Source organism: Bos javanicus, chromosome 7 (assembly GCF_032452875.1).
Source record: "Bos javanicus breed banteng chromosome 7, ARS-OSU_banteng_1.0, whole genome shotgun sequence".
Lineage (NCBI taxonomy): Eukaryota > Metazoa > Chordata > Mammalia > Artiodactyla > Bovidae > Bos > Bos javanicus.
Genome location: NC_083874.1, coordinates 12,363,564 through 12,478,540, shown reverse-complemented (window position 1 = coordinate 12,478,540; position 114,977 = coordinate 12,363,564). Strand labels below are relative to the sequence as shown.

At 53.8% G+C, this 114,977-nt stretch overlaps 11 protein-coding genes and 3 non-coding genes across 35 annotated transcripts; 4 read left to right on the top strand and 10 right to left on the bottom strand.

The window, feature by feature from the left end:
- Positions 1-933: 933 nt before the first annotated feature.
- Positions 934-16,339, bottom strand: MAN2B1 (mannosidase alpha class 2B member 1). The gene is made up of 24 exons (XM_061422006.1): positions 16,105-16,339; positions 15,329-15,431; positions 14,978-15,151; positions 14,400-14,593; positions 13,620-13,752; positions 13,254-13,399; positions 12,347-12,463; positions 9,168-9,253; positions 8,964-9,084; positions 8,806-8,884; positions 8,522-8,631; positions 8,142-8,249; positions 7,733-7,849; positions 6,773-6,919; positions 5,602-5,699; positions 5,399-5,516; positions 3,707-3,825; positions 3,525-3,626; positions 3,265-3,352; positions 3,009-3,089; positions 2,356-2,583; positions 1,760-1,915; positions 1,566-1,668; positions 934-1,168 (listed from the first exon to the last, which is right to left on the bottom strand). The coding sequence occupies exons 1-24, from the start codon at positions 16,264-16,266 to the stop codon at positions 1,059-1,061; spliced, it is 3,000 nt and encodes a 999-aa protein (XP_061277990.1). The 5' UTR covers positions 16,267-16,339; the 3' UTR covers positions 934-1,058.
- Positions 16,340-17,163: 824 nt separating this feature from the next.
- WDR83OS (WD repeat domain 83 opposite strand) lies at positions 17,164-30,323 on the bottom strand. The gene is made up of 4 exons (XM_061422010.1): positions 30,216-30,323; positions 18,127-18,232; positions 17,656-17,753; positions 17,164-17,560 (listed from the first exon to the last, which is right to left on the bottom strand). The coding sequence occupies exons 1-4, from the start codon at positions 30,263-30,265 to the stop codon at positions 17,494-17,496; spliced, it is 321 nt and encodes a 106-aa protein (XP_061277994.1). The 5' UTR covers positions 30,266-30,323; the 3' UTR covers positions 17,164-17,493.
- Positions 30,324-30,452: 129 nt separating this feature from the next.
- WDR83 (WD repeat domain 83) lies at positions 30,453-34,809 on the top strand. The gene is made up of 9 exons (XM_061422009.1): positions 30,453-30,808; positions 30,890-31,010; positions 31,095-31,200; positions 31,464-31,512; positions 31,595-31,721; positions 33,058-33,125; positions 33,216-33,324; positions 33,409-33,523; positions 34,507-34,809. The coding sequence occupies exons 1-9, from the start codon at positions 30,706-30,708 to the stop codon at positions 34,654-34,656; spliced, it is 948 nt and encodes a 315-aa protein (XP_061277993.1). The 5' UTR covers positions 30,453-30,705; the 3' UTR covers positions 34,657-34,809.
- On the bottom strand, positions 34,701-38,493 carry DHPS (deoxyhypusine synthase). 2 transcript variants are annotated; one of them, XM_061422007.1, is made up of 9 exons: positions 38,089-38,493; positions 37,349-37,513; positions 37,036-37,157; positions 36,852-36,948; positions 36,686-36,772; positions 36,151-36,256; positions 35,967-36,070; positions 35,001-35,126; positions 34,701-34,916 (listed from the first exon to the last, which is right to left on the bottom strand). In XM_061422007.1, the coding sequence occupies exons 1-9, from the start codon at positions 38,293-38,295 to the stop codon at positions 34,821-34,823; spliced, it is 1,110 nt and encodes a 369-aa protein (XP_061277991.1). In that variant the 5' UTR covers positions 38,296-38,493; the 3' UTR covers positions 34,701-34,820. The 2 variants fall into 2 exon arrangements, with proteins under 2 accessions (XP_061277991.1, XP_061277992.1); XM_061422008.1 differs by lacking the exon at positions 38,089-38,493 and adding an exon at positions 37,638-37,848.
- Positions 38,494-40,906: 2,413 nt separating this feature from the next.
- On the top strand, positions 40,907-42,173 carry GNG14 (G protein subunit gamma 14). The gene is given in 3 exon segments (XM_061422011.1): positions 40,907-41,784; positions 41,787-41,873; positions 41,876-42,173. Coding segments are annotated over 3 exon segments (303 nt in total). The 5' UTR covers positions 40,907-41,684; the 3' UTR covers positions 41,992-42,173.
- Positions 42,174-42,852: 679 nt separating this feature from the next.
- On the bottom strand, positions 42,853-48,756 carry FBXW9 (F-box and WD repeat domain containing 9). Of its 2 annotated transcripts, XM_061421999.1 has the most exons (10): positions 47,295-48,756; positions 46,035-46,174; positions 45,828-45,956; positions 44,533-44,645; positions 44,356-44,447; positions 43,875-44,023; positions 43,672-43,785; positions 43,452-43,541; positions 43,299-43,364; positions 42,853-43,225 (listed from the first exon to the last, which is right to left on the bottom strand). In XM_061421999.1, the coding sequence occupies exons 1-10, from the start codon at positions 47,701-47,703 to the stop codon at positions 43,151-43,153; spliced, it is 1,377 nt and encodes a 458-aa protein (XP_061277983.1). In that variant the 5' UTR covers positions 47,704-48,756; the 3' UTR covers positions 42,853-43,150. The 2 variants fall into 2 exon arrangements, with proteins under 2 accessions (XP_061277983.1, XP_061277982.1); XM_061421998.1 differs by having other exon boundaries at positions 42,853-43,364.
- Positions 48,757-48,857: 101 nt separating this feature from the next.
- Positions 48,858-68,168, bottom strand: TNPO2 (transportin 2). 8 transcript variants are annotated; one of them, XM_061421991.1, is made up of 26 exons: positions 67,009-68,167; positions 65,701-65,744; positions 64,297-64,408; positions 63,325-63,400; positions 63,093-63,242; positions 60,176-60,282; positions 59,954-60,087; positions 59,788-59,869; positions 59,593-59,715; positions 59,368-59,486; positions 57,983-58,043; positions 57,722-57,887; positions 57,360-57,512; positions 55,112-55,337; positions 54,741-54,912; positions 54,203-54,289; positions 54,017-54,124; positions 53,760-53,918; positions 53,203-53,290; positions 52,916-53,014; positions 52,050-52,145; positions 51,636-51,741; positions 51,283-51,382; positions 51,129-51,203; positions 50,882-51,009; positions 48,858-50,798 (listed from the first exon to the last, which is right to left on the bottom strand). In XM_061421991.1, exons 3-25 carry the CDS (start codon positions 64,393-64,395, stop codon positions 50,902-50,904), a joined length of 2,694 nt encoding a protein of 897 aa, XP_061277975.1. In that variant the 5' UTR covers positions 64,396-64,408; positions 65,701-65,744; positions 67,009-68,167; the 3' UTR covers positions 48,858-50,798; positions 50,882-50,901. The 8 variants fall into 8 exon arrangements, 7 of the variants coding, with proteins under 7 accessions (XP_061277975.1, XP_061277978.1, XP_061277977.1 ...); XM_061421994.1 differs by having other exon boundaries at positions 51,636-51,711; positions 67,009-68,166; XM_061421993.1 differs by lacking the exon at positions 65,701-65,744 and having other exon boundaries at positions 67,009-68,168.
- On the bottom strand, positions 53,086-53,161 carry LOC133252234 (small nucleolar RNA ZL2). Its single transcript, XR_009737857.1, has one exon. It is a non-coding gene; the product is annotated as a small nucleolar RNA ZL2 (small nucleolar RNA).
- On the bottom strand, positions 54,983-55,053 carry LOC133252224 (small nucleolar RNA SNORD41). The gene has a single exon (XR_009737849.1). It is a non-coding gene; the product is annotated as a small nucleolar RNA SNORD41 (small nucleolar RNA).
- A 2,387-nt stretch (positions 68,169-70,555) lies between the features above and the next one.
- Positions 70,556-73,667, bottom strand: TRIR (telomerase RNA component interacting RNase). 2 transcript variants are annotated; one of them, XM_061422004.1, is made up of 3 exons: positions 73,229-73,647; positions 71,259-71,336; positions 70,556-70,973 (listed from the first exon to the last, which is right to left on the bottom strand). In XM_061422004.1, exons 1-3 carry the CDS (start codon positions 73,580-73,582, stop codon positions 70,866-70,868), a joined length of 540 nt encoding a protein of 179 aa, XP_061277988.1. In that variant the 5' UTR covers positions 73,583-73,647; the 3' UTR covers positions 70,556-70,865. The 2 variants fall into 2 exon arrangements, with proteins under 2 accessions (XP_061277988.1, XP_061277989.1); XM_061422005.1 differs by lacking the exon at positions 70,556-70,973 and having other exon boundaries at positions 71,260-71,336; positions 73,252-73,667.
- A 1,820-nt stretch (positions 73,668-75,487) lies between these two features.
- Positions 75,488-83,599, top strand: GET3 (guided entry of tail-anchored proteins factor 3, ATPase). The gene is made up of 7 exons (XM_061422003.1): positions 75,488-75,682; positions 76,544-76,691; positions 80,326-80,474; positions 80,562-80,712; positions 82,462-82,569; positions 82,664-82,861; positions 83,260-83,599. Exons 1-7 carry the CDS (start codon positions 75,522-75,524, stop codon positions 83,389-83,391), a joined length of 1,047 nt encoding a protein of 348 aa, XP_061277987.1. The 5' UTR covers positions 75,488-75,521; the 3' UTR covers positions 83,392-83,599.
- A 1,504-nt stretch (positions 83,600-85,103) lies between these two features.
- Positions 85,104-93,061, top strand: BEST2 (bestrophin 2). Its single transcript, XM_061422002.1, has 9 exons — positions 85,104-88,056; positions 88,221-88,315; positions 89,756-89,989; positions 90,072-90,226; positions 90,565-90,642; positions 90,811-90,963; positions 91,051-91,131; positions 91,329-91,483; positions 92,086-93,061. Exons 1-9 carry the CDS (start codon positions 87,905-87,907, stop codon positions 92,519-92,521), a joined length of 1,539 nt encoding a protein of 512 aa, XP_061277986.1. The 5' UTR covers positions 85,104-87,904; the 3' UTR covers positions 92,522-93,061.
- Positions 89,417-89,488, bottom strand: TRNAC-ACA (transfer RNA cysteine (anticodon ACA)). Its single transcript has one exon. It is a non-coding gene; the product is annotated as a tRNA-Cys (tRNA).
- A 2,141-nt stretch (positions 93,062-95,202) lies between the features above and the next one.
- On the bottom strand, positions 95,203-107,198 carry HOOK2 (hook microtubule tethering protein 2). 12 transcript variants are annotated; one of them, XM_061421982.1, is made up of 22 exons: positions 107,042-107,133; positions 105,022-105,107; positions 104,880-104,952; positions 103,893-103,943; positions 103,662-103,794; positions 103,497-103,564; positions 102,950-103,012; positions 102,561-102,641; positions 102,299-102,459; positions 102,072-102,212; positions 100,819-101,020; positions 100,406-100,516; positions 100,209-100,296; positions 99,751-99,820; positions 98,474-98,611; positions 98,295-98,382; positions 98,054-98,088; positions 96,354-96,436; positions 96,167-96,270; positions 95,889-95,999; positions 95,749-95,823; positions 95,203-95,646 (listed from the first exon to the last, which is right to left on the bottom strand). In XM_061421982.1, exons 1-22 carry the CDS (start codon positions 107,045-107,047, stop codon positions 95,497-95,499), a joined length of 2,118 nt encoding a protein of 705 aa, XP_061277966.1. In that variant the 5' UTR covers positions 107,048-107,133; the 3' UTR covers positions 95,203-95,496. The 12 variants fall into 12 exon arrangements, 10 of the variants coding, with proteins under 10 accessions (XP_061277966.1, XP_061277964.1, XP_061277963.1 ...); XM_061421980.1 differs by lacking the exon at positions 107,042-107,133 and adding an exon at positions 105,611-106,826 and having other exon boundaries at positions 95,749-95,820; XM_061421979.1 differs by lacking the exon at positions 107,042-107,133 and adding an exon at positions 105,611-106,824 and having other exon boundaries at positions 96,167-96,267.
- Between the last annotated feature and the right edge of the window lie 7,779 nt (positions 107,199-114,977).

The following is a 114,977-nucleotide window of genomic DNA, read 5'->3' as shown; positions in this document are numbered from 1 at the left end:
GGACCCACACAAAACTGTACTGACTTTCTTTCAATTCTAAGCCTCAGGTCTCCTTCCTCTGAGACAGGTTCCAGAATATTCCAGAACACCAGAACCAGGGCCTGCCAGGCTCTCTGCCTGTCTCCTGGGAGGCCCACATCTCCAGCCCACCTGTCCAAGGCCTAGCTTTGGAACCTGGTTCTGATTCGTCTTTCATACCCCGCCCCCCCAGGACCGCTGAGATTCCCCACCTTCAGGGCGCCAAGGTAGAGTTTGGGAGGCCTGCAGGGTATGTCTGGCTTTCTGGGCCCAGGACAAGCCAATACAAGTCTGTCCTCAGTGGCTTCTCAGAACAGCTGTGCCAGGGATCTCCTTGGCAGTCCAGTGGTTAGGATTCGGCGCTTTCACTGCCATGGCCCTGGGGTTCAATCCCTGATCTGGGAACTAAGACCCCACAAGGCACAAGGGGCAGCAAAAATAAAAAATAAACAAAAACACAGATGTGTCACAGCCCTAGGGGATGGAAGAGTGAAGCAGGAGTGGAGGAGGGAGTGGTGGGTGGGGTGGGATATGAACTGTGTAGACTATGGTCTGAGGATTCAGGCCAGCAAGTGGCCTTCCTGAAAGAACTCGGGTCAAGGGTCAGCTAGGATTTGCTGACCTTGTGTTTTTGTGTTTAGTCACTCAGTCATGTCCAAATCTTCGCGACCCCATGGACTGTACCCAGCCGGGATCCTCTGTCCATGGAATTTTCCAGACAAGACTACTAGAGCAGGTTACCATTTCCTACTCCAGGGATCTTCCCAACCCAGGATTGAACCCATGTCTCCTGCATTGGCAGACAGATTCTTACCACTGTGCCACCTGGGAAGCCCCTGCTGACCTTTCTAGGTCATAAATTCCACTGCCCTCAAAAAAAAAAAAAAGGAAACCCACACTCAGTCACACCTTGACTTGAGTCTCGGTAGTGACATTTTAATGGCTTTCATTGGTGGTAGTAAGAGCAACAAGGGGGAGAGTTGGCTCCGCCCCCGGAGAGAGAACTCAGGCTCGGAGCCGGTAGTCTTTATCCAGTGGGTCTAGCCGTCCTCTTCCCATTGGACCGAAGCCAAGAAGGTACGGATTTCCATGGGCTGCAGCGTGATGGTGGCGGACACCGGACGGGAAGGAGAAGGATGGGGTGTGGGGCCTGGGGAGGTGGAGGGGAGAAGTGAGGGATGCAGACTTCCTCCGCCTTAACATCCTCTGTGCGCCCTCCCCTGAACACAGACATACCGCTTTAAATCTTTCCCCAGGCCCTCACTCCCAGACCCTTCAACTGTTTGCCAGAGCCTAGATACCACCCCCAGATGCTCAAATCTCTCCCCAGTGTCTGGGCACTGTCCTCACACCCACAAGTCCCACCCTCAAGGACTGTCAAGCCACATCACTCCCTTAAACCCCTAACCTAAATCTGAACACCGACTGACTCCGACCCTCCAAGCTCTATACCTGGACCCGGTCAACATTCCCGCACCTCCCACACTGACCCGTCCCCCCCCCCCCCCGGACCCCCGGCCGCCACCCCGCTCCGGGCAGGCTCCTACCCGTGTCCGTTGTCCACTGGAGCCTGGAGGCGTAGGCCAGGAGCTGGTTGGCCGCCAGCGTGGTCTCCCGCAGGTTGGTGATGGTGAAGGCGGAAAACAAGTTCTGCAGGCAGTGAAGGGGCCCGGATGCGTTGGGACAAAGCGGGGTTTCCCCTCCCTCCTCTCTCCTGTCTCCTTCCCATCTCTATCCTCACCGTCAAGTCCAGGGTCACCGGGGAGCTCAAGTTCCGGCCCGAGTCCTCCCCTATGGCGAACTGGTGCTCTAAGCGCAGCAGCAGCGTCTCCGGGCCCCAGCGGGCCAATGTGAGCAGACGTACCGAGGGTGGCAGCTCGCGGCGGAGCCCAGAGAACTGAGGGAAAGAGCAGGGCGGGGCTGAGCCGGGAGGGGCGGGGCTGAGCCGGGAGGGGCGGGGCTGAGAGGCTTCAGGAGGCGGAGATTCAGCGCGGAGGGGCGGGCCTTGGCCGTGCTCAGGAGGCGGGGCTCAGCCAGGACTGGGAAGACTGAGCCAATGAGGGGACCCGGCGGTGCCAGGTTAGCAGCAGAACGGTTCTCATCCCCTGACAGAGTTAGGATTGGGATGAAGCCAGGAGAGAGACGCTGTTGGAGAAGTTGAGTGGGCGAGAGGGTTGGACCGACACTACGCTGAGCTAAGCGAACGGGATTCGCTTACCCCAGGACGAGTAGGAACAGGCGAGGTGGGTCTCAGTTAAACCTAGGAAAACCCGCCCTCAACTCCGCCCCTCCCTCCGCAGGCGTTCTTAGGGTCCTCTTTCTGCCGCGCCTCCTCACCTGCGTGCGTGGGGCTTTCTCGAGGCGATACCGCGCGCCGCCACCTTGAGCCAGCACCACCTGCGGGGCCAGGACCTCCATCTCCGCCTGTAACCGGTGCCTGGCGGCCGCAGTCTCCTTCTTATCCAACAGCACGAGGTGACGTCCTCGCACCCAAAGCCCCGACCCCTCCTTGTTCAGCGGCTCCCCAACTCCGCGTGCATCGTCCTTCAGCAGCCTTCGGTGCACCTGCGGGGAGAGTGGCCAAGAGTGAGGGTTCCTGTAGCCAATTTCTGGGCCGGAAACTGCGTGAAAGTACGTGGGGATTTCAAGGGAAAAAAAAAGAATATTAGGGGAAACGGGTGACGACGAAGGGAACGTAAGGGATCCCCAGTAAACGTGGGGATCCGACCTAACAACGGGCTAGGGCAGACGGCGGTAAGGATCTAATGCGGGCGTGCATAGGGTAAATCAGGGCCTGGAGCGGAAGTTTGGGTAGGGATTGGATAAAAGCACGGAGTGAATGTCTCACAGAGGAATGGAGGGTTCAGCTTAGCGGGGACCACAAACAGAGGGGTGCACCTAGCAAAAGAAACTGGCTTCAAGGTCCTGTAGAGGGCAGGAAGGGAACTGGTGGAAGGACCCTGACTTAGATGGGGGCTCAGACCACTAACCATGAGTTCCAAGGAGCCATCTCTCAGGCTACTGCCCCCCTGGGACCGGTCAGTGAGCACAGTCAGCTGCATGTTCCCATCCTGAGGGGTAAAGGGTGAGTGAGGGGCTGCACTGCTGGCCAGCCCCGGCTCCCAGGCAGGCCCCACAGGGATGGTGGAGACTGCTGAGGACAGTTGGGAGATGTCAAGAACAGGTGAAGTCCACTCTGTAAAGGGGTGTCAGGAAAAGGTGGGGAGCAGGGTGGGGGATGGGTACCGTGATGTAAATGCGGCTGTTGACTGGATAGTAATTTCCAGCCACGGGTTCAGTCTGGTTCAGCTTCCAGGTAGGTCTATAATTCCGCCTGGGGTGGGGTTAGGATTTGATCAGGCTTGGAGTCTGGCTCCCTTCCCCCCACTCACCCACTCCTCCTTCATCCTCTCCCTCCCACAGTCATTAGGATCAGCAGATGCCCCCTCACTGCCCTGGGCCCCAGCACACCACAGACCACCCCTCGGTGCCCCCAGTCTCTCCACCTCCTCTCCAGGATCTCCCGGCCATTGCTGTCAGTGTAGAAGAGTCCGCGTGTCGCCAATGCAGTGTCAAAGCGACTGATGACCTCCTTCCCCCAGCCGTCTCTATACCCAATGGGATGGCAAGGTGGTGAGCTTCACTTTAACCTCACTTTGCCCTTCCCCCAGCCCCCAGCCCCACTCACCCCACAGGTATTGGCCCCACTGTCCACTCTAGCTCCAGGTGCCGTTGTCTGGGATACAGGCGAACCACCTGGGAACACCAGGCTGAGAAGTTCTGGTGTACTTCCTGCACCAAGGACGCCTGTGGGCACACGGGAGTGGGGGCAGGTGTAAGCGTGCACCTGAGCAAAGGTGAGCCCTGCAATGTCCACCCCAGCTGTGAAGATCACAAAGGCCTACGTCAGGGTCAACCCCACTAATAGCTTCGGAGCCCAGCCCACCTTCCCTACCTGCCTAGGTTTGATGCCTAGTCATCAAACATCAAATGACTTTATACCTCAGTCATTGCCATGTAAGTTTTTTTGAGTGTGGCATACATTCTTGCTGCCCGTGCATGTGTGCTAAGTCGTTTCAGTTGTATATAAACTCTCTGCAACCCTATGGCCTATAGCCCACTAGGCTCCTCTGTCCATGGGATTCTCTAGGCAAGAATACTTGGAGTGGGTAGCCATGCCCTCCTCCGGGGGATCTTCCCAACCCAGGGATCGAACCCACATCTCTTATGTTTCCGACATTAGCAGGTGGGTTCTTTACCACTAGTGCCACCTGGGAAGCCCACCATTACCTATCTCCCCTCCTTAGAATAGGATTCTAGCTTTGCACATGGCTTCCTGGAATAGACTGTATTTTTCAGTCTTCCCTGAGGCTTGCAGTAGCTGTGTGACCATGTTTGCCTACTGGAAACTGATCAAAGTGTTATGAACAAAGTTCCTTGCCCCTTCCTCTCCTCCACTGGCTCAAATGTAAATGTGATGGTTGGAGCTTGAGCAGCCATCTTGGGCCATGAAGTGGAAGGTGAATGTACAGAAGGCAGAGCAATAAGTTAGAAAGGAGGACTTTGCTGGAAGTTCAGAGGTTAAGACTCTGCACTTCCACTGCAGGGGGCACAGGTTCAATCTCTGGTTGGGGAACTAATATCCCACATGCCATGTGCAACTCAGTCAAAATAATAAAAAATAAGATAGAAGGGACCTAGATGATTATTGGATCATTCCACCTGCCTAAACTTTCTATTAGATGAAAAGAAACTTCCATCTTGTTTTAGGCATGGTTATTTGAGTAACTCTGTTACAACAGGCGAAACTGTATCCTAACACAGTGACCCAGGTATGCAGGTATTCACTCATGTGAGACTTGCCATTACCTGCCCCACTCCCTCCCTAAGAGGAAACATCAGTGAGAGGCCTCAGGAAACCTGCAAGCATGAGCCCCTGATTCCAACCAGATGCACCCTCAGATATCCATTCTAGGTGAGAATCACCCAAACCTTATCCAAGTGTGAACCCTCAAATCACCCTAGATAAAATCCCTTCCTATCGCAGATCCCTAATGAAATTTTCAGGCAGTTACACCTGACTCTGTGCATTCAGGGGCCAAATGGGAACAGCCTACCACCAATTTCAAAGCTAAGTACACTCCTGATCCCCACGACAGATGTGAAATGCCTTTCTATGGGCCTCCATGTGTAACTGTCATACAACCAGCTGTGATTATCAACCCTGTGTGAAAATCCTCAAGTATTCCCCTCTGGTCTTAGCCTTCTTATCTATTGGAGATGTAAATTCTCCCCACCACCCCTCACAAGGCACATCACCCTCCACATGCACCCCAGCCTGCACACCCTGTCCCCAAGTGCCCACTCTCAGCCCCCTGACCTTCACAAGGTGGGTCTGAGCCCAGTGGCTCACGAACAGTGGTTTGTTCTGGTTGGGTCTGAAGATGTAGGCACCGGAGGCCTGGGAGCTTAGGTTGTTACCTGTACTGGCGTTGTACCTAGGGCCAGGGCAGGTGAGAGTCAGACAAGGGACCTCAGCTCTGTTCACACACCCCACCCCCTGACCTGGTGGTCCTCTCTCACCAGTAGAAGGCTTGGCGAACAGGCAGCAAGAGATTCTGCTCCAGGTTCTCCAACTCCATCAAGAGCCCTGTGTTAGGGTCAAACCTAGCCCGGAGGTACTGGGGAGAAAAGGGTGGACAGACATTAATGACCATCACTTCAACCAATGGCTCTTCCCAGGGCTCAGAAGCAAACACTGGTGTTGGGCAGGAAGGATCGCATGTCTGAAATGCTGAATTAAAGACTGCAAAGTGGGAATTCCCTGGCAGACGGGTGATTTAGACTCACAGCTTGCATGGTAGAAGGAGAGTGTTCAATCCCTGGTGGGGAAAATAAGGTCCACCCACCCTTCCCTCCTCTCTCTCTCTCATTGTGCATCACTGGTAGCAAATCTAACAGCTCCATTTTCTACCTTATCCTCAATCTGACCACTTCTCCCCACTTCCATGGCCTTTCCTTCTCCATCTGCTTGGGACCCAGGCTGCTTGTGCAACTGAAAGAGGAACCACAAGGCCAGGACCCAAGATTTTTAGGGCCCATAGAAATGTATAAATCTCCATTTCTTTTAGGATCAGAAGAAAACTTGAATGAAGTAATAATGAATACATCAGGTCAAAGTCTGCATGGTTACTATTCATATTCATATCCATACTATCATGAAATATAATTTTTAGCATTTTTCTATGGAAGGAGGGACCCACAAAGGCTAATGCTAGGACCCACAACAGCCTTAATGCAACCGTTTCTCCTGTGATTCCTTCATAGTAAAAGAGTCCTCCCCTCTGCTGGCCCTTAAGGCCCACACGATCTGACTTGTCACCTGCCCCCATCCCCAATACCTGGCTTCCGACACAATGAGTGTTCTCTGAACACCCAACACCCTTCCACCTGAGGGTGCTCCCTGCCTGACTGGATCTCTCTTACCCCAAATGACCACACAGCTACCTCCTCCACGTCTCTGACACACCTCACTGAATTTGCAAACCCATACCTCCATCAGCTCTGACATTTCTATCAAGTGTCACCCAAGGGTGACATAAGAGCCCCAAGAGAGGACACTGAGAACATACAGTGGAGGACTGATGACACAAGACCATAAACTTCACGCCCACTCACCCACAGTCCATGTGGCTTACTGCCACATCTCAAAATTATCACCCAGAAATGGAAGGGGGTCTGAGTAGGGTCTCACCTCATTCTGGATGACCAAGTCACGGGACCAGGACTTCTGGGGTCTTTGGTTAGGCATCTGGGAGACTGAGTAGATGCTGAAGCCCACGGCAGGCACTAAGGCTGAGAAAAGCAGCTCCTGACTGTCTGAACTGGGAATGGTCACCACCTCAGGTAAGGGAGGAAGAAACCAAGTCAAGAAGCTGGGAGGACATGCATGAAGCCACACCACACAAACAGGAAGGGGTCAAACTTGAGGAGGGCAAGGAGTCACACCTGCCAGATGGGGAAAAGAAATTTAGGTGTTGGGCAGAGAGGGTGGGAGTGTCAGAAATGCTGAGTTAAAGATGGCAAAGAGGGAATTCCCTGGCAGTCCAGTGGTTAGACTCCACATCCACTGCAGGGGACACAAGTTTGATCCCTGGTGGAGGAACTAAGATCTTGCCAGCTGCATGGCCAAAAAAAGAGAAACAGATTCCAAGATTCAGAAGGTGGGAAATCTACCAGAAGGGTGGACCTACTGTAGGAAGTGGGAGAAGTGAGGGAGTTAAGCGTGGGAAGAGACTCTTGAGACAGGGGAAGGAGGGAAAAACAGATTCTGGGGGGAGGAAGTGGTTAGGAGGGAGAGGTCCTCAGGATGAGGAGAATATTCATAAACAGGAAATTTTTTCACAGGGAGATATTAACAAGGGGGAGATACTCATAGGCGAGGGGCAGGAATGTTCCCAAGGGGGTATGATTTAAAGGAGCAGAGGGGAAAAGTATTTAGAGGAAGAGACAGTAATGGGCAGATAATATTCATGAAGGAGGAGATATCCAAGAAAGGGAGGGGTCCATGGGAGAAGACATCCGTAGAGGAGATAATCTTAGGGGAAATGCCCATGGGGGTAAAGGAGAAATGCCCATGAGGGGAGGTTTCCAAGGGGGTAGGTATTCATCAAGTGTGCTATACAGGGAGGAATATTTGTGGAAATGGGCTCACATCGCTGGGCACAATTTTGCCACCGGGGTCCTTCACGAGGTAAACGTGTTTGCTGACAGGCAGCCGCACCATCCAGTCCACTTTCCGCCCCAGGGGGTTATAAACGATCACCTGGAACTGGGGTGGGATGGTCAGAGCCGACACAGGTCACAACAGGCCTTCTGCAAACCCACCCACGTATGCAGCAACGTCCCTGGGTGAGTCAAGCCTCCAAGTGGTGCATTGGTCCCCGTCCTGCCCCAGCTTCACTGAGCCCTCAAATATCTTGCCCCAGAGTGCTCAGTAACCAGCTGAGCCCATCAGCCCCTCCTCCTTTTCACTGGGCCCAGAGGTTTCTCTGGTTCTCGTTCCACCCACCACCCACGGGACCTGCCCCCAGCCCCGCCTCTCCCGCTCCAGGCCGGCTCACTCTCTCTGCTGTCTGGGTGAGCGGACAAATGCTGATGTTGAGCTTGCGACAAAAGGCGAAGTCCTCCTTTAAGCCGCTGAGATGCGCCAGCGCATTGCTCATGAGAACCTGGGTAGGCGTGTAAAGCAAAAGTTCCACTCTGGACGCCCCTGCCGGTCTCCTCGCGATCCCGCTCTCAGCCCCGCCCCTGCCTCTCTCCGTCCCTCCTTTCACAAGCCCCGCCCCACGAGCCCTTCTGGCGGCCTGTTTTTCGACCACGCCCCTTCCTAAGTCCGACCCCACCCCCGGCCCCCCCACCCCCCGCCCCCCCCCACCTCCCGGCCCCGTGTCCCGGTCCAGTCCCTTCCTGTCTCCGCCTCCCCCAGGCCCCACCCTCACACCTCGCAAGGCCTCCAGCCTTCTGAAAGTTGGCGGGCATAGTCGTTAGCCACGTGCTGCCGGGAGGTACCACTGACTGCATCATGGTGCTGGAGCACGGCCATCGCCTCATCTGTAGCCAGACGGTGAGCCTAAGTGAGGTCTCCGCAGGACTCTCGGCCCAGACCCCAAGGACATGCGAAAAGTCTGGCAGGCTGGGTTCTTAAAGGCTTTAAGAAAGGGACAGTAGAAGTCTGGAGTCCAGCTTCAGTCCCACCCCGCTGTCCCCTCGCCCGCCGACACCTACTGAGGGGTGCACTGTCCCCGGAGCCATAGGGTCCCACGTTGGCTGCCGGACCCGCCAGCGCCTCCAGCTGGTTGCACACCTGTGGAGCAGGTGGTATGTTGGGGCACCAGTCCTCTCAGGACCCCTGGGCCAGCCCCTGGAGCCTGGCGTCCACCTACCTGCAGGAAATTGTAGCTGAGACGCTCGTAGCGTTTGAGGGCAGGCCGGCTGGAAAAGTAACCGGTCCAGAACATGTAGGGGCCATCAGCATAGGGGAAGAAGTCATCCTTTTTCACTGACCTGCAGCAGCAGAGACATTGGGGGCAGGGCCACGACCCACAGGGCATGCCAACCCCCCGAGGCTCCCCAGTCCCCCCAAATACCAGCTGAGGTTGGCCTTGTTCAGCTCCCAGAGGTAACAGGCCGGAGTAGAGTAGAGAACATTGACGCGGATCCCGTTGGCCCGTTGCTGAGGGGAGGTGTGCCTATGTGAGCCCTCGGGAGCCCTTCCCGGGCGGGCCCACAGGTGTGCACATGCACACAAACACAGGCACACACATTCATGCACCCGGTTGGTTCAAAGTTTCTCTCTTTTTTTAAATACACAGTTTAAGTACAAACCAACGGCTAAGTGTGAAAATGAACATTGGCCCAAGCTAATTACCAGCCTGGCCTGGAGAGAAATTGAGGGATGCAAGAATAAACCTGAGATTTTACTAAACTTTCAATATTCCAATTTTATTACTTAAAACTTGCATGGAGAAATGAAATATGACATTCTAGGGCAGGAATAATAATTTCTCAGCACTGTAAGATTATTGCCAAATGACACAACTGTTACAATGAATGAAGGCTCACTTTCAACTGAGGGAGGCAGAGGAACAAGGTGACCTCCATGAATTAAAGGATGTTTGTTCTGCTCAAGTTGTGTCCCCAGTGCCTTGTACCCAGTAGGTGCTCAGTAAACACTTGAATGACCTGGAGAACATTATACTTAGGTAAGTCAGAGAAAGACAGATACCATATGATATCACTTATATGTGGAATCTAAAAAATAATACAAGGGAATCTATGTAGAAAACAGCCTCACAGGTATAGAAAACAAATTTATGTTTACCTAACAGGAAAGGAAGGGGGTAAGGGATAAACTAGGAGTATGGGATTATCAGATACAAACTATACATACAATAAATAAGCAACAAGGATTTACTGTATTTAGTGTCTTATAATAACCTATAGTAGAAAATAATCTGAAATAATATATAGATATAACTGAATCATTTTGGTGTATACTTGAAGCTAACACAATATTAATATTGTAAATCAGCTACGTGCTTGCTAAGTCACTTCAGTCATGTCCAACTCTTTCTGATCCTATGGACTGTAGCCCACCAGGCTCCTCTGTCCATGGGATTCTCTGAGCAAGAATACTAGAGTGGGTTGCCATGCTCTCCTCCAAGGGATCTTCCTGACCCAGACATAGAACCTGTGTCCCTTATGTCTGCTGCATTGGCAGGTGGATTCTTTACCACTAGCCTGCCACCTGGGAAGCCCTGTAAATCAACTACACTTCAATTTTAAAAATAAACATTTGAGTGAATGAGGGAAATGCATAGGACTTCATGACTTTATATGCAAACACATTTCTATTAATACATCGCTGAACAAATACTCATATACACATTTACACCCAATGTTCACTCAACAAACAATTCCTTAATATGCTCAGGATTGTGGACACAATCTATAACCAGCGGCCAGCCCTGCCTTCATGGAATTCATAGCCAAGTGCAGAGGAGAGAGATTGGTCAGTTGACTACATTCAGTCTAGATGTAACATCACAGATATTTGTGGGCACTCCTGTGAGCCCAGAGGAAAAAGCAAGCTTTCCACCTAGGGCCTAGTGAAGGCTTCCTGGAGAAAAAGACATCGCAACTGGTGTCTTAAAGAAGAAACAGAAGTTTTTCAGCCCCAAGTAATAATAATAAACAATACTAACATTTTTTATTTACCTGGAGCTGTTCTACTGGTCTATGCAAGCTCATTAAACTTTCATCAATAGGCTTATCGTAACTACTATATGTAAAATAGATAACTAATAAGGACCTACTGTATAGCACAGGGAACTCTACTCAATACTCTGTAATGACCTATATGGGAAAAGAATCTAAAACAGAGTGGATATACTGCTACTCCCTCTCTATTATGCCTTTGACTTTAGTTCCTTATTGCTTCTCTCTCTGACTCTATAAAAGACACTGGCATCCAGCCCTCGACAAGAAGGTTATTTTGAGACATTAGTCTGCCATCTTCTTACTCAGACGGATTTCTGAATAAGGTTGTATTCCTTGCCTCAAAAATAAAAAAATTTTAAAATGTGGATATATGTATATGTAAAACTGATTCACTTTGCTGTACACATGAAATTAACACAACATTATAAATCAACTCTACTGCAATAAAAATTTTTAAAAAGAAAATAGCCCTATCAGGTGGGACCCACCACTGTGCCTATTTCCTAGATAAGAAAATTGAGGCACTGAGTGCTGAAAAACATTCCTCAAGGTCACAGAGTCAGTAAGTGGCAAAGCCAGGCTTTGAACTTCATCTCCAGTAAAATGTAGTGTGTGAACGAGAAAGCAGGAGAAAAACCAAGTATGACAGTATGAATTCCTAGTAGCCCAGGAACATAGGTATTTGCAGGAGGAAGTGGTCACGGTGTTGAAAGGTCCTCAGAGACCAGGGGCTTGGGGACGACTGGGAAATATCATCTGGAAGGCCTTTGGTGACATAGCTGAGAACTGTTTTTGGTGAAACAGCAGTGCAGCAGGTGGTGAAAAGTGAGGACGTTAAAGATGGTGCCAGTAGACAATTCTGGGGATGGAAGTGATGGGAGAGGGGAGATGAGGTTCTGTGCTAATGGCAGAGGGACTGCCTGCTGACACTGCCACAGGCCATTTACAGGGGCCACGACAACACCTCCTTGGTAGGCAGAATAATGGCCACCCAAAGATGTCCATGTCCCGCTCCCCACAACCTGTGACTGTTAGGTTACATGGTAAAAGGGAATTAAAACTGCAGAATTAAGGCTGTTAATCAGCTGACTTTAAAACATTATCCTGGATTATCTAGTGGGCCCAATGTAATCACAAAGTTATCTTCAAGTGGAAGAGGGAGGATAAAGAAGTGAGAGTGAGAAAAAAAGAGATATGATAACAGAGGCAGGGTCAGACAGCTGCTACCTTGCTGGCTTTGAAGATGGAGGATGCCATGAACCAAGGAATGTGGACGGCCTCTAGAAGCTGGATGAGGCAAGGAGACTTTCCCCTAGAGCTTCCAGAAGAACACAGCCCTGCTAACATCTTGATTTTAGCCCAGTGAGACCCATGTCAGACTTGTGACCTACAGAACTGTAAGGTAATATCCTTGCTATTGTTTTAAGCCACTAAGTTTGTGGTAGCTTATTAAAGTATAGAAAACTAAGGTAGCACCTATAGATAATGTATGTGACCCAAAGCCCTGGGATACAAATACAAGTGCCCACGGGGCAGGCACACTCACCTGGGCATTGACCAACTGGATGAGCTTGTCAAGATTTTTGAACCACGTGTTGGCATTCTCGTACTGGAAGTCTGAGCCCATGGTCATCACAGTGTGTTTGGTGCGGTAGAGCTTACCCTGCAGGCAAGATGGGGGTATCCTAAGGCTAGGGTGTCCTGGCCCACCCCTGTGGACAGCTGTGTCTTGGTATATATGTGGTCAAGAATGTGAGTGCACAGGGCTTCCCTGGTGGCTCAGTGGTAAAGACTCTGTCTGCCAATGCAGGAGACATGGGTTCGATCCCTGATCTGGGAAGATCCCAGATGCCTCAGAGCAACTAAGCCCTGCACCACGCTCTCGAGCCTGTGCTCTACAGCCTGGGAGGTGCAACTACTGAAGCCCAAGAGCCTTAGAGCCCATGCTCCACAACAAAAGAAGCCACCGTAATGAGAAGCCCAAGTATCACAACTAGAGAGTAGCCCCCACTTGCCCAAACTAGAAAAATGTCCGCATAGCAACAAAGACCCAGTACAGCCAAAAACAAATGAATAAAATTATTTTTTTAAATAAAAAGAATGTGAGTGCACAGAGGCATGGGGGGTAGGGGTGGAAGTGTGTCACATGGGAGCAGAGGGACACACAGAAAAAGAGCCACAAGCGGTTGAGGAATTCTCTTGGGCCTACCACCCAGACATGGGTACTGAGGTCCTGTGCCATGCTGTCTAGCAAACATGGTGGGGATGTGCTCTGGCGAAGGGCTCCACCTTTCTAATCAGAAATGCACACAAATCCAGGAGCAGGGTATGGTGATGGTGAATGGAATTTTACCTTCCCCCAGTGAAGGTGAGGAAGTGCTAGGGATTGTCTGGGCCGATGGAAGGGCCCAGTGCGTGTACACTGGAGGCATAGGTTCTGGACACCCGGTTACCTGGTCAGTGGCCAACTTCAGGAAGTAACGGACCAGCTCCTTTGCGTTGTACTCTGGGCTGCGCGTGTCCTCCACAACCGGCTTGTCGGCACACAGCATGTCCCAGCACAGACCTTCCGGCGGGTTGTACATATTGGGGAGCACACCTGCGGACCACATTAGGTTCAGGGGGTGGTCATGGCCCCTAGACCTGCCAGGCCTCACCGGGGATGGATTTCAGAATTTGCCAGGCCCAGTGCAAACTGCAAATGGTGGGCCCCTGTTCATAAACTACTAGGAATTTGAAGACAATGATAGCAGACCATAAACCAAGCCCAGGGCCCTTCTGAGCACGGGGGCGGCCCTCTTTCCACTCTACCACCTTACTGGTGAAGAGGTCGGCAGTGGGAGGTTTCAGGCTGGTGCTGGCCCGCCACACCTGCTCCATCTGCAGCGTCTTTTTCCGCACCTTCTTGTCTTGATAATCCAGGCGTCCAAAGAAGAAGCCGTCAAAACCCATCTGGAGATGGGGAGGGATGACGAGTGGGATGGGAGAACAAGAGAGGGCAGGATGCATAAGGGACCGGTCCTCTCATCACCAACCACCAACCTCTCACGCACAGGGAGAAAAACCAAGTCAAAGACCAGCGAGGCCCTCCAGTTCATTTCAAAGGCTGAGGAAGGTCAGAAGCCCTGCGGAAGCACCGGGAGGGAGCAAGTCCAACGCTACAACCCACCTCCACCCTCTCCAGCTCTAGGAGGCCTTCCCCTTTCCGCAGCCTAGCAAGGGAAGGGGGATGGTCATGGCACAGGTAACGAAGCTGGCTGAAAAACCGCAGGCCCTAACCAGCCACCCAGCTTGGCCAAGAGCCAGGATCAGAGCAAACTGGATGGAATCAGGGGAGGGGGAAGACTCAGCTGGACAAGGGAGGCCGGGGTGTATGGGAATAGGTGATGAGGGTCAACCTAGGCTAGGACAGAGCAGAGCCAAGGCCAGAGCAAAAAGAATGGGATTCACAGGTCACCCAAGAGGCAGGGTCTTAAGTGGCGAGAGGGCCAGGGGTAGGGCCTGGTTCCGTTCGGGTGAACTTGCAGAAAAGGGCGGGGCTTGGATGACAGAGGAGGAGTCAGAAGGAATGAAGGGGCGGGCCCAAGAGATCTGAAAACCTGCGCGAACAGTGAAGCTTGCTCCCGAGAGTGGCCGAATGGGTCGATGTGCCAGGCCACACGGGGGCGCCCGTCGCTGCCGAACGTCTCCTCCAGGAAGCGCAGCCCGAGTGTCATCTGGTCGATGATGGCTCCGTAGTGGGTGGTCGCTTCATCGTTCATCACCCAGCCACCGTTGGCAAACTCTAGGCGTCCTGTGCCGGGAGGGGCAAAGTCCAAGTCAGTTGTCAGGGCCAGGAGTGGCGCCAGGGTTGGTGATGCCAGGGACGAGAAGACCTGCCTAAACGACCAGGCCTGAGAGGAGAAGGGTCAGGGGTCACTCTCAGGCCAGTGTAAGAGAGCTATGGAACACAATCCACTCCAGTGTTCTTGCCTGGAGAATCCCAGGGATGGGGGAGCCTCGTGGGCTGCTGTCTATGGGGTCACACAGAGTCGGACACGATTGAAGCAACTTAGCAGCAGCAGCAACGGCAGCCACATAGAGGCTGCAAATGGCATGATAAAATCTCAGAAGCCAGGGTGCTAGAGATAGAAGCTGGGCTTGGCTTCCTCTTTTCACTTCCTGAAGGGAGGCTCACCCTGGCGCACCAGTTCCCTCACGATTTTCTGTGTTGCATTTGTCTGCTGGCGCCACCAACGCGAGAAGAAGGCGATTTCCACATAGATGAAGCGGCGGGTAGGATTCGCCAGCAAGGAAGAGATGACGGAGTCTAGGATGTACTGTACACCCGCCGGCTGGATGTTATTGTAGACTGTGGGCACAGGGGTCAGGCAATCAGAAATCAGCAAGCCAAGGGAAACATTCTTAGACACAGGAGCCCAAGCTGGGCGTTGCCCCCACCCTGATTGTCCAGGCCTGAAAAGGAATTTTAAGGGCTCCGCGGGACCATGGGAGTCCCAGGGGTCACTCCCCACCCTCCTCTACTCACTGCCATAGAAGTACTGGTCCACCGTCTTGAGCCAGCCTACATCATCATGTGTGTGAGGCACCAGGTGTACATTCAGCATGTCCGGCTTCACCTTCGGGCATGTCTGCACAGGGACCCCAAACACACACTCACTCTGTCAGTAACCCCAAGGTTAAGAGGCAGGCTGCAGTGGGGGGTTGGGAGGATATAAGGTAAGTCTTGATCTAGAAGCAAGTGACAGGTGGGGATCGGCTCCCCTAAGAAGGACACACATAGTTGTGTCATAGATGTACTCCCCAACTGACAGAACTTCTCAGAGCACCTCTCGTTCATGCCCTCGGAAAACACTAGTAGTAGCTCATGTTTATTAAGCATTTGTTAATACCAAGCAGCCACCCTGGGACCTGAGGGCAACATTATCTCCAGTTTTCAGATGAGAATACAGAGGATCAGAGAAGTGAAGTGACTTGGCCAAGGTCACAAATGGAGAAGTCAGGTTAAAACTTCAGGCAGCTGACTCCCAACTCTCAACCAGTCCCCACCACACAGCCCGCTCGTGTAAATGCTTGCCAAGTCCAGGTAAGCCAATCCACAGAAGCAAGAGACAGACACAGACAGCCCCATTCTCAGACTAACACAGCCAGTCTTCTCAGTAACACAAAGCATGAACCAGATCACACTGTCATATTAGCAACCATTCACTGGGCACCCACAAAACAGACCCACGCACACACCTCCGACTCTACTGGAGGCTTCACTATGGCTCTTGTACATTTCCGCTAGCGGGCCGCGCTCACCTTGTATCCCGCCGCCCAAGCGCAGGGCGCCGCTAGGAACAACACGAAGAGGGAGGAGAGAGGCGGGAGCGGTGGCCGCAGCGCGCGGGAGCTCGTCTGGGATCCTACCGCGCCCCGGCAGCCGCCAGCGCGAACCCCTGAAGGCCGCGCGTCACCAACCATGGCTCTGCAGCCGCCGCCGCCGCCGCCACCGCCTCCACCTACCGGGGTTCCCCGGCCAGGCTGAGGCCGAGTAAATGCTCCGCCTCCAGAACACGACTTGGCCAATGGGCACAGGCGGGGGCGTGCCCGAGGCGTGACCACGTCCATCACGAGACCAATGCCGTAGCTCTGGGTACAGCTGGGGGCTCTAGGAGCGAAAGAAGGCACTGGGGCGTCACACCCTCAGGGTGCTGCTTTGGCCAGTGGAGCCTTTAGCGTCTTGTGGCCTCTATGTGACCGGAGTGCCCTATAGTGTGCCCCCCACCACCACCACCACCGGCACATAAGTCTCAGATTTTCCCGCGGATGCTGTTTGCCTTGGAGGTAGAGTATTGCCTAGGATTCTAGGGTATTCCATCGACCTTCAGGGCTATGGTTTGCAAAGGACCTAGGTTGGCTAGGAGCTGAGGTTAATGGGGGCTCTGTTTTGTCCTATGGATTGAGACGTTAAATAAAGGAATTACCCTTACAGTGCTGGAGACGGGAGACCTCCAGCCTTGTTCAAGAGATATCAGTGTCCTCCTGTGAGCAGTGAGAACCTGACATAGGGGAGAACTTCCTACCTTCCCCAGTCCCTACCAGTCCATCCGATGTGCTGACATTACCCTCACTCTTCTGAGAAAACCAAAGCCCAGATTCCTTAGATCAGCAGAGCTATCTTCTGAGTTGTCAGAGGGCAGAGATCACTGTTTAGCCTCTGGCAGCTGGCTTAAGGCTTGAGTCTTGCGAAATAAGCAAATGAACTAACCAAAAGGCTCCAGACTGGGGCCCCACCCCAGACCTGACTGAGTGGGAAGGTGGAGCCCTTCCCTCTATTAGGACAAACAGCCCCCATGCACAGGAGAGAGGGGTCGCAGAGAACAGCCAGAATGCAAAACTTTATTAACGGGTTTCAACAAGAAAATGAGTGGGTACACCTAGAAACATGGATAGCGTCTCCCCTGGGAGCAGGCAGGGCAGGAAAAGGTGGGGATCGGAGGTTAGGCCCAGGGGATTCCTCTCTCTGCTCCAGCAGCCGTGAGATCCCAGGGTCAGGGCCAGGTTCCCTCTGTCCAGCTGCAGACCCAGAGACTGCCTCGCCAAGGGAAGCCCAGCACCGCAGCTGACGGCAGGAGGCTGAGCAGCCACAGGTGAGGCCTAGGGCAAGGTGGCTAGAGAGGCCCAGGACGTGACCCCTCTAGGCTGACATCACCAGGGGGGCGTCATGGGCTGAGGGTTCTGCAGATATGACATCACCACGGCAGAGATGGACAGCCTGAGATGGGAGAGAGGTGTCAGTCCAGGATGGAGAGGCGGGGGGGGCTCCCACCCCTCCCCCAGGAGTCCCTCCCTCCCCAGACCCAGCCTCACATGAAGCTACTCATCATCTGCTTCGTATCCTCAGAGCTCCGGGAGTTGGCAAAGCTGATGAAGGAGCAGTAGACAGCGACCCAAGCACACCACTTCAGCTGGAAGAGGTGGGTGGACAGATGGGTTAGGTCAGTGAGAGGCACCCCAATGAGCCATTCTCCCACCGGTTCCAATCCCAGTTTCACCTGTTGCAGCTCCAGCCTTGATCCCCAGGAGTCCCTCAGTCTCAGCCTCCCAAAGCTAACCTCAGGTACCCAAGTTCTGGTCCTACTCCCTGAACTGCATCTCTGACCCCACCATGTCCCCTCAGGCCTAAGAAGCCTAGCCCTTGACATCCCCCATCACCCTAAGGACCTCACCAAGTTGCCTTAAAGCCTCAGACCAACATCCAATGTGCCCATCCTGACCCGGACCTCTGGCTTCACGACAGCTCTGGCTTTCTCCACTTAGCATCACCCGAGCCCTGCCCACCTTGAGCATGAGGCCGCACATGCTGAAGATCATGCCGAGCAGGTTCATGTAGTCTGGTGTCGGATCATCCAGGGCTGGGTTACACTCGCTCGGTGGGGGCTTGTACCTGCGGCAGGCTCAGGGTCAGGGGCACTCGACTTCTACCCCTAGGGTGGGCAGATGCTTCCCTGGGCCTCCAACCCACAATCTGAGACCCATCCCCATTGTTAAAAATAAAACCACAGGTCCAAAATGGAGTCATTTATGCTAGGCCATGCCACTAAACTGGGGCTTACTACCTAGCCTGAATGGAGCGTCAGCCTCCTCCAGAAATGTAGTCTCTGACATTGTAATCATCCTTTTTTCTGTTTATGACTTCCTTGCCCCACCTTTAAAAACCTTTCCGTTTCTATAGGCCTTTAAGGCTCCCCTCTACTTGTTAGACAAGATGTTGCCTGATTCATGAATCCTTCAATAAAGCCAATTAGACCTTTAGAATTTACTCAGGTGAATTTTGTTTTTCAAGAGATTTGGTAGCAGCAACAGGATCCAAAGTGAACCTCTGACATTCAGGGACAACAAGGAACACAAGGAGGGGTACCATGAATCCCCTTCTGAGTTCACGGTCTTTCTCGCTGGATCTGGAGGCCATGGGTAAGTTCCTCTCAGTTCTGAGCTCTGCTCTCTTTGTGTCATGCTCCCGACCTAACTGGCTTTCCAGCCAGTTCCCCATTTGTCTGGAATCACTAGTTCCATGTTGGGAGCTGCTGGTGGTTCTGACTACAGTTCCTCATTTGGCTGGAAACCCTAGGCCCTTGGTTCTGTTCCCAGATTCCTTGTTGGGACGTGCTGGCGGTTTGGTCTGCAGTTCCCCATTTGTTTGGAATCAGCCCACAGTCCCCATGTAGGATCTACTCCTGGTTCAAGCCTTTCTCCAGCCCCAGGTTCCATGTAGGCAGTCAGTGATGGTGTGCACAGGGCCTTTTTCTTGGCCAGGCCACAGTAACTGGTTATGGCTGCAGTGTTACAGTATTCATGTCTGTCTGTCTTCCTTTGTGTAGATAAAGGCCAGCCAAGAGAGATGGGAGCATCTCTGACCCCACCATGTCCTTTAATGAGTCTACCCATTGGCACACCTGCTTATTTTTATGACCAAGAACTATAATCTCAGAAGCTGTAAATATCTACAAAAATGGCAAAGTATGACTAAAAACAACCTAGAATTACTATGGCTGTCATGGGGAAGGTTTCCCTGAGACAAGACTGCCCTTGAAAGTGAGGGTTTCAGGACTTCCCTGGCGGTCCAGTGGTTTAAGTCTCCAAGCTTCCACTGCAGGGGTCTCAGGTTCTATCCCTGGTTGGCGAACTAAGAGCCTGCATTCCATGGGGCATAGCCAAAAAAAAAAAAAATCCTCAACCAGACAAAGCTTGCAAAACAGCAACTGTACTTCCCTGATAGGGCAGTGGGTAAGAACCCACCCGTCAATGCAAAGAACACGGGTTCCATCTCTGGTCTGGGAAGATTCCACGTGCTGTGGAGCAACTAACCTGTGCACCACAACCTCTGAGCCCGAACTCTAGAGCCTACGAGCTGCAACTACCAAGCCTGTGTGCTGCAACTGCGGAAGCCCATATGCCTAGAGCCTGTGCTCCGCAACAAGGGAAGCCACTGCAATGAGAAGTCCGCATAGAGCAGCCCCTGCTCGCTGCAACTAGTGAAAGCCTGCACAAAGCAACGAAGACCCAACACAACCATAAATAAATAAAATTTTTAAAAAGCAACAGACCTTTTATAAACCGTTCCTAGAATCTTCCCTACCCCTACTGACTGGTCTGTTATTCAAACATGCAAAACAAAGAAAGGTGAATCCGACCGACTTTAAGACACTTGCTTGGAAGCCCTCCTCCTATGGTGCTTCGGTTCCATGTGATAGTCACCTAACCTGCTCTAGTGGCCCTGTTTGCTCACAGATTATCTCCTGAGATTAGTGGATTGATAAAAATACAGAAGAGAGGATAGGAGACCACCAGGCTGATGGAGCCAATGACCACAGCTGAGCACTTTGAAATGACCTTAGAGTAAGACTACAAGCAAAAATTCTCCAAGTTGTTGGTCTTACAGTTACAACAGCTCCAAGACCAGAGAGCTAAAATAATGCCCTCCTAGGGGTCCGCCAACAAAACGCTGGCCCAAGGACCAATGTCTCAAATGTAATCAACTTGCCCCCATATCTGCCTCCTCAGTATTCCGAGGGATTCTCTGGTAAGCTGTTATTTGTAATCCCCTTAAACAGCCAAGGGGAAAATAAAATTAAATCTAATGGGAAACCTTATCAAATTCTCGATACTTGTTGTTGTTCAGTTCTGTGACTCTGTCAGACCTTCCCTCTGAATGCACCTGCCTCACACCGCTTGTTCCCTCTTCAGCAGGAATTCTCAAGATTGCAGGCCTTCCTTTGGTCCCTCACAGCCAAGCTATGTGCTGAGACTCTCACGTGTTTTCCTGAGATGTTGTTCAGTCACTAAGTCGTGTCTGACTCCTCGTGATCTCATGGACTACAGCATACCAGGCTCACCTGTCCTTCACTATCACCCAGTTTACTCAAATCCATGTCCATTGAGTTGGTGATGCTATCCAACCATCTCATCCTCTGCCACCCCCTTCTCCTTTTGCCTTCAATCTTTCCCAGCATCAGGGTCTTTTCCAATGAGCTGGCTCTTCGCATCAGGTGGCCAAAGGAATGGAGCTTCAGCAACAGTCCTTCCAATGAATATTCAGGGTTGATTTCCTTTAGGATTGACTGGTTTGATCTCCATGCAGTCTGGAGCTATGTTTTCACCCCATTCCCTTAGGATGACAACTCCCTCAGAGTGAAAAAGAGGTTTCCTAACTGGAAGAATCTAACAAAAGTTCAGAGAGAATTTCTACCTCAACCAGTACAAAGGACTGGGGGACTTCTGACTGAAAAACATTCTTTTTTCACTATGTGACGTAGCCCCAGTCGATCTATTTAGGTAGAGCTCTCCTTTCTAAGTTAAAAGGGCTAAGACATTTTGTTTCCAATGGGGACTTCACCTTAAAATTTCCTGACCAACGTGAACCAGATCTTTTATGTTCTTACAATCTGTCCTTGACGGAGAGGAAGAATTCCAACAAAAGTCCCTGAATTTAATTGAGGTGTCTCAAAATCTCTGGGTACTTTCTTTCTTTCTTTTGGGCTGCACCAAACCTACACTGCTGCGCACGGGCTTTCTCTAGTTGCGGCAAGCTGGGACTACTCTAGTGTCGGTGGCTTCTCTTGTTGCAGAGCGCAGGCTCTAGAGCTCCAGCTCGGTAGTTGCAGCGCACGGGTTTAGTTGCCCTGCGGCATTCGGGATCTTCCTGGACCAGGAATCGAAATCCTGGACCACCAGGGAAATCCTCTGTGCGTTGTTTCTAATACTGACATTGCAAGAATAAAAAATACAGAGCTTATAAAGATTCAGAGACACATAACTAAACCTCTCCCTCAATTACATCAATATCCTCTGAAGCCTAAAGCCACACAAAGCCGCACACTCACAAGAGAAGACCTAATGTCCCAGGGCTAATTAGGCACGCCCTATAGAAGCCACCACAACATGCAGATCCTGCCAGTCTGGAAACCTAATGGGTGAGGATGGTGACTTGTCCATAACTTAAGAGCCTCCCCCCACTCCAGCCCCAGGGGAAAGTTTCTTTTGTTTTTTAATTTTTATAGGGAGTATAGTTGATTTACAATGCTGTGTTATTTCAGGTGTCCAGCAAAGTGAATCAGTTATACATGTTCATATAGCCACTCTTCTTTTGATTCTTTTCCCATATAGGTCTTTACAGAGCACTGAGTAGAATTTCCTGAGCTACACAGTAGGTCCTTCTTAGTTATCTATTTTATATATACCAGCGTGTATGTGTCAGTCCCAATCTCCTGATTTATCCCTTCCCTCAGGAGCTTCTGGTGGCTCAGCAGTAAAGAATTCACCTGCAAAGCAGGAGACACAGGTTCAATCCCTAGGTCAGGAAAGTCCCCTGGAGAAGGCAATGGCACCCCACTCCAGTACTCCTGCCTGGAAAATCCCAAGGACGGAGGAGCCTGGTAGGCTGCAGCCCATGGGGTCGCTAAGAGTCGGACATGACTGAGCAACTTCACTTTCACTTTTCACTTTCAAGCACTGGAGAAGGAAATGGCAACCCACTCCAGTGTTCTTGCCTAGAGAATCCCAGGGACAGTGGAGCCTGGTGGGCCGCCGTCTATGGGGTTGCATAGAGTCGGACATGATTGAAGCGACTTAGCAGCCAGTATGCTTGCCTGGGAAACCCCATGGACAGAGAAGTCTAGCAAGCTACAGTCCATGGGGTTACAAAGAGTTAGACCAGACTGAGCAACTAAACAACAAGCAGGACTCAAGGGTTATTAGCAAAGTTATTTCCCCCTTCCCAGTTGTCCCAAACCTGGAACACCATTTTGTCATAAATTCCAGCAGGCTCAAAACACTGTTGTGGATCTTTTTCAGCCTTTTGCAGTATCTCTATAGATTCCAACAGCTGATGTCCATCTGCCTTAACTTGGAACAATTAGCAGTAAGCCTGGACACTCGTGCCTCAAGGGTTCACTGAGGCCCCTTCAGATTTCTCCCAAGTGCTCCGTCAAGATGTAAGGACCCACCAGTCCCCAGGAAATGAGCTCTTTCACAACAGGTGGATGACTGCTTACTGTGCTCAGTAACCAAAGACACATCCATAAAAGATTCCATTTATCTGCTAAAAAGTGATGGAAGAACTTTTCATACTGTGGTATGGAGAAGTCATCCTAGCTAAGACATGACTGGGCTTAAACTTTATGCTCATTAGAACAGACAGTCTTGTGGCCTCTCAGACAGACATCTGCTTTAACCATTAGACCAAAAAAAAAAAAAAAAAGTGCAGTTATCAGACTGTGCAGAATGTCCACTTTGAAGAGGGGATAAATGTTCTTTCACCTTATCCCCACAATACCAATGTACCAATTCCTTTGAATATGAGGTTCCCTTCCCTGACCTAAGGTCATGCTGTCTTGCTGTGTATGTGCTAATCTGTCTCTTGAAACCCTGAAGCAATGTACCCATTGTGTCTGATGTTTGTTCTTTGTTCGGACAAGACAGAACTGTGCTTCAGGCATCCAAATGGAGCCGGGTAGCCATGTTAATGCATCAGTGAGGACTTGAATTTTCTGAACTGTATCAAATTTAACCACACCACCAGCTATTCTTAAGACGGTATCTGCTAGCAGCTGCTAACTGCAACCTTATGGCCTCAACATCTTCAGACCCCAACGAATCCTTGCTTAACAAGCACCCGTATATCTTGCCGACTCTAATCATATTCCCCTTTTTTTTTTTGACCATACCTGCAGGCATGCAGAACTTCCCTGACCAGGGATAGAACCCATGCCCCTTGCAGTGGAAGCACAGTCTTAACCACTGGACCACCAGGGAAGTTCCAATTATAATTCTTGACAAACAAGTTCTGTAACTGCCGTTTTTGCCTGAATAAGCCTCTGCCATACTGTAGTCCGGCAAAACAATTCAAGTGCTTTTGAATCTATGTTTCCTGGGCTATGGCCTCCGTTTGGCTCAGATAAAATTCTTATTATAGGTTGGTTATTATTTCAGTTGACAAAAGGAACATAAACTCTTCAAGGGAAAATTAACAATTATCTGTAGATAATGTTCATTACCTAGTGCTGAAGGAACCCAACAAGGATCAGGCTAATCCAAGAATTTCCTAGGCCTACAACTAAGTGACAGCTGTGTGGATTTCTAGACTTGATTGGCTACTGTAGACTACGGGCTCCTAATTTTTCCCTATTCATTTCCCCACCCAATGACCTTACTCAACTTCTAGTCCCTGAGCCCCTTTCTAGGGAAGATATACATAAGTAGGCTTTTCTGAAGAGTAAAAAAAGTGCTTTAAGAACCACCAGCCCTAGACCTACCTAATTATTCAAGACCTTTCACTTTATTTGTGCATGAAAGAAATAACCAAGCCCTGGGAATGCTCACACAAGAGCATAGCAATAAACACAGCCTGTTTCTTCTCACAGCATTTAACTGGATTCAGTTGCCAGTGCCTATACCAACTGTCTTGGGTTACAGCTGCAACTACAAAGTTAGTAGAAGCTTCAGTAGATCTAATCTGAAGTAACAGCATTTATTTATAGACTCCTCACGCTGTCCAAAATCTTCTTAACTCTTGGGACTTCTCTGGTGGTCCAGTTCGACTCTGTGGGCCCACTGCAAGCAGCTTGGGTTCAATCCTTGTGGAAGGAACTAGATCCCACATGCCAAAACTAAAAGATCCTGTATGCTGCAACTAAGACTTGGAATAGCCAAATAAGTAAGTAAGTAAGTAAGTAAATAAATAAATAAATATATATATATATGCAGAGGGGGCATCTCCTGATCTCCCAAATGTATTAAAAAGGCAAACAAACAAAAAACTGGTCTTAACTCTGAATTGACTCAACATGTCTCTGCCAGCATATTAACCTTCTATGAGATCCTTTTGCTTCCTCCACTTACGCAACATCTTAAATGTTGCAACACCTTTAACTTGCTACATCACTACCCTTACTGACAAAGATAAGCCCCTTAACTGTCAGGTAAGAACATCCTGATATAATCTTGTTTGCTGATGGGCCATACTCTAAAATGAAAATGAAGAAGGGATACCTTGTTCCCAAACTGATTATGCTATTACTAACCATTATGAATTACTTGAAAAGGAAACTTCCCATAAATGAAAGTGGCCCAAAAAGCCCTTACCAGAGGGCTTGTTAATATTTTTACCAAGAATCAGTATGCCTTTAGGATTATCCATGATTTGGAGATGTTATGGAAACAAAGGGGTTTTCTGAAGTCCTCTCGGGCCCCCATCAAAAATGGGCAATAGGGACTTCCCTCATGATCCAGTGGTTAAGAATCCACCTGCCAATGCAGGGGACATGGGTTGGACCCCTGGTCCTGGAAGATCCCACATACTGTGGGGCAACTAAGCCCGTGCACCACAACTCTGAGCCCACGCTCTAGAGCCCGTGCTCCGCAACAAGAGAAGCCACCACAGTAAGAACCTGAGCACAGCAACCAGAGAGCAGCCTCTGCTCACCGCAGTAGAGAAAGCCTGCGCGCAGCAAGAAGAGCCAGGGCAGCCAAAAATATAAATTAAAAAAAAAAATTTTTTTAAAGGCAACAAGTAAACTACTCTTACTTTCTGAAGGTAAGAAATTACCTGTCATTAAAATTGAGACTCACACTAAAAGGACTGAACCAGAGTTCAGGAAATGCCCTAGTTACGTTTCATGCAAAGACAGCAGCAACAGAATCTATAAATATCATGGCATTGAGAATTCCCTGGCGGCCCAGTGGTTAAGACTCGGCACTTTCTCTGTGGTGACCTGGGTTCAATCCCTGGTTGGGGAACTAAGATCTGGTTTACAGAGCAGGAAAAATAAATAAATATTATGATACAGATAGATGAAGACCATTCTGCCTCAGCAAAACATGATCTCTCATTGCCAGACCCTGGCCATCTTGATGCCCTTGTAACATCAGTCTGTTCCTGAACAGAGAAATTAAGATGGGCAAACAATGGTTGTAAATTAGATAAACATTCAAGGCTATGGGAAACCCAAGATGGCCACGTGGTTCTTCCCAGCTCCCTGACAAATCTCATTTTTCAGTTTTTGCATTCCTTCACCCATCACAGTGCATTTTAAGATGACTCAAATGACGAATAGACATGGGTGGGGAGACAAAATCACAAAAGCAGTTTACCACCAATGTTTGACCTGTCAGGCCTGCAATCCTGGAAGAACCATCTGTGTTCCCAGAGGCCTCAGACCTCCCCACCCCGGACCTTCTGAGCACCTATTGCTGGACTTGATCCAACCACCACCCAGTATGGGTTATCAGTACGTTCTTGTTACTCTACACATGCTTTCCTAATGGGCTGAAGTCTTCCCTCGCCACAAGGCTAATGCCCTCACAATGGCAAGGAACCTGTTAGAAGATGTGGTTCCAACTTGGGGTCTACCTTCCATAGTCTTCAGGGACTGAGGCACCCACTTCACTGGGCAAATCGTACAAGCCTTAATGAAAACCTTGCAGACTCCTTGGAATTATCACTCTCCTTTTCACTTATCATCAGGCAAGGTAGAGAGAACTAATGGGATCCTCGAAAACCTCTAGACTGCTTAAACTACTGAACTCCCTTGGCCTAAGGTATTGCCTCTGGCCATGCCAACTGTTGCCAGTACCCTCTATGAAAACATACACTCACTCCACATGGAACAGTCACCAGTAGACCAATGTCCATTGCTCTACAACTTTCTGCTGATCCCTTGCTATCTAACGTTAATAGGACCAGCTACTGTAAGTCTTTCACGTCTTATGCTATCATTAACAGGTTTAAGAAGCCCTCCCAGATCCCAACTCAAAGGATCCTGTTGGTCACAGACTGGAGCCTGCTGACTGGGTATTCTGAAAACATCATCAGAGGAAAACAGCCCTCAAGCCCCATGGGAAGGGACCTTACCAAGTGCTCCTGACCACTGACAAAGATGCAAAATGAGAAGGCACTGAGCCGTGGGTACACATCCCACAGCTAAGGAAAGCTCCGTCAGACATCCAGTCCTAAACAGACGCTGGAGACCTCTGAATCAAACTGATGAGGAAGAGAATAGCTGGCGTCAAGGTGGACTGCTTCTGTCCCAGACACCAGATCAAGACCATATGTTAACTAGACTGAAACCCTTCTTCTTTTTCTTTTTTTTACTATGGTTTTCACCTGGAAAGATGATGTTCTCACCCTTATCTCCCAGCCATTGCTGAGGAAAGTAAGCTTTCAGACCGCTGGATTTGTCATTAAATATTCCAATCTGGGGGCTTCCCTGGTAGCTCAGTGGTAAAGAATCTGCCTGCCAAGGCAGGGCACACAGGTCCAATCCCTGATCCAGGAATATCTCCACATGCCGCAGAGCAGCTAAGCCCATGGACCACAATTAATGAGCCTGGGCTCTAGAGTCCAGGAACCCCAACTACTGAAGTCCGCATGCCTAGAGCCTGTGCTCCGCAACAGGAAAAAATCACTGCAATGAAAAGCCCTTGCACTGCAACCAAGAGGAGCCCCAACTTGCGGCAACTAGAGAAAAGCCCACACAGCAACAAAGACCCCCCAGCACAGCCAAAAATAAATAAATAAATAAAAATTCCAATCTGAGACTTCCCTGGCAGTCCAGTGGTTAAGACTCTGTACTATCAATGCAAGGAACAGTGGGTTTGATCCCTGACCAGGGAACTAAGATCTCGCATACCACATTGCACAGTCAAAAACAAAAACAAAAAAATTCCAATCTATTCATGATGCTAGAGACCTCCTGGTCCTCCTTGTGACCAGCTTTTCCTTCTATTCTCAAGGTCACAGGAAACTACAACCAAACCCCCTGAAAGTTTCTTATGCAATTCAACTTTCACAGCCAGAACAACCTATACCTTGTTTTTCCCTTTCTCCCATCATAACCGTACATACTCAATTAGACACAATTAACTGGTAAATCTCACTGCACTTGCACCCCACATTCTCATGATAATCTAGATCAGATCTGCCCCCACTCACTAAGAGACCTCACCAACTGCACCTATCTTGGCAAGGTGTTTGGAGCAACACTTCATATTTCAGGCTGGGAGAATCTATTCCCAAATGTGCTGAAAACCTGACTGACATCTGGCTTGAATGGTAACTGCAGTAATCCCTGTGAATGAATCCATTAACAGTACCCCCCTAATGGAAATGGTCTGTGCCCCGATAGGGTCTGTCTTTGTCCATAATGGTTATCATTCTCCTTTAGCCTCTGAATGCCTAGACAGCCAGTGCACAGAGGGCAATGCCTCTTAGGTTACTAAACTGGGCTCCTAACTTTCCACAAGGGAACTAAGACACCTCATTGGTCAAGTCCCCTGGATTTACATCATGAAGTTAAAAAGAATGATAAGGATTTCATGACTCAGGATTCGTGTCCTTTGGCAAGGCCATCAGCCCAAGAAAGATCCTTAGATTCTCTGGCCAGTTGTTCTTTTATAACAGAACAGCCCTTAATTAGGGGCTTACCTGGTAGCTCAGGCAGTAAAGAATTTGCCTGCAATGCAAGAGACCCAGTTCAATTCCTGGGTCAGGAAGATCCCCTGGAGAAGAGAATGGCAACCCATTCCAGTATTCTTGCCTCGAGAATTCCATGGACAGACCATGGGGTCGCAAAGAGTCAGACACGACTGAGCGACTAACACACAGTCTTTGTTTATCTTTTAGCTGAGCAAGGAGTGTCTATGCTGTGGTCAACACCACCTGCTACACTGGATTACTCCTTCTGGGGAAGCTGAAACTCAATTACATAAGATCATTGAGCAAGCCAGCTGGCATAAGAAGGTAACTCCTTCAAGGGGAATTTTTTTTTCTTTTTTTTCCTAAACCAGGGATTAAACCCTTGCTCACTGCACTGGCAGCACCAAGTCCTAACCAGCGCACCACCAGGGAAGTTCCAGTGGGAACTCTCTTTCATGTACTTGATTTTGCCTGGTTTTAATCCTGGAGAGCATGGCTCCAAAGTGCACTCCAAACATTGCTAATTATCCTGCTTATTATAATCATAATAATCTCCTTAATGCACTGAATTAGGCAGCATATTAAAAAGCAGAGACATTACTTTGCCAACAGAGGTCTGGCAAAGTAATGGTTTGCTGCTGCTGCTGCTGCTAAGTCACTTCAGTCGTGTCGGACTCTGTGCGATCCCATAGATGGAAGCCCACCAGGCTCCCCGTCCCTGGGATTCTCTAGGCAAGAACACTGGACTTCTACTCAAATACATCGTTTTTCCAGTAGTCATGTATGGATGTGAGAGTTGGACCATAAAGAAAGCTGAGGGCCAAAGAACTGATGCTTTTGAACTCCGGTGTTGGAGAAGATTCTTGAGAGCCCCTTGGACTGCAAGGAGATCCAACCAGTCCATCCTAAGGGAAATCAGTCCTGAATATTCATTGGAAGGACTGATGCTAAAGCTGAAACTCCAATATTTTGGCCACCTGATGCAGAGAACTGACTCATTGAACAAGACCCTGATGGTGACAAAGATTGAAGGCAGGAGGAGAAGGGGACGACAGAGGATGAGATAGTTGGATGGCATCACCAACTGGATGGACATGAGTTTGAGCAAGCTCTGGTAGTTGGTGATGGACAGGGAAGCCTGGTGTGTTGCAATCCATGAGCTCACAAAGAGTTGGACACGACTGAGCAACTAAACTGAATGCACTGTATTCTCTCAAAAGCTTTAAATGCATAATCACAGCCACTAATCATCAAGCAAAAGATCTCCCTATGACTAGAACATCAGAAAAATAACAAGAGAATAACCAACTCAGAGACTGTGAACCTGAAGCCAGCAAGGACCTGTGACTATCACAGGGGTTAACTATGAATAGCCTGCAAAAGAACAAAACTGAGAGAACCTCAGAGTAGCAGCTGAGAGTGGCGCTCATGCCTTAAGTTTTGATCACGTCTCTCAGTTAGACAGACTCTGATTGGGAGCGGGGAGGAGGGAAGAGAGAGAAGATTTGTTAAAAAGAATACCACAGATCCAAAAATCTGTACTTGGCCAAGCTACCAAATCGGGGCTTAATATCTAACCTAATAGAAGCTTCAACTTCCTCCAGAAATGCAGTCTTAATCGGTCAGTCACGAATTTTCTGGTCAGCACCAATGAGGCAGTCTGTCACATGGGCTCTCTCCCCTCTCCATCCTTCAAAAGGAAAATGAGGTAACCCCCACCTAATAAGACCCTTTTCTCCCCAAAAGGAAACTAATATAATCTGAAATCATCCTGTTTATGACTTCCTTGTCCTGCCTTTAAATAACACTTCCCTTTCTATAGCTCTTTAGCGCTCCCCTCTACTTGCTAGATGGGATGTTGTCCAATTTATGATCATTTGGTAAAGCCAATTATATCGTTTAAATTTACAGCTGAACTTTTTTCTTTTTTTAACACCATGACAACTAGGAGCCTCACCTCAGCACTTTGTTGGGCCTCCGTGGGTCCGACATATTGTTCGCGGACATAGCGAGTCAGAAGTCGCGCCTCTTCCGCTGCGGGAATCGCAGCTTCCGGCAGCTTCCGGCAACTTCCGGCAGCTTCCGGCAACTTCCGGCAGCTTCCGGCAGCTTCCAGCTTGGAAACACAGGATAGTTTTTAGAGTAACACTCTCAGCCCTCGCGCTTCCGTTCCTATCGACGGTTACCGGAACTCCCCCCAGCCAGGGGACAGAGAATTCGGAGAAGCCAAAAATGCTCCTAGAAGACCGGAAGTGGGGAAGGAAACTAGGAAGCTGGAGACAAGTTTCAGTGTTTCCAACACTATTTCCAAAGAGCCTAAATGTAGAACCCGGAAGTGAGAAGTAGGAAGTAGACTATGGAGGACAATAATAAGGTTACACCCTCCCAGGGCAAGGAATGCTTCCGTGCCGGCGCGTGTAAGGTGGCGAGGAAGGGGAAGCCGAGGGATGGCTTTCCCTGAGCCAAAACCGCGGGGCCCCGAGCTGCCGCAGAAACGGTTGAAGACGTTGGACTGCGGGCAGGGGGCGGTTCGAGCTGTGCGATTTAATGGTGAGCGCCTTGATCTTTCCGAGTCCTCCTCCCGCCTCCTAAGGTCGACGGCCCAGTAACCCCCCCCCCGGTATTCCCCAGTGGATGGCAATTACTGTCTGACTTGCGGCAGCGACAAGACCCTGAAGCTGTGGAACCCGCTGCGGGGGACGTTACTGCGGACGTACAGCGGCCACGGCTACGAGGTGCTGGATGCGGCTGGGTGAGCCGGGGGGCCAAGGCGGGATCGGGGCGCTGAGGCCAGGAACAGAAGTAGATGCTAAATATTCTGTGCTCTGCCTTCTAGCTCCTTTGATAACAGCAGTCTTTGCTCTGGAGGTGGGGACAAGGCGGTGGTGCTGTGGGATGTGGCGTCAGGGCAAGTCGTGCGGAAATTCCGGGGCCACGCGGGGGTGAGTGCAAGCAAGAAGGGGTCTCATTAAAGCAAATCTGATTCGCATGTGGGTGGTAACAGGGATCCGCTCCGCCCCCCCCCCCCCCACGCAATTACAGCGCAAGGATCCTTCCCCATGGCCCCCACTTCATCAAGCCCCATCCTTGCAGTTCCCCCCAACTCTTTGATCTCCCTTACCCTTAACCTTTTTCCCTTGCTTTAACTTGCACTGGGAACCCTGCTTTTGTCCTCATCCTCTAAGCGGCAGTTCCTGTTTCACAGAAGGTGAACACAGTGCAGTTTAATGAAGAGGCCACAGTTATCCTGTCTGGTGAGTCCAGGGCCTTGGCAGGTGGGCCCAGGAGACTGCCTCCGCCCTCTAAACCTGATCCACCTTCATGCTGGCCTTACAGGCTCTATCGATTCCACCATCCGCTGCTGGGACTGTCGCTCTCGGAAACCTGAGCCAGTACAGACACTGGACGAAGCCAGAGATGGTATATCCAGCGTGAAGGTGTCAGACCATGAGGTCCTCGCAGGGTGAGTGGGACCAGGACCTTGTCGCTCGCCAGGTGCCACCGAGGTTCACAGTTGTCTCTGTATTTAGATTAAAAAATCTACTCTCCTCATTGTGCTCATAAGGCCCTGCATGGTCTGGTCTCTGTTGTGCTCTCAGCTTTTATGTGGTTGTTGTTCAGACACTAAGTCGTGTCCAACTCTTTTTGACCCCATGCACTGTAGCACTCCAGGCTTCCCTGTCCTTCACTATCTTCTGGAGTTTGCTCAAACTCGTGTCCATTGAGTCAGTGATGCCATCCAACTATCTCATTCTCTGTCGCACCCTTCTCTTGCCCTCAATCTTTCCCAGCATCAGTGTCTTTTCCAATGAGTCGGCTCTTGGCATCAGGTGGCCAAAGGATTGCAGCTAATTTCTGTTAAATATACCACACATGCTTCCACTCTGGGATCGACATGCAATTGCCCTTTCTCCACCTGGACTGTTCTATACTACTTGGAGTGTATCTGAGCACCTCCTACAGGTCCCATTTTTAGTCAGCATACAGCAGTGAACAAGATAGAAAAACAAGGAAAACCCCTGCCTACATAGATTTGACAGTCTAGCTGCAGGAGACAATTAAAAAAAAAAAAATTCCCATGCAGGGCTGCCCAAGTGTTCCCACAACCTGAGGGAGTGCTGATCCCACCACTGGGGGTGTTTGGACTGCTTGGCCTGTCAGCCCACCCAGTTCCCACACATCCCCCCCTTGAACTGAACATGGTTGGCTCCTTTCTCAGCCTCAAGCCTCAATTCCAGTGTCACCTCCTGGGAGCTGATGCCCCTCAGTCCATGAGGTTCCACTTTGGCAGCAAGTGCTCCTGGCTTGGTAGCAGCTGTGTTCCAAGTCTCTGTACAGGGTCTGGCCCAGAGAGGGAGCTCAGTGGAAAGCAGAAACAGATGGAATGGGACTTGATTGGCCCTTGGGTCTGTGTCTTAAAGCCATTGCCTCAGAATTCCACTTTTTTTTTTTATATTTATTTTTAATTTACTTATTTGGCTGCATCGGGTCTTAGTTGCAGCATGTTGGATGTAGTTCTCTGACCAGGGATTGAACCCAGGCCCCCTGCATGGAGAACTCAGAGTCTTAGCCACTGGACCACCTAGGAAGACCCAGAATTCCACTCTTGAGTTCACGTCAGTGTGTTTTCCGTGGCCGATCCTAAGCATGACGTGGCAGTGAAGGGTACTGGGAAGGATAGGTGCTAGCCTTGCCCTCGGGCCCCTGGCCAGGTGAAGAGGATACAGGGACACCAAAGCTGGCACCCTGGACCTACAGGCCCCTGCAAGTGCTTCAGCTGTAGCCGCCCTGTCTTGCAGTTCCGTAGATGGCCGGGTGAGGCGCTATGACCTGAGGATGGGGCAGCTCTTCTCAGACTACGTGGGCAGTGAGTGTGGCTGGTGCTGGGGGGCAGGCAGGGAAGGTGGGGACAGCCCAGGGGACCCAGCCTGACATGCCTGCCCTCCCCTGCCCCCAGGCCCCATCACCTGCATCTGCTTCAGCCGGGATGGCCAGTGCACCCTGGTGTCCAGCCTAGACTCTACCTTGCGGCTTCTGGACAAGGACACAGGGGAGCTGCTGGGCGAGTGAGTCCTCAGGAGCGTGGGGCCCCTCCCCCACCCCCAGTGAAGCCCGCCCCTAACACCCGCTCTGACTCCACTCACCCCCAGGTACACGGGCCATAAGAACAAGGAGTATAAGCTGGACTGCTGCCTGAGCGAGCGCGATACACATGTGGTCAGCTGTTCTGAGGACGGGAAGGTGTTCTTCTGGGACCTGGTGGAAGTGAGCCTCCCCACCCCCACTCCACGCTGGGGTGCCTGCCTTGTCCTTACCTGAGTCACTCTCAGGCCTGAAGGGGGGGTGGTGTTCTGTTAGAACTGGGGGCTAGAAGGAATGAGAGAATGAAGAAAGAAGGGCAGTCCTGGCAAAGAGCACAGCACATGCCAAAGCTTGGAGGTGTGGCGCCCATGTATCGGTCAGGAAATGGAAGTGCTGTGGATGGCAGTGGTGGCAGCAGGATCCAGGTCAGGTGGGGCCACTGGGACTGACCCTCGGGGAGGGAGGGTGGTGATGGCATCTCACCCCAGGTGAGATGGGGCTGTAGTTGTTCAGGAAATCGGAGCCACGTTTGAGCATCTCTGTGATTTCCCCCCGTGAGCCCTGTGAGCTCTGTCCTGATGTGTCTCAGCCTGGTGGGGACGTCAGAATGGGAACTGACCAGCTAGACTTCATGGGGTCAGGGCTGGGGCTTGGCTACAGAAGCCCCTTAGAGGATGAAGGAACTGGAGGGCCCTGGAGAGTTGAGGAGCCAGCTCTCCCTTTGAGAACTCAGAAGGCACCAAGGTTTTGCCTACGTCTCGAGGGTCCAGTAGACTGGCAGTCATCCTGCAAGGGAGGGCACGTGAAAGGACATTTTGCAGGTGGAGAGAAGAACCCAATATGTTGAGACTTGACTGCAGGGTAATAAAAGGAGGGAGCATTGAGGCTCTCAGGTGGGCTGGTGGAGCCCAGATGGCAATCTCTGGGCACAGTCTAAAGGCAGAGCCAAGAGGATTGACTGACAAAAGGACTTGAGATGTACGAGGAAGATCCAAGGTGTCTGACCTGAGCACCTGGAAGGACAACTGACTGATGGGCTCAGTTTGGGACTGATTAAGTTTGCAATGTCTGGGAAGCAATTAGAAGCATTATAATGGAAACCAGGGGAGAGGCGGCCAGGAGGAGGGAGACACACTGATGACCACTGCCCACCCCTCGCTCCACAGGGTGCCCTGGCGCTGGCCCTGCCTGTAGGTCCTGGTGTGGTGCAATCGCTGACCTACCACCCCACAGAGCCCTGCCTGCTGACTGCCATGGGGGGCAGCATCCAGTGCTGGCGGGAGGAGACCTACGAGGCTGAAGGTGCCCCAGGCTGAAGCCAGGGGACCCACTGCCAAGGACAGAGACACAGCCTAAGGAGGACCGCTGAGATCATTTATTCTAGACATGCTGCTGACCAAGAAGTGGGGAGGGGCTGGGTCTGCAAACTAATAAATAGAGGAGGGGGGTGAGGCCTCCCTGGGGCTGCACCGTCCAGTGTTCAGTCCTCATTCTTCTCGGGCGTGAAGGCATCTACCTTCTGGGCAAAGGTTTCAGCCACAAGCAGCGGGAAGACCAAGGAGGCATCAGCATAGACCTATGGAGGGAACCCAGGTGAGCCAGAGGATCCACAGCTGCAGCCTAGGAGACCCTGTGCTCCAGCTGGCTGGCCGACCCTCACCTTGACAGGCTGTGCATCCATCCGGATCTTGCCCCATGAGACAGCTTCATCTGGCCGGGCGCCTGAGTCAGAGCCATCAAACTCCTGGGCAGTGTTGATGTAGACGGCATAGTCAGCGCCATTCCGCTGTGGGAGGGACAGGATGGGCTGGTCAGCCAGACAGACTCCAGGGCAGGACACTAGCTAAAGGCACAGGGATGTGTCCCAGATAAAGGAAGCCCTTGGTGGCCTTCACTCCAAGGGAAGGGCTCCATGTCAATAACTGGGCCAAGTGGGAGTGTCATGGGATGCTGGGCAGTGGGCGGCTTTGCTCCAGACTCACCTAGGTAGCAAGAGCCCACCCACATCTGCCACCAACTCTAGAGAAGACTTCCACACCTCTTCCCTCTCTATGGTCCCCACCCCAGTCCCACTGTTTGTTCCCCACACAGCAGCCAGAAGGTGCCTATGAGCACCTGAGTGGCCCTCAAGGCCTCGCACTTTGTGGCTGTCACCTCTGGCCTCACCTCCTCTCACTCTCCCCTTCACTGGCCTCCAAGATGTGCCTACATCAGGCACCTCAGAACCTTTGCACTGGCCAGTCCTGCCAGAAACTCATCTCATGCCCACTCCTTAAGTTAACCACATGGTTCATGGGAGCAGCCCCTGAAAAACCTCTGCTCACAGGTCACACTTCCCAGGAAGTGTTCCCTTTTCTGAATAGCATGCCTTTCTCCTGCCCTCTCATCGTCATCCCTGATTCTTCTTTGTAACCAATACTGCCACCTGATGTACATGTCACCTTGTCACTGGTTTGCTGTTCATCTCCCCACTAGAACATCAGTTCCAGGAGGGCAGGTATCTTGGCTTGTCTAGTCCACAACTGTTTCCCAGCACATGGCATGGGCCTAGTACACAGGCCTGTCTGCACAGCAGGCACGAGTACCACCCCCCACTAGGGGCCACACAGTCTGCATCCCTGCTCACCATGAGGTTGGCATTGGCGATGTGGTGCTTGACCATGCCACCACCCAGGATGATCATCCCCGTACGCTTGGCGAAGATGGCCTGTGTGTTGATGAGCTTGAGGTCTGGGGGAGAGGGCTGAGTCAGGCCACCGCAGGCCCAGGCAGCCCTCCTCCCTTGCTCCTCTGCAGCCCCAACATCTTACCCTCAACAATGTCCAGGACCAGACCTGGGTTCTTATAGGAGTGGAAGAAGATCATGTCACCCAGCGAGCCATCTGTGAGTGCCGGGCTCAACACAGGAATATGGTTCTAGGAAAGAGCAAGACAGGAGGGGGGCCGGATCTAAGCCCTGTAGGTGCAGCCTGCAGGTGTTTCCTCTCTGCCTGATTCTGGGCAGGGAGCTTAACTTCACTTGGGCCTGGCACATGAAGAATGGTAGTTCTTGTTTTTCTGATTGCTGGACCCCAGAGCCTCTGAGGAGCATGGGGCCTTCCAAGAGTCCCCATGGGAGCTGCTAAGTATTGCCCAACTGCTTCCCAGCAGTCTAGGAGTAGAGCCAGAATGCCAGATCCACAGTCAATAGCTGTGGGACCTCAGACAAACTGCCTAACTTCTCTGTTTCTGAGGCTCCTTATGTAGGAGCAGGGATGAGGAGACTAGTACCAACTACCCAGGTGGCTGTGAAAATGAAACAACACATGCCAAAGCCTGGCATTTTTGCCCCCGCCGGTCCCTCACCTTCTGGGCCCAGTAATACACGGACTCTGGGTTGTTTATCTCCTTGCCAAGCCGGGCGATCATCTTGGAAGGTGTCCACTTCACACCCTAGGAGGAGACATTGGCTTCAGGCAGCAGCGCCTCCCCTGACGCACCCTCCCCCAGCCCCAGGTTGCTCCAGCCTCACCTCTGTGTTCTGCTCCAGCACCATCTGGTCCAGAATGGGCATCAACCAGTCCTCAAACTTGCAGTAATTGTCATTGGGCACCAGCAAGTTTCCAATCCTGGGGACAGAAGGTGGATGGGCATCAGGGCCCAGGACCCTCAGCCTGCCTCCCTTACTCAGCACCGCTCAGCCCCCACCCACCCACCTGTTGATCCCGTTCTCACGTAGCTCCTTCCCCCTGAGGCTGAACTCGCCCAGGTATGTGGGCGCCAAGCACTTGATGAAATCCTCCTCCACACCCCCAGCTGTGGTCACCAAGACGTCCACCTGCAGCCACAAGGCAGTGAAGTTATCCCAAGCAGAACTCCTAACTCCCAACTCTCATCCATTGACCCCTGTGGGGAGCTCTGCTGCAAAACAAAACTGACCCATATCTTCCTGTCTCACTTAAATGACCAGTAACCTTATTGCCCATTAAGACCCAGAGAGCCCAAGGCCACACCCCCACCAGGTCCCACCATGTTGTGCTGCACGAGGTAACGGATAGTCTCACGGATGCCTGAACTGATGAGGTTGGATGTGTAGCCCAGAAAAATGGTGCAGCCGGTGAGTGGGCGTCGGCTCTGGGTCAAGTCTGCATGTTGGTCTTCATCCTCGGATAGCGGCTCGAGTTTCTTCTCTATCTAGGTAAGGGCAGAGTTGAATTAACCTCTGGCCCCAAATTCCACCCCAAGGACCCGCGGCGGGTTTTGGTGTCAGACTCCCCGCCCAGGCTCTGACCACTCAGGGACAGAGAAACACTTCTACCTGGTACAGGGGAAGGAACACCCCTGTGTAGGCTCCGCCCTGTTCACAGCCCAAGTCTCAGGTCACATGCTTAGGCTTTGCCCCTTTTCAGGAATCCGAGAGCATCACTTTTTCAGGCCCGACCCCTCTCCCCACCGGGAAAAGCAAACCCAAGCTCAGGTCCGGGCGGGTGTAAGGGTCCACCTCCAATTCCTGGCTCAAATGCACTCTCTAGCCCAGGCTCCGCCCCTTCCATAATACTTTCACCTGTTACCAATAACGCCCGCTCCCCGCCCCCGCCCCGCCCCAGAATCAGTCCCAACCACTCCCCAGCACAAAACTCCCGGGCCCCATACTCTCTCCCACTATTGGACGAAGAACACACCTCCCAGAGAAGTCCCGCCCCCAGCTACCGCAGGGTGCTACTGGAGGCCACGCCCCCTCAACCCAGGAAGCCTCACCCAGGCCTCACCATGGCGTTGACTTGCTGTACCGCGCGCCCGAAGTTGGTGGCTTGGAAACCAGTGGTGCTGAAAGCCTCTAGCAGTGCGCGATAGTCCACGCCACGGTTGAAGTCGTAGCCCCGCACCTGCGCGGTCTCGAACGGCAGTGCCGAACTGTGCTTCAGCACGGCGGCCAGTGCCGCCGCGGGCACCTCCCTCTCCTGGGGACCCTCCATTGTCCTGCAGCTGCACTCTCAAGTCAGAGCCGCCCCAGGCCAGCCCTCTGGCAGCCTCGAACTGCTCTAGGCCCCGGCACGCACTTCAGTAGGAGATTCAAGGCCTGGGGAAAACTTGGGGAGGGCCGGAAGATGTTTAATCACATGACCCGCTGCGCCCGGAATCAAGGGTGCGGCCATCTTGTCTTGTACAGTCCGTAATACGGAAGCCGCGGGGAGCCATTATTTATATTCCGTATGTTCCCAGCCGCCGATTAATGATTTTTACTTTTACTGCCGCCTGCTGGAAACCCACCGCGTTGCGTGGAGCGTACCGGTTCGTGTCTACCCTCTCAGAGAGAGAATGGTTTCTCAGACGTTGCCGTTAGACGGAATTCGAATCACCAGGAGGTATCAGACAGTTTCTGCCTCGGAGAGTCTCTCGTCAAATTGGAACAGTGATCGCTGTTCGTGTCTTGCAAGTCTCCTGAGCCTCCATATGCAGCATAACCCCTGGTCTTCTGTCTCTGGCAGCTGAGCTGCCATATCCTCTTTGAAGTCTTCCTTGACTTTCCTCTGGGTCAGGGATCTCCTGTGGGACCCAGGGCTGATATCTCTTTCCCTCTAGCGAGCCTGTGAGATGCTAGAGGGTAGGGGTCTATGATCTTATGGGTCCTCCTAACCATGCATAGGGTTTAGTCCAGTGAGACCCCTGTAATCACTCACTCTACAATTTATGGAGTCTGCACTATATACTGTGTGCTTCCCTGGTGGCTCAGTGGTAAAGAATTCATCTGCCAATGCAGGAGACACGGGTTTGACACCTGGGTCGGAAAGATGCCACATGCCTCCGAGCAACTAAGCCCATGTGCCACAATATTGAGCCTGGGAGCCACAACTACTGAAACCCACGTGCCCTAGAGCCCATGCTTTGCAAGAAGCCACCAAAATGAGAAGCCTCCACACCACAATGAAGAGTACCCAGAGACCGGGTAGCAATGAGGTAGAAATATTCCAGCACTGCCAAAAATAATAAATAATTTTTTAAAGAAAAACCCTCTTATTGTGGCTTCCCAGTAAGAGTAATACTCGGGCTCTTCCCTGTGGCCTAAGAAGGCACTGACTTGCCTACCCTCATCCCCTACCACTTGGCCGCACTCACTTTTCTCCAGCTCCACTAACCTGACTGTTCTAGAGCCCAATAAGCTCTTTGCTGACCAAGGGGCAATGCACTTGCTGCTCTCTCTGCCTGGAACACCTGCTTCCCCAGCTCCTCCTCCTCTGGGCCTCAATCCAAATGTCACCTCCTCCAAGAGGCCTGCCCTGACCACCTGCTCTTGCTCTTACCTTGCTTTTGTTTTTCACAGTGCAGGATATATTCTGTTTGCTGCTGTTCATCCCTCCCTGCCATCCAGCTCTGTGAAGGCAGGATCATGTCTGGTTTCACTGCTATTCTTTTCAGTCTGTGCAGTGCTGGGCACACATTGGGATCTCAGCAAAAATGGATGAAACACACACAAAGACGTCAAGGTGATCCATGAAGAATGAAGGAGGGATTGAAAAGGATTCAGAGAGGACAGTAGGTGCCAGACCAGGCAGGGCCCTGTGGGCTGTAGTAAGGAGGGTGGGTTTTATTCTCAGGGGCTGAGAAACCATAGGAGAGTTTTTAAAATGAAAAACTGATTTATTTTCTCCAATTTATAAAACTGTGGTAGAATACACATAACATGAAATTAACATTGTAACCTTTTTTTTTTTTTTTTTAAGAAAGAAAGCTCTGTAGTCTGTCTCTTCTTTAAAAGATACTTATTTGACTGCACTGGGTCTTGCTTGCAACATGTTGTATCTTTAGTCATGGCAGGAGGGATCTAGTTCCCTGGGATTGAACCCAGGCCCCCTGCATTGGGAATGTGGAGTCTTAGCCACTGGACCACAGGGAAGTCCCCCACTGTAACCATGTTTAAGTCCACAGTTCAGAAGCATTAAGTACCTTTACATTGTTATACAACCATCACCTCCTTCATCTTAAGAACTCTTTCATCTTCCCAAACTGAAACTTTGTACCCATTAAACACAACTCCCCATCCCCCTTTTTCCTCAGCAACTGGCATTCTGCTTTCTGGGATTTGACTACTCCTACCTCACATAAGGGGAATCATGTATTAGCTGTCATTTTGTGACTGGCTTATCTCACTTAGCAGAATGTCCTCAAGTTTCATCCATGTTGTAATGTGATTTAACAGATCCCACTGACTTACTGGAGTAGAATGGGGTCAGGCTGTGCAGGGCAGGGGAGACCAGGCAACTGCACTGGTCCAGGCAAACTGAGATGGGGGGGCAGGACCCCAATGCTACCAACAGAGTGGGGAGAAGTGACCAGTCTGACAACCTAATTTGAAAGTTCATCTATAAACTGCACGGTGAGCTCTGTTCAATACTCTGTAATGACCTATATGGGAAGAGAATATTAAAAAAAAAAAAAACTGGATATATGTTTATGTATAACTGATTCACTTTGCTGCGCAGAAACTGACCCAGCATTGTAAATCAACTATTCCAATAAAAAATTATTAATTAAAAACAAAGAAAGTTGTTCTGACGGCTCTTGATGAAGGATTAAATGTAGGAATACTGGAAGAAAGGAAGAAAGGAGTTAAAGATTGGAACCAGGGCCGTTGGGTGGATGGTGGTGAATTTGGGGGATGGAGGTTTGGGGTTGGGGGAGAGGATCCAGAGTCCAACTTTGGCCAGGTTAGGTGAGAGACAACTGAGAGGTGGGGGTGATGGACCGAGGAGGGAGGAGGGTCCTCATGCGGGTCAGAGGTCAGGGAAGGGGCTGGGACACAGGGGAAGCCATCAGTATAAGTGAGTGAATTGAGTCATCTGTGGATAAGGGCCCTGGGTCATGAGTATAGACAGACACAGGAGAGGCAGGGCTGCACCTGAACCAGGGTTCATGCTGTGCCTCCTCACGTCAGAGGAGGAGCCAGTTAGCAGGGGATCAAGCAGATCTGTGAGAGCCCGGGGCTCCTACACTCCCCCAGTAAAGGTGACACATGACAGAGCAGCCACTGGGCCTCCTGGGGCAGGGACCCCTTTGGCCTCAGCAGCTGCTGTTGCCGCTGGTGACATTTCACTCCGTGAATGTCCTGGCTTCAAAGTCTCTGCAGGCATTGTGGGGGGTTGGGGGGGTGTTGGAGAGGCTGGGCTGGGGGAGGGCTCCAGAGTGGGGCCGCAGGAGGAGGACCGAACAGCCAGGAGTCAGCCGGAGTCTTCAGTTGAGGTACATGGTCCTGATGGGTTGGGGAGCAGCCACCCCCATGCCTCAGGCACCAGGGACATAGGAGGAGGCAGGAGCTTGGGGTTTGGGGTGCAGCCTGCTGCCTGTGGCTCTGCTCACCCTCCCTCAGATGTCCAGCAAGGTGACCATTGGCAGTGACATTGGGCAAGCCCGCCGGGCCGTGGAGCAGCTGCGGATGGAGGCAGGCATTGACCGCGTGAAGGTGAGGACCAGGGTGAGGCGGGCGCATCTGAGAGAGCAGGGCAGGTGGACGGCCCAGCCCAGGTCGGGCTAACCGGGCTGGTCTGCAGGTATCCAAGGCAGCTACCGACCTGCTGCAGTTCTGCACAGAGCAGGCCAAGAGCGACCCCTTTCTCGTGGGCATCCCAGCCGCCACCAACCCCTTCAAGGAGAAGAAGCCCTGCGCCATCCTGTGAACCCTGCAGCCCGGACCGCCCAGGGGGCCTCAATAAAGATGAAGTGAGTGCTCCTCAGGGCATGGCTTGGCCAAGCTTCCGTGGTGGACTTTGGGTTTGTAGGGACCAGGTGTGGGGTGTGCCTGGCCCAGCCTCCCTCCTCGCCCACGCCAGGGTCACGGCCACAGAAGCACACCCTGGACCCTGAATAGAGGAGCATGCCCCTCCCTCACCTACCCCTTCCCTGACTGCCCCCCTCCCCACGGCCCAGGGGGTAGCATTAGCAGATGCCCGGTCCCTCTGCCCAAACACCCAGGGTTAGAGTCCCGATCTATGTATCAGTGCGTGTCACACACACACACACACACACACACAGTTCACACACGCAGATACCATCATACAGACAAGTGCCACTTCTCAAGTGTCTCCCTCCCCCTCACAGAAAGCACAGGAGACGCAGTCTCGATCCCTGGGTTGGGAAGATCCCCTGAAGAAGGAAATGGCAACCCACTCCAGTATTCTTGCCTGGAAATCCCATAGACAGAGGAGCCTGGAGGGCTACAGTCCATGGGGTCACAAACAGTCGGACATGACTGAGCAACTAAACAACAACAGCAAACCGCATATACAGCCTGACTGGCCTCCCTGGGGACATTCGGGCACACAGGATCCCTGAAATGCACCCGGGCAGGCGCAGGCGCACCCAGAACCTGCCCCCCCGCCCACCCCCCCCCCCCCCGCCACAAACGCACACACAGCAGTGGCTGTCGTCCAGGCTTTCAGGCCCCATCTCACAGACACACACCCACCCCTGGTACCCTGGCCCCAAGCAGGGAGGGACAGAGCCCTCAGGTGACACCAGGCTCACACTCCAGGCCGGAGCACCAGTACAGCAGGTTTATTTCTTTGCTCTCAAGGCAGAGCCTGCATCCAAATCATAACAAAAACAGGGCCCGAGGGTGGGGACCAGCCCCCTTGGGTGGGCCGGAACACAAAGCTCACCTCCCCTGGCGTGGGGCCCAGCCCAGGGACCCCACATGGCCATGGCCAGGACCCCTTGTGCCATAGGCTTGTGGGGCAGGGCAGAGGCAGCACCAGCATGGGGGAAGGTCCCCGCCCCCGAGAACAGAGGTCATGGCCCCGCCTGCCGGTAGGCAGACCCACATCCACATCCACCTGCTCAGGCCTGCAGCCTCCAGACCTCCAGTGACAGGCCCCCAGAGGCAGCCACCACCAGGTTGCCCTCGGCACAAATCTGTGAGGACAGGGACAGGAGGAGTCAGGGGTGCTCTCGGTGGGCGGGGGCGGCGCGTGGGACAGGGCCTTACCCCATTCAGCACATTGTGATGGCTTCGAGTGCAGATGGTCCTTGGTGGGTCTGTGGGCACGTGTACCTGGTGAGGGGCAGTGGGCAAAGGTCATGGGACGTGTCCCCAACAGTTGAGGGTGGGTAGAGAAGAGGCACTGTCCTGGGCCCTCACCCGGATGGTCTTGTCGGTGGACGTGGTGTACAAGGCCCCCAGGGAGTGCTTGATCCCCGTGATCTGAGACCTGTGGCCCACATCAAAGGACTGGGGGAGGGAGGGACAGGTGACACTCAGGTGTGGCTCTCCCTAGGCCAGTGCCCCACTGCCCCCCAGGGGTTAAGAGGCGGGGAGGCAGCCCAGGGAGAGTCGGGCAGGGGCGAGGGCCTCGGCAGACCCGGACAAGCTGGAAGCAGCCACTGCGGTTGGCAAAGACGTGCAGTAGGCCCTGGTTATCGCCAGCCCAGAGCTGAGGTTCCTGGTAGGACATGCAGAGCAGGTAGGAGTCCAGCTGCAGGAGGGACGGAGATGGAGTGGCTCAGGCCAGTCCAGGCCACTCCACACAGCCCCGGCCCCCTGGGCCCCCGGGGGATGGCCCACCTGCAGCCGCTGCAGGACACTGTTGGCCCGGCGGTCAAACACCACGAGCGTGTGGTCCTCGCTGCCTGAGATGATGTGCCGGTCGTCTGCCAGCAGTGCCAGCACGGCGCTGGAGTGCAGCCGCCGGCTCTTCAGCAGGGCTGGGCCAACTTTGCAGGTGAGGGGCCAGGGAGGAAAGCAACATCAGAGCCCCCTTGGAGGCCCCCCTGGACCCCGGATCTCCATCCTCCGTGGCTTCCTCTGGGGGCCTTCCAGTCCATCACCCCATCCCACGTGGAGACAGGGCTTCCTCTGCCCCTAGTATCCGCACGCAGCAGTCACCCTGTGGCCCCCAGCACAACACAGGCCACTTGGAGTGGCCAGCCTCTGGTTGTGTGATTGTTACCCAAGTCAGACTGTGAGGACCAAGTGTTTCTTTTCCCAAAATGACCCTGGAGACCCCAGGCAGCCCTGCTCTCCCCACCTAGGCCCCAGGGCCCACCTCTGGGATCGTAGACGGTCACCTTCTTGTCATAGGTGCCGGTCACCAGGATATCTGGCCGGTAGGACAGGCACAGAACAGCTGCCTTGCCCCTGGGGACACACAGACCACAGAGCTGGGGAAGGGGCCGGACAGAGCACTGCCCACCCAGGCCCTCCTGCCCAGGTCCCCTCACACTTTATCTCGCCAAACTGCTGCCCGTCAGCCGCCATGTCCCAGAGCTTCACTGTGCTGTCCCAGGAACCGGAGCACACTCGGTGGTCCAGCGCTGCCAGTGACCACACCCAGCCCTGTGGGACCAGACCCATGTCCTGTGATCTTCCCCATTTCACAGAACCCAGAGTGAGTCAGCATGAGGAGAGATTAGAGCTCAGGTCTGCGGGTCTGACTTCAGAACCGAAAGACCTGCACGTTGTTGCTGTGGTTTACTTGCTAAATCATGTCCGACTCTTTGGAATCCCATGGACTGTAGCCTACCGGGCTTCTCTGTCCATGGAATTATCCAGGCAAGAATACTGAATGGATTGCCATTCTTTCTCCAGAGGAACTTCCAGACCCAGGGATCGAACTCATGGCTCCTGCATTGCAGGCAGATTCTTTACTGCTGAGCTACCAGGGAAGCCCAAAACATGTACACCCCCACCTAATAATGTTCCTAAATCAAGTACTGCAGAGCCTTAGCACCAGCACAGGTTGAGGCCACATGACAATGTGATTAAGAATAGGACCTCCACAGAAATTCTGTGGTGGTCCAATGTCTAAGGCTCCAATGCAGGCGGCCTGGGTTTGATCCCTGGTCAGGGAACTAGATTCCACGTATCTGTAAACCCGACATCTGAGCACCTACTCTATATGAGCCTGAGTGAAGCTCTTAATGCATAGTCACCTCATTCAACCTCATCCTAATTGACACTGGACAGAAGCAGTAAGTGAGGCCCAGAGAAGTCATATATGAGTTTGACTTTACCCAAAGTCACACAAACAATAGCAGACCAAGATTGAAATCTATGAGGTCTGGAACTTTCCTGGGGGCACAGTGGATAGAAATCCACCTACAAATGCAAGGGACACAGGTTCAATTCCTGGTCTGGGAAGATTCCACATGTCAAGAAGCAACTAAACCCATGCACCACAACTACTGAAGCCCATGCGCCCTAAAGTCTCACACTGCAACTACTGAGCCCATGTGCTGCAATTACTAAATAAACCTGCTCTCACCTAGAGCCTGTGCCTCGCAACAAGAGAAGCCACCGCAGTGAGAAGCCTGAGCACTTCAACAAAGAGTAGCCCCGGCTCGCCACAACTAGAAGAAGCCAGAGTGCAGCAATGAAGACCCAGCATAACCAAAAAAATTAATAAAAATTAAAAAAAAATAAATCAATGAGCTCTGGTGCCAAAACCCATGCCCTCAGCCACAGTAGCCTGCCCAGGCCTCCTAGCTCCTACCTTTGCCTGATCTCCTATCCCCTCACCTTGTGAGTGCTGTTCTTCTGGGTCCCCAGGGTCTTGACCAGAACCCTGCTGGGCTCCACCCCCAGCTGCTGCAGGTCCCACAGGTTGACATTGCGATCTCGGGAGCCAGACAGGCAGAGTGTCCCACCCTGGGAGAGGAGTGAGGTGGTGTGGTAGGGGTCACCCTGGCCCCCCACTGCCAGGCCCTCCACCAACCCCTGTCTCACCTGAAGCAGCAGCACCGAGTCAATGGAAGCAAAGTGCCCATCGGCTAGGCAGAAGTACTCAGCCCTGCGCCCATCATCTGCCCAACGCGACAGGTGCTGCTCCAACTCAATGCAGGCCGTCGGCCAGTCAAAGTCCTCCTCTGTGGGATGCAATACCAGGGTCCCCAGTGGGCAGGAACCCTGCCACCCACTCCAGCTTTCCAAGCTCACCACTGGCTTCTGGGGAGCAGAAGACTTGGAGAGAATCCCACTTGGATCCCTTACCCCACCCAAGGAAGCCCAGGCTCTAGCTTTGGGACCACCAGCCCACCCACCTGCCATGCAGGTCTAAGGCTGCTCCTTACCGTTTCCAGATATTGGGTAACTGAAGCCCCAGGATCACCTTCCCAGGCCTCATTCTCCAACCTCAGGATGTTAAAGTCCTGCCTCACCCCTGGCTGTGGTCCAACCTCAGCTTCACCCTCCCTACCCCTTTGGCTGGGCACAAGAGTTAGGACTACATAACTAACCCTTCTTGTTTTGGCCACCTGAACCAGACTCATGGAAGTGTTCCCCAAAATCAGTATCCCAAACCTGGGACCCTTGTCAAGGAGCAGAACCCAAGCCCTTGACCCAAACATCTATATTTTAATCAAGCTGTTCAGTAAAGTCCCATCAATTCAAGACCAGCAGGCTGCATTATCCTCTAGGGACCAAAGACTTTGGTGGCAGAAGGAATGACCACCAGCCCTTGTCTGAGATCACAGGTTAGACCCTGAACTTGAGGATCTGTGACTGCTGGTATCAGAGATCCCAACCTCTAAACCATAGCTTAGGTTCAAGGGTTGTAGGCTCTGGACCTGTGTCCATGTCTCACCCTCACCTAGGCCAAGACTCTAGGGGTAAGGGACTTTTACATTACCAGTTGCTGCCTTAGCATCTACACCCAGAACCTGGGGATTCTTGGTCTTACTTTGAGCACCAAGCAGCCTGACAGCCTGAGACTTTAAGTCGCTGTAGCAACCCCCGGCCTGAGAATCATTGGATCTTGAGTTCAGGGACCCCAGTTATCCAGGTAGATTTCTATAGCCTCAGGATCCCAAGTATCTGCCTCATGGTTCACCCAGAGGTCAGGAGCTTTGGTACTACCAGTAACTACCTCAGCCACCCTGAACCAGGACAGCCAGGGAGTTTTCTCCAGTGGGTGTGCTCATGACACCCTAGACCCCTTCCCCCTCGCCCCAGGCCTGACTTGGGCAGGCGACCCCCGGGCGCGCGCACCTTCCACCACTGGGTAGGGAGCCCGTACGCGGCGCTGCGCGCGTAGCCTCCAGGTGACACGGTCACGCACGAGGTCGCGCAGCGCGTGGCAAACGCGTGGCAGGACATGGAGCACGAGGCGCGCGTCGAGGTAGGCGCAGATCTCGAGCAGCAGCTCCGGGGGTAGGCTCAGCAGGCCCGGAACTGCCACAGTCGGGCCCTTGGACGCGGCCCGCGGTTCCAGAGAGCCAAAGGACACCGTGGGCGCGGGCAAAGGAGGGGCGCGCGGGGGTGCCAGCCCGAGTTTTGGAGGACTGAGCACGCGGGCCACGTAAGCCTCGGCCTGCGCGTCGGGGTCAGGCTCCAGCTCCGGGTCCGAGTCATCGTCCCAGGCGTGGGGATCGTCGCGCGGCCCTGGAGGCAGCTCCATGGCGACCGGGTGGGCGCGGCTGGCCCTGCTCTGTCAGACTCAGAGCCCGCGTCCTGTCTCCTAGGCAGCACGAGGGCACTTCCGGCGCTGCCTGATGACGTTAGGCGCCAGCCGGAACCAAGCAACCCGCGTGGAAACTGGCCGCGTGCTGGATGCGGGCTCCTCGGAAAGGTCTAGTTCTTAAGCTGCGTCGACCTTGGACTGGAAAAATCCCGATTTCTGGTTCCTGCGTTTATTAAACTAGAATGTCTGATGTTGCTGATGCAAAGGGCCATTGGACTCTGGTTTGAAAAACACGGCCCTAAAGCACTTCTCACAGACACGGAACCTAAGAAAGAAATTTCTTTTCCTGGTTCGAAGTCTAGGCATGCCAGTGATTCCTGTCTTTTCTTAGCGACCCAGAAACACACTGCAGAGCCCTCGGTGAAAGTTAAACAAATTCTAAGCAGCACTAGCCCGTTCCCTCTTCTGATATCCACGTGGCTCTTTGCTCAATCACCTTAGCAGAGTACCCTAAGTACCCAGAGTACTGTAAGACTGGTCATTTTCCAAAACGTACTTTCTCCCCTCCCTCCACTGTATTTTTCTCTATGGGACATACCACTGTTTCACTGGTTAGCTTTATTTTTTCTCACTAAAATGCACACACTTAAATGAAAATTGGTTGTGTCAGCATTTAAAAATTTCTTCCAGGTTGATGCAGGTGATCGTTGGGTTGTACAGAGGTTGCAAGATTTTATCCTGAGGCCTCTGCATACCCAGATAAGAGATTTTTTATTTGCCTTTAACTGTTGTGCATGTTTTCCTGGGTCCCACGGCCTTGACGTTGGGCTGAGCATTATACAAATCCAGAGTTGTGAAACCAGCCCAAGAGTGCTGCAAGGTCTTGCTCTTTGCCACTCAGTTTAGTCTTTAGCCCATGGTGATTTTGAATCTGTGCTGTAGTGAGCTCCCAGACTGCAATTATGTCCCAGAGACGGTGTTGCATGTGCTATATTACCACATTTAATGTTTACTTTTACTTCCCCACTCCTCCAGTTATTTCCTGACCTGATTCCTGTACATCCCATTTCTAAAACTTTCCAGGCCCCCCTCTACATCTCTTCTCTACTGCCAAAACCCAAGGACACAAGAGGCCAGATGGAGACCAAGGGTTTCACAAGAAACTGATCTTTACTCAACAAAGTTCTACACAAGTGGAATCTCACGCCACCTTGGCGCCAGTCCCCAGCACAGCACAGTAACAAATGGACAGACCCTGGAGCCCGCAGGAAGAAAAGGATGAGGGGAAGGGGGGATGTGGGAACGAGAGGGACTGCAGATCGAGGCCAGTCAGGGTCTGCAGCCCTAGGCAAGGGAAAAAGGTTGAGAAGCTGAAACTTCATTGTGCAAAAATCAACCAAAATAAATTAAAAAATTAAATAGTCTTCTAAAAAAAAAAAAAAGAGAAGAACTAGAACCAGGCCCCCCATCTTGGATGGAGAAGGGGTTACCAATCCCATCAGGCAGCCAATCCACACACCCCAAGACCCAGCAGAGGATTCTCCAAAGCACTGGAATTACCAGAAAATTAAATGATTATTTTTTTTTTCTTTTCTTTTTCTACAAATGGCTTCCAGAGACCTGCTGGAGTTTCACAGCGGGGAACCAGCTGGGTTTATGGAATGTGCACCAGTGCCCCTCTGGCAGGGCCCCAGAGGGATGGATGGAGCAGGCCCCAGGACGCAGGAATCCAGTCAACCCCCACCCCAGCAAATCGCAAATTGCAAAGAGGCCCCCAAAGAAATAGAAAGCAGGGAAAAGAGAAAAGAAAACCCCAGTAAGGGGGTTGCAAGGCTTGGTTTCAGTTTCTAGGCCAAATGGGAAGTAACCACCCCTCCACCTTAGGGGAGTCTCTCCCACTGTGAAGGAATCCCCAAACAATCCCACAAGTTTCACTGTCCTAGTCTGGTGGGGTCTTAGGACTTGCTGGAACTGTGATCAGGAAGTCCCAGGGCCAGAGGTGGGTAAGGGAGTATACCGCCCTTCCCTTCCTCCAAGTTTTCAGTTTCTTTCTGGCTGGCAAAACCTAAACCTTTGTCTTCTGTCACCATCAATTAAATGCCCTAGCCTGGCCCTTGTGTTAAAAGTCAGGCCTGAAAGAGTGCTCTTGGAAGCAGAGAAATGAACTGCCTTTGAAACGGACTTGCTTATAGCAGCTCTGGCTGCTCCCAGCTCTCTTCAGTGGAAAAGGTTCCATCCAGCCCAGCATCTCCGTAAGTCACTGGGGCTCAGGGGAGGGAGAAAAAATGTGACCTCTGGCCAGCCCTGGCCACTTTGGTGGTCCCAACTTTTCTGGCTGGGATGGGAGAAGGAAGGGGGACACACTGGCTGAGGCTGCCACAGAGCTGGCAAGAAGTGTGCAGAGCAGGTCCAAAGCGTGCGCGTGCTGACTGAGTGGCCCCAAGGTGGCCATCCTCTTCCCCTCACCCCCACCCCAGGGTCCCAGTGGAGGTCCCCAACCCACCCAGCCCTCCCTAATCACTGCCAATTCCGGCAAAACAGCAGAAGCTTCTTAAACTCTAGATGCAGGTTACACGGAAGGCCTTACGAGTTAACTCAGGGGTTCACTAATTCTACTGTCTCCATGCAGTCGGGGAAATGGTGGGGCGGCTGGCCCAGCCTGGCTGGCGACAGCACCCGCACATGCGTGTAGCCATGTGTGTACATGTGAGTGTACGTGTCTCTACAAGGACCCCCCTCCCCGCCTGCTTTTCCCTTGCCTCATCCTCAGCCGGATTTGGTCGGCCGTGTTGATGCCTCCCTCCCACATGGCTGGCCCAAGTAGGCTGCCTGAGGTGACCCCAATTAGAGCAAGGGGTCCTTGCTGCTAAGAAGTCCCACCCCCCTCCCGTTTCTAGGATGAGCATGGAGGCCCCACCCACCTGCCCACCCTCTGACCAACCTCCGGCCAGCCATAGCAGGTAGATGGACAGGGAAGGCGTCTGGATTTGGGTCCCGCTAACTCCTCCCTAACCCCCCTCGACCAGGGCACAGCGACTTCTGGACGCAGCACGCTCCCCAGCAACCCCTCTGACAACGACGCAGACAGAAACCTGTGGGGAGAGGAGGGCGTTAGGGCCTGTGCCATCAGGGCTCCTGTGACAGCGCCAGCCCTCTGTGAATACAGGCCCCACACCTGGCAGTCGCGATGCTCGTCTAGACCCCGTAGAAGGCTGCTAGCCTCTCCTTCAGCAGTGGTGGGAACTGCTCCGAGAACTGCTGCCAGTTTTCCTCCCCGACTTGGTCTTTGAAGCCATGGAGGATCTGCAGTGAGGGAGGTGTGGTGAGGGGCGCCCCGGAGCAGGGCAAGAGGAGGGTGATCTCAGTCTCTCCCCACCCTCCACCTCCCAAGACTAGATTAGGGCCCAGCTGGGGGGCCTCACCTTATAAAACATGTCCCGAAGGTCATCCTTCGGGCTCACCCAGGAGGCTACAGCATCGCAGAAGAAAATAAAGTCCTGAAACGTGACGGATCCCGTGTGAGGGTCCGTCCAAGCCCAGTCCCAGCGCCTTCCCTCCGAGCCCAGCTGCCCCAACCTGCACGACGCCCCCAGGATTGACGCCTATCATCATGCAGATCCCACGGAAGGCCGAGTCCTTCTCCTCGTTGTCCCTGATGTTCCTGAGGGACGTGCACCTGGTTTGGTGGAGTGGGGGGGGGGGAGGGGGGAGGTAAGCGGTGGGGAATCAGCCCCTGGGGCTGGGGCACCGTGGACATCTATGGGGGACACTGGGGAGCGGCGGCAGGTCAGTGGGTGGTGGGGCTGGGCTGGGGGAAACAGGAGGTCAGGGCTCAGTGGGGCTGGATCGTGTATCCATGGGTGGGCAGGGCAGGGCTGGATGGGTACTGGTGAGGGATGGGGTGGGGCCCCACCCGGGTGGGCACACACCAAGGCCGGATGAACTGCTGCAGCATGGGGGCCACCTCCTGCGGGCACACGTAGCCCAGGCGGCCGATGGTGATGGCTGGAATGGCAGAGGGACTCGTCAGGCGACCTGCAACCCCGAGCGGCCCGGGTACGTGGCGGGGCCTCCAGCACGAGGCGCCAGCCCCACCCCACGGGCCCCAAGGGAACAGCTCCTGCCAGCTGTTTGGGTCCCCAAGCTTGGCCCAGTCAGGGTCTCCTCCCCATCCAACTTGGGTCTCTCCCAGGTCTCCCCTTAGGCCAACATCCTTCCCAGGCCTCCACCCACTGCCCTATTCCCATTACCCTCCCTGGGTCTTTCCCAAGATCTCTTTGTCAGCTACTGACTGGGAAGCCCCACCCCCGGGAGGCTGCCAGTGGCTCAGGCCTGCTGCCCACCTGTGTTTTCCAGCAGTGTCTTGGGTGTGTTGGGCCGGTTGATGATCTCCACCAGATTGTTGAGGACCATCTGCACATAGGGCTGCATCTCTGCCCCTAGGGAACAGAAGAATCAGAGCCCTGCGTGGCCCACAGCACCCACACCGACCCTAGTCGCATCCAGACACTGGCTAACCAGTGAGTGAGCAAAAAGCCATCTCTAGATGTCTGCAGTCCAGGATCCGTGGCCAACCAGAGACAGACCTGCACCCACCCAACACCAGAAGCCTCCCTGGAGTCACTGCTGGACACCAGGGTGAGACTACACCACCCCATCTCCCTATGGGGTAGGCAGGGCCAGGGGAACCTTCAGAGAAAGTCTCCCAACGGATCCCAGTGGGGCTTTCAGTCAGTTGCTTGTAGAGGAAGGAGGTGATGATGAGTCCAATAAGAACAGGCCTCCTGTCCCTGTGCCTCTTTGGAGAAGCCAGTTACACATGGTCTTTCAGCCATCTGTCCCCATCTCAGATGAAAATGTTCAGAGGTGTCCCCTCATCCCTGGCCAATCAGCACCTGCCTCAAGGAGCACCAGGGCCCTCAAGAGCAGTGGTCCCCAGCCTTTTTGGAAACCAGGGACTGGTTTCGTGGAAGATAATTCTTCCACAGACTGGGGTGGGATGGTTTCAGGATGATTCAAGCACATTACATTTACTGTGCACTTTACTTCTGTTATTATTACAGCAGCTCCACCTCAGGTCATCAGGCATTAGATGCCAGAAGCTGGGGACCCCTGCTCTAGAGGGAACCTGTTGATCAGGGTTCCCTGCCACCAGGCTGGGAACAAGCCAACGGGAAGAGAAAGGGCCTGCCCACCTATGGGCACTTACCCATCTGCATGCAGATCTCACCAATGGCCCAGGTGGCATTGTTGCAGACAGAGATGAACTCGGGGTTCAGGTTGGTGCCCAGGATGGGCATGAACTCAGCTGGTGGGGAGAAAGAGGGGTGCTAAGCAGAGGGGCCAGCCAGGGTGAAGCCTCCGGAAACCCGAGGGGCAGGCCCCATCAGACAGTACGAATACATCCCAGTTCGGTCACAGTACTCCCAGGTTGTCATCTCCATCACTTGAGGCCAGGGCTGGGGTCATAGGGTGGGGACGCAATGGGTGTCGTACCGATACAGGGCTTGACATGGATGAAGCAGGCTTTGGTGAGGTCTCCCAGGAGGGCGAAGGAGCTCTGCCGGACCTCAGGCATCGAGTCCTGGGGGTCAGAGGAGGGTCAGTGTGGCAGGGCTCCCCTTCCCCCAACCAGCTAGCGGCACAGTTCTTAGAGCATGAGCTGATCCTGCCTCTTCCTAGCACCAAGGCTGCAGGCCCATCTGAAGATCCAGGACTCAGGGGCACATGAATGAGTGCCCTGCGCAGGATACCACTTAGAACTGCCGCCCATACTGATATGCTGGGGGTGGGGAAGTGATGTTGGAGAAGCTTCTGCTTTCACATTTCCTATTTTCTACTTTTTAATTTCCTATTCTGTTGACTTTTTCAATGAGATTTTACTCATGTCTCATTTGAATCACTTTCTAAAATAATCACCAGCTCTTTTAACAAGTCCCTTCTCTTTAATATCCTCGGGGCATAACTAAGGCCCTAAGTCCACCCCAGGGAGCCCACAAAGGCTGCTGGGGGTCACCACTGTCCACTGAGAGGCCCGCGAGGGGTCCACCCACCTGCATGCACTGAAACAGCAGTGTCATGATGTTGCTACGGGCGACCAGCTGCTCCACGTGTCCACCCAGGCCCTCAGCCAGGCCACTAAGTAGGTCTAGTGCCACAATCATGAAGTCCTTGTCAGGGGCCTCATACTGCTCAGGGTGCTGGGTGTACATCTGGGCACAGAAGGGGGAGGACAGGGAGAGGGGAGTGAGCTCAGGCTGGGGCAGCAGCAGAGGGATGGATGGAGAGGTGATGGCGGTGGGCTGCTCACCATGGCCTGGGCCAGCGTCTTCTGCACCAGGGTGACGCAGCGCTGGTAGACCGGCTCGCAGTAGGGCAGGAAGCCGCTCTGCAGGGCAGTGGCCACTGATGACAGGCACTGGCAGAGAGAAGGGCAGGAGAGGTGAGCTTAGGAGAGTGGAACAGGGCCATGGGAGAGGGCCTGAAGCTGACTCACCTCCAGCAGGGGGAAGAGGTCCTTGTCTTCATCTTTGAGCTCGTTCCACTTCTGAATCAGTGGAGGCATCAGCTTCTGGATGTATTCCTGGAGAGGGAGCAGCAAGTTGGGGATCCCTGGATGCAGGTGGCAGCCTGGGAACCAACATGACTCCCTCTGACTCAAGAGGCGCTCATTGTTTGAACCATGAGGCCTAGGCGCTTTCCTTTGGCTCCTGGGGTCCTTGCCAAGTAGCCAGACCTCCAGGCCCTTCTAGTTCACTCCCTTCTCACCCATCCTGAGCCCCACCCGAGTTGATGCTTCCTGCTTCCCGTGGGCCCCTGAGCTCCCCCCGCCCAGCACTTACCACGCTGTCTCATAACTGTCTGTCTCCCCTACTAGACTGAGAGCAGGGCGAGGGCAGGGGCCGGGTCTGTCTGCCTGCCTGTCGAGGTCATGGCCATGTCCCTGGCGTGCGACAAGGGTCGCCACCAGGTCACTGGATGCCGGGGAGGGGGACAGGGGGGATCAGGAGGAGGGAGCTGCTGTGGGGTCTCACCGGCTGGTTGAGGTGGTGGCCCACAGAGTCAGCCAGGGTGCCGATGGCATCATAGAGGATGAGCAGATTCTTGTGCTGGTACTTGCCAAAGGCGAAGACGAGGGTGTCTAGGATGTAGCTGAGGTAAGGCACCAGCTCCGTGCAGGCCTCCTCCTCCAAGGTGGCAAAGGCACTGGAAGGGGCAGAAGTGTTCAGTGGGCCGCCACCGGTGGGCTCTGGGTGGGGTTCAGGAAGGGGACACTCGGGATCAGCCAGTACGAATACGGTGAGAAATCAGCGCACTGTCAGGAGTCATAAGTATCATCACTTCCCGGAGGGCAGCCAGTGGGGCAGGTGAGGTGAGGTCTGTGGGGCCAGGGGTCGAGGGTCACCTGCAGGCCGCCTCCTGTACCCTCTTGTTGCCATCCAGGATTCGCTTGAGCAGCTCCGTCATCAGAGGCTTCAGGTGCATGTCGGGGGGCTGGCTAACCACCCAGTGGGCATAGCGGCTCAGGGTCCAGCAGGCGATGGAACGGACCAGGGCCTTCTTGTCCGACAGGCACTGGATGAGGTGCGGGATCAGCTCAGGCAGGTAGGGCACCATGCCCTGCATGCAGCCTGAAAGGACCGGGCACAGACGCGAGGCTGAGCCAACTGGGCCAGGCCACATCCACCCTTATGGGCAGAGGAGAAAACTGAGGCATGGAGGTTAATAACTGTCTCAGAGGCACAGAGTCAGTGAAAGGCAAGGTGGGGATGGGAAATGGCATCAGACTTCCCTGGTGGTCCAGTGGATAAGAATCTGCTTGCCAATGCAGAAGATGCAGGTTTGATCCCTGGTCTGACAAGATCCCACATGTCTCGTGGAGCAACTAAGCCCACGTGCCACAACTACTGAAGCCCACGCACCCTAGAGCCTGTTCAGTTCAGTTCAGTCGTTCAGTCGTGTCCAACTCTGCGACCCCATGAATCACAGCACGCCAGGCCTCCCTGTCCATCACCAACTCCCGGAGTTCACTCAGACTCACGTCCATCGAGTTGGTGATGCCATCCAGCCGTCTCATCCTCTGTCGTCCCCTTCTCCTCCTGCCCCCAATCCCTCCCAGCATCAGAGTCTTTTCCAATGAGTCAACTCTTCACGTGAGGTGGCCAAAGTACTGGAGCCCACAACAAAAGAAGCCACCTCAATGAGAGGCCCCTGCTTCAACGAGTAGACTCTGCTTGCAACAACTACAGAAAGCCTTCGCAGCAACAAAGACCCAGCAGCCAAAATACATAAATAAATACTTTCCTTTCCATCAGCTCCACCCCATCCCAGGGCTTGTGCTGTCATCTGGTTACTCTATGTGCTCAGTCGTGTTCAATTCCTAGCGACCCCATGGATTGTAGCCTACCAGGCTCCTCTGTCCATTGGATTCTCTAGGCAAGAATACTGTACTGGGTAGTCATTTCTTCCTTAAGAGGATCTTCCCAACCCAGGGATCAAACCCACGTCTCTTCCATCTCCTGCACTGGCAGGTGGATTCTCTACCACTGGGACACTTGGGAAGCTACCTGGTCACTAGTTCATAGATGGCTGGGCTGCAGAGTTAACTCAGCCTTTATGGGCAGCAGCAACCCAAGTGGACAGAAAGCACCTTTCTTTTGAAACCTTTCTTAGATGTCTGTGACTTTTTCCCCCTACTTTTCATCTTCCCTTTCTAAAAAAAAACTCTGAATGTGTCTGTCTCTTTTTTCACTGCAGATCACAAGTAACAGCATACCCCTTGATCATCCCAGCCCTGAGATCTATTTTTACCAGTTCAGGGTCAATTCCTTGAGATCTTTCCCATTAAAATGAAGAACACTTCACATGTTACAGCAGACCTGGGTGCTGAGGTAGTCGTGTGTGTCTCCTATCACAGATCTGGAAAGCCCTCTGGCAATTCACCCTGTGCACACCATCAGGACAAAGGGAGCCAGAAAAGTGAAGGAAACACCAACTCTGCACACTTCTGATCCTGGCAGGCCAGCCTCGCAGTCAGAGCAGGTTTGAGGCCTAGCTTCATCCCAGGTGACAAGAGAAGTGGTGTAATTCTCTTTGCAGCTGAGTTTCAAGAAACCTACCTCCTCAGGTGGTGCGAAGCCCACAGGACAGGGCTGCCTGTTATTACTGTTGCTGGAATTATGCTTAAGACCTCATGGAACTGCCTTTCTTTGAGAATTAAGGAGAGGACTTGCATTTGGGGGTCCCTTTCAGGCCTTTTGGCTGAGGTGGTTGTTGTTTAGTCACTAAGTCTTGTCCGACTCTTTGCGACCCCATGGACTATAGCCCGCCAGGCTCCTCTGTCCATAGCATTTCCCAGGCAAGAATACTGGAGTGAGTTGCCATTCCCCCCTCCAAGGGATCTTCCCAACCCATGGATCGTGCCTGCGTATCCAGCATTGACAGGTGGATTATTTACCACTGAGCCACCTAGGAAGCCTATTCTTGGGCTGAGGGAAAGATTCAAATCCCTGAGCTGCTTGGAGTGGGGTGAGCAGGCCGCTGGAGAGAACCTGGGGATAGCCTCGCCCCCACCAGCCCTCCCTGAGCCAGCCCCATCTCACACCAGCATGAGGCTCAGAGGTCACACGCAGTCAGGCTGGAGGGTCACTTACCCTCAGCAATGGCACCCAGCACCAGGATGCCTGACTCCTTGACCACCCACTCGGGGTGGAAGAGGAGGTCCTTGAGCAGGGGGAGCAAGTGGGGCAGCAGTTCCTCCCGGAAGACGTTGGCCAGGACATCCAGTGCAGCTGCCGAGCACTTCCCTGGGGCGGGAGAGGAAATCGGGGAGGGGGGCGGGGCTCAGGGAGGCACATGGGGCAGGCCACCAGCCCTCCTTTCTGTAACCCCTGGGATCCAAGGTCGTGATTTGAATCTTTGTGATTTGCTCTGCATAGGCTCCCTCCCTCTGAGAGGGAGCCCAGGGCCTGCTGTCCCCTACTCCCCACTTCATACCACAGGCCAGGCCACTCACTCAGATTCCAGTCGGACAAAGCGTCGTCGTCATCATCGTCCTCCGCGTCCTCTGAGCCATCAGGCCGCTCAGCCTCATGGGGCAGCGTCACCGTGCGAGACTTGTGGAAACGTGGCTTGATGTCCTGTTCACTGTCAGGGACAGCCTCATCCTCCTCAACATCCCCCTGTGGAATCAGGCAGATGGCTGAGACCCCCAGAGGCCCCCAGAACCCCAGCCTTCCTTCACCCTGCCCGTGACTGGTAGTCAGCCCTAGCTAACCTTCAGCAGGATGATGTCGATTTCTGAGTACTTCATCCCTTTTACCAGAATGGGGATCAGCCTGTTGGGAGAGAGGCTGTTAATCAGGATGCAGGGGCCCTAGAGACAGCTTACAGCCTGGGGAAGAGGAAGTGGAGAGGAGTTGCAAGCAGGAGCATCAAGGCGCCGATGGGTAGACCATACATGCTGATTCCATTTGTCCTGCATCCATTAATTTCCCTTAGTGGGCACTATTCCCAACAGAGTCTCAGCCACTGTGACTGAGTCAGAGCTGACACTACTCCTAGCTCCACAGGAATGTTCTTGATCCAGACCCCTGGCCACTCAGTGAATTCCAGGCCCCCACACATGCTGAGAAGCTTGGAATAGTGTCTGACCCCTTGATGTTTAGTTGCTAAATCCTGTCCAACTCTTTTGCAACCCCACAGATTGTAGCCCACCAGGCTCCTCTGTTCATGGGATTCTCCAGGGAAAAACACTAGACTGGGTTGCCATTTCCTTCTCCAGGGAATCTTCCTGACCCAGGGATCACACCTGTGTCTCCTGCATTGGTAGGCTTGTTCTTTACCACTGAGCCACCAGGGAAGCCTGATTCCTAACATGCCATAAAGCAGTGACACACGGCCCTGCCCTGTCACCAGGCACTTCCTGGCATGGGGCCAGGTTGGGGAGCTAACAGGCAGGGCAGCCTCCCCAACTCCACTGGAACCCATGCACCTCAGGATCAGAGATTTTGACTAGAGTCTTCACTGAGCTGGGGACAGACAAGTGATTCAAGTTGATCAAAGAGGATCAGCCCTAGAACTTTTACAGAGACACTGTAAAAGAGTAATGTAAAGAGAGACTGTCTTTACTCTGAGGTTCCCAAGCTAGAAGGCTGCAGAAAGTACTACCATGAGGGCAGGCTGTGCCTGAGAACAAAGTAGACACAGAGGAAGTAGATCTGAGCCCAGACGGGCTGCCGTTCACATCCTTTGAGCACCTGGATCCAGCTATGCCTGAAGCCTCTGTTGCCTTTTTTTCCCCTTTGGCTGTGCCAGGTTTTAGTTGGGGCACACAGGATCTTCACTGTGACATGAGGGGTTTTTAGCTGAGGCATGTGGGATCTAGTTCCCTGACTAGGGACTTAAACGTGGGCCTCCTGCATTGGGAGCAAGGAATTTTAACCACTGGACCACCAGGGAAGTCCCTCTCTGTTGATTTCATCTTTTCCACCTATAACTTAACGTAACTTTTAATCCATTAAAGCTACATACCTACCATTTGCAAAATAAACGCACACAGGAATAAAAGCAAACCAAGACAGTTGATTGGGATGGGCTAGCACAGAAGGGAAGGCAGAGGGGTGGAGTCTGGGGTGGACAGAGGGCAGGAGCAGCACTCACTGGACCAAGTGGGAGGCCAAGACTTCCTTGCAGATGGGCTGCTCGGCCAGCGTCAGCCAGAACTCACAGGCCTCAAGGGCCACGTTCTCATCGTGGTCCTGGGTCCTCTGCAGCATGTACTGGGGTGGGGTAGGAGAAAGACTAAGGCCAGGCCTGGTGAGGGGTGGCTCCCCACGAGCCTCCCACCCCACAGCACTGCCATGGGCTGGCCCTGGCCAGGTGTACCTGGATGATGCTATGCATGTGGGGGATGAGCCTGTCAATCCGCACTTCCAGCAGCATCACTAGTGCACGGCACACATTCTTCCGCACCTCAGGGTCATCGTCCACAGCCAGGGCAAACAAATGCTGCAGGGGAGCCGGGGTCAGCTGCCGCTGGGCCCTCAGCCCTCTCCCTACACTCCCCAGCCCATGGCCTACCTCAATGAAGGTGTCAATGTTGTCCATCAGCGCCTGGGCCCGGTCCATGATGAACTGATTCACACAGGCGATGGCATGGGACCTGGCAGGGAGTGGGTCAGCACATGGGTCACCCCCAATCCCACCCATCCTTCCCCCTCCCAACCCCCTGAAGACCCCCACCCACCGGATCTTGGGGCTACAGTGCTTGAAGAACTGGAGGAACTTGGGGATCATGATGTTGAGGGGCCTGTTGAGGGCATCGCTGTCCAGCAGTTCAGACGAGTCCTCACAGATTTTCTGCAGGGCTCCGAAGGCTCCCTGAGTGGAGAGCAGCAGACACATGGGCAGGAGTCCCAGTCGGACCCCAGCTCCCGCTTAGGCAGGCAGGCCGTGGCTGGTCGCCTACCTCACAAGTATTGTAATCCTCCGAGTTGAGAAGGTTGCACAGCTGGGGCAGCAGCTCGGGCCACATCTGCAGCTCACCCTTGGAAGCGATGGTGGTGATGAGAATGCCTGGGGCGGCCGGGAAAGGAGGCTGCCTCAGGCTAGGTGCAGGCCTGCGTGGCGCCCCGGCCCTCCCTGCTGTGCTATCATTCCACCAGCACACACGCTGTAAGCCCTGCTGCTGCTGCTGCTGCTGCTGCTAAGTCCTTCAGTCATGTCCGACTCTGTGCGACCCCATAGATGGCAGCCCACCAGGCTCCGCCGTCCCTGGGATTCTCCAGGCAAGAACACTGGAGTGGGTTGCCATTTCCTTCTCCAATGCATGAAAGTGAAAAGTGAAAGTGAAGTCACTCAGTTGTGTCCAACTCTTAGCGACCCCATGGACTGCAGCCTACCAGGCTCCTCCATCCGTGGGATTTTCCAGGCAAAAGTACTGGAGTGGGGTGCCATTGCCTTCTCCGCTGTAAGCCCTACACACACTTTATTCTTTTTTTCTTTTTTTTGGTCACGTGGCACGTAGGATCCTAGTTCCCAGACCAGGAATCAAACCCCTGCCCCCTGCACTGGAAGCACAGAGTCTTAACCACTGGACTGCCAGGGAAGTCCCCTACACACTTTTGAGATTCTCTTTGTCTTTCTGTATGCCAGGCCTGTCTCAGGCCCTGAGACACAGCACAGAACTAAACACAAAATCCCTGCCTTTAGGAGCGGATCTGTCTAGTGAGGGAGGCTGCCTGGGATAAAGATAAATCAGTAAAAGTCCTGGGAGGCGAGATGCCAAGAGCTGAGGGAGGAAATGGAACTGAGAAAATAGTTAGGAAGGACTCAGGGTGAAGGTAACAGTTTTTAATTTGGAGGCTCAAGAAGGCCTTATTGGGTGACACCTTGCTATCTGAGCAGAGACCTGAGGAGGTGGGGGAGAAACTGTCTAGGTCCCTGGGGAAAGAACATCTCAGGCAGAGGGATCAGCAGGTATAAGAAGTCCAGGGACATGCACAGAATTGGTGTGCTCCAAGACGGATGGTAAGGAGCCAGCGGGGCTGAGCAGAGGACGATAGGGAGAGTGGCAAGAGATGAGGGCTGGGACGGGGAGGAGGCACGTCGTGCAGGGCCACAGTGGCTTCAGGGAGGACCACATCCTGCTTATTAGAGACCCAAGTTGTGAAGTGCACGGACTCTGGAGCAGTCTGGCAGCTGAGCTGAATATGGGTGATGTCAGTGCAGAGATAGTATATTTAGAGCCAAGAAGTGGCAGTGTTTCCCAAAGGCGGGGGAAGCTGCCATCGCCAAGACTCCAGATGACCCTGGTTCACATGTCTGCTGGGAAAGGCATTCCCTGCAGTGGGCAGACTGGCAATGCAGTCCCCAGGCCCATCCCTGTGTGTGTGACCTTGGCCACATTACCTAAGGGCTCTATGACTCAATGGGAATAAGGATCCCCACCCGCCTGGGACTTCCCTGGCAGTCCAGTAGTTAGGATGCCACAATTTCACTGCCTGGGGTTCAACTCCTGGTTGGGGAACTAAGATCCTACAAGCTTAGGGTGATTGGGAGGCTTCAGTGATTTAACTCAAGTACTTAAGAGCAGAAACTGGTGCCGAAAATGAGTTTGCTAAGTCCAGTTCCTCTTGGTGGCCTCAGAGAAGGCTAAGGGTCACTTTGAACAAAGACAACAGGCCCCAAGATCAACACTTCCAGCAGGTCCAGTAGCTAGCTCAAATTTTTAATACCATCTTTTTGTCTTCATTGCATTTATGATTAAGGCTACCTTCCCTTTGAAAGTGAAAATGTCCAAGGCTCAGTCATCTCTGACTCTGTGTAGTTCATGACGCTCCTCTGTCCATGTAATTCTCCAGGAAAGAATACTGGAGTGGGTTGCCATTCCCTTCTCCAGGGGATCTTTCCAACCCAGGAATCAAACCTGCATCTCCCAAAACTATCTGAGCCACCAGGGAAGTCTACCCTGCTGTACAGAGCAAGCAAATCTGTCTCCCCTTCCCACATTTCTTTTGCCATGCTGCATGGTTTGCAGGATCGTAAGGCTCCTGACCAGGGATTGAACTCCAGAACCCTGCAGTAACAATCCTAACCACTGTCTTGTTTTAAATAGTTATATACAATTCCCACTTAAAAGTAATATTTAAAGTTGATATAGAATTAAATTTTAAAATTTTAAGTCAGTTATATGTCAGTTATATCTCAGGGGAATTCCCTGGCTATCCAGTGGTGGTTAGAATCACGTTTTCATTGCTAAGGGCATAGGTTCAATCACTGGTAGGGGAACTTATTAATTAATTAATTAAAATTAATGAATTACTAATGAAATAAAAATTACATCTCAGTAAATCTGAGGGGGGGAAGTAAGTTGGGAACAATAGTAGGGCTGGTGTTTATCAGTAGTGAAAAGGCTGAAGGTAAAATTGCTTGAAAGTTCTTAGTCCTCCTCCTATAACTTCCTCAGGCAGTATTTTGGAGACAGGAAGGTTCCAACACAAACCTAACCCACATTTCTCCTAAGTTATCATTGGTCAGTTAGCAGAGAGCCCTCATATTTTAGTCTGCTATATCCTTGGAGCTAACAGAAAATTCTGGATGCTGAGTGACTGCCTAAGAAGTAAGAACAGCTGTTTTGGGAGGGAGTGGTTCAGAGCATGGACCTCATTTGGTCACTTCTGAGCTCTGTTACTGGCCAGACAAAGCCTCTTCACATCTATGTGCCTCAGTTTTCACATCTGTAAAATGGGAGCAGTAACAGTACCACCAACCGATGGTGCTGGAACATTCAGTGAATCAACATAATTAACATATTGAGAAGGTTCTTGGCCAAGAGTGCCAGCTCAGAGCATCATCAGAGGCCAACTGCCACTGCGCTCTCTCACCTATGGTGGCCCGGATGAGCGAGGAGGCGTCACCAATGTTGTTGAGACATTCCTGTTTGATGAAGTCGGCCACAGGCGGTGGAAAGCTCTGGTAATGTGCCTTCACGTTGTTCTTGAGGATGAGGCCACTGAGAGAGCGAGTTGGCTCATCTGTGGGAAGAGGGCTGGGGCTCAGGAGACCACAGAGGAGAAAGTGGGGTCCGCCTTGGGTAGAGGGGCGCCAAGGGCATACCTTCCGATTTAAGTCTTGTCAGGACGAATATCAGGTAGTTGTTGAAGTCAGGAAACTGGTTCAGTTGTTTGAGTTTCTGCTAGGTTGTTAAGGGTCTTGGCAGACAGGGACCCCCACTCTTACTGCCATATAACCTCTGACTGCTGGGATTGGGCAGCCAGCTCCTGGGACCCCACATGTCAACCCCCATGCCCAGAGTAAGGAAGCATTTCAGACACATGAGATTCATACAGCAGACAGGGGAAGATGCCTCAGCTTCCCACCACTCCTGAAGATCTGGCCAGAGCAGGAGAGGGTGAACAAACTCTGCTGTATCTGAAAATTAGCAGAGGCTACTCAGCTCTGCTGCTGCTAAGTCGCTTCAGTCATGTCCGACTCTGTGCGACCCCATAGACGGCAGCCCACGAGGCTCCCCCGTCCCAGGGATTCTCCACGCTAGAACACTGGAGTGGGTTGCCATTTCCTTCTCCAATGCATGAAAAGTGAAAAGTGAAAGTGAAGTCGCTCAGTCCTGTCCGACTCTTAGCAACCCCGTGGACTGCAGCCCACCAGGCTCCTCTGTCCATGGGATTTTCCAGGCAAGAGTGCTGGAGTGGGGTGCCATTGCCTTCTCCGATACTCAGCTCTGCTCACTAGCAATTCAACACAGCATACTTTTTTTTCTTAAAGGGACCTCACACTTTCAAGTGAAATTTGCTTACAGTATATATAAATAGATTAAAAGTTTAACAGTATTTTAAACGACCAACTGAAAAAAGGAAATTTTACTCACGAACCTAAAGCCAAGCACCAGCAAAAAGTGTCTCCCTCTCTGCTGGGAAAGGGACCCAAGAATTCTAATCCTTAATTCTTTGCCGAAGTCCGCTCCTGCCTCAGCAGAAAGAGTCTGGGAACTTGGGATTCGACCCCTTCCTCTCCGGGAGATGCACTTGTCGGCCCGGTCCCCCCAGACCAAGAAGGAAGTAAGGATACATCCTGCACGATGCGCTGCGTGGCTGTGTTAGGCGACTGCGAGTCTTTGAGCAGCTGAAGGACCTGCTGGAGGCCTTGCTCGTCTGGCTGCCAGTCCATGGCGCAAGGCGAACTGCGGGGTAGGGGCCGGGATCAGCACCGTACCTCGGAGGCTCTGTGGCAGTCCCAGGCTGAGCCCCTGCTGAGGTGATGGCGGCGGCGGCGGTAGCAGGACTGGAGCGTCCTCGGCGGACGGGCGGAGGCCTCCGATCCACGCCCGCCCAAGTGCGGGGTCCCCGCCAGCTGCGCCATCCACGGCCACGCAGTCGCGGGCTCGGGAGCGCGGGCGGGGGTATGTGGAAGCGGGCCATGCGAGGCGGCGGCGGGACCCGGAGAATCCTCATCCCACCCAACGCCGGGCCTTCGTCCCACCTCGGCCCATGCCGCCGCGCTTGGCTGCGGGCCCTAAGGCTTCCACTTCCCTTGAGGCTGCTCGGCGAGGACCCAGCCACCTCCCCATTCAGGGGCCCTGCCCCAGAACACGACAGCGCCCCAGCCCCCCTGGTCTTTCCCGTGCCGGCAGGCAGTCCAGCGATTCCCCTAATCAGACCCAGAGCAGTCGACAGACAGGTCCCCGATGCCTCTCCAAATGAGAGTCAGCAAAGGCCCGCCTATTCGACAACAGAAGCCCCCTGGACGAGTCCCTGTCGCTTCCCCAATCAGGTCTGGCCAAGCCTCCCCCCACACCGTTCCAACAACCCCACGCCCCAGTCAGCACTAACTCCCACTGATGGATCACTACTGCTTCCCCCAATCAAGTTGGACCAAGCCCCCCACCACCTCTAGCCGGAAAACGTCTTCGTCCGAGCCCTGCAGCTCCCCCGTTAGGCCTGGCCAAATACCCCCGAAGCATTTCCCCCAAATGCACCCAGCTACGCCTCGCAGTCAGAGCCAGCAAAGCCCTCTAGGCCGAAGTCTCACGCCCCTCCCTATCAAGGCCCAAAACCGCCGCCCCCAACTTTTCAACGCGGCCTCCCAGTCAGACCCAACCAAGCCCCGCCGAAACAGACCCACACACACACCCGATCCTCGCGACGTCCCCTAATCAGGCCCTAAGCAGTCCCCATACACTTCCCCAATCAGACCCCCTCCAGCCCGACCCCAGCCGCCCCAGTGGCCCAATTTTCGCGGCACCCGGACCTGGCCCGGCTCCGAGGCCCCACCCCCTAAGCCAGGCTCGGTTCCCCCATCCCCCGCCCCGGCCCATTCTCGCTGCCTCTCCAATTGGGCCCAACTAGGTTCTCGGCCTTTCTCGGTCAGGCGCGGCCCCGACGCCCGGGCCGCGCGCAGCGCAGGCCCGGAGCCCGGCGGGGGTCGACGAAAGCCAGGGCCAAGCCGGTCGGGGTCCGGGTGAGACTCACTTACCCGGCCTCGGGCGGCAGCAGCGAGGCCTTAAGCTGCGGCTTCTCCTGAGACTCGCGCGGAAGGAGGGAGCCAAAGAGAGGGAGTAAAAAAAAAAAAAAAAAGAAAGAAAGAAAAAGAAAACGCGGCTGTATATGAACCGCGGCGGCTTCCGTACGCCGTTCAAATAGGCCTAAATGACCCAATCGCGGGAAGCAGCGGTCGCACGTGGCCTGGCACCAGGGAGACCTAGGCCCCGCCGAGGTCGGGTCACGTGACCAAAGAGCCGGCGGCCCTCTAGGCCTCTCTGGCCAGCTGGTCCTCCCACCGTCTCGTTTTCTCAGCCTCGCTCGCTGGCTTGACAGGAGCTCTTTGCTGGAAACGAGTTTGGTGGCGCGCGGGACTTTTAGGTATAACTCCCCTCAGCCAGAACCATCTTCACTTTGTCACCAACCCCCCTACACCTCCCCCAGAATTGAACTGTGCCTTCCTCCCCCATTCTGAGAGTACTTAGCAGGAGTACTGTGCGAGCAAAGAGTTGAGGGGACAGGGCCTAGGGTGGACTTTATACCCCATAGACAAAGGAGGGAGAGCCAGACAAAGGGAGTGCCTGAGACTGGCTGGGTTCCTAAAGAAGCCTCTGCCATATTTTGCGTTACCTATTTACAGTGCTGTTTGACAAATATATAAGGCACCCTACGAGGACATAAAATTTTAAACGAAGTGAAATAATAAACACTAGAGCAAAAGACCTAACTCTTTTCTCTACCTGACTCAGAATGAGGTGAAACAATTCAGGAAATTTAAGGACAGGAAGATGAAAAGAAAAAAGACATTCCGTGATTCTTGCACCTTCTGAGGACAAAGTAGGGCACCTCTTTTCCAGGAGCAGGAGAGTCCCGGTTCCTCCTCTCCCAGCCCACCCCCATCCACGTCTCCACCCTGCTGACAAAAAAGGTGGGCGACGTTCTGCCACTCCAACTTTAGTTTCTCCATTTGTCGAACAGATACAAGACTAGTTTGCTGGGTTAGAGATAATCCAAGTTAAGCATTACAAAACCTGAAGTAAATTGTTCCTCAAAAACGTGGTTTCTACTCCCCGAGGTTCAAGGTGGTCCTTTTACTGCATTTGGACCCTTCCTAAACCAACATTTACTGAATCAACTAGGGCTCTAATCCCAAAGGACATCCCAGTCCTGCCCTGAAGGCCGTTTTGGCCTGCGGGGAGGCACAGGTTAACTCTAGCCCCAGACTGGAAGGAGACAGATTTCTCAGTCCACTTGCCCTTGGCAATGTCAGTCCTGGCTCCGTTCATTCATGAAAAATAGATACCTAAGGCCTCTCTTGACGAAAACCGAGGCCGCCAGGATTTGGGGCGAGTCAGTTGAATCCACACTCCACTCTAAGAGTCAGGATCCCAAAGAAGCAGACGAGTCCCACCTCAGCCGGCTCCGCTGAACAGGAACTGGGTTTGAGAGACACGCGCCGAAAGCCGCCTACGCACGCGCAATGCTCTTCCCTCGTGCGACCTGAGGGCTTAGAACTACGAATCCCATCCTGCCTTGCGCAGGCGTCGCCGAGCTTACGAACTCTGGCTGCGACTCAAACCTGAGGGGTCTAGAGACTTTCTGGAGTTGTGTGTTGAGCAGGACGAACGAGGTTGAGGGGCGGTGACTAGATTTGGAGGTTGAGGGAGAGGGTGCAAATCAGTTTTCTGCTCAGGGTTAGGGGTTGCCTCAGAAAGGGTCGGGTAGGGAGCGAGTTGGAGATGCAGGAGAGAATTTGTTAATGCTCACCCCTCCCCCCTTTTTCTTTACTTTCTTTCCTTTTTTGCCCGCAGAGTGTGACATCCGGGGAGTCTTAGTTCTCTGACCAGGGATTCATTCTGTGCCCCCTGCAGTGGAAGTGCGGAGTGTTAACCACTGGATCTCCAAGAAAATGCCCCTCCCCCTACTTTTGATATGTCAAGTTTCCAGCGGCTCTGCGCAGGCTTTGTGGGGAGGAGTCAGGGAAGAAGAATGTGAGCGCTGCTGCCAGTATGATCCACAGTATCGGCCCTCATATGATCACGGGTCTTTTTCTCTTCCCCAGATGGTGGGTTTCAGTACTGAATCGAAAAATCGGAAAGAAAGAAAGAAAGAAAAAAAGCCCGCTGATTTCTTATGCACCTAGTGCCTGTCAGTGTATAAATGGTATTCTCACGACAGCCCTGTACACAGCAAACTTACTTCAACTAGAAGAGCTCAGTGCAAAAAAGAAACTCAAAAAATTGGAGCCAAAACAGGAATCTGAGATAAGAGACAAACACATCTCAGTTTACAACAGCCTCCCTGCCTGAGCACATCACATTGCACCCACATTTCAAGATATTTCTCAAACAAGGTCCCCAGACACAAAGCAACTGCTTCACCTTGAGAAACAACAACAGACCCTTTGAATATCAGGGTTAATGTTGACTATATGAGCATTGTTCTTACTTTAGAACTTCATTCTAGATGTTTCAGTATTTCATCTATTTTATAGATGAATAACCTGAACCACAGAAAGGCTAAATAACTTACCCAAGATCACACAGCTAAACCGGGACTGTGTGACCCACCAAAACCTGAATTTGATTCTCTGCCCTCTTTTTTCCCAGGTCAGGGCAGGTGAGCTCAGTGAAAAGAAGTGCTGACACTCCAGAATAGAGGCTGAGCTGCTGCAGGGGCGACCTACTTCTCCCACTTGTTTCTTTTTAAAGATCCAGCGGCTGTTGGTGGCTTTGAGGGAAGAGGAGGTAGAGATGGCTCCACTGGCTTCTTATATCCCTTCCCCCATACTACAACTCCAAGGCGAACATCACACCTGGGCCAGCTCAGCATCATCAAAGGAGGGAGACCTTTTGCCTCATGTGGGAAATAAACCAGACAAGCCCTACTGTGTGTTAGCAGGAAGTAAGGAGGAATGTCACCTGTTTCAAAGTCTATTTGCTCAGTCTTCAAGCTGGGCATGATTCAGCTCAGTCTTTGCACCTGCTGTTGCTCAAGCCTGCAACACTCTTCCAAGGACCATCCTCATTGCCTGTCCCACCTCCTTCAGGACTTGCAACAGATGGTGTGACCATTCTTGACCAGTTTACAGTTCCCCCTCTCATCACAGATCCCCTTTCATACTCCCCTCCCCACCCCCCAATCCCCTATAGAATGTATAATGGTGTTGTGTATTTTGTTTCTTGTTTCCCCCACAACCACAATGTTAGCTCCACTAGGACAGGGAATTTGGACTGTTGATATTTGCAATTCCCCACCCCGCACAGTCTGAATCTTGCAGTGTGAAGCTGTGGCGGGGGGTGGGCGGGGCTCAGTTGTGTCTCTTTGAACCCCATGGACTGTAGCCCACCAGGCTCTTCTATCCATGGGATTTCCCAGGCAAGCATACTGGATCGGGTTGCCATGTTCTCCTCCAAGGAATTTTCCCGACCTAGGGATGGAACCCACGTCTCCTGTGTCTGCCACATTGGCAGGCAGGTTCTTCACCACTGGGCCACCTGTGAGGCCCCATGGACAGGTGCTAACTCAGCCTTCATCGTTCTGCCTCTACAGGTCCCAGGCATGTGGTGACCACCATGGTGTTGGAATCATGATGCTCCCCTAATAGAAGAGGGACTGGAGCCTGGCCATAGGATGGGCACAAGTGCCAAGAGGCTCAGCATTCATGCCTGGGAAGGCCTGGGAGATGGCCCCACAGCTGGGATGCTTCGATGTTGCTCCATAATAGATTTGAGTTAGGAGGCACAGTCATCTTAACACCTTGGTTGGCTCCACGGAGAGCAGGCAGCCAGGTAGCCTTCAGCTCCAAATAGGATGAGCAGTGGGGCCAGGAAGACACAGAATTACAAGGAACACTAGTAGGGGACGAGGGGCATCAGGCTTCCTTCAGGACATCTTGTCCCCTAGTATAGCAGCTGTCCTGTTCTGTAAGGTGGAAGAAACAAGGCCTTTTGCATTCTTTTTCCTGATCATATAAAAAACCACACCTTCCCTGGAAGGGCTACAAGTCGCTGGAAGGACAGACCAACCCCACTGGAACCCAGATCCTGGTCCTCTTTACTTCCTCCACTGCCAACACCCCATTAGCTCCTCTTGCCTGATCACAGCCTGGTCTCCTCCGTCTCCCAGGTTCTGCCCAGACCCTTTCAGCCAGAGGGATCCTGTTAAGATATAAAACATACCATGCCGCTCCTTACCACAGCCCCCCAAAGGTTTCTTCTTACGAATAAAGTCCCAAATTCTCAGCCTAGCACATGAGACTCTGCATATAACACATCCGGGCTTCTCACTCAGCTAGTTCCACTCACAGTGGCCTCCTCAAAGCTCCCCATGAAGGCCAGGCACCCTCCCTGTCTGTATACTGGCTGTTCACTACCCCACAGACAGGTTTCCTCACCTCCCTTAGGACTCTGATCCGACGTCTCCCTACAGCCTCTCTCCTGTACTTCTTTGCAGTCATCTCCCCAAATGGGTTCCCCTTTTTATCTGTGTCTGTTTCTTTCCACAAAGGCAGGAAGCACACGTGGTCTGTTTTGTTCACTGCAGTGGCCACAGGGCCTAGAAAAACCCAGGCACCCAGTAGGTGCTCCTTGTCTTTGGATCTGAACTGACAGCTTTGGCCCAGCCCAGATGGGACTGTGCAGACACTGAACAAGCGCAACAGCAGGGCATGGGGTGTGTGTCTCAGGCGTGAATCCTGAGGAGAGTTCAACCCCAGGAGGGGTTGCACCCCCGTTATCCCCGACACCCCCACATCACTGGGGCAGACCCAGCCTTTGGTGGGTGTGCAACCAGCCAAGAGGGAAGGGCTTAAGTTGTACAGAGCAAAGAAGGCAAACCAAGCACACAACTCCGGCACTAAGTCATGTTCTTTACTTCCCAGAAGTGATGGCTAAAGGGTGGGAGGGGGGTGAGAAAAGGAAGACAGAAAGAGCCAGTGGGAGGGAGGAGAGGGGACAGTAAAACACTGTTCTATGAAGTCTCAGGAGGCAAGTGCTCAAGGTAAAAAAGAGTCCTGGAGAATCATCCGCAGCTGCGGGAAGCATCTCGGTTTCCTTCTGTGTATAAGTCCTTGGGGGGAAAGGCTGCCGCGCTGCCACTGCATTAAATAGTTATGTACATCGCAGAGAGTCCCAGGCCGTGGGCAGGCAGGGAGGGGGGTCATTTCACCAGGGGCCGCGTTTTATCATCATCACCGCACTGGTGGGCTTTGTACTTTTTCACCTCTGCCATGTACTTGGCCCATGCATCACCTTTACTTGTTAATACCTGTGGGGGGGGAGGAGGGATACACAGGGGGTTGGGAAGGGGATGCCAGGAACCAGGGTCAGGACTGTCCTGAGACAGCTGACCTACCCACAGCATATTGGGTCTGAGATAAAGATAAGCAGAGGCAAGTTATCTAGGAGCTGGGTTGAAAGCCCTCCTCCCCCACCCAGTACATCCATCCAAGGGCCAGATACTGAAGAGGGAGGGATGGGGCACCTCGGCCAGGCGCTGAGGCTAGAAGGAAAAGGCAACAGAGGCAGTCCCTGCCACAACCGGTCTGCTCACCTCATCCTCCGTCTTCTGCTTCTTGGCTACTATTCCCGTCTTGAGGGCTAGTTTGTTCCCGCCTCTGCGCTTGCCCACCTGGGTGAAGGGACAGAAGACTGCAACGGTTACAGGAGCCGGGGCCCGCCCTTGGCGGCGCTGAGGCCCACTACACCTTCCTAGCCCGGCCCGGTGGCCCGTCCCGACGCCGCGCCCAGCTCCGCCAGCCGGCCGACCTGCGCAGCAATCAGAGAGGAGCACACGCGACTCAGCGCCTGCCCTGGGCCCATGATGCCCAGGCAGTCCTGGGCCCCCCAGCTGTCTTCCCAGGGAGAGAGAAGAATCCCCACAGGAGGGGGATGAGCTCTGTCCTCACTATCCCCTATTACGGACCACACAGGCAGCAACAGCTCCCTTTATTGAGCACTTACTGTATACTAAGCCCTGTGCCAAGTGGCTTTGGATGTATCATCTCCTTCCACTTTCACAGTCACCTTAAGATGAAGGTGACAACCGTCCCCATTGGACAGATGAGGAAACACCTTTGAAAAGGAGAAGCCTGTCCTCTGGATCATGCTGACAGCAGACAGTGGAGCTGGATTCAGGGTCAGGTGTGTTGAGTCCAGGGAGCAGCAGTCTTAGCCACCGCCTGATGCTGTTCCCTGACACCTAACCTGGCCTGGCCTCTTTGAGGGTGCTCCCACAAATGGCCCCTCGATGACCAAATGGAAAAGGCAGTGACAACTACTGCTACTCTCATTCACAGGGGGGCACTCGGCTGCCACCCAGTTCTCACACCAGCCCAGGCCCTGTCACTTCCCATTCTTCAAATCTAAGATTTAGCCTGAACTTTCCTCCCGGTCCTCTATTTTCTCCCACAAACTGAGGGCTTCTTGTGTACCAAGGGCCATGACAGGCTTTACAGACATCCTGTCCCTAGCCCTCAACCAGGTGTAAAGTGACCTGAGCTGCTGAGACTATTCTCACACTCATTTTTGACAGATGAAGAAACTTGACGCACCCCCACCCAAGTCCATGACTCTTAAGTCAACACTTTTTTTCTCCACACCACAGGAACTTGCTCTCAACACCAGAGACAAAGCCAGCTCAGGGTTGACAATCAATACAGGTGCCCTTTTTTAGCCTAGAGTTTCTCAATCTTAGGCACTAATGACATTTTGAACTGGATCATGTTTGCTGGGGAGGAGGAGGAGAGTTGTTCTGTTTCAGGATGTTGAGCAGCAGCCCTGCCCTCTGCTCATGAATGTCCGTTCTGACGACCACGGATGTCCCCAGACTTCGTCAAGTGTGGAGATGGGGTAGGGGGAAATCGTCCCCAGTTGAGAACCACTGGTTTAGTCCTTCCTGTAAGGCTTGCCCAGTGGTAATCACATAAGAAGATGCCCACTTTTGCAAGCAGGGAAAATGAGGTTAGGCCATCTCAGACGCTCCAGGAGAGCAGTGATGCCTGTCATGTTCAGCACAGCATATCCATCACCTAGCACAGTGACCAGCACAAGGTAAGGTGCTCAATAAATGGACACCGGACGAATGAGAATCATGGAACTCAAGCAAATCTCCTAGGTCACACAGTAAGCAGTCTGAGTCTTTCATTCACACAGCTCAGACTTCAGACTTGAATATGACACCCATTCCCATAGTAGAAGATGGTCCCCAAATCCAAAGTTCGGGTGAGTACCACTCAAACAGGAATTCTAGTACCCTGGTCTCCCGATCCTCGGAACGCTGTTTCCAATGGAATCCCCCGCCCCCCCCAGCTCCCAGTTCCTGCGGGCAGACTCCTGGGGTCCCCATCTCCGCCCCCAGACCTCTCTTGTCGGGAATCCAGGTTCTGAATCCTCAGCGGGTGACCCGGACGGCCCCCTGATCGGGGTCAGAGGGTGGACCTGGATCCCGATCCCCTTTCTCGGTCCCGATTCCCCAGGCCAAGGAAGACCCTGGCGCCCGCCCCCACCCCCGCGGCTCCTTACGAAGCTGAGCGTGGGGCCCGGACCGCCCTTCCTCTTCGGATCCCCGGGACCCGCGGCGGCAGCGGTGGCTGGCTGATCGGGTCGCTGCGGGCCCGGGGGCGGCTCCTCCTGCCGCTGCCGCTGCTCCTCCTCCATCTTCCGCTTGAACAGCTCCAGGAAGCTGCCGTCGTTGGCGAACAAGTTCACGCCGCCCGACACCGGGCTCGAACCCGCGCCCGACACTTCATCATCCCCGCTCTCGGGCGACGTCCCGGGCCCCGACTCAGCCCATCGGCTTCCGCCGCCGCCGCCGCCACCCGCGGGGCCCGGCGCCTCCCGACCGGGAGGCTCCGCCCGTCTCCCTCGGGCAGCCATTTTGTCACCAGGTGCCGCGCAAAGGACTCCGGGAAGGCCGCTCCCGGCCCCGCGCTTGGCGCCCGACAAGCCTGGTCCCGGGCAATGCATGCCGGGAAGACCCGTCTTGGTGCTTAGGCGACCGCAGTGGGGGCGGGGCATGAGGGGCGGGGCAAATGAGGAATAAGGCCTGACGCGGCGCGCCCTCAAGCAGCTGCCCCGGCCCGCCCCGGCCCGCCCCGCCGGGTCCCGCGGAACAGTATAACCCTGCTAGGCTCCTGCTGGCCTTATGCAGAGATGGTCTGTTCCGGAATGAGACTATTGTTTGGTTCTGGGTATTGTAGCTGGCTCTCGGAGTGAGGTTCCCGCTTGGGACTCGGTGGTGTACTAGCTTTTCGGGGCTAGAATCTCCTTCTGACACCCGGGATAATCTCAATGAGGGGAGAGACGTTGCCTGGCTGTGTGCTCAGCTGATACCTCGGAACCTGGGTCCCTAACTAAAACTAGCTAGAGGGCATATCTAGCCTGGTCCCCGAGAACAGAAATGGGGGTGTCTCTGGATTAGGTACCTATTTCTGGGATGCAGCTTTCATTTGGAAACAGACGCAGCTCACTCCAAGGAGCTGAGAGGTTCATATCTGCAAATCAGGGTATTACTTTATGTGCTGCTGCTGCTAAGTCGCTTCAGTCGTGTCCGATTCTGTGCGACCCCATAGACGGAAGCCCACCAGGCTCCCCCATCCCTGGGATTCTCCAAGCAAGAACACTGGAGTGGGTTGCCATTTCCTTCTCCAATGCATGAAAGTGAAAAGTGAAAGTGAAGTTCTTTATGTGCTAGAGTACTGAAATGAAGCCGCGGATATTTCTAGGTTGGAGTCTCCAACTAAGGTATTCTAAGTCACTTCAGTCGTGTCCGACTCTGTGCGACCCCATAGACGGCAGCCCACCAGGCTCCCCCATCCCTGGGATTCTCCAGGCAAGAACACTGGAGTGGGTTGCCATTTCCTTCTCCAATGCATGAAAGTGAAAAGTGAAAGTGAAGTCGCTCAGTCGTGTCCGACTCTTAGCGACCCCATGGACTGCAGCCTACCAGGCTCCTCCATCCATGGGATTTTCCAGGCAAGAGTACTGGAGTGGGTCCGCAAAAGGGCCTGGGACCAAGCATATATTCCTGCCCAGGGCAGAGTTTAAAACAGAATTGGCTGAATTGAAGTTTCCCCTCGAACCTGGGGTAAAGTGGAAGCAGGCTTTGGGGAATCGGGTGCCTTCTACGACAAGGATGCAAGCCCGCGTAGGAGCTCAGGGCTCACTAGACAAGGATCTGCGGACCTCGCCCACAACTGGAGTAATTCTCTCTCTAACCCACTCGCAGCGCCGAAACTGTCTCCAGCCAAACTAATCGGTTCGTCTGTGATTGGTTTGCGTCCGGAGCCCGATGGCTCCCAGCCAATTGAATGACAGAAGAGACGTACCTGAGGGGTGCTGGGACCCAGTTCGGAGAATAGGGGCGGGAAATGATCGACAAGAAGTTGAGCCTATGGAGTCAGGTCGGGGGGGGACCTCGGACCTAACTTCTTGAAAAGGGCATGGAATGGGTGTTTGGTCGGTTGCTAAGGGGAGGTTGGCGCTACCGGGACGTGAGAGTGGTGAAAGTAAGAAAAGATGTAGCCAATGAAAGGAGTGCTGCTAGACTTAGAGGCCAATCAGTAAAGGGGGTATCCTGGGATGTACCAATGTATTAATTAGACAGGGGGAGTCTTTGAAGAAAATGTAGACAAGAGGCTGACATGGTGAAGCTTGGAAGGGAAGACATTGGACATATAGCTTCTATTAGCTCCTAGAAGTTAAGCGATGAGGAAATTAGTTCACCCTTCTAGCCCTGATGGGGATATGATAGGAAAGTTCCCCTGCAGGTAATTTGCATGGTGCGCTCCGCTTGATCACGTGAGCCGGTTCCAAGATGGCGGCAGGGGTGGCCGGGTGGGGGGTTGAGGCAGAGGAGTTCGAGGATGCCCCTGATGTGGAACCGCTGGAGCCCACGCTTAGCAACATCATCGAGCAGCGCAGCCTTAAGTGGATCTTCGTTGGGGGCAAAGGTGGAGTTGGCAAGACAACCTGCAGGTAAAAGGGCTGCGGTGGGGGCCGGGAAAACGGGTGGGATGTACCACAGGGTGAAGGGGAGGCGAAAGACCGGGTCTTACAGCACCCCAGCACCAGCCGGGCAAGAGGGCTGGGGCGGGGTCTTCTGGATTGTACTCTCCAGAAGTTATCTGGAGCAAATGGAAGATATCTCCTGAAAGCCGGCCGGGCACCCTCTGAGTTGGACCATCCCTTTTGGGGCTCAAGGGCTGAACCACGTTGAATCCAGCGCACGGGGTCCGGGAGAGCATTTAGATGTCCCATCAGGTAGACTGTACCAGAGTGTGCCCAGAGAAGGGGAGGGGCACCTGAGCGAACTATCCTAATCTGGTGAACCTTGGCATTCTCTGCCCACGTGGGGGTGGAAGGCGGGAGGGAGGGCACATGATCAGGCTATCCCAATCAGCTGGGAGGAGAGGGAGGGATCCCCCGAGCAGATTACCCTGGACAAATGGACCGAACCACCGAGTTTAGCAAGAGGTGCAAAGGACCCCTTAGCTTAGCGTTGAGGGAGCGGACACAGGGTCAGGCTATGCTGGCTGGACAGCCAGATCGTGATGCCACTCTGTGCCAGCGAAGAAGCAGGCATCACACCAGACTGACACACTCAGCCGAATCTTACCAGTCTAGTCAGGTGAAAGGTTCAGTAGGTGAGATCTGAGAGGGTCCCACTGCAGAGATTGAGGCCTGATCCCACAGTCCTCCATACTCTTCTCTCAAGGCCCTTACTGATCCAGGTCCCCTGCTCCTGCGACCCTTCATCTCCCCTTGCAGACCTAGGGAGCAGAGCCTGACTCTTCACCACCACCACCACCCCCACCTTTTGACCTTTCTTTTGCCCAGCTGCAGCCTAGCAGTCCAGCTGTCCAAGGGGCGGGAGAGTGTTCTGATCATCTCCACCGACCCAGCCCACAACATCTCCGATGCATTTGACCAGAAGTTCTCCAAGGTGCCTACCAAGGTCAAAGGCTATGACAACCTCTTTGCCATGGTGAGTGCAATAGGGCTCAGGCCTACGCCACGCCCCACCCCCCAATTCTGTCAAAGGCACCTTCAGGCCTTTCCTGTGAACACCCATCATTAGCTACCATGTCCTGCCGGTTCTCCAGCCTCTTGTCTCTCCACTTTCCCCTCTTCAGCATACCCACAGGGGACTGGGTGAGAGACGTTTGTGGATCAGAAAGGAAACCAGAGTAGCTGGAGATTAGTGAGCAAGGGGAGGGGAGGGAGACATCAATAAGAGTCACATGATATAGGACCTAGCAGGCCACTGGGAGCACTTCAGCTTTGTTTCCAAGTTTATACATATTTTTATATTTATTTTTATTACGTATTTGGTTGCTCTGGACCTTAGTGCCAGGTCTTAGTTGCAGCACACAGAATCTTTAGTTGCAGCATGTGGGATCTAGTTTCCCAACCAGGTGTTGAACCCAGGTCCCCTGCATTGGGAGGGTGGAGTCTTAGGCACTGGACCACTAGGGAAGTCCCTGATTCCGAGTTTAATGGGAAGCTGTTTGTTTTAAGCCGAATAATGTCATGGGCCTCATCGTTTTTCGAAAAGTTCCCTGTAGCTTTCATGAACAGATTGGACTCTAAAGTCAAGAATGAAAACAAAGAGAACTGGGACAGTGACCAGACTAGAAATGGTGGCAGCCAAAACTTGGTGGGGAGGGAGGTGAGAAGTGGCAAAATTTGGGATTTATTTTCATTTGTTTGGCTGCAGTGGGTCTTCATTGTCATATACAGGGGCTTCTGTTGCAGTATGTGGGTTTAGTTGCCCCATGGCATTGGGATCTTAGTTCCCTGACCGGGTATTGTGTCTGCATCCCCTACATTGGAAGGCGGATTCTTAATCACTAGACCACCAGGGAAATCCCTGGGATGTATTTTGGAATTAAAGCAGTTTGACTGTTTGGTTATAATGCATGAGGAAAAGAAATGAATTCAGTACATGTCTTAGTTGACTCCCTGGGCAACTGAGATGGAGAAGACTGGGAGAGGAGCAGGTGTAGAAGGCAAAAATGGGGAATTTTATTTGGCTTAGTGAGACCAAGGTGCCCACTGGTCATCCAGATGGAGACATCAGGACAGTGGCTTAGTTATATGAGCCTAGAGGAAGAGGTTGGCATTGAGAGTCATTGTCCCAAGGGTGATATTTATTTAAAGCTGCATGAATAGAGGAAAGAGTGAGAGAATAGAGAGGCCTAGAAACAACTCTGGGGGCATATCAGCATTTAGGGTCCAGCAGAGGAAGAGGAAGAATCAGTGAAAGAGGCCAAGGAGGAGCCCCAGGTGAGGTGGGAGGGAAGCAAGATAGTCCCGGCTCCTAAACTTGAGGAGGACAAAGGGACTTGGGCAGAAAGATTGCTGGCTCTGACAGGCACATCTGTTTTAAGCAGATCACCCTGGGAATGGGCACAAAAGCCTGCCTGGAGTGGGTGAACCAAAGTGGAGACAGTGATCACCATGATGGGAGCAGAGAAGTGAGCGTGGCCATCCCTGGAGGGAAATGGGAACGAGCGTTAAGGAAGGCTTTTCTGAGAAAGGAGATGCTAAGAGCACGTGTGTTTGCTGATACAAATGCTTCAGAGAATTCTCTGGCAGTCCAGTGGTTAGAGCTCTGGGCTCTCTCTCTTTACTGAGGACCAGGTTCAACCGCTGGTTCAGGAACTAAGGTCCCAGAAGCTGTTCATTGTGGCCCAAAAAAAAAAAAAATGCTTCAGGAGGGAATAAGGATGCTAGCCGAGGAGGGGCCTCAAGTGGGCGTCTGCTTGCTCCAGTGCACAGACCCAGGACTTGGGCTCTGCCAGGACCAGGGGCTTGGAAGGAAGGACTGGGGCATTTTCTAGGGTGAAATGAGAGTGTTGGTGGCCAGTGGCTTCACTTTCTCACTGAGGCACAAGCCCCAGCAGAGACTGCGGGCCACTTGTGAAAGAAAGTGTTTGAGGAAGGAGAAGATGTGGCGTTAATACTCCCACCGGTGCATTGTCTGGCTCGTCAAATGCCCATTGGAGATTTGCGATCAGCAGCGGGGAGCAAGGTGAAGCTATTTGTCAGGCGTGTTCCTCGGATGTTTACCTTGGTGCAGCCATGCCAGCGAGCTGCAAATAATGAGAATGGCACTTTTGCCAACTGCAGAGGGAAAAGAGAGTGTGTGTATGCAGAAGCATCCTTTGGAGACTCGGCTGGATAAGGGTGCTGGCCAAGAGGAACACCGACAGTGAACAAGGGGGCAGAGGGGTGGGGATGAGGTGGCCCAGAGAGATCTAGAAGTTGAGAGAGCTGGGGTCAAAGAGTGGGCCAGTAGCTAGGAATAACCCATCAAGGGTGTGACTTCCCCCACAGGGAAGTGGTCTCTGAGGCCAGGGAGTTGAGGGATTCACCACAGAAACCATGAACTCAGAAAGAAGAGGTACGGGCTTCCCTGGTGGCTCAGTGGTAAAGAATCCACCTACAATGCTGGAGACACGGGTTTGATCCCCACGCTGCAGGAGGATCCCACGTGCCGAAGAGCAACTAAGCCCATGTGCTACAACCATTGAACCTGTGCTCTAGAGCCTGGGTGCTGCAACTACTGAAGCCCGAGAGCCCTAGAGCTTGTGCTCCACAAAAAGAGAAGCCGCCGCGATGAGAAGCCTGCACACTACAATTAGAGAAAAGCCCTTGCAGCAAAGAAGAACTCAGCATTGCCAAAAATAAATAAAATAATTATTAAAAAAAAGAAGAAAAAGAGGTAACGCAGGCAGAGGATAGAGAGGCATTGAGTGCAAGACAGGCCAGGGACCCCAGGCTGGTTATCCTTTCATGGATCCTACATCCAAGTTGAGGAGCTACTCTGTGCCACACACTTCCCAGGTATTGGGGACACCACAGTGAACAAGACAATCCAAACCCCTTCCCTCATGGGGCCGGCACTCTGGTGTGGAGATGGTGATAAATGTGATAAGTAGACACCATGTGCGTGTGTGCTTAGTTGCTAAGTTGTGTCTGACTCCATTATGGCCCCATGGACTGTAGCACACCAGGCTCCTCTCTCCATAGGATTTCCCAGGCAAGAATACTGGAGTGGGTTTCCGTTTCCTTCTCCAGGGGATCTTCAAGAGGCCAGATGTTAAGGAGAAAGGAAAAGAGGGCCGCGGGGGCTAGGGCTGCACTGTTAGGTTGGGCATTTAAGGAAGACTCATGTTACAGGACTGATCTGGAAGAGGTCCTGGGCTGGGTCGGGGAACAGCCAGTGAAAAGTCCCTGCAGGGACTTCCCCAGCAGTCCAGTGGTTAAGACCCCGTGCTTCCACTGCAGGCGGCACGGGTTCGATCCCTTTTCAGGGAACTCAGATCCCACACATTGCGTGATGTGGCCAGATAAAAAGAAAAGGCCTTGAAGTGGGCTCTGGGTTCCATCTGGGCACTGAGGACAGTTGACAATCTTCCATCTGCTTGTTTGACAATCTGTGGTCGCTGAATACCTGAAGTGCCTAAGGGAGGGGTCATGGCACCTCGGGGGTCTCCTCAGCTGTGACCAATGGTGGGCTGTGCTCAGGTGCACCCCAGGCTCCCTCAGGCTCTGTGCCTCGGTGCCAAGGCCCCAGCCACAGCAGCCTGAATCTTGACCCCTTCGGCCCGAAGGAGATTGACCCCAGCCTGGGCGTGGCGGAGCTGCCAGACGAGTTCTTTGAAGAGGACAACATGCTGAGCATGGGCAAAAAGATGATGCAAGAAGCTATGAGCGCATTCCCAGGCATCGACGAGGCCATGAGCTACGCAGAGGTGATGAGGTCAGGCGCGGCCAGGGGTACTGGGTGCTGCCTGGGGCTGGGGGCAGAAGAAAGGGCAGAGCGGGCCTGACCCTCTTCTCCCTGCAGGCTGGTGAAGGGCATGAACTTCTCCGTGGTGGTGTTCGACACTGCGCCCACAGGCCACACGCTGAGGCTGCTCAACTTCCCCACCATCGTCGAGCGGGGGCTTGGCCGCCTCATGCAGATCAAGAACCAGATCAGCCCCTTCATCTCACAGGCAGGCAGGGCCCCCGGGCAGCCAGGAATCCCCTGAGTCAGAGCAGGGCTCCCAGTCACACCGTGACAAAGGCCTTTACCACGTGCCCTCTCACTCAGCGCTTCCCAGTGGGTGGGTTGGGTCTTCACTGTGGAGGAACTGTCCGCCCCCCTCCACAGCCCTCGGTGTCCCTGCCTCCACCTCTTGAGTGCCCCAGACAGAGCTTGAAACCACATACAGTAAGTCCAGTACATATGAACGAGTCCTGTTCTGAGATCAAGTTTGTAAGTCCGGTTTGTCCGTAAGTTCAACACAGAAACCAGGTACCCAAAGAACACAGTTGTCTTTGTAGTTCTCTACTGTACTGTTGTTTAATTGCTCAGTCGCTTCTGACTTTGTTGTGACCCCATGAACTGTAGCCCACCAGGCTCCTCTGTCCATGGGATTTCCCAGGCAAGAATTCGGGAGTTGGTTGTCATTTCCTTCACCAGGGGATCTTCCCAACCCAGGGATCAAACCTGAGTCTCCTGCATCAGCAGGCGGGTTCTTTACTGCTGAGCCCCCAGGGAAGCCCATACCATACTGTAATGGGTTTATAATACTTCTTGCACAAATAATACATAAAAAATACAAAAAATAAAACATTTTTAAGTTCACAGGGCAGTACCTTAGAAAGTGCAGTAGTGCAGTACAGCAGTTGGCATACAGATCAGGCAAGAAGAGTTACTGACTGGAGAAGGGAGAGGAGGTCGGAGGTGGTAGAGCTGAAGGATCGTCAGCAATAGGAGACAGAGGGCAAGCTGCAGTTTCAGTCACGCCTGACATTAATAGCACAAGCTCTGGTTTCTGGCTGAAACCAGATGTATGTTTGTATCTTCAAAAGTTCACGACTTGAAGGTTCCTCTTTAGGGGACTTACCGTATCCAGAGCCAGGTGACCCAGGTTCAGATGCACTGCACTCTGGTGTGATACTGCTCTGTGACCTCAAGTCACGTCCCCTCTCTAGGCCATGTCTGTCAAATGGAGAGCATGTGAATCCCCCCACCATGGGTTATTGTTAGCACAAACATGACAACCCTACTGACCCCACGCTTCTGCACACCACTCCCACCTCCCTGGTTATGGCTGGTCCCCTAGTGGGGACTTGAATCTCAGGTAGTAACTTTTTTTTCTATTGGTGGTTGCTCTGGGTCTCCATTTCTGCGAGGGCTTTTCTCTAGTTACAGCAAGCGGAGATTACTCTCTAGTTGCAGTGCCTGGGCTTCTCACTGCAGTGGCTTCTCTTGTTTCAGAGCACAGTCTCTAGGTGCAGGGGCTTCCGTAGTTGGGGCATACAGGCTTAGTTGCTCCTCAGCATGTGGGATCTTCTGGGATCAGGGATCAAACTCATGTCTCCCGCTTTGGCAGGTGGATTCTTGACCACTGAGCCATCAGGGAAGCCCCCCTCAGATAGTAAAATTTGTGGAGCATTTCCTGTGTGCCAGGCACCCTTCTGAGTGTGTGACAGTGTGTTGTATAGGACAGCAGCTCTACACATGGGGAAACCGAGGCACTAACCTGGCCATGGTCCCACAAAAATGGCAGAGCTGGGGCTGGACCCGTATGATCTGCTCAAGGGCCCACATCTTAAACCACTGGGAGGTGTTGGGATTCGTTTCCTCCCATCTCCCCCCATCCGCCCTGCCCTCCCCAACCAAGTTGTCTAGTGAGCTGGACCCAGGGAGTGTAATGGGCACCAGGTAAACCATGAGCCCTCTCCCATCCCCATAGATGTGCAACATGCTGGGCCTCGGCGACATGAACGCAGACCAGCTGGCCTCCAAGCTAGAGGAGACGCTGCCTGTCATCCGCTCGGTCAGCGAGCAGTTCAAGGACCCTGTGAGTTCAGGTCCAGGTGGGCGGTGAGAGGCTCCGGGAACCACGGGGACAGGGCTGAGACCTGCCCTTCCCTGTCCTCTCTTGCCTCCCGCAGGAGCAAACAACCTTCATCTGTGTGTGCATCGCGGAGTTCCTGTCCCTGTATGAAACCGAACGGCTGATCCAGGAGCTGGCCAAGTGCAAGATTGACACGCACAACATCATCGTCAACCAGCTCGTCTTCCCTGATCCCGAGAAGCCCTGCAAGATGTGTGAGGCCCGCCACAAGATCCAAGCCAAGTACCTGGATCAGGTGTGCACACCCACCCTCCCGCCAGTCTCACACTTTGACCCCAGAAGCTGCGGTCTAGCCCAGCCCAGCCGGCCCAGCTGACCTTTTACTGTGTTCTCTGATCTTTTGCTCCATCTCACTCTCTGTTCATCTGCCTAATCCCCTGCCCTTCATCTCCTGCTTCAGACCTAATTCTGGCCTTTGTAGACTAGCTGGCCTGGGTATCTCTGATCCTGGGGAGTGGGAGGTCCAGGCCTGTGATCTCTGACCTCACTGGCGTCACTCCCACCCATGACCCTGTGAAGTCCTTGCTCATATTCTCTCCCTGACCTGAGACCCCCCAGCCTGACCCTTTACACCGATCACATCCTATCCCTGCCCCGGGGCCCCCTGACTGCTGCCTTCTGCCCCCGCCACAGATGGAGGACCTATATGAAGACTTCCACATTGTGAAGCTGCCGCTGCTGCCCCATGAGGTTCGGGGAGCAGACAAGGTCAACACCTTCTCCGCTCTCCTCCTGGAGCCCTACAAGCCCCCCAGCGTGCAGTAGCACCTCCACCAGCCCCAGCTGCCATTTCACACCCACCCGCCACCCACCGGGGCAGAGTTTGCACAAAGTTCCCCCCCTAATACAGGGGAACCACTTGGGGGATGGGAGGCGGGGAGGGGGTCTTTTCCCCCTGGTGGGGCTGGGGGAGCTATAGCTGCCCCCCACCTCTCCCCACTTCTCCTCCCTCAATAAAATGATCTTAAACTTCTGTGGATATTGATATGAGGTGGGAGCTGGGGCTTAATACCTTCATGTACAGTTGCACAGGTTGTACACTGCACAAAGATGTCACATCCAGAGAGGCATTGTCACAACAGAAATCTAATAGAGATGCATGTTTATTGTGGCAATTTTGGAAGGAGGGTTCTTTGGTAAAGGGGTGCTGTTTTCTTGGTCTTTATGGGTCAGGGTGTCCTTCAGGGCTGTAAAGCCTGGAGTAGAAGAAGTTGCATCTGCCCACGTCCTTCAGGGCTCAGAGCGTGGGAACCAAGAGGCCCCTTGGCCAGCCCCAGGCTGGCGGGGAGCGGATTAGGCCGGCAGCGGGCCCAGCACTGCCTGCTGTTTGGTTTGCGAATTAGTGGGCGCCCTGGGCAGAGGCTGGGCTTGCCAGACTGGGGATTAACAGTCTCCACCCACCTCTCCCCCACAACCAATTCCTGTTCTATGGAATGGCGTGGCATCAGCCTGTCCCAGCACAGGACTGCAACAGGGGGGCAGTTTAGGGGACAAGATGACAAAAAATCTCAGAGGCTAGAGGGGCCCTGAAGTCCCATCCTGCCCCCAGAGCAGTCTTAGTGGCCTGTAGCATGTTTCCTGCAGTTTGAGTACCAGTCCCCTGTTCTTAAAATGGAGACAGAAGTGTGGCCATTCATAGGGCCCTGGCACAAATTCACCTGACCTTGGAAGGGTCAGCACACCAGCCTGAAAGACACCTAACAGTCCACCTTCTCCCCTTCACGCTTCCCTCTGCCACTCCCTGGACAGTCACACCCTGCTTGAGAGACCCAGGATTGGCATGATCTTGGGCATTTGCAAGTTCCAAGCTGGCGCTAAATGTGGGTGGGGGAAGAAGGGGTGCTTGGGGACACACATGAGTCAGGAAGCAGTGTTTAGATAGCACACATCCAGGATCTAGGTGGGCTAGGGTGTGCATATGTAAGGGGAACCCAGCCACGAGCCTAGACGTGTCCCCCCCAAATCCGTCGGGTTGCATACAAGCCAGTATAGGCAGGTCCATGTCAGGGAAGTGCTTATAACCTAACCAAACTGCTCAGGGTTCAAATCCCAGGTGTGTCATGAAAGGGCTGTGTGTCATCAGGGCCTCAGTTTAGCGGGAATAATAGCGGGAATAACAAAGTCACCAAGTTCACATTTCCTGCTTGTAAAGACACAATGAGATGAAATAGGTAACGCCTTTACAACAGCCCCAGGCATGTACCTGCCAAGGAGTGTTTGTTAATATTCGCTGTTACAATTAGTAAGCATGTGAACTAGCCTGGGCAACCTGCCTCCGCCCCAGCAGGGGTCCAGCAGTCAAAAGTGTGTGGGGATACTGGGAGCTGGAGGATGGGAGATGAGCACGGGGGTGGGGGGGGGGAGGGCTGGTAGCTGTGTGTAAGGATACATCCAAAGAAATAGGGGCCTCAGGTCGGGTATGAAATGAAGTGAAAGTTGCTCAGTCATGTCTGACTCTGCGATCCCATGGATTGCTCAGTCATGTCTGACTCTGCGATCCCATGGACTATACAGTCCATGGAATTCTCTAGGCCAGAATCCTGGAGTGGGTAGCCTTTCTCTTCTTCAGGGGATCTTCCCAACACAGAGATTGAACCCAGGTCTCTGCATTGCAGGTGGATTCTTAACCAGCTGAGCTACAAGGGAAGCCAGGATGAGTATGGAGCCCATCAATCTGAAGCCTGTCCCCTCCCCAGTTGCCTTAGCTACCAGCATCACTCCTCACCCTCTTTTATGAGCTGTCCAGCAGCTGGACAGCGGAGGCATGGGTCCGAGGACAGACAGTCCGGGCTGGTTCCTAATTACCCCGGGTGGGGCAGACACCTGCTGGGTTAGGAACACAGCGTCCTGGCTGGCCGGACCTCAGGGTGGGGTCGAGTGGAGCCATATGCACTTCTGGAGCTAGGGTGGACTGGAGAGTCTGAGGGACACTCCAGGACGCCCCTCTTGGGGCTAGAGCCCTGAGCCTCTGCCCCTCCCACACTGGACTATGCATTCAAAGTTGAGGATGGAGGGCTGTCTGTGCCAGGCTAGAGTGCCCCCTGTGTAGGTGTGCCTCTGAAAGGAGAACATGTGTCCTGTATCCGTGCCAAGTGTGGGGACAAAGTTTTGTGTCCCTAAGCTTGTGTGTTCATGACAATGACGAAAGTGACTGCAACCCAGGGTGTGTGTACGCACCTGCCCGCCACCACCCAAAGTGAGGGGGTGTTGGGGAGGGTGTGTCTTATGGATTGATGTACAAATAAATGCAGGTGAATTTCATGAGGGATTATGGCCTGACTCCTGGATGTGACCCTCTGGGTCTGTGGGACTGTTGGGAGGGGTCAGTGTTGCACAAATACGTCTTTGCAACATGGGCAAATCTAAGGGGCCACCAGACCTGGATCTGATCCCAGGACTGTGGGCTGCTGTGTTGAGGGGTGGTGCTCCTGCATCTAATGTGTGGTCAATTCAGTTCAGTCCCTCAGTCATGCCCGATTCTTTGTGACCCCATGGACTGCCACACGCCAGACTTCCCTGTCCATCACCAACTCCCAGAGCATGCTCAAACTCATGTGATCACAGGTGTGTTTTTGTATGGGGGAGATCAGGAATAAATGTAGGCTACTTCCCTCTGTGTGATGGTCGCCTGTGTGATGGTCACCTGTGTGATGGTGTTCTGGGGTTGGGCTGTGGTCTGCACTTGGCTGGTTGTGTGACCTTGTGTGTGTCTTTATTACCTAGTACAATTATGAAGGAATTCAGTGCTTGGGTCCCTGCCCTTGTGTTCCTGGGTGGCTGTTTGGAGCACTGTGTGGGTGCCTGAGAGCTGAGAACCTGGTGGGTTTGGTTTAGGGTCCATTGGCTTTATATCTGCATGTTAGTGGGGGTGGGGTATGGCTAAGTGTCTCTTGTGTGACTCTGGGAATCTTTGTGACTGTGTAACTTCTTTCTGGGACACGGTGATTGTGGGAGGCTGTGTTGAGGAAAGTTGAATTTGTGTCTGGATCTATGGTATGTTTCCATGTGCATCTTTATGGTTAATTTACAGGTGAGTTTCGAGTGACCCAGCCTCACTGAGCAGTGTGTGTACAACTGGGTTGGGTAAAGACAGGGTTCCTGCCCCCTCCCCGAGCTCTAGGGCTAAAGTTTCTGGGACCTGCCAGTGACTGACTGACTGGGAGACAGGACAGGGAGGAGCTAGGGAGGTCAGGGTGAATTCTCCACCCTCCGCCCCAGGTAACAAACTGAGGAGACTTCAAACAAAGTTCTTAGGCTGTAACTGTGCAACTGACTGGGGGGAGGGCCAGGGAAGGGCCACCCAAGTCCACTCCCCAGCCCCCTCCCTCACAGAATCTGGCTTAAGCCCCACCCAACACTGAAGCCACCCACCCAGCCCATCCTGTCCTTGTCCCAAGTGTCCCTGAACCAGCCATCAGGTGAGAAGGACCCAGGCCTGGGGGAACCGGGAACCCTGAGGACAAGTCTGTCTGCGAGGGAGAATCCATCTGAATCCTCAGGGTAGGGTGTGGAAGGCGAGCAAGGAACGGACACAGGAAATGTCCAGGTGGATCCAGGGCCAGGGGGAGGGGGCAGAGGCAGGGCGATTAAGTGGGAGGGGGATAGACTGGGGCTGCTGTGCAGCAGGGGGAGCCAGTCTGAGGCCTGGGGAACTGTGGGAAGGGACCTGGGGGCCAGGAGGCTTGGAGGCCAGGCTTTGGAGGACTTCAATAGAAAGCGCAGGGCAGATAATGGGCCCAGACTGGGTTAGGGGAGGAGGAGAGGAAAGGTCGAAGTGGAACTTGAGGAAAGAGAACTGGGGACGAAACTCAGTTGGAGCCCTGGGAACTTAGAAACTAAAGAGTTCAGGACTCAGGGAGCAGAGGAAAGTGTAGATGGCGTCCAGGTAAGGGGTATGGGATCTGAGAGGGATAAAACCTAAGGGTCTTGAGGGTGGGAGATAGACGGAGAGGGCCAGGGAAGGTCTGTACAAGACGCTGGGACCGGGAGTCCAAGGAAGGGAGTGACCTGGAAGAGGGGGCCTTGGAGAGGAGGGCTGGGGGCTAGGGTAGGGCAGAGCAGGTGGGAGGAGAGGGGAACCCGAGCAAGAGCCGGAACCCAGGAGCTGGTAAGGTGGTCGGGCTCGGAACAGCGCGCAGAGTCGAGCCGGGCCCGCATCTCTCCACCCCCGCCCATACCCTGCAGCCCGGCTCCGTCCCGGCCCCCTACTCCTCGGCCCCCAAGCCTAAGTCCGATCCAGCGCCCCCTATCCTTTGGCGCGACCGGCCCGGGCGCCGCGATGACCGTCACGTACACGGCGCGCGTGGCGAAGGCGCGCTTCGGCGGCTTCTCGAAGCTGCTGCTGCTGTGGCGCGGGAGCATCTATAAACTTCTGTGGCGCGAGCTGCTCTGTTTCCTCGGACTCTTCATGGCGCTGAGTGCCGCCTATCGGTGAGGCGGCCCCGGGGGTGGGGAGGGTGGGGAGGGGATGGAGAGTGCCGTGCCTGAGGGAGGTCTCAGGAGGGGCTCCGAGGCGGCCCCGGAGTGGGTGCGGGAAGAGACCGGCTGCTGGGGACGGGGGCTCGCCGGTGACCCGGTGCCCCTCTCCCTCGCAGCTTCGTACTGACCGAAGAGCAGAAACGCTACTTCGAGAAGCTCGTCCTTTACTGCGACCGGTACGCCAGTCTCATCCCGGTCTCCTTCGTGCTGGGTGGGTTCGCGCTCCGGAGTTTCCCATTCTTTTCATCCCGAGACACCCATAGCCATTCCTGCTTTCTGAGACCCTTCTTCAAAGCCATCCCCGCACATCCCCATTTCTGCATCCTTTACGCCAGGTATGGCATCGATTCCCAGGACCTTGGAGGTCACCTAGTCAGTGTATCCCCTGAAGTTCCCCCATGAGAGAGCTCCGTGGCATCCACAGGCTTATCCCTGGTCACCTCAGGGACTCCCATCTGTGTCTGCATGGGCTTACCAGTGCCTTCCCTCACATGTTTTGATCCCCAGTGTGTGTTAGTCACTCAGTCATGTCTGACACTTTGAGACCCCGTGAACTATAGCCTGCCAGGCTTCTCTGACCATGGAATTCTCCAGGCAAGAATACTGGAGTGGGTTGCTATTCTCTTCTCTGAGGGATCTTCCAGACCCAGGGATCAAACCCAGGTCTCTTGCACTTCGGGCAGATTCTTTATCATCCGAGCCATCCCAGGGACCCCCTCCAAAGATCCCATAGAACTCCCTCATTTCAAGTCCATCCTGAGGGGCATCTCTCTGACAAGCCCCCCAGCTCCCTGTCCTCAATGATTTCACATAATATCAGCCTTCCTCCCACCATTCTGGGCCCATAGGGATGCGGTGACCAGCTTGCCCTAGGTTTCCTAACTTAGACCGTGTGCCCAACCCCTTCACACACCCCTGGCTCAGGGGCTCCCTATGGCCTTGATGACAACTTACCTGTGGGCTCCATGTCTTCACCTCGATGTGTGTGCTCAGTCGTGTCTGACTCTTGAGATCCCTCGGACAGTACCCCACCAGGCTCCTCTGTCCATGGGATTTTCCAGGCGAGAATACTGAAATGGATAGCCATTTCCTACTCCAGATCTTCCCCACCCAGGGATCCAATTGGCGGGAGGATTCTTTACCAGTAACGCCACCTGGGAAGCCCTCCTTCACCTCTTTGAGTGAGTGAAATCGCTCAGTCGTGTGTGACTCTTTGCAATCTCATGGACTGTAGCCTACCAGGCTCCTCCATCCATGAGATTTTCCAGGCAGGAATACTGGAGTGGGTTGCCATTTCCTTCTCCAGGAGATCTTCCCGACCCGGGGATTGAACCCGGGTCTCCTGCATTGTAGGCAGACGCTTTACCTTCTGAGCCACCAGGGAAGTCCTTCACCTCTATATGGAGATCCTAATCTCCCATCTCAGATGACATCCAAGCAGCCAGGGTGATTCAGCCTGCACCAACCTCTGACCTCAGGGCTAGATCCTAAGGTTCCCAGCCCACGTGGTCCCACATGGTCTGGGTGTCCAGTTACCCCGTGCTCCTGATGCAAGACCCAGGTCGGCTCCTCTTCCCTTGATCTGGGCTCCCAACTCCCTGACCCTAGTTTCCCAACTGAGCCCTCTCCCCCATCCCCGGCTCTCCCGCAGGCTTCTACGTGACGCTGGTAGTGCACCGTTGGTGGAACCAGTACCTATCCATGCCCCTGACCGACGCGCTCATGTGTGTCGTGGTCGGCACAGTGCACGGACACGATGAGCGCGGCCGCCTCTACCGACGCACGCTCATGCGCTACGCAGGGCTCTCCGGGGTGCTTATCCTGCGCTCGGTCAGCACCGCGGTCTTCAAGCGCTTCCCCACCATAGATCATGTGGTGGAAGCAGGTGAGGCTCCGGCCAAAACAGGACGCAGGCGGCGGGGGCAAGGTAGGGGCGGGGTAAATAACTCCCGACCTCGCCCGCGCAGGGTTTATGACCCGCGAGGAGCGCAAGAAGTTCGAGAACCTAAACTCATCCTACAACAAGTACTGGGTGCCTTGCGTCTGGTTCTGCAACCTGGCGGCGCAGGCTCGGCGCGAGGGCCGCATCCGCGACAACGGCGCCTTTAAGCTGCTACTAGAGGTGGGTTATCCGGATGGTCATTCTTAAAAAAAAAAAAAAATGTACCCCACCCACCCTGAGGTGTGTCATATCCTGACTTGCCACGTGCCTTTCACAGGGCGGATTCCAAACACCCTTATCTAGAGCCCCGAGGTGTACACGTATCTCTATGGGACGGTTTCTAGGTGAATCATGCCCCTAGGTATACACACTCACCACTGAAGACTCTCTAGTCCCTGGAAGCACATGCCCGCCTCCCACTAGGTGACCACTCACCTCCATCCCAGGTAACCCCCTACTTAATCCCCATGTGTGAGCTCACATTTCAGCCCCCTCATGACCTATATCCGCCCCACCAGGAGCTGAATGTGTTTCGGAGCAAATGTGGGATGCTCTTTCACTATGACTGGATTAGCGTGCCCCTTGTCTACACCCAGGTAACCTGGTTCTGCCTTTTTATATCCTGTGTCAGAGGCTTTGGAGCATTGGTCTCAAGGAAAAACTAAGGACTAGCTGAGACCCTGTCACAGTGACTAGTGGTCCTAGCTCTGGTCTCTCCATGACTTTCAAGACCTGACTGGCACCCCGTCCTGTCCCTCCCCCAGGTGGTGACCATTGCTGTGTACAGCTACTTCCTGGCTTGCCTCATTGGCCGCCAGTTCCTGGACCCAGCACAGGGCTACAAAGACCATGACCTGGACCTGTGCGTGCCAATCTTCACCCTGCTGCAGTTCTTCTTCTATGCTGGTTGGCTCAAGGTGGGTGGGGGTCCCAAGGCCAGGACTACAGGGGCGAAGTGGGCAGGGGTTCTCAGGGCTCTGCTTACCTCCCCTCTCCCCACTCAGGTAGCTGAGCAGCTCATCAACCCCTTTGGAGAGGACGACGATGACTTTGAGACCAACTTTTTGATCGACCGATGCTTCCAAGTGAGATTCTCTCAGTTGAGACCATCCCTAGGCTCCTAAAGGGACCCTGGCCCCAGCCCTGCCAAGACTCTTCCACACATCATTCCTGAACCATCCTCTCTCTTTGATAGCCACCTTCCTACCCATCCTGAGGGGTCCACCCTGTGGTGCCAGCGCTTTTCCATGCCCCACTCTTCCTTGCATATCCTCTCCCGCAGGTGTCAATGCTGGCTGTGGACGAGATGTATGATGACCTGGCCATGCTGGAGAAGGACCTGTACTGGGACGCGGCTGAGGCTCGAGCTCCCTACACCGCAGCCACCGCCTTCCTGATGCAGCAGCCCTCCTTCCAGGGCTCGACCTTCGACATCACGTGAGCCAGTGGGGGTGGACAGGGCCTCTTGGGTGGGGTCTCATGACTGTGTCGTCATTCAGTCTCTCAGTTGTGTCCAACTCTTAGGGACCCCATGAACTGCAGCACAACAGGCTTCCTTGTCCTTCACCATCTCCTGGAGTTTGCTCAAACTCATTGAGTTGGTGATGCCATCCAACCATCTCATCCTCTGGATGCATGACTGCAGGTTGTGTCTAATTGAAGGGGCAGTGGGTGACCAGAACGGGGCTAAAGGCTACACCCTGGAGATTCGGAGCTAAAAGCTACAGTCAATAGAACTAGGATGAGGTGTCAGGGATCCGGGTCAAGGTCTGGGGCCGGGACACTAAAGGCTACAGTCTATGAGGATTGGGCAGAACAGAAGCAACACGAGGCAGAGCCCCAACTAAGCCTTTTAAGGCCTAAGTTTGCTCATAGCCAGAGCCAGAGGATAAGGCCAGGCTCTGGAAGGGGCAAGCCAAGACTTCTGGGAGAAGTGGAACAATGAGATGGGTGGAGGCAGGAAAAGTACCGTGCCTCGGTCTCAGCTCTGTTGATGAAGATGGGAGAGGCGCAAGTGCTGACCCTCTGTCTTCCTGCAGGCTGGCCAAGGAGGACATGCAGTTCCAGCGTCAGGACGGCTTGGAGGCGCCGCTGAATGAAGCACACGGCGACTTCCTGCAGCGCCTCCTGCCAGTGGGCACGGGCATGGGCACAGGTGGCCTGCTGGGCCGGCGCGTGCCCTTGCTGCGCCGCAAGAACAGCCACGTGTCGGAGGAATCCATGGCTGCTAGCTGCGCGTGCGCAGGCGCTCCCGACGGCGCGGTCCCGGAGTGTGGCTGCGAAGGCCCGCTGGTCGACTTAGGCCAGCCGGAGCAGGAGTCTGAGCCCATCACCGGCCCCGAGTCGCCTGCCCTCGTCCCCGCTCCCAGGGCGCCCGCTGAGCCCTTAACCGTGGTGCCGTTGTCTGGGACCCGGGGGCCGACTCCGCCCTGGCTGCCCAGCCCCATTGGCGAGGAGGAGGAGAGTCTAGCCTGAGACCTTTGGACCCTGAATTCCCAAGGACAGGGAAACAAGCCTGCCTGCAGCAGTTTGGGTCTGCATAAGCTGCGTGTGGACTCGGCCAGCCCCCTTCTTACCTGCCTGCGCCCCAACTTTACGTTTGGCACAGAGCGTTGGAGCGCCTCCTGTGGGCCGAGGGCTGCACTAAGGGCGGGGTATCCTTCCAGCTAGCTGGGCCTTACCACCAGCTCTACTTCCTGCCACTGCGTGAGAGGCTTTTATCCCTGTGACCTGCCTTTCTTCTTTCTTTAGACTGGACATATAAGTGAGTGCCCATCTCCTGAGCTGTGTGGATGAAATGAAAGTGGCTTTAAAAAATGTTTGATACATAATAGGTGCTCAATAAAATTGTTTTGTTTTTTTTTTCTAAAAACCCAACTCCTGCCAGGCGAGTTATGCTAGGTAAGCTTTAAGGATTATTTGATGATGTCCTGTCCACTTCCAAATTCTACTCTCTGAAATGGCCCCATTCAGTGCCCATGGTTTTACGCATTCATCAATATAGGATTCACAGGTCCCAGGACCATGCTTTCTCCCCCCAACCTTTTGTTTATTTTTGGCCACGCCCTGCAGCTTAGTTGCAGGGATCCTAGTTCCCGATCAAGGATTAAATCTGGACCCGTTGCAATGGAGTGAGAAGTCCTAACCACGGAACCGCCAGGGAATTCTCCTGCCAGCCTTGCTTCTGCAAGTGACCCCTCTGCCTCTACAATGCTCTAGGTCTTATATCAATCGTATGTAGATGACTCCTGAATTTAGAAGTCCAGCCAGGGTCCCTTCCCACACTCTAGATGCAGAGAGCCACCTGTCTACTCAACATCTCTATGTATAGATCTCATGGGCACCTTGAACATAACATGCTCCCCAAACCAGTTCCCTGTTGACTCCCTACTTGTTTATCTTCCATCAGCTTTGTTCTTCCTGAGGACAAAACCTGGGAGTCACCTTCAACTTCTTTTTTTTTAAAGTTCATTTATTTGTTTAAAAAACATTTATGTGGCTGCATTGGATCTTAGTTGTAGCACACGAGATCTTCGTTGGGTCATGCAGGATCTTTTGGTTTGGTGCAGGCTTAGTTCCTCTACAGCATGTGACATCTTAGTACCCTGACTAGGGATCCAACCTGTGTTTCATGATTGCAAGGTGGATTCTTACCACTGGACCACTAGAGAAGTCCCTTAAAAAAAAAATACATATATATATATATATATATATATACACACACACACACACATATATGTGTATGTTTTGGCCACGCAGAGCTGCAAGTGGTGTCTTGGTTCCCTGACCAGGGATCAAACGCAGGCCCCCAGTAGTGGAAGCACAGTGTTAACCGCTGGACTGGCAGGGGAGTCCCCAGGTTCTCTCTCTCTCTTTCATCGCTTCTCCTTATCAGTTCAGTTCAGTTCAGTCACTCAGTCGTGTCCGACTATTTGCGACCCCATGAATGGGGTCCCTGTCCATGCCAGGCCTCCCTGTCCATCACCAACTCCCGGAGTTCACTCAGACTCATGTCCATCAAGTCAGTGATGCCATCCAGCCATCTCATCCTCTGTCGTCCCCTTCTCCTCCTGCCCCCAATCCCTCCCAGCATCAGAGTCTTTTCCAATGAGTCAACTCCGCATGAGGTGGCCAAAGTACTGGAGTTTCAGCTTTAGCATCATTCCTTCCAAAGAAATCCCAGGGCTGATCTCCTTCAGAATGGACTGGTTGGATCTCCTTGCAGTCCAAGGGACTCTCAAGAGTCTTCTCCAACACCACAGTTCAAAAGCATCAATTCTTCGGCGCTCAGCTTTCTTCACAGTCCAACTCTCACATCCATACATGACCACTGGAAAAACCATAGCCTTGACTAGACGAACCTTTGTTGGCAAAGTAATGTCTCTGCTTTTCAATATGCTATCTAGGTTGGTCATAACTTTCCTTCCAAGGAGTAAGTGTCTTTTAATTTCATGGGTGCAGTCACCATCTTCAGTGATTTTGGAGCCCAAAAAAATAAAGTCTGACACTGTTTCCACTGTTTCCCCATCTATTTCCCATGAAGTGATGGGACAGCAAATCCCATCAGCTTAATCTTCCAATTGTATCCAGAATCCAACCATTTCCCATTCCTCTAGGATTCCCACTCTGGCCAGAGCCCTCACTATCATCCAACCACCCATGTGGATAGTGACTTGGTCTCTCAGCTCTGACCCTAACATCTCCACAGTCTGTTCCTCCCACAGGACCAAAAGGAGCCTATGAACGCTTGAATCAGGTCACATTCCTCCTTTGCTCAGAACCATCTGTGTTTCCCACTTCACTTAGAATAAAAGCTAAGGGGGACTTCCCTGGTGGTCCAGTGGTTAAGAATCTGCCTTGCAATTCAGGAGACTTGGGTTTGATCCCTGGCTGAGAAACTAAGATCTCATACTTCAGAACAACTAAGCCCCTGGGCCACAACTACTGAGCCCACACACTCTAGAGCCCGTACTCCACAACAAAAATAGCTCCCACTCGCCACAACTAAAGAAATCCTGCGCCAAAATGAAGACCCAGCTCAGCCAAAAAAAAAAAAAAACCAACAAAGAACATAAGCCAGCCTTTTCTTAAAAGCAATGATCTTAGCCCCTTGCCCACCATCTCCCCCTGCCCTCAGTGCCCAGAGTCCAGCCAGGTCAGATTAAAAGTCTTTATTATTTTTCTTCTCAAATATAAAATCACTCTATCCCCTGGCAGCTCACTAACCCCAGGGAGAAAATCAAGAATAAGAATCACATTGCTAAAAAGAGTAGGCCCATTCTTGCCTCCCACCTGCCTCCTACATTCTTGTCCCAGCTGAGAGAGAAAGGGGCAGAGACTGTGACTTCAAGGCTCTCAAGCAACCAGCTGAGGCATAATTCTGGGCCCCCTGTGAGTTGGGGGAATCCAGGGTGGATTAAGCTGGGCAGGTGGCAGGATCCTGCGATCCATCAGTGCTTGTCGGCAGGGCGCATGTTCAGGGTTGCTAGGCGTCCCAGGGGTCCACGGCGAGCGTTGGTGGCCAGCCGCTGCTGTGCCAGGAATGACTGAGCATGGGCAGGGGCCCGCTCCTCCCCAGCTCGCTGCTGTAGAGCCATGCCCTGGAGGGAGGGAGGGAGGGGCACAGCTGGAGTCAGATGAGCCTCCAGGACACCAGCACCCTCCATGCTCCCAGTACTTCAGGCAGGTGATGGTGAACTCACCATATTATACCAGGCACTGATGAGCAGCTTTTCTTCCTGCTCCCGCTGACTTCGACTCTTGTCAAAGTCCATCTGCTAAGGAGGGAACAGTCAAGGGACTGGATATACTGGTGGCAGTGAGAAGGGGTTAGGACACCAACCTCCAGGTGCCGAATTCGGACGTCCCGCTCCCGGAGCTGTGTCCTCAGGGCGTGGAGATCTAGGGGAGCCCCGCCAGGTGGCTGCTGCTTGGGTTCCAGGGTCTGTATGACCTAGGGGTGGGGAAAGACACAGTCAAGGTGACCTTGGCCCCACCGGCCATGATGCAGAAGTCTGTGACATGATGCGGCAGGACAGGCATGGGGCCAGGAGGCAGAGAGTTGCCAGGTGGGCAGCAGTGGTCTGGGCAGGAGGCCACTGGGGCACCCAGCATCCTCACCGCACGCGCCCTGTCCACATAGCGGCGGTACCGCTCCTCCACGGCCCGTAAGTCCTCGTCCTTCTTTTGCAGGCTGTGCTGAAGCTCCTCGATACGCCGGGCTGCTGGGGGTCAAGGTGGCCCCTAAGCTCTGTGCTGAGCTTGGGGGCTCCCCCCACCCATCCAGGCCACTGAGCGCCCCCCTCACTGCTGCTGTCGTTGGGGGGCTCCAGTTCCTCGATGTACTCGCGCTTCCGCTGCAGCTCCAGATCTGCTTCATGCAGCTTCTGCCTGCAGGTGGGGAGCCAGAGGCAGTCTCAGTTCCAGGCCCATTTCTCTGCTTCCCAGAAGTGTTCCTGCAGACCTCTCCACCTGACTCCAAGCCTGGGGGCTATGTGTCCCGGCACCGCCATCTCTTCAGCCATCAGAGCCACAACCCTCCATGACCCTCACCAGGTGGCCCCTGCACCAGCCCTCCCTCCCCCATCTGTCCACTTCTCTCCATTCCACAGCCCACATGCTGGTCCAGGCACCATCATCCCTTGCCAGCCTTCTATTCTCAGCTCTTTAGTTCCATTCCCCACCCAGCAGCCAGGGATCTCTCTAGAATGCAAATCTCTTCTAATGAAAGGAAATACAAGCTAATAGTTTGCATTCTGCCACCTGGGGCAAAACCCCAAAGATCCCTATAAGTGAGACTAATATCATGTATTATGGACTTGGAACATGGTATAACATCTAATAGTGAACCTTCGGCTATATCTACTAAAATTACAAACCCATATGCCCTGGGAGCCACCCATTCCTTTGTGTGTGTGTGTGATATATTTGCACACAAACAAAATGATACATATATAAGATTTTACTTTGTTGCACACATTGAAATCGCAAATGCCTAGAAAGAATGAATTAAATCAATTACGATATTACCAAAAAAATGCTATATGCCAGCCCTTCTAGACCAGAATTCTACAGAATTAAGCCCTAATGCCTCCAGGTATTCATCCTCTATAAGGAAATAGCTTTCTGTGCTCTAGGTTGGCATTAGGTACATTCCAGTCTTGGCAGAACTGAGAGAATAGTCATGAAAATCATTTTCTGTAAGGTCCAGTTTCCCCATGGAACCCCAGCTGACAAAAACTGCTATATCAAGAAATTAATAATAAGGTCTCCCTTTATTTATTCATACGAAGAAATTTCCCCAGTTAACTGGTTAAGTAGGGAAAGCAAAGTGTACATATTATACTACCTTTTGTGTAAATTAGGAATGAGAGTAAAAAGCTATATTCACATTCATTTGAATTTGCTTTAAAAATTCTAGAAAATTTTCCATAATGAACTAATAGAAATGGGGCTGGAATGGGGCAGAAACTGAGTTAATGAGGGAAGACTGAGATGTTTACCCTTTATTTCTGTATAACTTGGTATACCTTTTGGTTTTTAAATTATAATTGTGATAGCTATCTAAAATAGTTTATTTATTTAAGAAAGTTCTTTTAATAAAGAACTTTATTTTTTGGGAATTCCCTAGCGGTCCAGTGGTTAGGACGTGGAGCTTTCACAGCTGTGGGCCCAGGTTTTATCCCTGGTTGGGGAACTAGGATCCCACAAGCTGAGCTGTGTTTTCAAAAATGAAAAAAAAAAAAAAGTTGTTTTTTTTTTTGCAATGCAAAAAAGTAATAAAAGCTGACTATCACTTTGTCACACAACCTTGCTGAAATTCCCTGAGTGACTCCCAATTGTTCCCCCAAAATACTCCACACACCTTCCTCTGGTCTATAAGACCCCAGGGGAGCTGACACTTTAGTCTGTGTGTCAGCTGACCCCCTGGCCTCATAAACAACTCCCCATGGACACCAGATCCATCCCCTACATCTTTGCCCCAATCTTTCCCCCCACCCGACTCACAGATGTTCCTCCAACTTCTTCTTCAGCAGGATTGACTGGAGGAGAGAAGAGGCGCTGGGTGAGTGTGGGGATGAGGTGTCCAGAGGTCCCAACCTTCTTGGCGGGTGAGGGTCGGGAGTGGTACTCTGAGCCCAAGGTACTTACTATGGACTTCACGGGGCATCAGGCAGCAGTGGGGAGAGAGAAGAGGGTTAGTGGTGGGCACAGGGGAGGGCCAGGCAGGGAGGAGGTGGGCACTCACGTCCTCAGTCTTGCCCCCCTGCTCCTGTAGGGCCTTCTGAAGGTCCTCCACCTGGGCCCTCAGCTCCGACAGCTGCTGCTGGTTCAGCCTGCGGAGGTGGGGGCCCCGCTCAGTGCCTGCGCCCTCCCTCACTCCCCCTCCAAGCTTAAGGGGGAGGCCCTCCTCTGCAGGGTCCTCACCGGTGCTGCGTCTCCAGGCCGTGGCGCGCACGGTTGGCCTCCTCCAGGTGGCGCTGCAGCTCCTCCTGCCGTTCCCTGTCGGCCGCCTCCTGCTGGCACAGGCGCTTGTTCTCCAATTGAAGTCGCAGGAGTGTTTCCCTGGGGATGGGGAAGGAGTGAGCAGGGCTGGGGATGGGTCACCACTCAGGCCTACAGGGCTCCAGGAGGGAAACTGGGTGGACGGGGCCGGGAGAGGGACAAAGCCCAGGGGAAGGGCCCAGTCAGACCCTAGAGTAGGGTTAGAGTACCTGGGACTGAGCCTAGGAGTGGGTGGGCGGAGCGCTGGTGGGGTGGCACAAAGTGGACGGAGCCATGAGCACTGAGATGGGGCTCCGGGATAGGAAAACACTGCAAAGAGGAAAGCTGGACTGGGAGTTCATGTGGGCAGGATATAGGACACTGATCCCAGTAGGGAATACACTGAGAACAGGGCTGTGTCCTGGGGGCAGAACCTGATGTGGGCGGTGCCCGGCAAAGGATTTTTGCCTGGGCAGTGGAGACAGATAAGTTGGATCTAATTGGTGCACTGAGGGTCGATCCCAAAGAGGTGAGGGGAGCCACCAACAGGGCTAGAGTCCCAGACAGGTAAAAGCAGAATTAGAAGTGGGTGAGCATAAAGGACTCCCCTGGTGGCTCAGATGGTTAAGAATCTGCTTGCAATGTAGGAGACCTGGGTTGGATCCCTGGGTCAGGAAGATTCCCCTGGAGAAGGGAATGGCAACCAATTCCAGTATTCTTGCCTGGAGAATTCCATGGATGGAGAAGCCTGGTGGACTACAGTCCATGCTATGCTATGCTAAGTCACTTCAGTCGTGTCCGACTATGTGTGACCCCATAGACGGCAGCCCACCAGGCTCCCCGTCCCTGGGATTCTCCAGGCAAGAACACTGGAGTAGGTTGCCATTTCCTTCTCCAATGCATGAAAGTGAAAAGTGAAAGTGAAGTCACTCAGTCGTATCCGACTCCCAGCGACCCCATGGACTGGAGCCTACCAGGCTCCTCCGTCCATGGGATTTTCCAGGCAAGAGTACTGGAGTGGGGTGTCATTGCCTTCTCTGACTACAGTCCATAGGGTGGAGGAAAAAAAGCTCGGCTAGGACTTGGGAACCAAGCTGAGCAGGTCTGGCAAGTGGTAAGTACCTGCTTTGGGGATGGGGTTGAGGGTGGGAACGGGGTTCAGGGTGGGAACTGGCAGGCTCCAGTGGGACCAGAGCTCTGAGTGACTGACCCCTGGGTACCTGAGCTCTGCAGGAAGGATCTCAGCTGCTAAGTTTCCCACAGCCGGTGAGGTGGGATCCAGTGAGGGGTCTGGAGAATGTGAGAAAAGTCTTCAGGTGGTGCCACAGTTCTTGTCCCCGTCCCTAGGATCCTTGGATGAAGCATCTTTGGGGACTCAAGTTTGGCCAATGCCTGACTTGACACAAACCCCAAACCCAGCTTGAAAGGGAGCCATGATATTTGGCCTGAGTTTGCCTTTGCTCACCCCCTTAGAGCCCCGAAGGACAGCTCTTGCTGCTTTCCATTGGGCCACATCACCTCTTTCCACTTGAGACTCCCTCCAGCATGGCCTCGCTCTGCGACCCCAAACTAGACAAGCCGTGGGCACTGCCTTTTCTGTTTGCCCTAACAGCGCATGTGGCCAGGTAAGGCTCCAGGCCAGCGTTCTCCCAGGCCCTGGGATGAACCTCCAACTCACCGGCCTGGGCCAGCCCCCGAGGCTGCATCTGGGCGCAGCGCAGCTCCTCATTGGCCTCCCGCAGGGAGTCCCGCTCTGCCAACAGCCGCTGGAGGGACAGGGTGCAACAGGCCACTTGAGGCAGGATCGGCCTCCTGGGAAATGGGCTTTGCCTTGATGGGCAGGGTGAGGCTTGGGCAGTAGGACCTCAGTCTCACCTCCTTCTCCTTTGTCACCGACTCATACTTTTCCTCCAGATTGCGGCACTCGAATAGCCATTTCTCAGCCTTCATGGCCTCCTCTTGCCGTTTGCCCTGCAGTTCCTGAACCTGAACAGAGGCGAGGGGAGAAGACTACAGGGTGAGAGGGAGGGACGGGGACTGAGTACAAGGTGAAAGGGCGGGGCCAGAGGGACCAGCAGAAAGAGACTTGGAAGAGGCGGGGCTTAAGTGAAGAGGCGGGGCTTGCAAAGCTAGAGCAGAGCTGTCCAGTCTAGAGGGTGTGGCCTCTACGTAAACGAGGGGGCGGGCTCTGGGTGGACTGGCTCAGCACTCTGCTGAGGGTAGGCCAAAGTCAGTAGCCAGCCGAGACGAGACCCCACCCCAGTCCGGGTCCAGGCTCCCACCCACACCTGTCGCCGCTGCGCCTCTAGCTGGGCACGCAGGGATCCGGCCCGGCGTAGTTCTTCCTCCAGCTGTCGTGTGCGCTCCGCGTGGCTGGCGTTGCACTCCTCCAGCTGCCGCACCTGCCGCCGAAGCTCCCGCAGCTCGCCCAGGCGGCGCCTGCAGCTGTTCAGCGTGGCTTCCAGCTGCCCGGCACGCTCGGAGGACTGCCTGGGGGGCCGGGGCAAGTGGGAAGAGGAGGTGGGGGTCTGCTTGGGTCTGCTAGGGTTCAGCTTGGATGCGAGGCCCTCAGGGCAGGGGAAGGTGTCAGGTCAGCCTTGGGCATTTGGTTCACGAAGGTCAGGGGTCAGCGGGGCCTGGTGATGTTGGGGGATCATTAGGGAGCATAAAGGAAGACCTAAACATAAATGGTTGTGTTCGTGCTCGGTGGCTCAGTCATGTCTGACTCTTTGGGACCCCACGGCTCCTCTGTCCATGCGATTTTTCTAGGCAAGAATACTGGAGTGGGTTGCCATTTCCTTCTCCAGGGGATCTCCCCGACCTAGGGATGGAACCCACATCTCATGTGTCTCCCACACTGGCAGGCAGATTCTTTACCAGTGAGCCACCTGGGAAGCCCCAAACATCAATGGTTACCCCAAGATTAAAATCAGGGGTTTTCTGGAAGACACAAAACGACTGGGGTTACAAGAGGAATGATGGGGCCCAGAGGATCTGAGGAGCCTCCTTGGACACTCTGGGGTCATGAGATGGCTGTGGGGCCAATAAGGGCATTGTGGGTGCAGGGGCCATGGAGGGGTCATGGGAGATCTCTGAGGCACAGCAATATGGGGTTCTTGAAGATATGGTAGGGGCTCACTAGGAACTTTTAACATTACAGAGGTGTCATAGGGATCACAAGGGAGCTCTTTGAGGCTACAGAAGGCACATTGAGGTTCAGGGGTGGGTACTATGGGGGCCCACAATGCACTTTGCGGTTTCAGGGATGCTGTGGCATCATAAGAAGGGATAGTCATGAGATGGGGGGCCAGAGGTGTCACCAAGGGCAAAGTTATTGCATCGTGGGGTCCTGGGGGGCCACCATGGATCCAGGGACTTTGGTGTTCTCCAGAGGACATGATGGGTTCCAGGATAGTGTTGCAGTGTTCAGGGCAGTACTTTAGAGTCTATGGGGCATTGTGAGGGCTCACTAGGAATTTGGGGGTTACAGAGGTACGGTGACGTCAGAGAGGCAATCTGGCAGTGGGGACCTGCCACTCACCGAAGCTCATCCATCTCATCCTTCAGAGCCTGTGCCTCCTGGGCCAGGCTGGTCAGCGCTTGGTTCCGCTGCTGCAGCTCGGCAACCTCCCGCTCCAGCTCCACACAGCGCATGCGCTCGTCCTCCCTGCCACTCTCCAGCCTAGGGGATGGCGGAAGCGTCACATAAAGGGACTGTACCTGCCCCAGGCCCCTGGTCTGCTGGCCCTGTCCCCCGCCTGGCCATACCTGAAGTTCTCTTCCTGCAGCTGCTCCAACTGGGTCTGCAGGAGCAGCAGCTTCTTGGCAGTGAGGCCGCTGGCGCCCTCATCCTCGGGCCTGCCCACCCGCTCCCTTAGAACCGAATTTTCCTGAGCCAGGCTCTGCTTCTCCTCTGACAGGAGAACCAGCTGCGGGCAGGCAGGGCATACAGATAAGCTGGAGCTGGGAGGGGAGGCTGTGCGGGCAACCCTACCCTGGGAGCACCTGAGAACTCCCATCTCGGCCCCACCTGCCGCTCCAGATCCAAACAGCGCTGCCGCAGCTCGTCCCCCTCATCAGCCTCCTCACTCAGGAAGTAGTACCTGCGGGACTGATGAGAGGAGTGGAGGGACGGGGAGAAGAAAAAAATTCAGGGATCCAGGGGAGGAGGATGCAGAAAGGGAGGCTGGGATCTCCAGGGACAGAGCAGAGGGAGCTGACAAACCCTCAGATCTAAGAGAGAGCTTGGACCTGAGGGGACTGGAGGAAAGGCAACTCGGGAGCCCTGGGGACCTGGCAAGAGACTAGGATCCTGGGGGATGGGAGTGGTTTACAGGCTTAAGGTCAAGCCCCTCCTCCTTAGGCAGCCCTGGAAAATCAGTAATAGGGGTGGACTTTAACAAGGTCCCCACCCTTTACCTGGCTATCAAAGTTCCCATATGTTTCTGGTGACAGGGAGTCAGAGGTGTCTTTGGTCATGAGCTGGAGGGAGGGGAGAGGGCAGTGGGAGAACACTGAGATGAGCTGGGGCCTCTGAGGGCAGACTCCAAAGTTCCTACAATCCAGCCTAAGAATCCTTGTCCTTCAAAAACAACCCCAGTCCAGAGGCTGCCCCATATGTCCAACAAACAGGGAGTCCTGGTCCTTCCCCCCAGCTCCCAGCTGCACTGTAAAGTATTTGAGATCCTAGATCCAGAGAAGGAACTGAACCCAGGCCATGGCAGTGGAAGCATTCATTCCTAACCACTGGACCATCTGAGAATTCCTGAGGCCTGGCCCTTTTAGCATGGTAGGTTGTGACTTCGAGCTGGGAGAGGCTGGCAGACACATGAGACAGAGAAATCTGGCCAACTGAGTTCCACACAGAGCCCAGGCCTTACCAGGGCAGAGCCTGTGCCCAGCTGCCTCTGCCCTGGAAATGTCCCCTCCCCTGAAGCTCCTTCCCACAGTGGGCACCCCCACCTACCTCCTGGATGGCTTCCATCACCACATGCTGAACGGATTCCTCTAGTGTCATGATCCTCTGGATGTGTTCTGAGGGTCAAGGTGGGGGAGACTGAGGCGAGGGTCGGAGGGGCAAGGAGGGTTTTCTCGGGTCTTCCCATTAGGGACCACCCCTAACCTCCCATACCCTGCTTTTTCTCGCAACTGATGGCACAACCCAGAACCAGCTGAAGCAGCTTGCCAAGCTCTTCTGGGTCTGAGAACTCGCCAATGAGGCTCACATCTGGAAGGTGCTGCTCCAAAATGGGATGCCCCAGGACCTGAGGATGGGGGGATGAAGGGGTATCAGGGGCTCAAGGATTCCCCCCCGCCCCGCTCCTCCCAACCTAACCCACTAAATCCCTTTACAGTTACTCACATCCTGAGAGTACTCCACTAGGCTCTGTAAGATCGCCTTCAGATTGCTGACCTGGGGAAGGGCAAGGAGTTGTGTCCAGGGTCTGAAAGCCCCCCAGAAGGGGCCAGGCAGACCCCACCCTGAACCTGTCTAGCTCATCCTCTTCTTCTCTGCCTCACCTCCTAATCCCTGGTCGTCTCATCCTGTTTGGTCCCATTCTCTGTCTCAATGTCCGCCCTCCTAGGACTGACCTGTCTGACTGCCGGCTCTTCTTCTCCACCTGCCCATATTATTTACGTGTCCCACAGATCCAGTCACTTCTCACCACCTGCCTCACTACCCTTTGACCCTAACCATCATCTTCTTTCACGTGAATGGTTACAACAGCTTCCAGTCTTGCTGCTTGCCCTCCATTCCTCTACAAACAGCCAGGGGGAGCTTTTCAAAGCCCCAGCCAGGTTTGTGTCTTTCCTCTACTAAAATCCTTTCTTGACTTTACACAGCTTAAAATAGAATCTACCTCCCTGCTCCAGCCTGCCAGGTCCCTGATGACCTCATCTACCATGCCTACACTCCTGCTTTCTGTTCTAACCTCCCTGCCATTCATTTCTCGATCACACCAAGCTTATTCCCAACTGAAGGCCTTTCCAATTTTTCCTGGAGTCTGGAATCCCATTCCTCCAAATCTCACATTGGAAATCAGCCCATCTAGAGTAACCACCCACCCATTCTCAGTTGGCTGTCTCTCACGACCCAGCTTTTATTTCTTCATAGAGCTAACTGCTATTACAAGTCAATGTTAATGCTTGTGTATGCAGTTTTTTGTCTGTGTTACTCCTTGCTGCACACCCAGGCCTGCTTAATACAAGAATGAATGAACAAATACATAGTTAGCTGGTCCCCATACAACTGTCTCTCTTCCTGTCCATCACCCAGGATATATCTAACTGACCGGTCCCTGATCAACTCTTCACCAGTCTGTCCCCCATTCCTGAGTCCACCTGTCACCTTCAGCCTCCGGTTGGGACCTGGGTCCTCTGAAATGCCCTGGAGCCACGCTTCGTTGAACCAGGAAGGGTCTCTGGGGGTGAGAAGGTGGGATGAGCTGCTGGAGGATTCCTTTGGGACCCTCCCCCTCAGCCCCACTCACATCTGGTTCAGCACAAAGGCTACTGCCAGGCCACTGCTCAGGTCCTGGGGGCTGGTACAGGGGGGCGGGACATTGAACGTCTGCAGCTGAGGGAGGAGAGGAAAGTACAACAACCAGAATCAGGGGCCGGGACCAAGGAACCACGCCCCTTTCGCAGACTTATCCTTTCAGCAGGACCCTCACAAGGTTGGGCGGAAGTTGCTGGCCAGTTGCTCCAGCAAGCCAGCTCCGTGGGGGTGTGGCCTCTGCTCACCTGGACCGACCAGAGGGGGCGTGGCCTCACTCTACCGCTGCCGAACAAACTCCGCGCAACCAAGCGAGGGCAGAATCACAAGTCACCTGGTCCCCATAGGCACCACGTGACCAGGCCACCTCACCTGGGCCCTCCCCTTCTACAAGACCCAGCCACAAAGGGGCGTGGCCTCACCTGTGCTTTCCAGCAAAACTGCCACGTGACGGGGCAGGTGCTCAGGCCAGAGTTCAACTACCTAGCAGGCTGACGACCCCCTCCTCCTCCCAGCCCCAGGACGGAGTGGGTGGACAGAGCCAAGTTGGCGTACACCTGTCCCTGGCCCCGCCCCCGACCTACCCAGGTGAGCAGAGACCCGCATAGTTCTTCCTTGTCCATGCTCATGGCTCCCGATCGGATTCGACCCCGGCCGTGCAGCCCCGCCACCGCAGCGGCTTCCAGATCAGCCAACAGCGAGCGCCAGCAGCCCCGACCTCCCGCTCGGCCTAGAGCGCCGCCCCGCCCCCTAGGCGCAGGCCCCGCCCTAGACACGTGATCTCCTCCAGGCTCCAGCTCAGGCCTTCAGACCCGCCATGTTGGATCCGGGAAGCCGTTTGAGCGCCTGTAGTGCCGCTAGGGGTCAGTCTGGGCCAACCTTGCGCATCCCAAGGGTGGCCTCGCCTCTTTTCCTCCCCGAGCTCTTTTTTGAGGTAGTGAAGACCTCGCCGTCTTTCCTCAACCGAGGTGGAGTTGCCCCACCCTGTTATACAGGCGCATTCACGTCCTTTCCCTTCAGCTGAAAGAAATTCTGCTGTCTAACCACATTATGATCGGAGCCTTTGCGCGGGAGAAGGGCAGGCCATAACATATTCTATGGACTTAGGGAACACTAAAGTTTCTTCCCAGCGGCAAGGATTTGATAGTCTTGCCCAAGGGTAGACAAGGGGATTCGGGTCCTAAGTCAAGGGCAGGATAGTTAGTCCTGGGTAGTGAACAGACATACTTGCCTACCCTGAATCCGTCCTTCACTAAGCTTTCCCAGCCCTTTCCCCTCTCTGAGCCCTGCGCCTCAGAACCCATTACCGGGCCGGCCTGGTCGCCTCGGCCCACCAGGGGGCGCCCGGACCGCAGGAACGCGGCCTAGAGGGGAAACGACGGGCCTACTCTGAGACCCCTGGGCAGTGAAGAAGGCTTAAAAGGAAAATGCTAACAGTACTATGTAACAATAAACTCGCAGTCACTATTTATAGAGTGCCTACAGAATGCAGCTCTGCGCTAAGCGATTTAACTATATAGTTGGTTGGAATCTCCACGACTGTAGGTAGCAAGGGCTCTCATAATTCCCGGTGCGCAAGAGAGGAAAGAGGTTCTGGGTGGATCCGGCTTGGGGGCCTGGGAGGCGGGTAAAGCCCTGGCCGGCGTCCTCTGACGCCTGAGTTCCCTTGCAGTCCCTCCCCCGCGGGGCGGGCGAGGTAATGAGTAGTAATTAGAGGTTATTAGCTGTACCCAGAGGGAGGGGCGGGCTCTGCTTTGGGGGTGGGTCTAGGTCTGAAAGAAGGAGAGCTGCTCCCTGCAACCTAGAGTCTGGTTCTGGCGACTCCTACCCGCGCCCCCCCTTACCCCAGCAATTTGGGCAGGATGATAATAGCTCCCCTCTTAACACCCCCTCCCTGCATTCCCTCTTCCCGCAGTATCGCGGGAACACAATCACTCTAGCACAGACTCCAGCTTACAGCCCACTCAAACGTGCGACCGCACACACGCAGGGACCTTGGAGGCTCGTCTACACACCCACATCCCTTTCCCGAGTCGTTTTCAGTCTCCATCCTCTGGGAGCAGAGCCGAGGGAAGGAATAGGGAGGAAGGGGACAAGGGCCGGCAGTGCGGGCTTCCGGACTGGGCTTCTTCCGGCGGGCGTGAGAACAACTGCCATTTATTCGCTACCCGCACCCGTCAAGGGAGAGGGTGCTGCCAATAGGGTGAAACGGGGGGGGGGGAGGGGGCCTGCCACCTGGCAGAAATGGAAGGTGAGCCGAAACTACGGCTGTGGCAAGGCTGGGAGGCTGGGAATATTTGTGAGAGGATGTAGTCACCCAATGTCGGGGGACGTGCTGGGACCGCCAAATATTGGGAGTGGGGTCCCCAATATTTGCAAGACCCGCAGGGATCTTGATGTTTAGGAGGGATCTAAATATCTGGAGCATGGACTTGAATTGTTTTAACGTTGCCGTGATATTATAGGCGTTATAGATATTCAGGGACCCCAAAGTCCCCAGATTTAAAGGAAGGTCTGGGTACCCTCACTTTGAAGGAGTCACAACCCTCCATTTGGGGTGGCAAGGAATCTTATGTTGGAGGGGAAAGGGAGTTCCCTACTGTGGTGAAGAGCAGCAATCCCTAATAATGGGACACAGGGAACCCCGCTGTTGAAGGCATCCGTGCGCCCTTCAAGGAGACCGGTTACAAACCTTCATTCTGAAGCAGGGATCTTTTATTTGGGGAAAAGATTCAAAGCCCCATTTTGATGGAGAGAGCCCCAAAGTTTGGGGAATGATCTGAAGGCCTCCATTAAGGACAGAGATGCTGGTCTGGGCCAGCAGCCCCCAGCTGGTTTGGGGACCCCACCCCCTCCTTTCCCCTCTGTTTCCAGGAACAGCTGGGCCCAGCCTGGGCTGTACTGCTGGGAAGCGGGTGAGTCAACCCCTCCCTGTGGCCACAGCTGGACCCCCGCCCGCCCCCTCTGGCCTTCACATCTGGGCAGAGACCCAGTCATGAGAGCTGGGATGGGGACCCTTAAATTCACACTGTTGGAGATGGTGCCGCTCCCCTCGGAAAGTGATCACAGCCTCGGGGTGGACACCATGCCCCACCCCATATCATGAGGGACTCTGGCAGGTTTTCTACACTCCAGACACTGACATTCTGCCTGGACTCCCATCCTGACCCCCTCCCCTCCTCGTGTCTGTATATGTATCTCTGAGTCCATGTGAAATGTGTTCACGGCTATGTAGATGAGAAATGGTGGGTCTGTGATTGTGTGTGCACAGGCCTGTGTCTGCATCGACCTGTGTCTTGGTGAGTCTTGAGGCCCTGGGAATTTACACAACAGGATATGCGTGTGTGATTTGGTGGGGGTTTTTTGGAGGAGGGGTGTGCTGTCAGGGACTAGGGCACGTGTTTTTCTTTATGGGACCTTGGTGCTGGTTTAGTCGCTAAGTCGTGTGGGGCTCTTGGGACCCCCATGGACTGTAGCCTGCCAAGCTCCTCTGTCCATAGGATTTTCCAGGCAAAAACACGAGTGGGTTGCCATTTCCTTCGCTAGGGGATCTTCCTGACCCAAGGATCAAACTGGGGTCTCCTGCACTGCAGGCAGATTCTTTACCGACTGAGCTACCAGGGAAAACCTTTGTGTCTATATCCCTGTGTCATTCTTTGTGTAAGTAGTGAATGACTGATAATCAGTACTTCAGTATGCCTTTGTTTCTGTGACCGTGTCCTACTTTATGTCATGTGTTTTTCTGCGATAGCATGAGGCTGTCATGGGTGGCCTTGGTTTGCCCATGTCCCCGAGACAATCTGGTGTCCCTGTATACAGCCTTGTGGGTTTGACTTACTTTCTGTGCCCTGTGATGTACGCGGACAGTATGACCATCGAGTCTGTCCCCACAATGTGTCTTTGACTCTACAGTCTCCATGTGAGGGGAGTGGCTGCATGACAACTGGATTCCTGAGGTCCGAGACTTTATCTGTTTGCATCTTTGTGTTGTTGGTGTGGCTTTATAGGAGTGTATATGTCACCTGTGTATGAAGATGGCCCTGTCTGTGTCCCTACCACAAACGGCGTGTGACAATGTGACCCTGCCTGCATTCGCTGCGGGACTGGCTGGATTAGTGAAGGTTTGTGCCAACGTGTGGCAGGTTTGTATCCGTGTGACACTGTAGATCGAGAGTTTGTGACCTTGTGGGGGGGTGTCAAAGTCACACAAGACAGCGTACTTAGCGGAGGCAGAGGCAGTGACATGCTCCGGGGGTGTCAAAAACCCCCGAGCTCTGCTGCTCTGGGCCCAGCTCCCTGCGCTGCGGGGGCGCGTGCGTCGTGCGTGACGTGAGGCACGACGGGGGTCGCTGCCTGCGTGGAGCCCGACGCGGTCGTGCCTGCGAGCGCGGGGAGAGAGTGGAAATAGGCTAGCTGCGTGCGTGCGTGCGTGTGTGCGTGCGTGCGTGGGCAGCCGCGGGGGTTGGGCGCGCGGGGGAGCGCTGGGCGCAGCCCCACCCTGCCGGGACAGTTGGGCGCGGGTGAAACCCTGGCGGGGGGGGGGGGGGGGGACGCAGCGCCGTTAACCCCTTCCTGCCCGACCTGAAACTTGTGGCCCCTCGACAGAGCGCGCGGGGGCTTCCCCAGTGCTCGGGGACCGTCCCTGACGAGGGAGGAACCCCGCCACCGAGCTGACAGACCCCCCCCCCCAGTTACCATGGGAACCGGAGCTTCCCGCCCGCCTGGGCGCGTGCTTCCTCCCCCGTCCCGGCTCTTCCTTTAACTCCACAGTCCACCGATAATGGGCTTCCCGTTCCTAATCTCCGGGGAAGGGGCTGGGGTCAGCGAGGCCGGGACGTGTGTGACTCAGGCCAGCCTGAGGGTCCCCTGGCCACAGCAGACCTCGCTCCCCCTTCTCCACCCCGTGACTCACCCCTCGCGGCTTTTCCCCGTGGGTGACTCAAGCCCCTGGGGAGGGGGCTGTGGACTCTGAGACCCCCTTCCAGGCAGTGGGGGCTGAGAACCCAGTACTGGGGACCTGGAGCTTGAAGGGTGGGGCTCTCCCTCCAGCGAGGGTCGGTGTGTAGTGTTTTCCCTTAGCCACCTCTCACCAAGGTCACTAGAGGCGTTTTCCCCCACCCCTGAATTGGCAGTATCTAGCCCCCCAAAACCCTCCGGGAACCAAGTCCCCAACCCCTCCCCCTCAAGCCCACAGGAAGTTTTGGCAGAGCCCGTTGGCGATGAAACGGTTAAAGCCGTTTTCTTATTCATTTCATCCAGGGGCCCCTTTTGACTCAGAGCGAGCCAGGCGCCCCCTTGAGCCGGGCCTCGTGGGGGCCTGGGTTCGTACTCCCCACACGTACCATTTTTAGAGAGGGGAGGGAAGGCTGTTGGTGAGCTGACTGGGGGACTCTTGGGTGGCATGTACAGAGTTGGGTTCAAATCCTGCCTCTGCCCTCATTGCTCTCTGGTTCTCAAGGTTCCCCATCTGAAAATGGGGGATAATTTTGAGCAGTTTATTGCGGCATTGTGAGATTAGGTGAATAATAGATGGGAAACTTTGTTTCCAGAGCTGGGCACAGGAGCAGAGAAGGGGGCTTGGTCGGTAAAAGGACCCAGGCTCCTCCTGTCTCCCAGGCCTGGGTGCCGGGTGCCCAGCAGAAGTGAGTCCTTGTGGGGCAGTCCATGCCCCACCCAGGCGCTCTGAGGCCATAGGGTTCATCCCGTCCGTCCACCCCCTGCCCGGGGCAGGCACCCAGGAAGTGAGAGGCGGGGCAGGAATGAGGCGGAACCTGTTGGGCCCGTCGCCTCCCCACCCCCCCCACCCTCATTCCGGGGCCCTGACATGCCCCCCCCACATAAGCTGTGGCCCCACCCCCACCGTCCTGGACGCCTGGGTCCTGACCCGAGGGTGGCCCAAGGGAGGGGATGTCGGCGGAGACAGCGTCTCGGGAACATCCTGTGGACTCCTGGCTGGACAGACGGGAGAGTCAGCCCCTCCCCGGGCAGGACAGCAGTCGGCTGGGGGCAGAGTAAACACGGCCCAGAGCAGCCAGACTCGGAGGGGCGGCAAGGAGCATACACATACACAGTCACCCCGAGAGAAAGCCAGTCTACACACACAAAACTCCTGTCACCCTGGCCACAGACAGATTGCCAAACGGGGACACACTGACAGGGTCAGACACAAATCTGGGTAAAGACGGCTGTCAAATGCAGACGCGGTGACAGGGTAGGCCAAAGAGGAAGACCGAAATGCTGCCAAACGAAGATACTGACAGGCCAGAAGCATAAAGGTAACACAGATAAGTGAACTCAGCGTACAGGCAAAATGGACACACTGACAAGCACAAACACAAGGATATTGACATTCAGGTGAGAAGTGCACAGCCTGGCAGACAGTTGCATGTCCTGAGACAAATGTGACAGGCCAGAAACAGGCAGGACGGACACACAGACACAAGTGGGCAATACAGGCATGTGGATAGACTCAGAGATAAGGGACGGTCACTTTCAATGCAAGTGCCCCAAGAGGTGCACAAGAGATGTTCAGACACAGTGTTAGATCCTGACACACCGGAGAAGGCCACAAAGGCATACACACGTGCACACACTAGCAAGATCAATTCAAAAAGACAACTCAGAGGTGAAAGAGACAATCATAAACGTATGGAGAGGACAGGAAGGACACATACAGACCATGACAGAGAGCCCCAGCCGCCACCCCCCCACAGCACACACACAGTTGCTTGCATCCATACTCAGACAAGCTCTGAGGACACCAGAAATCAGCCTTATAGATACACACTAAATCCTCACTGATAACACACACGTCAGACCCCCTGACAGACTGGGCATATGAAAGCGGACAGACTGACATATTCACAGACACGGTCTGGCCAGATAGTCACATCCAACCCAGAGAAGCATGGACAGGCCCCAGTCGGATATTCATTAACACGCTGGCACAAGGACACCCTGACAGAACCTGTTGACTAACACATGCACACATACACACCAGCCACAGAGCCCACATGGACACACACACACGGTCACAGACACACACCAGCCACAGACCTCACACACAGACCTCACACAGGCAAGCCATGGACCTCACACACAGACACACATACACGTACAGACCAGACACGAATATATTAGCAGTAAGAACTCCAGAACACCCTAGACTCCTGTATACAGGCCAGCTACAATACAACATATCATATAGACCATACACACGCACACAGACACACTCACCCGCCTCCCCCCTCTACCCCTGACCCAAAGCAGACAGGCCCTACACACCCCTGCAGGGTTGGGCCAGCACACAGACACATGCCTTGAGAAGACAGGCTTCACACACACTCTCACACGCCCTGACAGGCCAGCCACACTCAAACCCATAGCCAGCCAGACACACGCACGCCCTTGGACCATGATGAGGTACTGTGGGGTTCTGGGCTGGCCAGCCCTTCTCTACCCCCACCCAGAGATCCTGGTGCTTACTCTCTCCAAACACCTCCCCCCACCTCCCTCCCAGACTGCTCTTTGTCACTTCCCCTAGGAGGCCCAGCTCAGCAGCCTAGGTCCCTGGTGGGGTGTGGGCCTGTTTTCTCAGCACATCCGCTATAAATGGGGCACCCGGGATCTCAGCCATGCTCAGGCCCCCCAAGACCTCACCAGCAGTGTGTGTGTTGGGGGGGACCAGAAACAGTCTTGTGGGAAACTCCCCTCATGCCCAGCTTAGTCAGCCTGAGGACAGACTCTCCTTCCTGCTTCCAAGAAAACTGAGCTGCTTCCTCCCCAGGAGAGGGATAGGGACCCCCCAAACCACAGAGGTGAAGGAGGGATACGGCTGACAAGCTAGGGGTTCCTGGGGGAGGGCCTCCGTGATTCTCAGCCTCTTCCTGCCAGCTGCCTGTCCACACCCAGGGGCAGGGACAAGGGAGCCTGGGTGCTATGACTTGCGGGTTCTCGCCCTGGCCTGCCCACTGGCTGACTCACAGGCAGCCCCCAGCCCAGTTTCCTGGTGAGGGCCCTGCTGGCCAGTGGGGCCAGGGTGGAGGGGGGGTCACCAGGCTATTTATAAGAAGGAGAAGTCCCTCCTGCCAAGGCCAAAAGCCCCAGAGAGACCCATGGGTGGGGGTGGGTAAACTTCCTCCTTATCCAGTCCCCCAGGTCCTGGGCCCCTGGGCATGAGGACAGCCTGGGCACAGTCTCCTTAGCCGGATGCTTGTTTGAAACCCATGGCCTGGGCAGTACCCAGCTGCTAGTCCGGGCACTCAGCACAGTCAGAGGAGGGGGCTTTCCTCACACCCTCCTCACGGGGTTGGCCTTGGCGCCAGTGGGGCGGCATGAGGGGGTGGTGCCCAGGCCACAAGGGTGAGACTGGCAGGGGCCTGGAACCGGCTGTACCAGCTCAGCTGGGCCCCTGCCCTCCCTCCTGGCCTAATCCCCACCCCCTGCTCAAACACTCGTGCAGACAGCATGCTGGTCTTGCCCCCAAACACACCAGCACCCCTCTGTCCTGTGCCCAACCCCCATAAAGGAGACCCTTTATGAAAGGACCTGCAGAGCTTAGCATACAGTTGGTACTGCATACATGCCTCTGTGATTGTGATTACACAAAAGTGGCTAACACTCTAGAGCCAGACAGCTCAGGTTTTAGGTCAACCCCAGGGCTTTGAGCTATGGGACACGAGGCAAGTTCCTTACCTTGCTGTGCCTAGTCCCTTAAAGAGGGCTAATAGCAAATAGCATATATTTCGCTGGGTTGTTGGAAGCAGGCAATGAGTTATTCTATGTAAACCACTTAGAAGAGTGCCTGGCCTATGGTAAGAGCCATATGTGTGTGTGTGTTAGTCACTCAGTGGTGTCTAATTCTTTGGGCCAGGCTCCTCTGTCCATGGAATTCTCCAGGCAAGAATACTGCAGTGGGTTGCCATTTCCTTCTCCTGGAAAGAGCCATATAAGTGTTAGCTATTAAAATAATTATTTCTCTGTCTGCTTGTCTTAAGTGTCTCTGAGTCGTGCTGTCTGTCTGCATGACTCCAACCCTGCAGCTCTCCCTACCCTAACCCCCACCCCCATACACCCATTTTTCCTTGCTGGGTGCTTGGCCTCCATCTCTACCCTCATTGGGACAGTCTCACCTCTCTCCAGGACTCCTCTGTCATGGCCAGCCTCAGCACTGGTCAGGGCTGACTCACTGTGGCCTCTTGGCCCGTGGGACCTGCAGGTTGGCTTCCTGAGATGCTGCCCTCTGGTCAGACCTGCCCAGCCCCCCAACGCTGCCCGCTGCACCCCCGCAGGGCCCAGCCAGATGTCAGCTGCAGTTATTAGCATGGGCGGGAGACACAGACCTGGCAGCGTGCCTGCCAGACTCAGCGGCCACTGGAATCTCCCTTGAGCCTAGGGCGGGGGAGGGGAGCAGTTCAAGCAAGGGAGGAGGGGAGGGGGTACCCAGGGGTCACAAGGACCCTCCAAAAATGGGGACACCCCCAGCTTCTCATGGGACCTTCCTCCCCAACGCGCCACTGCTCTGCTGGACTTCCCCAGCCCCCGCAAAGCTCAGTTTCTTTTTGCCTTCTTTCATTTTGCTTCTCTCCTCCACACTTCGTGAATTCTGTGCTGGCCTGTTGGCTAGCTTCTCTCCCCCAGCGTCTCTCTGCCCTAAAGACACTTCCATCTTTCTCCCCAAAGATAGAGGCTTCACTTTCTGAGAGACTTTGGTTCTAGTGGCTGGTATCCTATCTGCTTGGAAGTTCCACTTTAAGTCTAAATTGAAGCCTCGCCATCTAAAGCTTCACTTATTCCTGGGGAAGGGGCTCTGGAGGGGTTCTCTCAGATGAGGGAGACACCTAGGGTGAGGGAATGGATCCCCCTTTAGGTATTCTGGATGGTGAGGAGCCCCCATACTAAAACAGGAGTAGGACCTCTCACCCACATGAGTGAAGGAGGGGGCACCGCAGC

Bases quoted from the DNA above. Each gene is read 5' to 3' on its own strand.
- WDR83 (XM_061422009.1), top strand. From the start codon at position 30,706: ATGGCTTTCCCTGAGCCAAAACCGCGGGGCCCCGAGCTGCCGCAGAAA. The intron at 30,809-30,889 runs GTGAGCGCCTTG...GGTATTCCCCAG, and splicing joins TCGAGCTGTGCGATTTAATG to TGGATGGCAATTACTGTCTG. The intron at 33,325-33,408 runs GTGAGTCCTCAG...ACTCACCCCCAG, and splicing joins ACAGGGGAGCTGCTGGGCGA to GTACACGGGCCATAAGAACA.
- WDR83OS (XM_061422010.1), bottom strand. From the start codon at position 30,265: ATGTCCGCGAACAATATGTCGGACCCACGGAGGCCCAACAAAGTGCTG. The intron at 18,233-30,215 runs GTGAGGCTCCTA...AGCCTGCCGCAG, and splicing joins AGGCCCAACAAAGTGCTGAG to GTACAAGCCCCCACCGAGCG. The intron at 17,754-18,126 runs GTGGGCAGGGCT...CACCTCTTCCAG, and splicing joins TGTGCGGCCTCATGCTCAAG to CTGAAGTGGTGTGCTTGGGT.
- MAN2B1 (XM_061422006.1), bottom strand. From the start codon at position 16,266: ATGGTTGGTGACGCGCGGCCTTCAGGGGTTCGCGCTGGCGGCTGCCGG. The intron at 1,916-2,355 runs GTGAGGAGGCGC...TCTTTCCCTCAG, and splicing joins AGAAAGCCCCACGCACGCAG to TTCTCTGGGCTCCGCCGCGA. The intron at 1,169-1,565 runs GTAGGAGCCTGC...CCACCTCCCCAG, and splicing joins CCAGTGGACAACGGACACGG to GCCCCACACCCCATCCTTCT.
- FBXW9 (XM_061421998.1), bottom strand. From the start codon at position 47,703: ATGGAGCTGCCTCCAGGGCCGCGCGACGATCCCCACGCCTGGGACGAT. The intron at 44,646-45,827 runs GTGAGGGGATAG...CTGGTCCCACAG, and splicing joins AGAAGAACAGCACTCACAAG to GGCTGGGTGTGGTCACTGGC. The intron at 43,365-43,451 runs GTGAGGGCCCAG...GCCCCTCACCAG, and splicing joins CCACCGACAAGACCATCCGG to GTACACGTGCCCACAGACCC.
- TNPO2 (XM_061421997.1), bottom strand. From the start codon at position 64,395: ATGGACTGGCAGCCAGACGAGCAAGGCCTCCAGCAGGTCCTTCAGCTG. The intron at 55,338-57,359 runs GTAAGTGACCCT...CGGTCCTTTCAG, and splicing joins GCTGGGTGCCATTGCTGAGG to GCTGCATGCAGGGCATGGTG. The intron at 54,125-54,202 runs GTGAGTCAGCTT...TCTCTCTGCCAG, and splicing joins ACCTCTTCCCCCTGCTGGAG to TGCCTGTCATCAGTGGCCAC.
- BEST2 (XM_061422002.1), top strand. From the start codon at position 87,905: ATGACCGTCACGTACACGGCGCGCGTGGCGAAGGCGCGCTTCGGCGGC. The intron at 88,057-88,220 runs GTGAGGCGGCCC...TCTCCCTCGCAG, and splicing joins GCGCTGAGTGCCGCCTATCG to CTTCGTACTGACCGAAGAGC. The intron at 91,132-91,328 runs GTGAGATTCTCT...CCTCTCCCGCAG, and splicing joins TGATCGACCGATGCTTCCAA to GTGTCAATGCTGGCTGTGGA.
- HOOK2 (XM_061421974.1), bottom strand. From the start codon at position 107,183: ATGGCAGTTGTTCTCACGCCCGCCGGAAGAAGCCCAGTCCGGAAGCCC. The intron at 96,437-98,053 runs GTGAGTCGGGTG...CCCCACCTGCAG, and splicing joins AAGAAGTTGGAGGAACATCT to GCAGAAGCTGCATGAAGCAG. The intron at 96,000-96,166 runs GTGAGGATGCTG...CCCCACCCCTAG, and splicing joins ATGTGGACAGGGCGCGTGCG to GTCATACAGACCCTGGAACC.
- GET3 (XM_061422003.1), top strand. From the start codon at position 75,522: ATGGCGGCAGGGGTGGCCGGGTGGGGGGTTGAGGCAGAGGAGTTCGAG. The intron at 75,683-76,543 runs GTAAAAGGGCTG...TCTTTTGCCCAG, and splicing joins GTTGGCAAGACAACCTGCAG to CTGCAGCCTAGCAGTCCAGC. The intron at 82,862-83,259 runs GTGTGCACACCC...CCCCCGCCACAG, and splicing joins AAGCCAAGTACCTGGATCAG to ATGGAGGACCTATATGAAGA.
- DHPS (XM_061422007.1), bottom strand. From the start codon at position 38,295: ATGGAGGGTCCCCAGGAGAGGGAGGTGCCCGCGGCGGCACTGGCCGCC. The intron at 37,158-37,348 runs GTGGGACCTGGT...TTGTGGCTGCAG, and splicing joins ACCTCGTGCAGCACAACATG to GTGGACGTCTTGGTGACCAC. The intron at 36,257-36,685 runs GTGAGGGACCGG...GCTCTTTCCTAG, and splicing joins TGTATTACTGGGCCCAGAAG to AACCATATTCCTGTGTTGAG.
- TRIR (XM_061422004.1), bottom strand. From the start codon at position 73,582: ATGGCTGCCCGAGGGAGACGGGCGGAGCCTCCCGGTCGGGAGGCGCCG. The intron at 71,337-73,228 runs GTAAGGAGCCGC...CCCTTCACCCAG, and splicing joins CGGGCCCCACGCTCAGCTTC to GTGGGCAAGCGCAGAGGCGG. The intron at 70,974-71,258 runs GTGAGCAGACCG...CCCCCCCCACAG, and splicing joins AGCAGAAGACGGAGGATGAG to GTATTAACAAGTAAAGGTGA.